Genomic DNA, 130,419 nt, shown 5'->3' on the forward strand with positions numbered 1-130,419 from the left:
CCATCTTTGAAAGTTCAGAAAAACGTGAATGTCACGAATATTTTTGACATGATAAATGGGCGATTGACAAAAATGCAGCATCAAGGGTATACTGTTTGTCTGGGAAAGCACATATAACGACTGAATTCACAACAGCCCTCCTGTGAGTTTAATATAATGTAAACAATGGTTCCCTAGGGAAACAGTTAATTTCAATCGTAATCAATCCAACAACACAAATCAAAAACACATCAAAAAGCACAGCATTAATAAACCAATCAAATAATCAAATATTCAGTATTAAACAATGAATTACAATTTAGGAGACAACAATTTATTCTTGGTCTATTCAATTAGGTAACAACTCATTTGAATATATGCAAATAAACAAAAATCCTACACGAAGAATGAAAAGGCTGTATATACAGTATTTTAGAAAAACGACGCAGTGACAAAGTGAATAAAGTGACTCAGTGCAATAGTGAAAGTGTAAGTATTTACAATATAAGCACGTATTTCTTAAATAAAATCGAAATATACAAAAACTGTTGTAAAAAGTCATCAACTTCCTTATGGGTATATAATAAACCTTGTAAGGCACATGTCCTATCTTTTTTTATATAACAAGGAATTCCAATTGGTAAGGGACTGTGGAACCGTCAACGTTTCGACCCTACATCAACCATTCGTTGTAAACAGTCATATCGGGTCTTCTTCAGGACACTGGAGGTGTATAACAGCCTAAACAAAATAAATATGTATAAGTAATAGATCTCTATGCTGTGTTAAAGGTTTTTTGATGAGGAGAGCGAGGGTATCTCCATACACTCACCTAGATAGTAGGTGATGGAACAGATGTTCACACAAATTCCGCAGTTGCCACTCGTAATGAATCAAAGGAAACTGCCTGGTGACATATATAAAAAGTAATGAGAATATATCGAAGGCAAAGATAATTTTAACCATTTTAGCCCTTAGGAAAATTATTACCAGAATCGTAGAGAGTCTTGGTTGAAAAAAGATTCATCTGAGTCTAATTGAAAAATTCTTTCTTTATTTTCTGTCTTTTACGCTTCAATTGGCGGGACTTGTTGTGGATTACTACAAGTGTAAACCAAAATGAAAAATAATCAAAAAACCTGATCATACAATAAACATTTAACACCAATATAGGTTAATAATAACCCACGTGGTGGCTCACCTGGCTTCAAGCTTGAGACTTTGCGTGTATCACTACATAAGTAGACACCGCCATCAGGACACGAATTCAACTACAAATGCATAAGCAAACTAATTTTAGTTTCGCAGATTAATATACTCAAACGAGGTCCAGTCTACTAGAAATTCACTGGCCTCAACATTAGGTCTTTAAAATTCAAATTGTAAAGTCAGACTCGATTCACTACGTCAACGAACCATGTGTGGTTCCACGTGTTGTAAATCGCATAAAAAGATGTATGCGGTATCAAACATATTCAAGGGTAAATAGATCCTACCCAAATGATGTAAGCTGGTATTTCAAGGATTTAATTGCAACAAAACCATAATACACAATATGCAATGTATAATTAAAGTTCCACGGACACCCCATGTTTATCTAGTGCATACAAAATACTCATGGCAGTCTATTTGGCGGCATTTGGGCTAACGGCATACTCGAGAAATTAAAGCCCCTGAGCAAAATGCTTTCCGATTAAAGAGCAAACGGTGAATGCGCGTAGCGGCATTTGGGCTAACGGCATACTCGAGAAATTAAAGCCCCTGAGCAAGATGCTTTCCGATTAAAGAGCAAACGGTGAATGCGCCTAGCGGCATTTGGGCTAACGGCATACTCAAGAAATTAAAGCCCCCGAGCAAAATGCTTTCCTATTAAAGAGCAAAACGGTGAATGCGCCTCATACCTGATGTACTCCAATTATTTCTCTCACTTCAAAAGGAAGTCCGTTCGCTTGAGACAACAGGCCCTTATGTCTCTCAAGAATAATGAGCAGATAATTATTAAAGCTGCCGATAAAGGTGGCTCTATTGTAATACAAAATCGGATGGATTACATCAATGAGATCCAGAGACAACTCAATGATCATGGCAGTTACCAACCTATCACAAAGGATCCAACATCTGAGATAAAGATTTTGATAGACTCCCTGGTAACACACGGCCTTGAATTGGGATTCCTGAGTATCCCAGAGTCAAAATTCCTTTTGAAAACCAATCCGAGAATTCCCACAATCTACACCTTGCCCAAGGTCCATAAGAACTCTGAGAAGCCACCCGGACGTCCAATTGTATCGGGCTGTGGTTCTGTATTAGAGCCTCTTAATCAATTCATTGATTATTTTTTACAGCCATTTGTGAGTGAAACTAAATCTTTTGTTCGGGACTCTACACAGATGATTCAGTTTATAGAGGATTATCCTTTTGACAAAGAGAGACAACTGTTAGTAACCTTAGATGTGTCCTCTCTGTACACAAGCATTCCCCAGCATGAAGCACTTACTGTGGTGCAAGAGGTACTTAATACAAGACCGACTCCCCATAGAGTCCCCACGGAATTCTTTATAGCTATGTTGGACATTGCAATGACAAAAAACTATTTTGTTTTTCAAAATCAATATTTTTTCCAGTGCAAGGGCGTTGCTATGGGTGCGAGCTATGCGCCGTCCCTGGCAAATCTCTACATGGACAATTTTGAGTGGGAGTATCTGTATGATGAAAATAATCCGTATAAAGACAGCATCGATATGTGGAAAAGATATATCGATGACGTCTTTATGATTTGGACCGGTACAACTACGACTTTGACGTCATTCTTTGAATGGCTAAATGAAAGATCCAATGATATAAAATTCACAATGAGTGAGAACAATGAGGCCATAAGTTTTTTGGACCTTAATGTGAAAACTATGGATGGGGTACTGTATACTGGGCTCCATAGAAAACCCATTGAAAGAAATGCTCTACTCAGGTACAACTCTAATCACCCTCGCAGTCGCCGTGATAATTTGCCCTACGGGCAGTTTCTCAGACTGCGGCGTAATTGTACTCAGAGAATAGACTATTTTGCTGAAGCAACAGTTCTAACACAAAGACTAAGGAGTAGAGGCTATCCTAGTACTCTTTTGAAACGCGCCAAAAAGAGAGCGTGGTATTGTCCACGAGAGACTTTACTAGAGACGAAAACAAGTGATAAAGTGAATGACAGAATGGTGTGTGTCACCACCTTTAATCCAGACACCCAAGCAATCAAGAAAACGATAGTTAAATACTGGAACTTGGTAGCTACAGAAATTGGGACTGCAGATTTACCACTGTTTGCGTTTAAACGTGGCAAGAGTATTAAAGATGCTGTAGTCAATGCTTACCTTCAGAGTCCCCCAGCACCAGACTTACGTTCCCAATTATCACTACCACCGATCTTGGGTCATAAAAAATGTGGCAACTGTAAAGCCTGTGTGTCCACGATAGAAGGCCCCTTGTTTGTTTTTGGTACAAAGAGTTATACTCGACCTGCGTTCACTAACTGCAATAGTAACAACGTAATTTACGCAATATATTGCCCATGCGATAAAATCTATGTAGGGCAGACTACACAAAAAATAAAGTGCAGAATTTTACAGCACATGAGCAGGATCAAATGCAAAACACATGGGGCACCTTTGGTGGATCATTTTCTTACATCCAATCATTCACCAGATAGTTTGAGATGGACAGTAGTTGAGAAGGTGCGGCTGCATCCGAGAGGCGGCAACATACATTCCATTCTCAACTATAAGGAGTGTAGATGGATCCACTTTTTGGACTCTGTAAAGACAGAGCTATACGAAAATGAAGAAACCAACAAACAACTAGGCATATTATGCTTTGGATAAGCAAAGATATGTTTAAATTTTTTTTTGCCTAATATGTTTGTTTATCCTTTATACTCATCTATGTTCGCTTGTCCTGCTCACTAATAATTAACCATTGTTAAATGATGATCTATGTGTTGATGAACTGGTTTCTGTGAATTATCGGGGTGTTACACTGTGCCTTAATGATTATATAACTGTTAATATCTCCTGAGTTATGATCTTTGTAAGGTACTTTTCCTCCTTTTTTGTGACCATATAATTGTTGTTGGTTCCGCATGTCAAAAAAGTTGTGCTAAATGTGAAAAATACCGATTAGTGTTTTTAAACATTTAATTTGAAATGATTCATTTTAAAAGGGTTGCTATTTAATGTGAAAAAACATGCAGCTTTTGCGGAAATGTTATATATCTGGATGAATGACATAGTCTGCATTGAATTATAAAGCATCAACAATATGGCACTGTTTTGTCTTCGTATGCGTAAGAAGAACAGGCAGGCTCCGAAAGAGCCGTCTTCTAGTTCTGTGGACGCTGCAGCGAGTTAGTCCTGTTTCTATGTTCTCTGACAGCAGCAATATAGCTGCTGCACGCGCGTCTTTCTGGCTCGTTGTCTCAAGCGAACGGACTTCCTTTTGAAGTGAGAGAAATAATTGGAGTACATCAGGTATGAGGCGCATTCACCGTTTTGCTCTTTAATCGGAAAGCATTTTGCTCGGGGGCTTTAATTTCTTGAGTATGCCGTTAGCCCAAATGCCGCTAGGCGCATTCACCGTTTGCTCTTTAATCGGAAAGCATTTTGCTCAGGGGCTTTAATTTCTCGAGTATGCCGTTAGCCCAAATGCCGCCAAATAGACTGCCATGAGTATTTTGTATGCACTAGATAAACATGGGGTGTCCGTGGAACTTTAATTATACATTGCATATTGTGTATTATGATTTGGTTGCAATTAAATCCTTGCAATACCAGCTTACATCATTTGGGTAGGATCTATTTACCCTTGAATATGTTTGATACCGCATACATCTTTTTATGCGATTTACAACACGTGGAACCACACATGGTTCGTTGACGTAGTGAATCGAGTCTGACTTTACAATTTGAATTTTAAAGACCTAATGTTGAGGCCAGTGAATTTCTAGTAGACTGGACCTCGTTTGAGTATATTAATCTGCGAAACTAAAATTAGTTTGCTTATGCATTTGTAGTTGAATTCGTGTCCTGATGGCGGTGTCTACTTATGTAGTGATACACGCAAAGTCTCAAGATTGAAGCCAGGTGAGCCACCACGTGGGTTATTATTAACCTATATTGGTGTTAAATGTTTATTGTATGATCAGGTTTTTTGATTATTTTTCATTTTGGTTTACACTTGTAGTAATCCACAACAAGTCCCGCCAATTGAAGCGAAAAAGACAGAAAATAAAGAAAGAATTTTTCAATTAGACTCAGATGAATCTTTTTTCAACCAAGACTCTCTACGATTCTGGTAATAATTTTCCTAAGGGCTAAAATGGTTAAAATTATCTTTGCCTTCGATATATTCTCATTACTTTTTATATATGTCACCAGGCAGTTTCCTTTGATTCATTACGAGTGGCAACTGCGGAATTTGTGTGAACATCTGTTCCATCACCTACTATCTAGGTGAGTGTATGGAGATACCCTCGCTCTCCTCATCAAAAAACCTTTAACACAGCATAGAGATCTATTACTTATACATATTTATTTTGTTTAGGCTGTTATACACCTCCAGTGTCCTGAAGAAGACCCGATATGACTGTTTACAACGAATGGTTGATGTAGGGTCGAAACGTTGACGGTTCCACAGTCCCTTACCAATTGGAATTCCTTGTTATATAAAAAAAGATAGGACATGTGCCTTACAAGGTTTATTATATACCCATAAGGAAGTTGAGGACTTTTTACAACAGTTTTTGTATATTTCGATTTTATTTAAGAAATACGTGCTTATATTGTAAATACTTACACTTTCACTATTGCACTGAGTCACTTTATTCACTTTGTCACTGCGTCGTTTTTCTAAAATACTGTATATACAGCCTTTTCATTCTTCGTGTAGGATTTTTGTTTATTTGCATATATTCAAATGAGTTGTTACCTAATTGAATAGACCAAGAATAAATTGTTGTCTCCTAAATTGTAATTCATTGTTTAATACTGATTATTTGATTATTTGATTGGTTTATTAATGCTGTGCTTTTTGATGTGTTTTTGATTTGTGTTGTTGGATTGATTACGATTGAAATGAACTGTTTCCCTAGGGAACCATTGTTTACAATATATTGATGATGCCCAGGTTCCTTGGGTTATAGGGTTACCCCTGTTTGTTTAATCCTTCTCCTGTGAGTTTAGGCGAAGAGAAAGTGCAGTCCCTGGGAGAGAAAGCAAAGCCTAAGAAGTGAAGCTGTGTAATCGATCCAAAAAGTAAAAGATTTAACCACTCAGTAGTTTAATTTGCAGCCTAGCCTTCTAGGTTGGCGCCTTGAATAGTAAATCTGATGAAGGAGATGGTGTCTTCCAGTTCAGCTGTATCAAGGAATATGTGACATTGCAACGCATGCGTTTACATCGCGGTCATTACAACGACCCCGTTGTTACCACGTGTGCAATTACATCGCAATTCGTATCAACGACTTGCTGTAGGGGGGCGCGCTGGACTTAGGAATCGTATTAATTACTATTCCTACTCCAGTTTGTGCAACAGCAGGGAAGGTGTTGGATTTACAATCCAACACATTCCCTGTTGTTGCACGCTCCCTACAGCAAGTCGTTGATACGACTTGTGATGTAATGGCACACGTGGTAACAACGCGTCGTTGTAACTACCGCGTTATGAAGACAGTGTTGTAAAAGCTGTTTCCCGTATCAAGAGATATTGTGACATCAGTACTGGGGCTTTTAAGGCTGAGAATACCTCCAAGTTAGGGGTACCAAATCCGGTTTGTATACTGCGGAGGCACCTCCAGCCAAAGCGTGCGTGTGTCACTAAAAAAAGGCTGGACAACGCATGCATAGAAGGGTTGGGGACAACATTAGGACAGGCATCTCTTTCTTGAACCGTACAGGAGAAGACGTTTTCTACCATGTTTTGAACCCCAGCTAAGTGATAATTTTAGGCTTCTGCAACGAGTAGCTGATGAGCTTCTGGTAGCTCTCCAGCTACCTATAAGTAGAGCCACTGGAATTATGTGATTGTGCGGCCGCAGCCATTTTCTCATGATTATAAATTTGCCGCATTTCCCACAGAGTCTATCTCCTGCTTCATAATCTGCAGTTTTTAGCTAAAATATTTTTTAGCTCAAACGGTTCAAAAGTTACAAAAAATGCAGCAACACATGTTTTGGCGCAGTGGAAGGCCCTTTACAAAGCTGGATTGGTCACCTTTCTGTTGCTTATTGCTATTTTTGGGTCTTAAACTGGTACTAATGAGGTTAAACTAAAGCTCAGGCAGTGTCACCAAGTTTGAAAAAAATGAAGTAGTACTATTACAAAATGTGCTGCATTATGCCACATAATTCTCCTTTTTTGGCACATCATTTACTCAGCTTGGTCACTTTGCACGGATTTAGCTAGCCTGGCTGATGAGGGGTGTTACCCCAAAACCGGTCCCAGGATGCTTTTTTCTGGTCCAGTGAAGGCCTGGCTTGGCAGTTTGGGCTTGACTGTTCCCATAAGGAACAGGGTCAAGACAGATTTGCATATGGCTGGGTCTGAACTGGGGTGGCAAAGTGAGCTAAAGAACGACGATGGATTCAACCCAGATCTGCGACTGGGGGTGAGTGTCTGGAAAGTTTCAGCACTCCCTCCATCAACTCCTTGTGTTTGCATAATTTACTCAACCTTGCCGCATAATTTGGCACTTTCCTGCCGCATATTTCCAGTGGGCCTGCCTATAAGTAGCTCTCTTGTGTGCAGCCCAGTGTAATAAATTAGATGTTTTTGCTTGTTTGAATTATTATATGTATACCAAAATTGAAAAGCTAGTACCCATAAATTGTGCATATTTTCAAAACTCATCAGCTGATGTTTGGAGAAAAATGGTTTAATTTCCAAAACGTTTTCAATGCTGATATTTGAGTGATAAATCATGAGTTGTTGGGGAGACTTAATACCATGGTGCCAGGGGCATTGCAGCTGTGGTTGTTACGTGTTCGTTCTATAAGAAATGGATTATGGACACGATGTTTAACTGTTCAATGAGGATTTGAACCAAAATTTATTGATCAAATTTCTTCGTTTCAATAAATTTGTCGAACTGTGAGAAGAAACCGTAGTGTTTCATTGTTTAAAGAGCGCACTTGTTCCAGTGGGAAGGTGACACTCCCCACCACATTCTCTACAATTTCTTGCCACGGTCGGACTCCGTGGGTCACAAGGAGCGCCGAAATGAATGTTTAAAAACATTGTCTACATTGTGTGCACAGGGATATATTGTTTTTGCAGTTGTTACGTGTTTCTCATGTGGTGGCTTTCCACATCTACAAACCTTATTTTACAATATTGCTAGCAGCGATACATGATGAACCAAGGTGATAACTCCTGGAAACCTTGCATATGGTTGCTAGTTTTCTCTGAATGTGGCCAATATTACAATACTAATAATAATAGCTTTTCAATTACAATAAGTAGCTCTTATTTCAGAAAAGATTGGAGAACCCTGGTCTATATTCTATTCTAGGTTTGTACTTTATGTATGTGTATGTACTTCATGATGTTTTACTCTCATTGCACCATCAAGTGATTTTCCTTAATGACAGTTCACTTTTCACCGTCCGAAATGGTAATATGTTATTCTGCTATGCATTCCCTCAGTAAGTTTTACACACTTCTGCCGATGGGACAGGAAGTGGTGGATGAGGAGTCGCCGTCATCTGAGTCATCCTCCTATGCTTCCTCATGAGGACCTCTTCTATTGACTAACTTGTGGGAAATGGCATGGGTATATATTTTTTTGCAGCACCTTCTGGTTATTTACAGTGGTGCCTCTGCTGTTTTATATAGGTAGCAAAACATTGATTAGAGACATCTAAAAGTGTGCTCTATGAAAAACCTTGTCTGATGATGTGCATCATTATATCTACGTTTCCTAGACGTGGCGGGCTTCAAACAAGGCTTCAAAATCGTGGACAGAATGCATGGATACTGTCACCTAAATGTGAAAAGCAACATGTCGGGGATGTATTTGTGATGTTGATTATTTAGTTCCTTGTTGAGCATTCTTGCCTCGTAATCTTTCGACTCTGTGGTCACCTCTGGTACAATGGGCGTGAAAACCATTGTGGAAGAATATGAAGGAATTGGACATCCAAGCTCCCAGGATAAGGAGCTAGAATATCAATGAATATGTGGTTCAAGCTATACAGCCAATCACATTTTCTCCTATTTCAAAGAATAGCATTTACCTACTGCAGTCCTCTTGCTCCCAGTGACCCGTAGACACTGTCAGATTTATAACTGAAAAATTGGCATTTGTTTTAAATGGGAGGAATTTAAAGTGAAGTAAAATATTCTATGAAACATTAAGTCAATGTTTTTCTCCACTTTCAGTTGTCAATTTCGTCTTAATGTTTTATGAAGCATGTTTCTTCACTTTAAATTGCTCCCATTTAAACAAATGGCTATATTTTTCTGTTATAAATATGGCACCATGTTTACTGGCCACAGTGAGCAAGATGCTTGCTGTTTGTAAAGGTGACACTTTGAAATGGGAGAAGATTTAAATGATGAGTTTTATGGAAACCATGTAAACATAAAGTTAAGTTAAGTTACATTTTCTCCCATCGCCTTTAGACACAGCAGGCATCTTGCTCCCAGTAGCTGTTAGCCACAGTGCCATATTTACATCTGAAAAACGCAGCCTCTATTTTAAGTAGGAGAAATTTAGAGGGCAGAAAAATGTTTCATATTATGAACATTTTTGAGGATAATTTTTCTATACTTTAAATTTCTCCTATTTAAAATTTTTTTTAAATTTGTGTTAGACATATAAAAGTGCCACGTATGGCAAAAGTTATGTTCTGTGCCACAAGTACATATAGAACAGACCCCCTGTCACCCATACACATATATCCCATTCATACACACACGTTCTTACATACCCAAACACCATGCTCTCACTGACACACAATGCAGCCCTGTTGTAGTGCCCCCATTCAAAGTATTTAGTTCTAACCATCGTATCCGTCTTTAGACATTAGGCTTAAAGTCATTGAAGCTGGGCGTGGGTATGACTAGTAACAATGCACGAGTTTCTTGGGCTCCAGTAGCTCACAATGATTTTCACTGACCAGAAATAGCTTTAACTACAGAAACGTTCTGAAACGCTTGGTCTAGATAGTGTTATTTGGGAATTTCAATTAGTCAGAAGCGGTTTGGTAAGACTCTAAGGAGGGAAGAGTCTAGAAAGGGTTATTAGGATGATCATGGTAGTAAAATTAGGTTTGTGATGAGTCAGAGGAGGGATACAGGGGGGAAGATTCAAGGAAGTGTTATTTTGGAGATCATAGTTTGGAGTGAGTCAAGGCGGATCAGAGGAGGGAGGAGTCAAGAAAGGATCTTAGGGAGATCATAGTAGTTGAATGAGGTTCGGGATGAGTCAGAGAGTGGTGGTAGAGGATATATTGAAAGAGGACTAAGATGAACACAGTGTAGTGCATTGGAGAGAGTTGAAGGCTTTTTTTCGTTCAGTTAGAGGAAAGTGATAAATATATAGATACATAACTACATAGAGAGGGTATACATGCATAAGGATAATAAGAGATGTATAAAATTGTTTGCATAAAGTTCCATATGTGCCGTTATAGATAGTTAGAAAATCTGACTTTCAGATGCAGGTGTACGCAAAAGCTAATTTATTTGTGTATTTTCATGAAGTTATTTTTCAAATGTTTTTACTCAATGTTTTAATAGTAAAGCATTTATAGATACAATTGTTTTGATCATATTTACATATTGCAACAGATAAATAGAATAAACAGAGACCCATAAGAATTTAATCAAATAACTTATATGAAAACCATGTAGTGACCTACATACATTTTAAGCACAAAATGATGCGCATATTATATATATATATATAATAGATATATAAACCCATAAGTAATATATAACATTTTTAAGCTGACCTAAAGAATGTGTATCTTTCTAAATCCTAAGTAGTGTATATTTTTGCAAAGAAATGCACATATCTAAATAGTTACATATAATCCAATTATGCATATTTACATGCACAGGCATATGCTGTTTATTTGTGTTTGAGTGTGGTGATCATGTTGAAAAGAGCCAACTCTTTAGTAATCTTCTGAAGGAAAGATAGTTATCCGAAGCTCTTATGTTTGGGAGTAATGAGCTCCATAGTTTGGCTGCTTGAACAGAGAAAGATTTATCACCCATTGTTTTTTTATTGTATGCTGGAGGTTTTGAGTCGCGGTGTCAATCTTGTCAATCCTTGTTGGATGTATTTGGTGATTTTATTCCTGATAAAAAGTGGTCCTGTACTATGTATTGCTTTGTGGGTGATCCAAAGCAGCTTGAAGATGGATCTTCTGGCAACCGGTAACCAATGTAGGGCCTTTAAGGCAGGGGAGATGTTGGCTTGTGGTTTACATGTTGAAGTAGTCTGGTAGCAGAGTTTTGAATTTGTTGTAGTTTTTTCATAGTTGATAAAGATGATCCGTGGTATAGGCCATTGGCGTAGTAAAATTTAGACAGTACAAGAGAGATAGTAGCTTGGACCTTGTGTGCAAATCCTAGGTGGGGGAAGATTCTCTGCAGAATTTTCATATTAATGAAGCTTGCTCTTACTAACTTGTCTGCTTAGGTATTCATTGATAATTTGCAGTCCATGGTAATTCCAAGGTTTCTTACTTCCTTAGATACTTTTGGTGGTGTGTCATCTGCACATTTATAGCATGTGAGCTGAAATTCTTGATCATGGCCGTTAAGACTTCATGTAGATGATGAAAAGTATTATTGAGATGATAGAGCCTTGAGGGACCCCTGCTTTTGTGAAGTGCGTTCGGATGAGAAAGGGTGAGTATGGATGACATCTGTCCTGTTTTAAAGGTAGGGTGTGATCCAGTCAAGAGCAGTCCCCTTTCTGCCGGCTTCATAGAGTCTTTGGTTTAGAGTGTCGTGGTCTACTGTGTCGAAGGCAGCTGAAAGGTCCAAGAGAAGTAGTGCAGCAACCCCGTTCCGGTCTACTGTGTTTTTAAGGTCCTGCCTTTTGGCAATGAGGGCAGATTCGATGCCTCTTCCTGAACGGAATCCTGTTTGGAAGTCGGAAAGTATGGAGTTATCTTCAATGAATTTTTACATCTGGACCGATGCTGCTCTTTTTATCAGTTTGCGCAGGAAAGGTCCATTTGTAATCGGTCTGTAGTTGTGTCTCATGTGGGTTGTTTTCTTTAATATGGGCGCATGTTTGCCTTTTTTAAGTCTTCTGGAAAGATTTAATGATGATTCCTCTTACTGGTGTGTGAGCAGAGGTAGTTAAAAAAAAATCTTAAAAGATTTGTGGTGAACAAGGGTCAGAAGGGAAGCCGGCCGGCCTGCTTGCTTTGACCAGATCTATAAATTCACTTTGTAATAGTTGTTTGAAGGGCTGCAGAGGCAGGGGTAGCCTACCCTTAGAGGGGATTTTTGGAAATGGGTTAGTGCTAGTGGGTTTCCTTTGGTTTAAGTAGGAGTCCAACATGTCTGCTTTTGTTGTGTAATTATTTTTAGTAAGTTCTTGAGTCATGAAATGAGTTCCTTCTGTGCATTTAGGTTTACGAAATTCTGTGAGAATTTCATAAAATTCTTCATTTGCACAGTTAGCATTTTTAATTCTGTCTGAACAGTACCCTTTTTGATTGCTTACTTCTATATTCTGTTAAGTTTGTGTAGGTGACTTCTGTCTTGAGTACTATTTGTTTTGATACAGGTGCGTTTCACCTTTGCAATTTGTTCTTTTATCTTTTTGAGTTCTGCATTAGTCCAAGGTGATTGTTTTCTTTTGTCCTGTTATGTTGTTCTTAGTAGTAGTAGGATATCAAATGCTTCCTGGAGCCACTCAAATGTTTTGAACGGAATTTGTGTATAAATCTATGTTGGAACTTAGTTGTTTTTCTAAGTATTCAAAATCGAGTTTGTTCCATGGTCGATAGGTGGATGCATGTATTATGGTCTTAGGTTTGTTGATTTGCAGTGTTTTGAGTTGGAAAGCTATCAGATGGTGGTCTGACCATGTGATAAGAATAATTATTTGAAAGGTAACTAGTTCTGGATTTCCCAAAATGAGATCATGTTTGTGATGGATCTGATGTAGGCTGAATGTGTCCAGGCCAGTGATGAAAGTTCTTGGATAGGGCATATTGAGTTTGTCAAACCTTATATTTAGGTCACCAAAGATACATAGGTTGGAGTGTTGTGTCATAAGGTTTGAAACTGTGCCTAGAAACATTTCTGGGAATGTTGCATTGCTAGGTGGTGCTCTGTAAAGAAGGAGGAAGTTACAGGAGGTAGTTGGTGTAGGAATACATCTGGTCATGAGGGCTTCACAACCTTGTATGGAAATGTCATCAGCTTTGTTGAGTTTATTGTTTTCTTAAATATAACAACTATTCCACCTTTTCTTTTGCCTATGCAATTTTGCGTGATAGTTTGATAGCCTGGAGGAACGGCTTCATGCAACATTGAAGCCATGTCATCTCCTAACCAAGATTCAATTATGAAGAATTAGTCAGGTTGTGTGTCAGTGAATAGGGCGTAGATGTTGTGCATGTTTTTAGAGAGTGATAGAGCATTTATTCGTAGGCAGTCTAGAGATTGTGTTTTGGTTATGGTGTGACTTTGCTAGAGGAGTGAGTAAGACTCTTTGAACTTGTAGCAGGTGTATTTTTAGTGCTGGAATTAACTGTATAAAGATATCCATCATGTTGATTGTCTATATCGTAATCCTCGTCCAGGAGTTTTAGAAGGCATTTATTTGGGTCTGCGTGTGTAGGTGGTGGAGATGGTGGTTGAGAGTAAGTTAATGAGCGGTGTTGTTTTTGTAGAGTAGCTTTGTTGTGTAATAGATATGGAGATGCGAAGTTGTGAAGAATGGCATATTATTATTAGTAGTAGTAAAATACTTTATTCAGTTTTCAAGTACCATCAAAATAATACAATAAATAACATCAGAATACATTTTTGAAACATCACGTTGCTCAGGCTTATGGTGAAAAGCAGATGCTACTAGGAGTTCATTCCTACAATCATTACTGTATACAAAACAAAGTGCAAGAGTCAAGCAAGGGCTATGTGAAAAAAGAGCAGAGAGCAGCATAGAAAGCACAGAGAATGTTTTAAAAATAAAATATATATAATTGAGATTAGGTGGTAATTAAAAGATATCTTAATCCCTGGCAATCACAGTCTGTAATGTACCACGTTTAAACCAGACCGCCCTTAAAAATGTACTAATAGCAATAACAATTAGGGGAGTAGTATCACTCTTTAAGATTCTGAAAGCAGCTAAGTATCTAGTCTCCTCCAGGTCACGACATAGAAGAATGATCCTTTTCCGGCGAGGGCCTAGGTAACCAAGGTAAAACATAAAATATGTGTCTCATTTCATTTTCCAAGCCACACGACAGGCAAATACTGGAAGCTAAGTCCTTATTCCATTTGTTAGTGAAGGACCTTAGAGGTAAGGTGCCCAATCGAAAGCGGGTATAAAGACTTTGTGCTAAAGGAGAGGAAACAAAGTCTAAACATTCCTTGAAACGTGGAAATGATTTAATATCTAAAAATCTATTTGTCATTGGGCCAATTGACTGGTTATTGCTATAACCCTCTTGGATATAAATCCAATGGCATGTAATTATTTTCTTTGAGTCTGTTTATGGTGGAGAGTGTATGGGTCAGGGATGGTGGTGGATCATGTGGTTCATGTTTTAAGATTAAATTGTGCAATGGATGAGAGGCGGATGAATGAAAGTTGCTGTGTTGAGGTATTAGTGGTTGGTGTTGGTGAAGAGAGAAGATTTGGGAGTAAAGATGATTTAGGGTCTGTATTATTTGTGTAGTCATGAGGGTGAGATGGGTTGTATGTTATTTGTGACGGAATATAGTCTGAAGTTGTGTGTGTGTGTGAGATTTTGATATGCTGGTGTGTGTGTCATGTTTTGTTTTTGTGGAATAGTGAGATGAGATATTGATGTAGTGAATTACTGTGAATGGTTTGAATGTAAAGTACTGCTGGTGAATGGAAGTTGAGTTGTAAAGGGGGTGGTGATGTGCGCTGGAGGAGAGTGTATGTAGTGTGAGAAAGGGGATGGACAGGGGTTATGAGTGTGTTAGATCTGGCAGTAGGAAGAGGTAATATGTATGGTGGAGTGGAGTGTAAGGATTGTTTGGTGGTGTGTATTTGGTAGAAAGAGGTGTTGGTGGATGATATGAGGGAGGGTTAGTATAGAGTTAGTGGTGATGGAAAGCAGTCTGTTAAGAGTAAATAAAGGGTAGAGCTGGTGTTTTGTATGAACAGGAGGTGTGTGTTTGAAGGGATTAAGGTTATGTATAATGTGGGTTTGTGTTGTGTTGGTGAATTTGATAGTGGTATAGGATAGAGTGGTGTTCTGTGCGAGAGTGAAGATGCCATTGTGTGGCAGTTGGGTGTATAGATGTGGCTTGAAGGGTTTTTGTAGTGGTTGTTGAGACACTCAAGTGTGGATAGACTTTGTTTGTTGTCAGCGAGTAGTGTGCATTTGCTGAGAGTGTGTTAATATGTTTGTGGTTGTGGATGGCTTATGGGGGTTACTGATAAATGGAGAAAAGGACAGTTTCTCAGACCCTAGGTCCGACCTGACCCAAAGAGGCAACTACAGTTGTCCTCTCCGCCCTTAGCGTTGATACCCGGGCTGAGACACTCCAAAGTTTAATAGACCTAAGTGACCATTGGCCAATCAGAACCCTAGCCCTAAACCCTAGAGCCAATGGGAGACCTGGCCCTATCAACCAATCCTAGCCCTATTAGGCAATCAGAACCCAAACCCTAAGCCCCAAGTTGAATAGAAACCCTAGCCCTAGGAACCAATCAGAACCCTAGCTAATTGGTCAGTCAGAACCCAAACTCTAAGCCCTAAGTCAAACAGAAACCCTAGCCCAATGAACCAATCAGAACCCTAGCCCTATCAGCCAATCAGAACTTAAACCCTAAGCACTAGGTCCAGTAGAAAACCTAACCCTAGGTCAACATAATACAGATGCAACAACCAGTTAGAAACTTATACAAGGGGGTAAGTGACCTTAAGCACTTGCTGGTGTGCAGGGATGTGCTCCTGAGTCAGAATCTCCTTGGATACAGACAGGTTCAATACACACTTTGTAGTTCCTGTTCAATCCTGCAGCTAAAGTCCAATTCTAAAGCTACTAAAAATCCTGCTTTTCCACACTTATACAAACCACTCTTTCTAGCCAAATACATCCGAGTGCTACATACACTTTCGAAACACAATATAAACCACAAAGCAGATTAAACAGTCTCTTAAATACACTGGTTAGACTCTGGAGTGACTGTGCCTTTTTCATAGGTAGTGCCAGTCACAGGTAGAAAAAAAAAACTGTTTTAAAAGTACAAACTGCACAAAAACCAAGAGATAAATTTAAACAGCCACAGGTAGAGGAAAAGAGTAGTTTTAAAGTTTTAAAATACAATGCACAAAGTCTGTGTTCTTACTACCTTCTTTGTCTTTGCTCACTGGGCAGTTTAGGGCTCAGAGGGGCTGGAGCTACAAACATGGAGGTGTCTGTTTTGGGTTTCCCTCCACAAACTTAAAGGGCTGTGCAGGTGTAAGGGGAAGTTTGAGGGCTGCTGATTGGAAGCTTGAGGGATAATCAGTACAGCACAGACCGGTGTGGAGGGGGACAGGGAGGTGCCCCTGAAGTCAGAATCTTCTTTGATACAGATAGGCTCAGTCCACAGTTTGTAGTTCCTGTTCAGCCCTGCAGGTATGGCCCAATTCCAAAGCCACTAAAAATCCTGCTTTTTCCGCACTTAAACAAAACACTTTTTCTAGCCAAAAACGAGTGCTACATACACTTTCAACACACAAATTAGAGCAAATTAAGCAGTCTCTTAAACACACTGGTTAGTATATTAGTGTATTTGCCCCCTTTTAGCTTGAAAAAAAAGGCCATAGCACAGTATAGGGGAAAACCAGGAAAGAAATGTAAACAGTCACAGGTAGATAAAAACAGAAGTTTTAAAAGTACAAATTGCACAGAAACCAAGAGATAAATTTAAAGTCAGAGGTACAAAAAATGGGCAGTTTTAAAGTGCCAAAATACATAGCACAAAGTCTGTGTTCTTACCACCTCATTTGTCTTTGCTCACTGGGCAGCTTAGAGCTCAGAGAAGTAGGGGCTACATAATGAAGGTGTCTGTCTTGGGGATTCCCTCCACTGTAACTTTCCTGGGGTAGGGTGTGTGTGTGTGAAACAGCATCCAAAAATAGGAGAATTATCCAAATACGCACCTTGGAAACTGCACCTGCCAAAGCAAAAGTTGATTGGTAGTTTGGAGTGGTTAAAAGGTGTAATGATGACGACACCTGGACATAGGTTGTCAGGACCTAACAAAGCCATGCGTTTGGGCCTACCACTGGAAAAAAATTATCAATCTGCTAAACCAGAACCATCAATATACTTATTCCTCACACCATACGGCTAAGTCCCTTACCTTCTTACTGTTAATGCATGAGACCCCTGAGACACAATGGAGTGTTTATGCTGTCAGAAAGCGATTGAGTAGTCATCTGACAACTAGCAGTGCTTATACTTCCGATCTCCAAATTGTTTCTGATATTGGAAATACATATCCTTAGGCTTAGATACCCTACCATAGTGACTAAAGTGCTCAATATCCATCCGTGCGGATAGACAGCCTATTAATGGTGTTCATGACTCTCATGCTAGAACATTAAATTTTGTGGGGATGATTTAGAGTTTGGCGGACAGGATACTCCGTTGCAAAGGTGACAGAGTACTGGGTCCACCAAACCCAAGGTCCATCTGCCTTGTTTAAAGATGAGAAGACCTTACGTTTTCTGTTGATGAAGCCCCACCGGCTGTCTGAGAAAGAACATTACATCACCCATTCGATTTAGGGTGGATAATGTAATGTCTTTGTTTTCCTGTCGGTCACAAGGGACACAAGAACTAATGACTCCCACAGCAAAGGAGAAAGCTGTCAGGGTGATGGTTTCAGATCTGTTGGATCGTAACCACTAACCTGAGTAATCCGATCAGCGGGGCGATGGAGAGAAGACAGTCCAGCTACTCCCTTTGTGTTCTCCCCGAGGGACAAATGAGAACTGCCCACCCAAGTCGAACATACAGGGGAATAGAGAAGTGGAAAAATTAATAAAGAACAGCCTCAGAATACAGAGCAGCCTTTCTTGCTGCGACTTCACCTTATGTAGTAGTTTCTATTTTATATAAGAGGCCAACCCTAAATGGCAAGGGAGAGAGGAAGAAAGAGGCATTAATATTCACTCCTTCTACCCACTACCTCCTTTCAGTAACTCTACCACCTACAATACTAAATCAATCATGCACACATAGGCAGATAAGCTGTAGATGCAGAAACAGGATTAATGTACACTGAGTGAGTATCTTCATCAATGCTACTGGGTTTTATAGGGCGGATTAATCATTAGTATATGGAAATCTCAAAAGAAACGTACCCAAAATATCCAACAAACTAGGCAAGTACTCCAGAGATATCCTTTCTCTGATTCTAAAACAATATGGGCCCTCAATATGCCTCAATTGAAGCTGACATATGCACATGTACATAAGGAATCTTAACTATATAGCACAACTCTATCTGTGAACAAGCTGTCACTGGCAGGGAATTTGTAACAGTCAAAATAGCCACAGACCGCGGTAAATAATGTCAGAAAGCAGAATGGAAATGGGCACTTCCATTAGTGCATGGCATTTATTTGTGCGTCGTAAGAGTCCGTGATGGGACTCGGCCGACATCCATGAATTGCTGGCAGAGAAAGAGTACCAGGGGTCCCACCGGCAAGATAACAGACTTCAAATGCTGCTGGTAGCAAGGGGCAATTGAGTATATCCCTTTCCTTTCAACACCAGCCATGGTTTGGAGAAAGGACACGCTTCTTCCAGGACGTAATGCAGGCACATTACTGAATTGTTCGACAAGAGTGTAGATATGGGATGCGGAAAAGACTAGAAGCAGGACTGTCCTCCTAACTTGTTCTTCGAATGTTAAGCAGTGTGCATGCCGGGAGGAATGTTTTTTAAAACCCCGGTAACCATCAGAGAGTGCTTTCTCAGCTGTTTTTTTGGGATGCTGGAACATGGAGTCCTGAACCAGGTGAGTGTGTGAATACACATTCATTCCTTATTTGTTCCCCCATTAAGCGATTATACCACTGGGCTGTAGTGCTTAGCCATCGATTGTTTTTTACTATTGCGAAGACTTTAATAATGTACAGGGTCATGACAGAGGGGCCATTGTTTTTTTTGTTTTCTAGAAATAAACTCCCACTTTGGGGCTTTGTCCACCAGATATTTAGTACATTAAAGGGTACCGCCGGGTTGGTGGTTCCCTTCACGTACAGAGATAACCACTGGGCCAGCGGTCACCTCTAAATTTGACAAACAGTTTTCCACCAGGAAGGCAGAGAAAAGTATTCTGCCATTTTGACAGACGGCGTACCATCCGTCGAGCAATAAATCAGGTCCTTTGTCTTTAGTTCCCTAATATAAGGCCATCTAAATGAGGCGTCCATTTTTCCACAGATTTAGCAATCTTTACTGTGCCAATTCCTTGTTACAGATTCACAAAACATGGCTGTTCTTTGAATATGATTTACTAACACAAATCAGCTGTCTGAATCAGAAGTACCACAGCATGGAACATCAGCACCCTGAGGTTATTATTATGGCATGTGTGTGATAGACTGGAATCAGAAACAAAATCAAATTTGGGAAAATGCTAACCCTTGCAGTGCTGCAGTACATATTTTGCACCGGTCAAAGACATTTTTTACTTTACTCTGCAGGCCCCAGTGTATTTGGTTTTAAAGTGGTAGAGGCAGGTATGATTTCCCTTATGTTGATACTCTGCTAGTGCAATACATGATGTTTCTATAGCACTATATGAAAAGGCGTCAGTAGGTTCATATTTCTGAAGTGAAAATCACAATGTCTTTCATTTGATATTATTTTAGAGCAAAACTGCTCATGAAAAGTGAAGCAATTTCTAATGCAGTGCAATTTTCTGATGACTCAATATTTGTGTCTGTGTTAATGTGGAGTACTCTTTTGTGCAAATATTTAATGAGCAAAACTGGCAAAATCTGGGGTACATTACGTGACTCTTCATGCCTTTATGTAATAATGAGGAAAAAAGTGAATGATGGAATGTTTGAATTAATCGTAGTCTCCTGTTATTACTCAGGGTTGTATTCTAGTTCATAATTTTTGCACACTATGTGTTACTGAAGACAGAGACCAAACATTTATATCAGACTTGGTCCTTCTCTATTAAGAGCAGTCCAGTCAGAAATTATGTTGTGGAATGAGGTACAGAGTAATTACTAATTGCTGAGATTTATTCAAGCATTCCACCTACCACTATTTTGTTTTTCAAAGCGAAAAGCTATGATTATTATGGGTATTCTGAAAAATTGAGCCTGCGCTCACTGTGCCATTAGAATCAAGGTACACTTCACTAAAGAGACCCACCAAGGCCAATGCTAGAATATTTTCCTGTGCTCCCATCGAGACCAAACCTGGCTTGTCAGTTTGGGATGGACTATTCCTACTGGAATATGCCACAGTCTGTGTATATGGTTGTGTCACGTGGCTCAGTTAGGCCTGGTAAGAAACACTGCATTTTAAAATGCCCATGTTTCCTAAGGTGCCTTCTCTTTCACATGATCACTTTTGACATACATCTGCTCGTGCGACAGTGCAGGATTAGTTTCTCAGAAACCACTTTGCTTGCAAATCCTCTCCGCAAGAACACTACCAAGACACCTTGAACATTTCGTACAAGACCCCAAAACACATTGTGCAAATTTTATTAGGTATTTCGTTCATGAGGTGACGTTGCTATCATAGAGAAAAAACAATGTCAGCTAAGAGAAGCATCAACACAGAAGAATATAAGTCATTGTTATAAATTCACACGCACTTCCATGCTCAAATTAGAACACTCAGCAGTCACTCACGGGGTCATCGCTGTGTTGGCGTTTCAGCTTAGCTGGTTCTTGTTGAGTCATCTGCGAGGAGGGATGTCCAGCCTGTGACCAAGATGGGGACCTACTTACCTTGCCTCCAGGTAATGGGGAGATAGATCATCCTATTGGGGATTCTTGGCAGAGCACACACACCCTAGACAACTAGGTTAGGGAGTCCAAAGTAGGGGTACACTATTCTCAATACTTGTATGCCAGCATATATACACTGTTTTAGCACGATGGTGAAACTGTTTAGTCTCTTCATCGTCCTTATACTTCTAATCCCTTTTAGCAGCGTTCGTCTATTGATCATTGCAGGACATATATTTTATACAAAAATTACAATGGTTCAATAAATATTGAAAATGCCCCTTTTTGTATGTCTTGTATGTCTCTCCAAGAGTGCACAAGTGACTGAGTGAAAAGGTTCTAGATCTGTTACCACAATTCCTGAGAGGGATAAGAGTTGTCATGTTCTGAGGTTGTCCAAACCATTCATCACCTGTCTAGGTTAAAGGGACTTATGGTGGCACTGTGAGCTAGCTAGCCTATAGTACACCATATCCTGCGGGGATGCATAGAATTAGTCTGGCACCATCCCATCAACTATGTTGACCAACAACCATGCAGTTCCTACTTGAAAGTGGAAACTGTACAAAGTGGCATTGTAGACACCAAAAAAACGAGCTGGAATGCAGTTCTGAGTTATTACAACTGGCTCAGATTAATTTAAGCATTTCATGTATCACTTTTTTGGTAATACTGACAAATACATCTTGGGAGCTGGGGAAGAATACAGGACTCTATCCCTTTGAACCATACTATGTTGCATAATAAATTTGTAGTGCTATTACTGAGCTGTCTCTTTGTACTACTAGGCCAATACAAAAACTGTTATTTATTCTTATTTTGAAGAAACATAGATAGTGCTCCGAGCTACAGTGACTGCATGCATCAACAAATGGGCACTGATGATACTAATAAACAACAAACCTTTTTCGAGGGCCACATTGTTTTGCGTTTGGTGGCGGTATCGTCATATCACTGAATGCTAATCATTTCTATATTACTAACGTGGATTTTTAGATGGAAGATAAACCAGTTGCATGTGTCCTTTTATGCCTAATAAGATGACCACGTCGACGAAATCTACTGGGACATTCAGGACAATGATAAGGTCTCTCATCTGTGTGTATTCGCTGATGCTGAATTAAATTTGCGACATCGCTAAAGCACCTTCCACATTCACTACAAATGTACGGTTTCTCTCCAGTGTGAATTCTCTGATGTGTTGTGAGAGTCTGGGACTGTTTGAAGCTCTTCCCACATTCATTACAGCTATAAGGCCTTTCTCCCGTGTGTAATTTCCAGTGCATGATTCGAGACTTTGACTGTCTGAGGCCGTTCCTGTATTTTCGACCACCAACCAGTTTGTTCTGATTTTCCAAATCACTGGCATTCTTCTTGCAGTCACTGCATTTATTCAGCAGTTCTCGATTTTGTACTTGCTGAAGTGTTGTTTCATTTGCAGACTGGCTGTAATACTTTCCACACTGGATGCATGTAGACAGTTTAAACCCAGTGTGCATGTTCTGATGTGGGTTTATAGCTGGGGGTTCACTTAAGATCTTTCCAAATTCAGGCTGGGTATATGGTTTTAGCCTTGCGTTGGTTTCTTGATGTACAGGAACTTTTTGCCTCTGACTATAAGCGCTGCTATATGTATCGCAAGCAGATGCACTCTCTCTTGGATACACTCTGTAATGCCTAAAAGGATGTGATTCGTCGCTACCAACATTCTTTCTTTCAGTGGCGGTGTATTTTCTCTTCCTATGGTTTGCTTGATATTGCTCGATGGGGTTTACTGATGTATTGGCAGCTAAGATAAAGAGAGAAAGGGACAGAGATAAGTGAACATCCACCGTATACTTGAAACCTAGGATTAAGAAAACAAGCAAATATTAGATAGACCGGTCTTTGAAGAAAGTTATTTAGTGAATTATGTTTTGCGAGCCATGTTATCAATATTTTACTAAAATCCCTTGTAAGAACATTTATGGTTAGTGAGAAGGAAGTCGATTTCCCAACTTGGTCCTATTCTGGAGAAAGTTCAGCCATTCATTGTGAAGGACTGTATGCCTGAAGTATTGCACAAGGCACAAGGCCTGCCAACCTTATTCATAGAGCGTAGTCTATGAGCTGGTCTCTCATCCTCCTGTCTTAGATGAAATACCCTGAATAATCAGGCCTGATCCACAAACACTTTCTGGTACTACCTGTGCCTTACTCAGGCTTAAGTGTGATTTATCTTTGAGATTTTAGGAATACGCATGCTCACTCATGGAAAAAAGTTAGGACTGCAAATTCAGGTGTAAATCACATTTTAGATAGGAATAAGATTCAACTATTCACAGAAAAATCTTTGTGAACATCAATCTATTTTGCAATAATAGAAACTCCTCACTGAAGGGGTCATCTTAAGCGCTTTAAGAAACCGTTGAATATTCTTGGCATGCAATAGTAAGTATCAGAAAGCTGGATGTGACATTCAGTGGAAAACCAACTTGAAGAGATGTTATTTGAGACCGAATTGTGTAGCTCACATGCACTTTACAGCAGTGCCTTAAAATTATATATTGTTGGTCAGTAAAGGGCAGTCATTTATGATGTACTATGCTTGAAATTTTTTGATGCAAATTAAACATCCTGGAGCTGTGTGCTAGGTACAATATAGTTTCCAGATTTGGTGCCGGCTTGCCCTACAGGTTCTTAGCATATTCCAACCTTGATTTACCAAAATCGTGGACCACATTTTTAAATATCCTTCCCATCTACTTATATGTGAAACGGAATTTTGTCAGCATGCTTATGGTTCTTCACATCATGTGGTTTCGACTCCTCTGGACAAACACTTTTCTAATACAGACAGTCAAAAATATTTTGATAGTAGTCAAAGTCATTTGATTGGGCAAAAATGGTTGGGCTGGTCAAAGCCATTTATTTAAATGCTTAACAGGGCTGCTAAAGTTTAATGGATGTCTTGAAGAATTGTATTTTTATGGTGTCCGTTGGCACAATGTGAATGCCTTCAAAGTTTTCTTAACTTGGTCTGTGCAAGCTTTAGTTAATTATTGAATTTTGAAGGTGGTTTAAATCAAATCGCTGTACAAACATAATAAAGTGTTACAGGAGCTAATCACTTCAGGGAATAGAGTTCACAACCTGTGAACTAAAGTTTAAGCACTAAGTGAATTACCCTGATTCCTCGTAAATAAGGTCAGGAAGCAATTTCAGAACATCCTCGCACCATCTCATGGACTTTGGACTAGAAGCTGTTTCTAATTTGGAAATGTGAAAAATATATCAGTACATCTGAAAGCCAGACAGGAACTGTTCAAGAAATGGTTAGAGGTTTTGATTGTGAAGTCCGAGAAGCTCAGAGTAATTCAGGATCAATGATTTGACCCTTTACCAGTACTGTAAATAAAATCAGTGAAGTGAATTATTTTATCAGTTTAAAGGTCCCAAGGAATCCCACAGTGACTTTTATTTCAACAGACCTGACCCACTCCATAGCTGAAGTGTGATGATGATGCTAAACTGCTGAAGAGGAAGAAATGAGCCCTTCCTAACTCTGCTGCACAGACAATAACTAGATAGGTCGTGGCAGGTAGGGAAGTTCTCAAGCAAACAAAAAAGACATCAGATAAAAAAACTTTGATGCATCAGTTTTTGCCTTGTTCTCATTTTTTTCAAGGCGTGACAGGCTGATATAAGCGGTACACAGTCACTGGTTCCAACATACCTATTAAAAACACCATTTGCATGACTGAATGGTAAGACACATATTAAGGTCACGGTGGCCATGATGATAAATGTTTGAGTGATTATGTTCCTAGCTTATGCAAGTTATGCACTCGTCTCCAAAGCTGACAGGTTAGAACTTAGGCTATCTGTGGATAACAGAGGATTCAGCTCTGTCATTGAAGCAGGTGTCTACTGCTTTGAGCCAACGAGCTTCTATACAAGCTGCACACTTCTACGTATTTTCAGTTGACAGGGAGGTGGTTATGGAAGGTTGGCATTTTTACAACCAAAGGGTCACTTCCAATGTATAGAACTGCCCTTTGTTTCTCAAGGTTTGTAAGGGGCTTCCATTTTTTGAATCTCTGTAGGCCAGTCTGAAGGTTTCCATAGAGAAGGAGCCTGAGACTGTAATTAGTAAAGGGTACATTTAAAAATGATCCTAATTCTGCTCGAAGAGAGTACGATTTGAGCTCTATGCATAGGTTCCATGGTATATGTTCAGACAAAACATTGCCTGGTATTACAATTGTATATTCAAGAATGTGCAGCTTTGTTGAAGTAATGCAATATTTACAATTTAATGAGACGGTGGGAAAAAAAATCAATTGGAAAAGCTGATGCCAGCTGTCATACCGACAGGCGCATGAGGCCACTGTCATAAGCAATCCCAGGTTAATGCAACTGTTTGCCAAGGTCACCTCCAGATAGAAAAAAAATCCCTAAACTAGGTTTTTGGGCGACTTGTGTCTGTTTTTTAATCTTCTACGAGCAAGCATGGTCGATGAAACAGTACTTGGGCACAGAGCATGGTCAGGACTTTGGACAACAAACTATTAATGAATCTAGCTAAGACAGTGTACAGTCCTTAGAAACAAGAGGTTCTGGACAGACATATTTTCTGGAAATGTAGATTTCCAGAAGCACTCTGCTCTTTACCAGGACACGTTTTTTCACTATAGTCCAAACAAAAATAATAATATTACAAAAAGTAGGTGCTATACTTTTCCTCATAAACGTTTTTTGTAAATATAATAGGGAAAAGGGAAGTATGTTTCCATTGATATTAATACAGTCAGTCTTTGAAATCCAGCTTCCTTCGGCAAAGTAACTCACACCCATAACAGATTATGAGGGCTGCAACACTGAAACATAAGACCGCAGGCAGATGCATTTAAGAAAGAAAAAAAAGATCAATGGCCAATCTAGCTGTAATCCAATGGTCACTGACATAGGTGCATAGGTAAAAATGTCCAGGTTAATTCTTAGCACTAGCTATGTAGAAAAGAGCCAAAACTTCAAAAGGCAGCATCTAATACCATTCTTTTAACTTTCCTCGATATAAGGCCTACGGAACACAACAATCCATATGACATGATACAGGTGTAGCCAGGGGTAACGACTGCTAATCCTCGTTTGCCACTTGGTGCCCTTGACACGTCCCTTGTTAAATGCATCAGGGTTGGATAAGAGATCTACTTCTTAATGTCACTGAGAATCAAAATACATGTCATGTTACCTAAACTACCTCTGCCACTTTGGTGTATCAGGGGTCTTGTCTGCAATACTTCTAGGTAAAATTCAAAGAAAATATTTACTATAAAAATGACAACCTAAGTCCAAAATCTCTCGTAGACATTGGTTTAGAAAAACATCAATAACCTTCAGCAATAAGGAACAAGCGTAAATAAATACTAATACAAGTATTAGAAATGTCTCTTGCATCTGAGATATCCAGAGGTGAGGGGAATGTTCGCCTTACAGAGGAGGTAACTCAATATCTAAAACACATGCATCAGTTACCCAACAGCCCACAGTGCTTTTTTTTTTTTTACAAAGGATTTTGCATTTATATTAAATTCAGCTTTTTAAGACATCCACAAATGTGCTCATGTATTTGATTCTGTAGACAGTGGCCCTTCTTCATACTTACCAGGTGATGTTCCCTTAGGAGTCTGCTCATCCATAAACTGTGTTTTTTCCTTCTGTACATGAATTGGTGATAGAACAGGCTTGATGATAACTGGTTCACCTGATAAAGAGAAAGCAGAAATAAATGGTCCTGTGAAAAACTAATTCAATATATTGACACTAAGAACTGCTGCTAATACTGTTATTATGCATAATACCCGCTATTTCTCTTCCCCATTACACTACTTGTGAGTTCTAGCAAGAACTGAGACGGGTATTTGTCTCTGTTTAATACTCTCTGTAATCGGCCCCTCCTTTCACTGAATCTATAGGGATAAGAAACACATCTCATTTCCGGTTTCTAAAACACCTCATTACCGGTTTCTAATCTGTCAGTGACTGATGTTGTTCCTATCAAAGAGAATTCTCCTGTTTTTAAGTAGAGGCCTCCACGGGCCGGGTGACGTAGGAGATGTAGGATAACTTACATATATTCTAGGGAAGGCTGTAGAACAACGTTTGGATTATTTTGTATTAGTTAAATTTATGGTTTATGTAATGTTGTACTTGAACCTTTGTTAGGATTATAGTCTTGACTCAAGATAGAAACACTGAGTGTGCCTATAGAACAGCCTGTAAATCAGGTTTGTTGATCTGAAGAGGTACAGAGGAGGCAGACTTTCTTCAGTTATGTATGTCCAGGCACCTCAGCATTTGGTACAGGATACCTTCTGGGCATATCCGCTATGATGCAAGGATGTGTGGCCTGGGCCAACGGAAGGTACTTTACCTTTGACAGATCATTCGGTAAACCTTGATACAACGAAAATATACAATAACTATGAGCTATTAGAGCAAAAGTTTCTTTTGATGGGGGATATGTGTGCCTTCAAAAGCCGTGTTTACTTACAGGCTGAATTAATGTTGATGTCTTTGCTTCCAGAGTTCTGATGGTCAATGAAGCAGCCCTCTTCCTCGTCCTCGTCTTTAATGATGAAGGAAACAATAGGTGGGATAACATTTTTCTCTGCTGAACGAAAACATGCCAATTGTTGAATCATTTTATCTCACTTGTAATTTATTTTGGTGATTAGCGTTTCTCAAGGAAAATGCAATTAATTAACATGAATAAACACATGCTTAAGTGGTTTGCAGATATGCAACTGATCATCTATTGGGCAGTATAACCCTTAATTTTAGAACAACAAACCGCCATTTAAAACCTGAGCTGGTTCACTGAAAAAAAAAATGGAATTCTCCTCAGTTTAACTGTTTCAATGGGCCCAAAAACTGCAACCCTCTGCCAGCTGTAGAATATGCTGCAACAACAAATGAGGGACAGAATGCTGAATGAATCAAACATTCAACACCATTCCAGAGATCTGGGTTAAATCCCTTGTTCTTTTGCTCACTGCGCCACCCCAGTTTGGACCTAGCCATATGAAAATCAGTCTTGACCCTGTTCCTCATGGGAACAGTCCAGCCCGAACTGCTAAGCAGGGTCCTCCCTGGATCGGAAACAAGCATCCTGGGACTGTTTTCGGGGTAACACCCCTCATCAGTCAGGCTAGCTTGAATCCATTGGCACAGCGAGCAAGGGACCCATGTCAGGGCATGCCCATCCCACTTAGGGCGAAAGGTGCTGCGGCAACAAATGATGGATGGAATGCCGAATGAATCAAACATTCACCCCCAGTCTAGAGATCTGGGTTAAATCCATTATTCTTTTGCTTACTTTGCATAGCTGTAGAATATAGGCATACACTGAGGCGCTTTATAGTAAATGAAATTTGTCATGCAGTATTCAGATCCAAACCGTAGATTGTGGTATGAAATACTCATGTGTAGGTACAGTAGACACACAGTGCCTACAATTTTAATCTTCCTAACCTATAAATGAAAATAAACAACTGCCATATTTTACTAGCCTGGTGAAATCCCTGGACCTCATACTTGTAACCAACACGCTATGCTACTCTACGCCTACTATCGGCCCATTCCCATCTGATAATGACAACATACACAATAGTTAACATTCTTTCACAAATCAATTCCCCTACTTCCATGAGGAAACATTCATTGACTTCTTGCTTTTTCAAACTAAGTATGTGATGATCTCACTCCATTCCTACCCGTTACGTCAATCCCTTCAACAATAGTCTGAAAAACCTTTTAGTTCATCATATCCACGTATACCCTCTTCACTCACTGCCTTGAACAATAAACCAGGACGTCGCCTACTATTCGAAATTTCAAAAGCAAAGTGAGAGCACTTCTGTGCAAAAGGGGCTAAATTAAGACCACAACTTAAAGGAAATACCAACAAGCAGTGGGAACGTTAACTTGTGCAAAATCCTAATACTTTAAAAAATTCAGCACCCCACTTTAGACTTCGTATTCAGACGCACAGAACACTACCAGCAACCTACTCTCTCTACTCACTCAATGACTCCTCTCTAGTAGCTAAGAACTTTGCTACCTACTTTTCCAGTCACCATAACAGTTCTGCTTGCTACATTTATTACTGCTCCACCAACCCCTCCCCCCCAGCCCATGATACAACCCCATGACACTTGAATCCCGCTTATCTACACTCTCCCATTTTGTAACAACTTTTCTCATTAAACTCATTAAATTTATAAAAGCTGGTACTCGCTCTCATGCACAAGCGGACCTTTCATTTGAATTAAATTTTTATTGTGTATTCAACAGAAAATACAGTACAAGTTCCCAAAGTTAAAAATGTATTTAAAAATTAAAGACTCGATAACAAATATTAACAGAGCCAGATGTGTAAAACAGTGAACAGCTTCAGTCTATGTGGCATTATGATACGATATAAAATTGATGATAAATAATACTGTCTAGCAGACGCCAACCCAGAACAGGAAACAACACATGCATTGCATCCTGTATTGAGCAGAAGCAAAACTGACAATCTCTAGCTGCACATTTAGACTAATATGACCATAAATTTTAAACCACTTGAATGCTTGTTTTCAAAACCGATAAAATGAAACCAGGATGGAAATTACAAAATAACCCCAAACGTTATTTTTTTAATTTAGTGATTATAATGCAATCCTTACTTTTTAATTGGGCCAATTTTTAATCCACCTCAAAATTTACTTTGAGTTCCTTACGTCTAGTATAATGGGGTGACTCAGTGCCCCTCAGAACCTGGGTATAAGGTTTAGAGATAAAGTTGGTTCTGTCGGGAACAGAATTACTTTCTAGCTTTACTGATTAAAACAACCATATATCTGTGTATGGCCCGGCTTATTCATACAACTGTATCTTTCTTAAATCACGCAAAGAGAAAACAAAACAACAACAAAAACAAGGGAACACACAAATCATGAGTGAATCAATCAATATATTGAAGGAACTACTTTTTTCTTTTTTACATTATAAAGTGTGTGAATGACACTAATAGGCTGTCACACAAAAAGTTCCTTAGCAGCATTATTAACAACTACCTGAAACCAGCGATTGGTAATTACTCGGGGCGCACCCCCGTCCATCGTTATTTTGCACACCATGCCACCTCAGTTTGGACCCAGCTATATGCAAATCAGTCTGAAGCATGGATGGGGAGATGTTAGCTGACCAAAACGGCTTCTGCAGACTTGACCAGAAATGTCCCCTCCACCAGTGCAAGCAGCATACACAGAAGCAGTGAAATAGCATGCACTGGTGCAGTGGCAAAGGTGGCCCAATGGTCTGAAGGGCCCTTTAAACCCCGATTTGTGCTGTATTTTAAAAATCGAACAGCAGCCAGGGATCCTATTTCCTCCTACCGTGCACTAGACCCATGGTAGACTGGCTACACAACTGCACAGAAGCAAACTCTAGCTCAGGGATCATTGGAGATGCATGCTGTAGAGCGAAAACAATAATTGATGGACAGAATGCAGAACAATGTCAAACAGAGATCTGGGCCTAAATCCATCATTTTATTGCTCCCCATGCCATTCCAGTTTGAACCCAGCCATATGCAAATCAGTCTTGACCCTGCGCTCAGTAGGAGCAGTCCAGCTGGAACTGCCAGGCCAGGTATTCCCTGGACTGGAAACAAGCATCCTAGGAACGCTTCTGGGGTTTCACCCCTCATCAGCCAGGATAGCTTGACTACAGTGGCACGGAGAGCATGGGACCCACATCTGGGCATACCCGTCCCACTTGGGTTGACAAATGCAAAAAGAAAAATTGATGGACAGAATGCAGAACACTGTTATACATTCCCCCAGTACAGAGATCTGGGCTTAAATCCATTGTTCTTTTGCTCCCCATGCCATTGCAGTTTGAACCCAGCCATATGCAAATCAGTCTTGATCCAGCGCCCAGGGGGAGAAGTCCAGCCGGAACTGCCAGGTCAGGTCCTCCCTGGACTGGAAACAAGCATCCTAGGACAGGTTTCGAGGTTTCACCCCGAAACATCCAGGATAGCTTGACTCCAGCGGCATGGAGAGCACGGGACCCATGTTTGGGCATACCCGTCCCACTCGGGGTGACAAATGCAAAAAGAACAATTGACGGACAGAATGCAGATTAATGTCATACATTCACCCCAGTACAGAGATCTGGGCCTAAATCCATCGTTGTTTTGCTACCCATGCCATTCCAGTTTGAACCCAGCCATATGCAAATCAGTCTTGACCCTGCGCCCAGTGGGAGCAGTCCAGCCCAAACTGCCAGGCCAGGTCCCTCCTGAACTGGAAACAAGCATCCTAGGACCGGTCTCGGGTTTTCACACCTCATCAGCCAGGATTGCTTGACTCCAGTGGCATGGAGAGCATGGAAACCCAGGCTGTTTAGTTATGCAGCTGAGTGACTTAGCGAAGATGTTGCTTTTCATGTGTGCGCTTGTGCACTGCATACAAGGCTACACAGTAGCAGGACCCAGCAGGTGAAGCGAAACCCTTACAGCAATTGTAGTGAAACAGTTTAATGCCCCCCCACCCACTTCAAGTAAAAAAACAATTATTAGGCCCACAGAATGACAAACACATTTTGTCAGAATTATCATTTAGTACTAGCAGCTCTGGACATATTTAACAACTCAAACATTTCAACTATGTTTTAAAAATGCAATCCGGTACATGATTGCTAACATTCTAATGGCAGTCAGGTCTCCTTAAAAGTGTAAATGTAGCTACAGCCTGATTGTTTATCAGAAATCGGGGAAGGGGCTTTGAGGGTTATTTGGAACCCTCCATATCCTCCACGTCTTTGACACCTACTTCCAGGCAGGACAAGGATCAAAAAGACTTTACTGATAATTTGTCACATAGTGGCTTACTGTTACTCTTGTTTTCTTACACTGAAATCACAGCGCACAACACAGTTCTAAACATGATGCTTTCCTCTGTTCCCCATGGACATAATAAATGCTCCCCTAGACTAGAGCCTCACGCCCCCCCCCCACCCTTAGATTAAGTCAGGCACTGCCAGAGGTGTCCACTCCCTAGTTCGAAAACCTTTTCCATCAAAATTATACCACTGATTTTGTCTTCTCTCTCCTTTTTATCAGATGATGAAATAAAGCAATGGTAAACAATCCCTTTAGTCTTGCACTGGAAATTAGTAAATATTACAAAGGTCAGAAAGGCCAGTATACGAAGCTCAGGGATACCCCAGAAAATACGTTAAAATGTCGGAGCAATGGGTTGATTACAATGCGCAGCCCGAGGCTAGTAGATCCGCAGTCGATACAGAAGTTCAAACTTTTGGTGGTCCCAACCACTGACATGGCCTCTGGCATTATTTTGGGACCTACCTCCTTGTACGCTCTGGAGACCTCCGGGCTGCCTGTGGGTGGGGATTGTGCGGAAAGCATTGCACATTGTTGTTATATGTTTACCACGTCGTATGGTGTTGAAATGTGTTCTAAAAAAATATATTATAAAGGTCGCCCTTAGGGCAACTGTACTAAGAAAATCTTCTGGCTGCATCTACAATATTCAGTGTGCTGAAACCTGGGACGATGAGGAAGGAAACACTGCCTGTCCCCTACACTGGACCACACTTCTATGTACATTCATAGGGCTTGCTCTTCACAGTACATCCTATGCAACTGCACGGCCGTCAATCTCTACATAAGTCTCCTCTGTGTACGCAGAAAAAGCTATTTCTTGACACTAATAGTTCGTTGTTTATGGCATTTGGCACCACATTAAAGTGTAAAAAAAGAAAGAAAAAAAACATCACAGTCCATTTCCATTTGTGTACCCAGGATCTGGAACAACATCTCAGTATCCATCAGGGCTGCCCCAATTCAGGAAAGAGTTGAGGACACACCTCTTCAAAGAACACTATATCATGATGCAGAAACGGTTCACACACAAGTTACCTCTCAGATCACTTGTTGACCGTATCCTTGCCTGTAACACACTGTGGTGTGTGTGTGTGTGCACGTGTGAGTGCGTGTGTGTTTTTATTTGCTCCAGGGCAATCAAGTGTGTCTTAAGGTAAATAAGACTGAAATTGTGTTACCTAAGCTCTTATTTCCATTAATATGTTGACTGTTGGAGAATTTAGCACTCAAGAGCAGCCAAGACCTTCTACAGTGTACCTCCTGCGTGGGAAGAGACACACGTGATTGCCCTGGAGGAAATAAACCCAGAACACAATATCTTTTGTCATCAAAGCCTCCTCTTAGATAGATTAACCGAGGCCTCAAATGCCCTGATTGGGAGTTTTCAACTGAAAACTGGTTTTAGCAATGTACTGAACTCATTTATGAGTCGGAAACTTTTACCGACTCCTAAAATAGGTTAAGCGTTGTAGGCGTTACTTCCAAATAGAAATTCCTATCCACCTGTATCAATAATTTAAGGCAAAAGTGGCGATCACCGTTGAAAAGTTACTGATCTTCAAGCTGGCTTTTTAACCCATTCGTAAAAAGGGAAGAGGTCACTTAGGGACCCCTTCCCTTTTGTGAATGCTAAAAAAAAAAAAGTTAGTTCGGCCCACAGAACCACAAGAAACTCTCAAAAACTCGATTTCTTTTATTTTTTATTGAAATACGATCACATACATGGTGGTCTGCTGACCACTGCAGGCCACAATCCCTGTGCTGGGATTCAGTAGTACTGAGACACAATCTGCTACATACCTCATTAATATTCATGAGGTAGGTTGGATGCGACCCACTACGAATCAGATTTTTAAGAACCGACCCTAGTTGCAAAAATACTTGATGCGGACTGTGACCAGTATTTTGTGACTAGTAAAGAGCACACCTGGCCTCTAGATCCCTACCTGTGATTGACGTTTTTAGTACAAAGAAAGAGTGAAGTGCATAATCTGGCTGCAGTGCACTACCACAGTTAAAAAAATATGTTAAACAGTGTGTTGGTGGGGATCTTTTGGAGTTTACATGTGCCAAGTTTATTTGATGCACAGCAGCAAACTACTATTTACTCACCAGCAGAAAGGTTAAACTTTTTCTCACTTTCATGCTGTACCAGGGGATAGTCCTCAACCTCTTTTTTGATAGTGAATGAAATAACTGTCTCTTCAGTGTCATGCTCTGCAATGACAGAAACAAGTATAATTAGAGGCTGACCATTAGCAGTCTCGACCACTGGACATGGGCACATCTAGGAAGTGGTTCATATTTATTCACACTGATGAACAAACACACTGTTGCATCAGATGAGCTCTACTTCTGGAAAGAGCTATGGACAAACGTGATAAGATTACACTGGGATACCCCAGTGATAACAGGTGAGCTTCAAACTCCTCACTGACACCATGCAGACAGAAGCAACTTACCAAGGACAAACAAAAATATTACAAATTCAGTACAAATTCAGTACAACATCTTGCTCATATTAACCAATGGAAGATAAATAGCAAAAGAGAGAAATATATATATATATATATATATATATTCACTGAAAAAAACATAGGTTTCAGGCCTGATATAGTAAGGAATTAGCATTTACAAAACCTTAGAAATTCACTGAAGGTTTTAGGGGTGTTATAGTTAGCTGGACATTTCACTCGTACAAAACCATTGAAATTCCTCCGATATAGTTAGTTGTACTAACTACATCTCGCGCGCCCGCAATCCACTGCTGATGATGTCACATATTACATCATTCATGATATGGTCAGTGACATCACTGATGACATCTCAAACATGACATCCCACATTTTGATGAAGCCCCGGTGGGTGGCGGTCCCCGGGGCTGGTGGGGCCTGAGAGACCCTCCACCCAATATTAATAAACCCCGGGGGTGGCGGTCCCTGGGGCAGTGTGGGGGAGATTTGGACCCCCCACACTATTTTTTAAAAATGCCCCCGGGATTTGCCCCCCCCCGAGGGCCAATTACCAAAGAAGCGCGGGAGCCCGCGCTTCATTTTTTTATTTATTTTAGGCCGAAATTTGCGCTGGGTGCGCGAATCTCGCCGATTTTTTTTTTTTTTTTTTTAAATGCTTTTTTTGGCCCTGGGGGTCCTTGTGGGACCCCCTGAGCAGGCCTAGGGGGTCAGGGTGTTTCTACCCTGCCCCTTTTTGCGTTTTTCACGTTTCTTTTGCTGATTTCTTGTGCCTCGGTTCTACCGAGGCACAAGATGGCTGCCAACACTTCCTGATTTGGAGTGTTGACAGCCAAGTAGAGTACAGCTCGTGCACGGCAGGGTGCGCTTAGGGTACGCGGATCCTCCGAGGCCATAGATATATATGTACTTTTAAATATCATTTTCTCAGGAACTACTAAACGGATTTACACCATTTAAGCAAAAGGCACGAGTCTGAACTAAGGACTACCTCTTTGCCAAATTTGGTGTAATTCCGTTCAGCAGTTCGGGCTGTAGCTGCGGCTAAAGGTCCTATGGGAAAATGCATGGGGAAAACGCGTTTTGGGACCCCCCTTTTTTCTCGGACCGCGCTTGACGAATCACCGTGAAACTTTCAGGATAGGAGCGGACCGGAGCTGGCCAAAAGTTTAGAAAATTTTGTGAAGATTCGTCAATCGGCGCCAAAGTTATTCCAAATAGAATGTTGCGGATTTCCTATGGAAAATAGGTCCTAACTATATCTACCTACTGGCGACCGCCAGTAGGTAATATATATATATATATATATATATATATATATATATATATATATATATATATATATATATATATATTCTTGATTCTACCTCACTAGTCACAGCACTTTCTGAAACATGATCACTTTCTCCTTGCTCAGTACGTCAAGCTGATCGGCTTCAGAGCCAGCATGAGGCAGAAACAGCTGCAGCACTACAGATGCATGTGGGTTTGGAGAGCGGAATGAGGGACAAAGGAATGCTTTAGCATTGACAGAAAGATTTCCTAGTGCTGATTTGACCAACTTGGAGGGTTAAATCTTCTGAAAACAACAAGGATGCTTTCTGAAACGGAGATGCCTTTCTGTCCAAAGAATCATTCACATGTGCACAGGGAGGATTTCCCTGATGGCTCATTTGAGGATTTCTTGGGGGCATCCTTGTTACCTTAGGGCAGAGGTCTTCAAACTTTTTTGCTCTGAGTCCGCCCTACCCAAAATATTTTGAAGTCGGGCTCTTCTCCAAAATGTTATGGAAAGGCTTCAAGGAGCTGTGGGGTTGAGCTCAGGGGGTCGGGCTTATGAGATCATTTTAGAAGCACTTTTTCAGTAGCCCTCATTCCTCATTGAATGCGAGACATATTATAGAGCAAATAAAGAGCAAATACATTTAAAAAAAACTGAGCTAGACAAAAACCCTACTCTCTTTAATTGAGGTCTTGTGAGCCTCTCACACTCTTGGGTACCAATGCAACTGCGTCTTCCGCACTAATGATTGCTGGGTCTTGAATATCAGTCTGTCCCTCTGCCTCTTTCACCCCTTCCACGTCACATCTGGCAGTCGCTCCAATCTTGAAACAGACTGTCTGCCCCTTTCAAAAATAATGAGCTCCCAGGTGTTGCCCACCTCTTTTCAGCACGGGTGCCCTAATCCCTAATGCTCTCTCCATGTCTCTATTGTAAATTAAGACAGACATTATTGTGATGCAGATGAAGAATAAGGATGGAAAAGATTTAGGGCCTGATTTAGATCTTGGCGAATTGTGTCTCACCATTGCTTTTTCAACGGTCTTCCAGCCTGCTGACTTTGCGTTCCGCCCGCAGTATCTAGATGTTGTCAGATCTATGGCCAAAAGACAGACGAGACCCGTCGACTCCACCAGAATCGTCCTACCGCCTCGTCGGCATCAGAGGCAAAAGTTGCTTTGGGAGGGAGTCCCGCCAAGAAGAACGCCGAGCCCATTACGATGTGCCTTTCCATTGAGGCAACTGTGGCTGGAACACCTCCATACTCGAGTTGGTTGGTCACTCTACTAATACTGGAATGCAAGGTAGTTGTAACATAGACTGAGTCGGAATATACCGTGATTATGTCACCTTTTCAGGTTCACACTTCAGTTTGCATCTTGAACCCCATCATACAGGTCCTCACTGTGCTGCTACTACTTGACCACAACACTAAGTTACCCCGTTGTCGCCGGGCTCTGTGGGTGTACATTCAACAGTGTATGTATATGCTGTTGGTGTGCAATGTTATATGTTAAAAAAAGTGCATTACACATTACCTACATGCACATATTGACAGATCCATAACATGTATGAGCAGTGAGATCATGATAAGTAGTACAAACCTGTCTCCACACACCTATGGCCTACCTCCATTAGGTTTCCAGCGCCAGGACACCGCCAGCAAAACAGGAATATCTAAATTAGCTCAACACAATCCCGCCAGCCCGACAGAGTACTGTCAGCCAGCTGAGAAGACTACCGACACGGCGGACCACAGTTTGATGATGCCACATTTCAATACGGCAGGCGGGATTCCATCAGCTCGACAGAGTACTTGGAACCGCCGTTGAGACAGGACGATGGTAATCCCGACAAGGTCTAAATAATGCCTTTATAATTTCTGGGCGGCAATGCAAGGATGCTGATTTTTGGAAAGTGCCTTTTTAATGGACTTATAACAATGCCTACACTAGAACCAGTCTGGTTCACTATTACTAATATGTATTCTTTGAAAACACTTGTTTCATCATATACATGGCCACTGGAATTATGCGATTCTGCAGCAGCTGAATTTTTTGCATAATTATGGATTGGCCATTTAAACAACCATCTGCTGCATAATCAACAGATTTTAACAAAAAAAATATATTTCTAGCTCAAATTGATTAAATGTTACTAAAACATGGCGACGGGTGTGCGCACAGTGGAAAGCTCTTCGCAAAGGTTAACTGGTAAACTTTCCTGTAACTTATATCTGTATTGTTGAATTGCTACTAATGAGGTGAAATCTTTGCCCTGACAGGACTATCATGTAAAAAAATTACAAAAATAATTAATACAAGCGAAAAATGTGCCACATTATACTGCATAATTTGCCTTTCCTTGCTGAATAATTTATGTTTTGAAGCATACTTTGGTGCTCCCCTACAGCATAATTTCAGTGTCTCTGATCATATATACACAAAATGAAGGTGTGGCATCCTATCTTATACTGTGTGTAATACAATTTTAGAATAATGCCTTACATATTTACAGTGCTTTCTGTTACATGCTGGGACCTCATAGCACTATAAATACAAAAGTCACTAACCTGCACTGTACCAACCAGGATTTAATTCTGTGACTCTGTGGTCTCACATATAGACATCTTGAGTGATCACATTAACCAATTGACGTTTCATAATGTGAAAGAGTGCATTTCCCACCAATTAGTTTAATTTGCATATATTTTAAACTTACGGTTTGGCCATTATTTTAAATGCAATTGCTGTGAACCTGAAAATACAACAAAATACTTAGAAAATATCTTCTTGTTTTCCGCCATGTCTATGCCACCAATAGTTTAGGATCACAGTTAACTTACTTTTATATGCACTTCAACCTTCATGGAAATAAAGACAGTCTGGAAACGTGAAAAGAAAATACAGTTGCGCTTCCAGGCCATCTTCTTTAACACATACCTACAGAGGCATTTGCGCCCCCCTGGGAACGCTGCTGCGGACCCCCAGGGGTGCGCACCCCCTAGTTTGAAGGCCTTTGCCTTAGGGAGTGAATATGTGTAGGGTTGCAACTCTTTAATGTTATGCACCTCTGAGATGCTCATGGTCATTGTCTAGATAGCACCTTAAGATCACCCTCAGAAAATGGGTGATTTTAAAAGCTTACTTTTTATCAGAATTCTTTTTGACCCAGTGGAGAGTGTGTCATGAACAAAGAGGCGATAGACACTGAGAAAAAACAAACACAAGCCACTTTCTTTTTTACACCAAGCCTCCTTATCCCCTCCAAAAACCACAGAAGCCTATACAACCATTCCTCTTCTAGTAATAACTAATTCACCAAAGCCTGAGGCAGACATATTGGGCAACTCTTAACTTGTAAATCAACACTTCAAAGAAAGAATTGTTCCAGCTGCCCTCAACCAAGCCATCATCACACCACTGCTCAAGACACTTTCCCTTAGCCCCACTGTACTTGACAACTACAGTCCCATAAATGGCCTCTGCACTGTATCAAAAGTGATTAAGAAAACTACTATTAAAGTCCCTGGCCACCTTGATAATAACAACCATCTTCACTCACTGAAGTTCAGCTTCTTCACAGTGTTTCACAAAAACATCCCACAAAATCTTGGATGTTAATCACAATCCTACTGATGAAGGGAAGACAAACCTACTAGTCTTTGTGGCCTTCAGCACTGTTGATAACAAGATGCATGCCCTAAACTCTAAAGTCTCTCAACCGTCTTCGACCTCATCCTCTGTTCTTGTCCTTATTCTACAACCATTCCTAATGACGCAGACAGACTGGGTTCCTTCCTTTAATGCTCCTGGTCATTCCTGTTACTAGTTCTTTTCAACATCAAGGTTTTCTCCCCCTGATAAAAATAGCCATCTACCCCTTATTTACCACTGACATGCACATAAATATGAACTATAGCCATGCATCACCAAAACACAAAATAAATACCAGACTATAAAAGCAGGCCAGCTAGCACCTAGGTCAGTTCCTAGAAACGTCTGCAAATTTAGACCAATATTTTGCGACTAGTAAACAGTACATCTGTCCCCTACATCATTACCTGGGATTGTGGTTTTTAGTACAAAGAAAGAGTGAAAAGTGCATGATCAGGCTGCAGTGCACTAACAGTTTGATAAAAATATGTTCAGTGTGCCGGAGAGGATCTGCTGGAGTTTACTAGCGCCTAGTTTTTTATGTGCAGCAGCAAATTATTATTTACTCACCAGCAGAAACATTAACCTTTTGCTCACTTTTGGGCTGTTCCATGCGATAGTCCTCAACCTCTTCTTTGATGCTGAGTGGAATAACTGTCTCATCAGCGTCTTGCTCTACAATGAAAGATGCAAGTATAATTAGAGGCTGACAATATGCAGTTTTTGATCACTGGGCACGGGCTGATCTTGGACATGGTCAAGAAACGACTAATTTAGCCAAATGTCTTCGCTCATATTAACCAAAGGAATATAAATATCAGAACAGAGAAATAATTTACTTTATTTTCTAAAACACAAAGCCTACAGTCATAGACAATTCTTTAGTGTCCAAATCATATTGCACTTAGAGCCTGATGTACTATTTACTGGTCACAATTTGCGACCAGAAAAGACTTTTATAAACCGTCTATGTTTTAAAAAGTTCCAATTCAGAGTGGCTTGTAATCTGAACTACTGCAGGAATTTAAATGAGGTAGGTCGCAAATAGTGACTCACTCTGATTAGGGGACATCACAGGGAGGAGGCCTGCTAAGGTCAGCAGACCACCATATCTGTGATTTTCTTAAGGAAACAATGCTGCAATACTAAAACAAAGGAGAAAAAAAAGGGGTTTACTTTTTTCCGGTTTGGGAGTTGCCAGTGGTCTCCCCAACCTCTGAAACTACTCAGCAAACCTTTTTTAACATTCACAAAGGGGAGGGCGTTCTAAGGGTCTTCTTTCCCTTTTGCAAATAGATTACTACACCTACTTGGGAGTCTATAACTTTTCAATATTTGCGACCTGATTTAAACCCCAAAACAGATACATTGCACACTGATCAGTATTTGGAAGGGACGCTTACACGACCCTTTGAAAATACCAAATTGATATAAGGTTGTAATCCCATGTTAGAAGTCAGTAAAAGTTTACAGATTCCTAAAATGGGCTAGCACAAATTCAGAATCACAAACTCAGAATTGGAGAATTTGTACTGTAAAAATGATTTGCACATGTGGCCATTAGTTTCATATGCTATTTATATGACACAAGAAAGTGACAATGTCACTACCCAGTGTAACTTGGTTAAATCATTGCCAAACATCAATTAAAGGTGAAAGGTAAGAGTAACTTTCTCCTTGCCCAGCAAGTCAAGCTGATCTGCTTCAGAGCCAGCACAGGCAGAACCTGCTGCAGCACCACAGGTGAACAGGGGTTTGGAGGACTGTATGAGGGACAAAGAAATGCTGAAGCATAGACAGAATGATTTGACGACCTTCCAAAGTCTTCCTAAAGCATCAAGGACGTTTTCACCCACAGATATGCCCCTCTGTCCAAAGAATCAGTCATATGTGGACAGAGTAGAGGTAGATTTCTCCGATGGTTCATCTGAGGATTTCTTCAGGGCACCCTTGTTACCATAGGGAGGAAATATTTGTAGGTTTGCAACTCTTTTAAGTTCTGCACCTCTGACATTGTAATGGTCCTGGCCTACATGGCACCTCAAGATTGCCATCAGATGGTGGGTGATTTTGAATGCTCACATTTGAACAGAATTATTTTTGTCCTGGTAGACAGCATGTCATGAAAGTACAGGTCACAAACACTGAAGCAAAAAAAGCCACTTTCTTTTTCACGTCAATCCTCTTAATCACCTCCAAAAACATCAGACGTCCATTCAACCATTCGTCTTCTAGTAATAACTTATGCAACAAAGTCTTAAAGCAGACATCTTAAGCAACTCTTGTCATATAAATCAACGCTTCACAGAAGGAATTGCTACAGTTGACCTCAATCAAGCCGTCATCACCCAACAGATCAAGAAACCTTCCTTTAGCTACGCTGTACTTAACTAAAGTCCCACACATGGCCTCCACACTGTACCAAAAGTAGGTAAGAAAACAATAGTCATTAAACTCCCAGGCTACCTCAACAATCACTACCATATTCAGACACTGAAGTTCAGTTTCTCCATACAGTGTTTCACAAAACCATCCCACAAAATCTTGGATGATAAGCTCAATCCACTGATGGATGGAAGACCTGCCTGCTGGTACTTCTAGACCTCTGTCTCTTGCCACATTTTTGGTAACAAGATCCTTGCCCTAACCTCTAAATTATCTCCAACGTCTTTTCCCTTATCCTCTGCTTGTTCTTGCCCTTATTCTACATCCATTCTTAATGACACAGAGAAACTGAATTGTTTCCTTTCAAGTTTCTGGTCATTCCTGTTACTTGTCGTTTTCAACACCAAGGCCCCATCCCCCTGAAAACAGTAGCCATTTACAACTTATTTTACCACTCACAAGCAGATAAGGCTAAACTATATGCCTGCCTCATCAACACAAAAAAGAATCCCAGGCCCTAGAAGCCTGCCAGTGGGGAAAAAAATCATTGATGACAAGGAGATTGGACCACAACTCAACCACTGTTCCTTTGCCAGATTCACCTCCAAACTTTCTTTCATTATAGCCCCACCTCTGGTTTTGCATTAGTCAATCACGAAGATGCGAAGCCTATGAGACATATTTGACTTAACAATAACTCTCAAGATCCACATAAGATCCATACTCAGCATATCAAACCACCAACTCTAATACACTGTCCTCTTCACAATCCCTCAAAGATGCCCAAAAATGGAGAACAAATGATATACTATTAACTCAACTATGCCAGCTCACTCTACTGTGACAGTCCAAATGAATTCCTGGTCTTCAAGTGGTATGGAACACTACAGCAAGAATAACAGCTGGAAAAACATTTGATTCCACCTCAACAGTCTTAAAATCTCTAGGCTGGCTAAGGTTCAAATCCCAGATCAGTTTCAAGACCCTAAATCTTACCGAAATATGCATAGAGGAGGGGGCCATAAAATACGCCAGCAACAAAAAACAACTCAACATCCCTGTTAAACCCTGCCGTCAATCAAGACCTTCGCCAAACCCAAAACACAAGGAAATTCAGAAAGGAACATTATTTGCTATCCAGGTACTCTGGCTAGCCTAAACTCCCCTGATGGCAATCCATGCCTAAGCAAACCAACTCACCTTTAGAAAAAGAAATGAAAGTAATCTTTTCCCAATCCTGTGCATACTCATTCCTCCTGCTAAGAAGCATTTTGGGGCGATTCAGTTTGCACAACTTTTCTAAACACAAGGAACTCACTTTGGTGCAAGACCCGAAAATATTCCCTGTAGTTCCCCAATTTGTGTTCTGGTACCCTAGGTGCTTTTTATCAATTCATGTGGTCTAACAGAGGAGAGGATGTGGGCTAATGGCTAGAGCAGTCGACTTCGAAGCTGGGGAACCGGGTTCGAGTCTCGGGAGGAATGCTCAACACCCTGTGATCCTGGGCAAATCACTTAATCTACCCGTGCCTAACAAAAAATGAATGTGTCAGTCTGTAACACAACTGGAGCTCATATAGAGCACTCTGATACCTTCGGGTCTAGTTGCACTATATAAAACGCCCAATAAAAAAAAAGTCCAAAAGTTTTCCCTCCAACAGTGATTGAGACAGATTGGATGCGTCTTAAGTGGGGATACTGACAAAAAGGAAGAGCTTCTAATAGGATGTAGAAAGAAAAGGTATAATGGGTTGCCTCCTACCTGCCTGACCCGGTGGCAGTGTTCTTTGCAGTGATGATCCTCTCAGACATACATGCAATACCGCCAATTATAAATGGAGATTAGACGGCAATATGCCTTTTTGTCATTTTTCTTCAGGTACTGTGCGTTTATCATTTCACCTCAGATCTCACTGTATTGTAATTGTTAATTTATTGTATTGTACCGTATTCCATTATATTGTAGCACTTCTATAGTGCTTTTCTATGCCCTGGTGGTGGCCCAAAGTATTTGTTGGTCGAGTATTTGCTACTTCGTTTGCTGTATCTGTTAGAATAATGTGTTGGTTGAGATCTTGATTGGATACGTATCTGCAGGGATGCCAATCTGGTTATCTGGTTCACAGTTACTTGATCACCATATTCCAAACTGTTGCTCAAATCTCTGAAGATAATCAAACGGTATCCACAAACCTTGAGACTGGGTGTATAAATGTAAACACTTGCAAAGCATAAACAATCCTGATATGAATTACTTTGGATTAGAGTGGAGCCATCTCGAGGCACTGTATCCATTTGTAAAATATAAACATTGGTTTTCCAATCATATTGTGAAGAGAAACCTGTGGGCAAGCCAGGACACAGAGGACATTTTGTCTCATGCGACAGATACAAACGAAGAGGAGAGGTAAGGGGAGAGGTAAGGGTATGCGTAAACAGCAGAAAAGAATGGCCTGGGGGAGCAGGGGAGGTAATGACCTGGAAGATAGACAGACAACAGGTTGGAAGCAGGAGGAAAAGAGGTGCCAAGTGGAAAACACACAGACAGTGGGATATTCAGGTGAATGGGTTCAGATGTAAACAAACCCAGTGAAGAAGAGAGACAAAGGATGGAGAAGGGCTGAGACACAAGGTGCAGATAAGAACCAGGCAGAGTGAAACAAACAGTTGCACAGGTAGGATGGAGAGGGAAATGTGGAGGGAAGTAATATGTGGCCATGGCGTCTATATCTCATACAAAGGCATCTGAATTTCCAAAGTAACTGATAGAAATGATAAAGGGGTGTGGCGGAATCAAGACGAGACAACAGTCTTGCTGCTTCACACCTACAAATGTTGATCTGCAAGTAGGAAGGGGGGGGTGTTAGAATGCACAAAAACTCATATAAATAACCTGCCTTGAAAAACATGGATGAGCGCCTGAACTATTACATTGAACATAGAAGAAAAATAACTCTGGTCTTGGCTTTCAAAATTACTACTCACTGATAGAATTAGTGTTCTTCAGCACTCCGCACTCACTTGTTGGTTGATTATTCTGTTGTCTCTCCTGCGAATCCTGAAGGTTTGCAGGGTAAAGATCTTGACTTTCTTTAGCTCTTAATGAAAAGACAGAACTTGCAACCAGGGGACCTGTGTTAAGAGTAAAAGGACCAAGATTAGTTACATGCAAAATAACAGAAATAAAATTACATCTAGATGATTTCACCATAAAAGGAACCATAAGTAATATTGTGCAAAAAAAATATGGAACTCAATCTTGGTACTGAGAAGTGAATTGACTATAACCCAAGGGCCCACATTATCATATGGGTTAAAGAGCAAATACTACACCAATGCCCACCACTAATGTGCGACTGAACATACAAACTCGGCAATGAGTAAAACCAAATGCACGTGAGCAGTTCGCAGGCACAAGTTCAGAAAATGCTTGTTCACATTGCAGAAACTTTCAGACCACAGGACAGCCCCGTTTGAGGATGCCCACCGTTGCACCAGATATTTTTCCCGTAAATTGCTCCTGCATGTAGTGCAAGAGGAGCTTTGAGAGCCAAAAATATGGTGACGCGTCTGCACTTGTAGTACCGTCATCACATAAGTGAGTTCTGAAAATGAACTGTAAGAATGAGGGTTCATTTCCAAGACTCACATAACACATTTCCCTAATGCACTGGAAATGTTCTGAGTCCATTATAGTTTGGGGAAACGTGTGTATGTATAGTAGCATTAATATGACATTAATTAACATGTTTGTGAACTTGATTGCATTTATTTTAACAATGGATAATGTAGGCCTCGATTTCACAATGGGCAGTGCGGCTTGCAGCCATCTTTTCAGTATGTGGTCCTCTGTTTTGTTTCACTCTGCACACAGACTATTCGTATATAAATAACACTGTACATGCTGCTTTAAGGAGTAATGTCACTTTCCCAGATAAAGGATGATGTTTCTTTCTTTAGAGTTCGTTTCAAAGGTATTCCACTGAGAGTGAACTGTTTCAAGGGCTCTCCTATTGTGACCACAATGGTTTCTCAAGAGAACCTGTGCTTGTATCACAAATAGCAACATTTGTACAAACGGTTTCTGTGTCTGAAAGGCATCGGGGATGGGAACTGCATTACATGAATTTGTAGGATAATGCTTAATAATGTGATTTCAGAAACTGTATTGCTCTTTCTTTAACCTCAATAGTCCAAATCGTGAGACCCTACCTGAAACAACTGTATTCTGTACACTCTTCATTGTATTCTGCATATTACAAGAAGTCCATTCCTGAGGACTGTGGGCTCGCTCTCCTCTGATCTTTAGGAGGCTACACTATGTCAGTCTGACCTATGATTTATAACTTTGATTTATTCTTTAGAGCTGAACTATACTTGCTTCTGTGTGTCCGTTTCCTGCATTTTATTCTGAGCATCATTCTATTACATGATAATTGATTACCTGACTGACTTTTGACTGTTTCATTTTGCTTTCTATAATGATCTGAATCCTTTAATAAACCTCCATGGTTCTATTTTAATATGTGTTTCGTCCTGTAATTGCATTTGTATAGCGCTTACTACCCCTGACGAGGCGTCAAAGTGCTTTTTCGGCGAGTAGCACGCTACTCCGGGATCCATAGAGCCATCACCTTTCTCATAGTATTAGGAAATCAATTTTTAAAATAAGTATACTTTAGCACTATTGTTTAAAACACTAACCTATTTGAAAATGACATATTAATGTATTTTAGTTTTATTTAAGTTTAGGGTTAGTATTACCACTATTAATTGGAATTATTTTAATTAAAATTAGTTACAGTTAGTGTTAAAATAACATTACTTATAACTTTCATTATATTAGATGGACTATAAACCAATACCATTTATAATCAATATTAAAATAGTTGCAATATAATTCAATTAAAATGGATATATTCCAATGAAGGCTGAGGCTTTAGCAGGGCCACATGGGTTGGTCAGGGGTGGGATGGATCTTGTTTTGTTCCTAGGCTTACTTCTACTAACTTGCAATGTGCTTTGTGGGATCTATTAATCACTTTTCTGTTGTTACATGCGATCCTCTATTGTATGTCTGGTGTTTCAACTGTGCAAAACTCAAAAAGATTTTGTCATATAAAAATAGATACGTTAATAACAAGTTAGGGATTGCAATATGCATATAATATGGTTTATTAAGAAATAATTGGAAGTTAAGCTAAGAATGTCTTTAATACAACACATGTTAATTTCATTAGTTAAATTTAACAAATTATAAGGTTAGCATCAAGATTAGATTAAGTATATTATTTTTAATGTATTAAAGAACCTGGTTTAAATTAGTATTAAGGGTCCGAGATTTATGTTAACTTATTGCTCTAATTATTAGAAAACAATGTAATTAAATGTATGATAAGTGTAACAATACGTACTAATGGTTTTGTTTTTGATAAAGTGTTTTTATTGACATTTTGCTAATACGCAGACAACAACAAACATCAAGAAAAAGCCCAATAAGTATTAATGAAATTTGAGATGATTAAATACAATTTCAAAGAAGTTTAGGAAAATAATTGATACTATGGTGAAGTTTGGGGAAAGGCAGCAAAGAAAATAGAGAAAGAATTAAAGTAGACAAACAAATGGTCATTTCATTGATAAGGATAGGCAGGCAAAGTAAAGCTAAGACGAAGTAAATAAAATGTATGGGAAGTGGAGATGGGCTAACAAAAACATATAACAGTCATAAACTCAAGCCCACTGTGCTTTTTCACCTGTACAAATAATGCTCCTCCAGACTAATGATGTTGGGCCTTGAGCCTTTATTTAGGCAGCCATTTTTGAGTGACTCATATAAATTCAAACAATTCCCAGCAAATCATGCCAGTCATTGAGTCTTACTGAGAGGTAGCAGATTGGCTAGCTGCCTTGCGTTTTTCCATTGTAAGGAGGCCTATGCTAAAGACCTATCAATAATACTCACCACATTGTGGAGAGACTTACTTCTTCCATTTAGTTTAGACCTCTGTGCAAAAAGAATCAAAAGCTGACAAAGTGCAAGTCTGCAATCATGTAATACTTAGACAGCTATGGTGTGCAAGAACACGCAGGTCCATTTTACGTGTATTGTAAGCAGGTTACACTATATTCAGCAGTGTTAATGCAGAAGAAATACTATGAAATGCATGGGTTATATGGACAGCCCATCTTAGCAATGGCAAACCAGGAAACACATGAGAGGCAATAGTCAAATGGGGCTGACCGAAAACCCACCCTCTGTCTCTCTCAAATTCATATTCTACTTTTTGGTAACTGATGACATGAGGTCGCCAAAAACCTAAAGCAGTCTACAGCTAGACCTAAAATAAAATGCTTTGCTCAGGTACGTTCTTGTACCAGAAATAATCTTTCAGGAAAAATGTTGACTGCATACTTGACCATTATTCCCAAACATACAAACTGCCTATGTGAATGCAAAATAGAAATCATTTGCAAAAATGCTCTGTAAGGTTATGCCAATGCCCTGGCATGGTATCTGAGTTCTGTGCCTTTCTTCCAGCATGGCACTGTGATGTATTGTGAGGAGAAATGTATTGGTCTTTTGGGATCCACTGAAAACGTTCTAATCTCTCTGAGTCTTGCTGTACTTTTGCATGTGTCTTGTTTTGATGCCCTCTGCACTTATTTCCCTTAAGATGGTCACCTTGTGTATGTATTTATTTTCATGCATGTATTAGTGAAGCAGAACACATGAAATTCTCTAGGACTGTTATTACGCACATGCAGATTAAGTAGGAATGTCCATATGTGGGGCGGCCGCCACAGAGCTGCAGTTCGTATCGTCCCATCTCCCTCATAAATATGGAGACTAAGATTTTGGCCAGAATTTTGGCCAATAGACTAACTCGGGTCATTACTGGTCTTGTTCATAGGGACCAGTCAGGCTTTATGCCTAAGAGATCGACGAGGCTGAATCTCAGACGAGTCTCTAATTGGTTGGAGATGGTGCAATACAGGACTGACCCACATCTGGTACTGTCCATTGATGCCGAGAAGGCATTTGATACGGTCCACTGGCCGTTTCTTATGGCCGTTTTGGATAAGCTGGGATTTGGCCCAGAGTTTCGGAGGTGGATAGCACTTTTGAATGAAGGACCGTTAGTGAGGGTCAGAGTCAACGGGGCCACATCTAGGAAATTCCCAATAGGAAGGGGCACTAGGCAGGGTTGCCCCCTTTCCCCGCTGCTTTTCGCAGTGGTTCTGGAGCCCCTTGCATGTGTTATTCGAGCGCATCCACACATCTCCGGCTTTCGAGTGAACAACGATGATGACCGTGATGAACGCATTTCTCTGTATGCTGATGACATACTGCTATATGTCACACATTCAGAAATTACGCTCCCCAATATTATGTTGAGCTGTGAGGATTATGGCAAGTATGCAGGGTATAGAATTAATTGGGAGAAATCATGTGTTTATCCGGCAGGGCAGGGTGTTGGAAATGCTATTTATCCTAGCAACCTACAGGTCGCACCCAATGGGATCAAATACCTAGGTATCTACATTACGCTGGATAAGCTGCTGGCACTGGAGCGGAACCTCTATAAAGTGCTAGGGGAATTCCGTGTAGATGCGGATCGATGGCCCTCACTACCTTTGACGTTGCTTGGAAGAGCCACACTCTTCAAAATTATAATCCTACCGAAATTTGTATATGTCTTACAAAATACTTATCATTCTATCCCAGAAGAGGTGTTCACCAAAATTAATGACATCCTGAGAAAGTTCCTATGGGGAGGGAGACCCCCTAGGGTGGCCCTGGGGAAGCTACAATGCAACCAATACAGCGGCGGCATTTCCCTGCCGGATCTCCGGGCATACTACTGGGCATCCCATTTGATAGTGGTCAACGAATGGGCATTCAGAGATAGGGACCACCCCGCATATGCGCTCGAGCACACGCAGTTCCTCAAAAGGACGTATTCCCATTATATTTATGGAGGCTCTGGACTCGCAAAACTGCTGCCAGCCACTCAAAATTGTGATACTGGCGTGGAAGAAGGCAGAGAGGCGAATGAAATGGGATGGCATGGTGTCCAAAGAAACCACGCTCTAGTTGGGAACACGACTCAAGGAATTTGCCAAACTGAAAGGCTTTCAGAAATGGGATTTGGTTGGCATATCTCAGCTCAAAGATATAATATATCGTAAGGAGCTAGTGACGTTTTCTCGCCTCCAGAGTGAGTACGAAATGAACAAGACACAATATTTCAAATATCTGCAATTGAGGCATGCTTGGCAGGCACAACGTATCGACATGAAGGGCCTCCCAGAATATGACCCGCTAGAAGGAAGGCTCCTGATGGATGAAATTGGGGAGAAGGCTGTGTCCTGGACTTACAGGACGATCATGGATAACACACCAGACCCCTTGCGAAAACTGAGATCGCACTGGGAGGCGGACCTGGGGGATATAGACGACCTGGATTGGAAGATGGCTTTGATGCATCCTAGGGAAGTAGTTATTAGATCTAGATTGCGCTTGATTCAACTCAAGTATTTACACAGGATGTACTATGACAGAGCTCGATTGCATAAGATAGGCAGATCGGAGTCACCCACCTGTCTGAAGTGTAAGACCGTGGAAGGGACCTTCTTTCACACTGTCTGGGGGTGCACACAGGTACAGTTGTATTGGGGCGCGCTGTTGAAGGAGCTGGAACTTATATTGCAAGACTCCATATCCCCAGATCCTAAGTTGGGTCTGGTAGTAGCTAAAATAGACCTGGCAAGGGCATGGGGTGCTGCGATTAACCCAACGATAGAAGAATGGCGGAAAGGTATGGACATGTACATGCTGGGGGAGAAAATGACCTATAAAGCGAGGGGGTGCCCTAAAAAAGTTTGGAAAATATGGAAGCCGTGGCTAACCTATTATGGCCTTGCACTCACGGACTCGCAGTAGGATGAGGGGGGGGGGGGGACACAGGGGAGGGAGGAGGTGTGGGAAGGAAGATCTCGTTGACAGTAACTACTTGATGTCATTGATACCTTATGTGCTACTATTGCCGGACTCTGCTATGCTTGAACTGAAAACAGAAATGAGATGTTTTGAATATCTGATGTGATTTTGTAATGTACCTAAGAAAATGCAAATAAATACATTGCAAAAAAAAAAAAAAAGAATGTCCATTAACAAATCTAAAATATAAATTTACTTGTGATAGAACACATGGTAATGTACATTGTACAAATATGAGCTCAGGGTTCGAAAAAAGTAAATATTGAAACGTAAAAAGTGTGGCCAATACGGTTAGCTGCTGCTATGAGAAGGGGGTATATAATCAATGCATAACTGTTCCAGTGACTCAGTTCCTTAAGAAGTAACATTTACATTAAGGGCATTATTACAAGTTTGGCAGTCTTTTGCTGAGACCACCACCACCGCGGTCCCAGGAAGACCGCCAAGCCCGCGGTGCACCCGCCCGCTGGATTCTGAGTTTTATCCTGAGCGGGCAGGCAGTGCTGCGGCAGTGGTATGTTAGACTCATAGGAGAGCCTGGCAAGCATACCGCCGCCGAGAGAGCCTGCAGCACGTTTCTGCATGGTGTGGCATGCAGCATGTCATGCACGCCACACCGTGCAGGAATGAAGGTGCAATGCCAGGGTGGCACAACATGTGCCCCTTACCCCACACACAACCCCATGGCCAGATTCCACAGGGGGGTCTGTTTGAACCCCTTACTTGCATTTCTTTGGGGTCCCCACCATGAAATGGGCGCTGAAAATGCAGGCCGTAATATGCTCTGTGGTGCGGGCACCACCAGCATATTTAGGCCCTTTGAAGACTTCTGACGCAGTGGGATCCTTGGTCCCGGCGGAGACGGCAGTCCTGACTGCCGTACTTGTAATAAGGCCCTAAATGGATACACATGGGGATTGTTCAATATTTGTCATCTGTTGTATTTTTTGGACTGATATGTTCACTAACAAGGTGCCTCTTGGCACTAAGACAGACAACAAAATATAGCTGAAATCCTACAATGAGGTGGAACAGATGAATTTAAAATAAGCATTGGCAAAGCCAATAGGTAAGGGTTTAATGTGCTGTGGCAAAGCAAGCATATTAGAGCTGCAAGACAAATGAGAGGTAGCCAGCAAGAGCCTATAGAGGACTACAGTCGTAAAGTAGTTCCTCATGCAGTTCAATGCAAGCCCTCGAGTGACCCCCAAACAGTCAACAGCATTAGGTGAGAAATCAATACTCCACGGGGCTTAACCAAGACGTGATTGACAGAGTCTGAAGTCAATAGTTGAAAGAGGCTGGAGGAAGAAAGTCAATGTTTGAAAGGAGCAGACCCAAAGCCTACTTTGTGTATAATGTTAGCCATCGGTCAGTTTTACAGTTACTCTGTCAAAACCCGGACTTAATTAAAAGGGTTGTGAGAGTGTGAGAGCCCTCCTATTATAGTGATTGGTTTATCAGTCTGTTTTTAGCAATAAAGCGTAACATTCCTTTGTGGTACACAGAGGCAGGGACATCCTCCGGCTGAGGATGCTCGTATGAAACACAACGATTTGGCAAAACTAGGCAAGCATAGGGCTTTTAGTCGGGTTGACTAGTCAAAAAAGTTCTTATGTAATTAGCGTCTGTGATTGTCTATCACCAAATATACAATTAACGGGTTTAAAAATATAAATGATGCTAGCAAAGCTAGAGTGGCCTTGATCCCTTTTGTTCTATTTTTCCTAACTATTTCTCATTGAGCTTAATGTCATTTGCTGCTGGTATCTTTCTTTGGTCGTTGCTGTCTTAAACCTTTCCTCTGTTTCTTTATCTCACATTCTCCCTCACTTTCATCCACTTTTCTTTCTTATCTGCAGCTTTTTCTCCTTCCTTTCTGGTCTTATTCTCTGGTTTCTCATGGTCCCATCTCTATTGACTGTCCATCACTCCTTTCCTCTACCCTCTACCTTTATCGCTCTATCATTTGAATTTACCATATCCCTGTTCTCTCGCTTGTCCCTCTCGCCAGTCTCTGACATTATCCTTCTAACTCCCTTTCCTTGTGTTCTACTCACCCTATCTTGTCCGTCACTCCTGCTCCTCTCCTTCTCTTTTTACCACATTATGCCTGCTCTCTCTCATTCATCTCTTTGCCCTATTTTTCAATCCCACTCCCTTCATTTATCTTCTCCTTGCTCTTCTACCCCACACTCCACCAAACTAATCCCCATTCATCTTCAATCTCTCGTGTTTTGCTTCTCTTAATTTTCATCTCTTCCCGTTTGCTGCTCCCCATCTCCTCTCTTCATCCTCTTTTCTGCTCCTGGTAGCTGCTTTCCGACATGAACCCTCCTTTACTGAGCTCCCACCCATACTCCCAGTAGAGCTGCCTGCTCCATTGTTTCCCAGGCAGAGTACTGGCCAGAGCTAGGAATGAGGTAGCATCAACAGTCTCTGGGAGAGTCAGTGCCACCCACACCTCTTGTCAGTGGCGGCTCCTCGAGGGAGTGCTGCAGGGCGGTGCGACGGGGCGGGGGAGGGGCAGGGCGGGGGTAGTAACCTCCGGAATGCGCGAAACGGAGCTGTGTATATAAATAAATAAATAAAACGAATTACAATGCGCGTGCCGCAACGCCAAATCGACGTTGCATCGCGCATAGTAGTAAAATGAGTTTTGGGAAAAGTCAAAGGAGGAATTAATATGTGAGGGAGGAATTTAGTTGGGTTGTTAGTATTGAAATAAGGTTTGGAGTGATCCAAAGAGGGTCGGAGGGGGGAAGAGTCTAGAAAGTTGTACAGCGACTGGGTGAGCAACACAATGTACACTTACCCAGTGAAATCAAGGCCTGGTGAATTTCATTCATCACATTCCTATAAAGTTCCTTCTGCCACTCGTGTAACAGCCTCCACTCCTCCACGGAGAAACAGGCAGCAACGTCGTGAAATGTAAGCAGGGTCTGAAAGAGGTCATCCAGGCATTAGGCACTCTCATCAGTTAGATACACTACACAAAAACAAATTGTCAGGTTAAACTGGTCATTAACAACACTTGGGGGAAAAGCAAATCCCACCCAAAATACAACAGCTATGATACTAGATCAGACGTTTTATATCTGCATGCCCAACCTTTAATTGTTCTATATAAAACATCAAGGTGATTTCTGCAGCTACTAAGATATAATCGGAATATGTGTAATTAGGGGTCAGATGCACAAACAACAGCATTTGTAAAGCGTGTAAACAACTTCGTGAATGCAGACTGAATGTGCATTGTACATCCTAATGGCATTATTTTTTATTTATTGTTTTTTATTTACATAAGTGCATGCTAACAAAATGCGAGCGTCTCCACTGGTCGTGTTGTTGGTAGACATCAGGAGATTCCGAGAGTTTCCCAGAGACCACAGCATGCACTCCTCGACCTCTGATTCACAATATGCCACGGTTTGTGGCATTGTGAATGAAAATTGTCAGATGCAGGTCATTTGTCCCATGCAGGTCTCCAACCCAGCACTTATTGGTTTCCTCAAGGATTCCTGCCTCATAAATATTCATGAGGGGCAAATTACATCTATTTTTTAAAAAAATACGCTTTGTGGTGCGAGTGTACTGAAGGATACCCTGTAACGCAAAGAGTCTTTCGCTGTGCAATGCAACAATTGTGTTGTGATCTGCTTCTTCTGTGCCTCAGATCTCAGATGCCAAATACCTAGTAACTACATAGGGAGAGTCAGGCTACACAACTATCCAAAATCTGCATAGTGTAACATGTAGATGAGTGAACAAAAAACTAGTATTAACCAGCCAACAATTAACAATTGATTACAGATTTACTCCGGTCAATGCCAAGGCGGGATTACAGAGTGAATACTCCCAGACATGGTGCAGGTATAAGTCAATGGGTTTCTCTGAAAGGAACACTCTTTTCCATGTGGAAAAGTTAAATACAAAAGTAAGTGCAAAAATACTTTTTGGGAGACATTCAAGCATTTGAAAATACATGGATTTCACATGCAGAATTTTTTATGCATGAGAATATATGCAAATGTTGCAGCTTCTCATTAATACTCATGGAGGGGCATATCAGCAAGCAGGCGATAAAAAATTATCGCCGCTTTTGCGTCCGTTTTCAGACGAAAAGCGCCGATAATTTTATCGCCTTATCAGCAAGATCACGCTATCGCATGAACCCTTGCATTATTGCCCTTTCCCCCAACGCCCATCTTTGCATCTCTAATGAGATGCAAAGTGGGCGTTCCTCCCCAGGATAACGGGAGAAATGTTGCTAAGCGACATTTCTCCTATTATCAAGCCTCACGCAAAGCAGCATAGCGACAAGAAAAGTAGCAATAACCTCTGTTATCTCTACTTTACTTACGCCTGCTTTGAAACTGACTTAGACATGATATCCTATGGAAGGTGGATATCATGGCTAAGTATGTGAGGCCCTATCAGCAAGCTATCGCCAAACTTCTTGGGATTATCGCTGGGTTTCCAGCGATAATCTCACGTTTGGCAGTTAGCGCTAGGATTTTTATCGCTTTTGAGATAAGCGTTGCTAATAGCACGCTATCTCAGCGATAAAAATCCACGCTAGCCGGCGATAATTATCCTAGCACTAAGTGCGCTTAGCGATAATTATCGCCGGTTGTTGCTGATATGCCCCGGAATTCTTTGAGACTTAGCTGAGGACTTTGAAAGTGTATTCAAATCATCGGTCTAAGACTAGATGTAAATATCGGATTTCCAAGAAGGAGTCTTGAAAATAGAGCCCTGTATTTTTTCTATTACATGCTTTTGTAAAAGCCATTATACATTACAGTGGGGTGGTAAGGATAAATAAAAGAACAAGCAGTGGCAAAGCCTATTGCTCGGAACTTGGCAAGCCTGCAATGTTTTATTTAATTTATTTTTTTTGTTGCAAACGTACGCAGTAGCCATTAAAGGTATAATAGCAATAACATATAAAAATGCTGCCATCAAAAAGTGGCCTGAATGTTTTTTTTTTTAAATAACTCAAAAAAAGACCCATCAGTAAAAAAACACATGAAATGAAAACAAAGTGGCAGGTGTGCAGACGTGCACCAGCAAAATGCCAACAGCTACAGTGAAGAGAGCCAATGGCTGAAGTGGGCTGTCCCACTGCCCCATGCTGAATGCTGTTGTGGGCGGAAGCAAAATGTGAATGGCACTTGTACAGACCAATGGATGTTATGTAAAAACGTATATATTTTTGCTAAGAATTTGTTTGGAAAAATGAGGAAAATTAAATAGATAGATCTTTACAAAATATACTTTTTATTAAAACATGAAGGAGCTAGGAACTGTGTTAAGCTGTCTGATGTTTGGGTAGTGTGAGCCCACCCATACAAAAATAGAGATTCCCACCTATATAATTACATGGTTGATGCATCTCCGAGTTGAAGTAAGCATACAAAGCCTTGTTTGAATACTTTGGTTTTCAGAAGAACGGGTGGTCTGAAAATGAGTTAGAAGCTTTGAGAAGACTGAGGTTCTGTTCTCAGAGAAACCCGCCTATGTGTTTTCAGCACTTGAATTTCAATTCACAAGGCTTCGACTGATATAAGGTTAGTAGTCCATGGGAAGTGAGAGACAGGCTTCATCTTGTAGTAGTGGAAAAGGAAGTAATGGTTTGGAATGAGTGAGTAATTGCTTTCATTCCCAGAAATTATTGTCATCAACAACCTTGCATTTACACTAACATGCCTGAGAATTATGAAATGTCTGTTTCAGTTGTGTATATGTTTGTGTCTTCAACGCGGCTTGCCATGCTAATTTATACAAATACTCTTCCATCCAACTCCTCTTATATAGCCCTTCCTTCCCCTCTTCATCCCCTGAAACGTGGTAAGGAACAGAGTTGCGGTTCTGTCCAACACATTGCTTTCATTATTGCCATCTGGTGAGGTTCGGGTTGACAGCTCCCCTTGTTAAAACAGCTAGGTCATAGAAAATGTGGCTCAGTAACTTATCTGACATTAGGAGAAAGAGGTGTCAAAATATTTGATATCATGGGAACTGGGGCACCCATACCATCCACAACCACTACCGCACAGTTCCCTCTTTCACTTCCAGTTTTAATGGGTGGAGAGTAGCACAATGAGTGTGACTTTGTTGGGGTTCCTCATTTTCTAGAAGCCTCTCAGCAGGGGTGCGTATCCTGTCAGCACAGGTATGAGTGGGTAGTTGTCCTTCAGTACAGGGTTTTCACTTCTTAAAAACTCCAGTCCCTCACAGTCCGTCTTGAGGCTACTGCGTCAAGGTTCCAAAGTCATAGTGCCTTTAAAGTTTCCAAACCAGACATTTATTCTGTTTACTATTTAGCTTGTTGGTACAATGGATGGTCTATTCAGCTTGGTCACATATCCGGCCACCACTATTTCAAAAAATGTCAAAAGATGGTTAAATAACTTACAATGAAATCATTCCTATAGATCCTTGTTGTTAACAAGTACACACACTGATAAAACAGTGTTATAAAGACGCCCTATTGTTCACCGATAACCATGAGACCTGGCAAGATACATTCAAATCCTAGTATTTCCAAGGATCTGGAAAGCCAAGGAGCATGCATATATTTCAGGAATACTTACAATCAATACCTACACCAAGGGATTATTTTCATTCAACCCACAGAAATCTGAAATCCTTTGAGGACAAATTTCTGAAGCTAGTTAGAGCTAACAACTTCACCCAGACCATACAAAATGACCCACGAAAGCATTTAAATGCACCAGATGCTAGCTGGACCAAATGGAAGCAAAATTCTTAGCTATAAACTCAGTGTTACAGCTTGCGACTAGAACAGTGCAATTAAGCTTTGTTAGCCAGAACAATTTCAATGGATCACAAGGAAAGGGTTCAAGCTTGTTGAGGATTCTCATGTGCACTTTCAGACAAGACAGCTGCAGCAGATTTTGCCTCACCTGGCATATGACCAAGGTGTTTGTTGATAAGGAGGTACACTGTAGCACTGTTAAAGCAGTTGACGAGATTAAACACTAGGGCTTAATGAGGGAAGCAAACATGTCTTAATGACGCACAGGGAATAGTTACTGCCCCAGTGTTCCAAAGGAAGCCAGAGTCCAAACAAAACGATTTTACTAATTTGACTTGTTGGGTTAGACTCCAGCTCAGATCTCCTAACTAGAGAAAAAGGTGCATGCAGTACTATTTTTCTTTTTTTACCTTGCTTAAGCTCTGCTTACCTTGCTGTTAGCTACAATATGGAAGTAAAGAAATTATTTTGATAGTTATCTGGATATGTACTGCCTAAACGCCATGAGAGAGAGAGCTAGAGGTTGAATCATTGATACCAGGCATAAACACCAAAGATTATGTTCTTTTATTATGTATTTTCAGGTTTGACTTGCTGTTGCAAAAAGTGGGAACGGCTGACTGGTCTCCACCAATAAATTTTTCCAGGGTTCTCCAAGAGAGTCATGGGCTGTGAGGGCATGATTGGGGAGATGGAAGGCACAAAAAATGCAAAAAATGCTTGTTTCACTGTGTGGGAATTGGTTGGAATTAGTTCCCATCCAAGGTTCTTGACTAGGAAAAGAAATGGCTTGAGGTACAAACAAAAATGAGAGAACGTCTTTTTTTAATTTTTTTATTGCCCTTTATTTACTTTCACATTTCGACCTCATAGTTCTGCATTTCTGACAAGAGAGAAAGCCACATCCTACGCCCAAGTGCCATAGTGTGGTTGACCCTTACACACCCCCCTCCCCGCCCCATCACACAACGGCATCAACAAACAGCTCACCCGCTACCTTGAAGACAACGACATCCTGGACCCATCCCAGTCCGGCTTCCGCAGCAACCACAGCACTGAGACGGCCCTCATCGCCGCCACCAACGGCATCCGAATCCTCATGGACAAAGGAGAAACAGCCGCCCTCATCCTCTTGGACCTGTCAGCAGCCTTCGACGCGGTCTGCCACCGCACCCTAACAGCACACCTCCATGACGCTGGCATCCGAGAGAAGGCCCTGGCATGGATCACATCTTTCCTCTCCGGCAGAACCCAGAGCGTCCGCCTCCCACCCTTCCACTCCAAGACCAGCGAGATCATCTGCGGCGTCCCTCAGGGATCTTCCCTCAGCCCGACGCTGTTCAATATCTAAATGGCACCACTCGCCCGCATCGCACGACAACACTGCCTCAACATCATCTCCTACGCCGACGATACCCAGCTGATCATATCCCTCACCGAAGACCCCCACACCGCCAAAGCTAACCTACACAAAGGAATGAAGGCCGTCGCAGAATGGATGAAGCACAGCAGACTGAAGCTGAACTCTGACAAGACGGAAGTCCTCATCCTCAGCCGCACCCCCTCAGCCTGGGACGACTCCTGGTGGCCAACATCGCTGGGAACAGCCCCAGAACCCAGCGACCACGCACGCAATCTGGGGGTCATCCTCGACTCCTACCTCTCCATGGCCAAGCAAGTCAACGCGGTCTCCGCATCCTGCTTCAACACCCTCCGAATGCTCCGCAGGATCTACAAATGGATCCCCTCGGACACGAGAAGAACTGTCACCCAGGCCCTCGTCACCAGCACACTGGACTACGGGAACGCCCTCTACGCAGGAACAACAACCAAGCTCGTGAGACGGCTGCAACGCATCCAGAACGCCTCAGCACGACTGATCCTCGACATCCCCCGACGCAGCCACATCACACCCTACCTGAGAGACCTGCACTGGCTCCCCGTCAATAAGAGGATCACCTTCAAACTCCTCATCCATGCGCACAAAGCCCTACACAACGCCGGACCAGAATACCTCAACGACCGACTCAACTTCTACACTCCCACCCGCAGCCTCCGCTCTGCCAATCTCGCCCTCACCACAGTCCCGCGCATACGGAAATCCACCGCCGGCGGCAGATCCTTCTCCCACCTCGCCGCCAAGACCTGGAACACTCTCCCCACCGACCTACGACAGACGCAGGACCCGATTGCCTTCAGAAGACTTCTCAAGACCTGGCTCTTCGAACAGTAGCAGCCCCACCCTTCCCCCAGCGCCTTGAGACCCTCACTGGTATGTAGCGCGCTTTACAAATGTCATGATTGATTGATTGATTGAACGAACGTTGAGGGGGCCCCCCTGCCATGTACAAGGAGGGGCCCCCACTCCTGGTTTAATCCGGAGTTCTTGGGCCTGAGTATTGTGCTGAGGGGGCCTCCTGCAGTTCGGAGGCCCCCCGCAGCGCGGGGGCTTTGGGGGCCTGTGTTACGCCCCTGCCATCACACAGCATGGGATGGAGGTTCACAGCACAGGAGCGTCGGGCAAGAGAAGCTTCTCCAATATATTTTTCAGAAAGGAAGAGATGTGATTGGCTTACAGGCAACCCAATTCACAAAGACTGAGGCACATAAATAAATTGTTACCGCCCAGACGGGTAAATATAGCTTTTTCCCATGCTAGAGCTCTTCAAGTGGAGTTAGTGCCATTTTAGTTTGAATAGATCAGAGTTTCAGACTGCTTAACAAACAAGCCGACCCACAGGGAAATTGGCTGATCGTGCTTTCCTCCTTCTTTGAAAACTCATGATAATAATATTGGTTTATGGAGTGAACCTACACGATCCAAGCTATTGTAGGAAACTTATTAATAATGCCACAGTGTGCTGCTGCTTATTTACCAGCTGGAGATTCCAATGTGGTGTTACATATATCAAACCACAGACCTTATAATAAAATGATAAAATCCACACCTGTTTTAAAGAAATTAATTTGAGACTCGGATTTTAGGGTCATTTGCAGTGAAAGAGGGGCAAAAAAGAGGATCTACTTTCTTCGGGCAGATATGAACATTTCAATAGAATACATTATTTTCATATTCACAATAGTGTGGCTTCGGTGATGAATAGGCTAAAACATTACCCGATCCACCTTTCAGATCACGCTAGGGTTGAGTTGAGGCTAGATCTAATAAAGAATGGCAGTATGATTAAACAATGGACTTTCGATAGAACCCTTTTATTAGAAACAAATGTCATAGAAAGTATGGTAAGAGAGTACAAACAAATTTACAGAGATTAACTTGTGAATATCAATGATGAGAATAGTGTGGGATACAGATAAAGTTATTCCTAGTGGGTGTGTAACCTCTATTCTTATTCAACATAATAGTATTAAAAAAAAAAAAATCAGATAAAGAAGTGCAGATAAACATCTAGCTAGGAAACTGAAAAACTTAGTTCAGAATAGCTCAGAATTAAAGGTTACATGAAAATTATTAAATAATAAAAAGAAAATCAATTATAGCCTATGTTTGACGAGGTCATACTTATAAATGGGAGGCCAGCAAAAGATGTTTTTAAATGAATATGGAGAATGGGAATGAGCAATACTAGGCTGTAAAAACTACAGTTGAGGATCTAAGCTTAGTGGGACCTGAACTAACTTATTTAAAAATATTTGGCAACACTGTATGATTTCTATTTTTGTGTCTGAATCTACAACTTTCCAGTTTTGAAATCTGGTTAAAAAAAACAACAGGGGGAGATCTAGTATCACTCTTCTAAACACTGATCACAAGTTGTTAACTAGTATTTTAGTTCAAAGATTACAGAAAGTCAATCTGACAGTCACTCAGACAGTGACACATCAAGATTAAAAAGGATTTAACAGCAGTTTCCATAGTTAACTAACACGAGCTACGTTTCTCACACTACACATAGCCACAACAAAACACTTCTCTAGCTATTCACATGATTAATGCATAAAAAAACATTCAAATGCGTTAACTGGCTGTACTTGAGGAGGGTGATAGAAAGACTATGGTTTAGCCAAAATGTTATCAGAGCAGTAAAATAAAGTAAGTGTCTTGCTGAGTTGCAGCTTACTTGAGAAATCTGTATAGAAAGAGGGACAAGGCAAGGATGTCCTATATATTTCTATATATATATTACCCAGAGGCAGTTGCTGCTGGGTAGTTATAGATAGGACAGTGTTTCCATAGGAAACAGATTTTTGGGTTTGCTTATAACTTTAGCTCCGTCTGACAAATCTTCACAAAACTTTTTCCCAAAACAAAAAGTTTCATCCACCTCAGCTCCTTCTTTGGAAGTTTCAAGGTTATCCGTCATGCAGGGGGGTCTAAGAAAAAGCAATGGTCCTATCATGAGTTTTCCCCATGCAATTTCCCACAGGAAAAAGTAGAGCCAGGTACAACCATAACGTCAGAAAGGAATTACACCAAATTTGGCAGAAAGGTTGATCTTTTATTCAGAAGTGTGCTTTTTTGTTATTTGGTGTCAATCCGTTCAGTAGTTTTTGAGAAATTGAGGTTTAAAAATGTATGTATGAATGTATATAAAGGCACAGATGATCCTCGGATCCAACAAATCTAAAGATAAGATATGATTGGCTGCCAGCACGTCAACAAAGATTTTGTGGGGGCCATTTTAGGACTCAGGGCTTGGTCTCCTGTCCTCCAAAAAGAATTAAAGGAAATATAAGGGTGCAAGGTAGGAATAGCCTTCCCTCTAAGTATGGTATTGGGCCAAAAACTATTGTTTTTAATTGGAACCCCAGATTCAAGAAAAATCCTCTTACAAATTTAAAAAAGGCAGCCTCCAGCCCTTTTTCTTTTTAAGTCCACAGTGGTGGACAAGGTCCAAGGGAGTTGCTGGTACATTTATTTAATACATTTTTGGGGAGGGGCCACGAGTGGAGCCCCTCCCTCCCTCAGCAGCTATTTGCCCTGATAAGCCCATCCCCCGCATTTAGGATTTGAGCCCTTCAGGGTGGGTCATTGGTTTGTTTTTTCTTAATATATTTATGGGGTGGGGGCGTGCATGGAGTTCCCTCCCCAACCTTTATGAAGGCCCCGTGGATGAAGGGGGGTGATTGCACTTTTAAATAGGGAGTGGGCATGTAGACCCCGTCCCAGAGCCATAGTACAACCCTGATGACCCATCGCCTGGGGATGGATGTCCCAGCATCCCAGCAAAATGAGCATTTCCCGCCGGGCAGAAGCAGACATTTCCTTTTCTTCCTGTACCGTGAACCAGGAAGAAAGAGAAGAATGTTTGCTCCTGCAAAGGGATAGGTCTTTCTCACCACGAATTGTGGAACCTGTCAATGCACATGAATTCAGTTGGAAAGTCACCAAACATTCTGCCTCTCTATCCAACTTGAAAGAAATTGCTAAAAATCCAAAAATCATCAACATTTGCTTCGGACTGAGGAGAGCAAGGGAGGTGAGCCATTTGCTGGGGGGTATTCTATACATAATTTGGGCCCTGCAGAAAGTTTCAGGACCCTCTTTGAGCTGCTCATAAAGACAATGTTTTAGCAGTTGTCTATGCATATCATCATTATTACTGCAATTTGCCTCTGGGAATACACATTTTCCCTGTGAATTTCTGCCATGGTGGCAGGGTTAGGCCCCAAGATCACATAACATATCAGGACATCTTGTCACCCCCAAAGGATTTCCATTTGCTCCAGCCACCTGTCAGCTCAAACCCTGCCTTATCATTGCAGTGGGGGGTGGGCTCCTTCCTCAGTTCCTTTGTCCTTTAACCACTGCAGACTTTCCAATGTGAGCAGACGTTGACTGGCCAGCCTTGTCTCCATCTGGTGACATCCATTCTACTGTATGGTCACTCATGGTACAGAAACAACCATCATTACTTCACTCTTCAGGCAAACATCATTAACATCCATTTAGCTTCATCAGGTTTACGAGTGCTGACCTAAACGCAGGCACATATATGCAGAACCTTGCTAGTAGGTAGAGTAAGACATTTTTGTGTTTTCCTATTCTAATACTAGGATAATTCATTTTCAGAAGTTGGGGTTACTGAAATGATTTACATAATTGCTTGTGTTATGTATTGTACAGGGTACGTGGCTTAGCTGTTTTCCATGTTGCACATTTCCAGGCAACAGGTCTGCCTGCCTGTTCTGCTCACCTAGCCCCCTTCTCAGTGTTGTCTATGGCCAGTGGGTGAGCCACACCTGCCCACGTGGAACAGTATAATGTGGCGCTCCCTATCCCCTAATTTCCCAGAGACACCTTATTTCTGCACCCCAGGTCCCAAATTCTAAGCCACCAAAGCGTTTTTCTCTCTGAGACTGTCACCTATAGTGTGGATGATGTAGTGTCATGAGATTGTGCGCTAGGACCCTTGTTGTTCTGGCCGGATTCAACAGAGGAATTACGTAACTTACTAGAGGTTGTTATGATGTGGTTATTAACTGTTATGATGTAATTAGAGTGCAATGTGTGATTGTATGCTGAGGAATAAAGACGTCAGTTACAGAGCTCAATGTGTGGTATATTCATTTGCATGCTCCCGGGCTGGGGAGGACGCTACATCTGGCGACGTGTACGGGATACATGCTCCAAAGAAACAAGACTGCTCTCCCTGAGAGTTTGCAATGGTACAGCAAACCGCTTGTGTGTGCCACGTGTATCCAAAGTTAATGCAAAGCAGTATGAAGTTGGCGTATGTGAAGCTGAAGGTCCGCTCCAGCCCAGACACGGACGTTGAAGAAGTTGAAGGCCCTACAGAGGAGCAAATTCAAAAAGCCCACCAGAATCGGCTGTTAAAGCTGAAAAAAGAGACATTGAACTGCGCCATAACAATGCAATACAAAGCAAAACGCTAAAGACAGCCACAACCAGGTACAATGCAAAAAGCTAAAGGCAGCGACGACCAAGTGTAAGAGAGAAAAACAGTCACTTACAGTCAAGAAAGAAGATGGCGTCTTACGACCTCCAAGCAAGCATGACGGCCCAAGCACAAGGTCGGTGCTTGCAAAAGGTGCAGATACAGGTGCACAGCAAAAGCTGTCGGAAGAGCACATGCTTTCAATGGCAGCAGAAGGGATCACAAAATACACTGCAGCAAACCACCACCACCATTCAACACCACCATTAGCACAATATCGGTTTCACATGGACTGTATGGATCGAGGCGGTTGATGAATTCATAGACGAGCTGGAAGAAGCAGGCGATCAGTAAATCATAAGTACTTAAAAACATTGCTGGTGATGGAGTTAAAGATGTGGTAAAGAAAATATCACAAGGTGATGCAGTATTATACCGTCAAATCAAGGAAACCAAGTTGAATCAGATGGCGAATGTTGACTATGAAAGGTACATTTTTAATCAAGCACGACAACAAACTGGTGAAACAATGAATACGTTTGTTGAGAGACTTGACGTGCTTATCAAACACTGCAAATTCAGTGAATTCAATGATGAAGAAGCCATGTGCCTTAGGGTCATAGATGGTTGTCTTTCAAGAAGATTCTGCTTATGCACAGAACTATGCGCAGGAGACCAGGACCTCAGAGAATTGTGGTGTACCAGAAAACTCCGCTCAGAACCCAGAACCCCTTATCCGACTAACTTAGTATCCCATTCGTTAGCCTAGATCTAGCTAGGCGGTCCCAATGTATAGACAAACCAGAACAAGCGACTTAGATATTTCTCAGGAGTGGTGGGAATCCGAAATACCTGTTCGTATATATTTGTTAATCCACAACATAATAATACAGACATGGTAAAGTTTAAAGAGTTTATTTTATAAACCTCGCGTCCTAAGATGCAGTACTTTGGCTAACACGAGCAGACTAACAGTACAGATCAGAACCATAAGCATTATTACAATACCATACAGAATGAAAGGAGCAATCATACTAATAATGACAGTGGTATACAGCCACACTCCTTTCTCTAGAATCTAATACATTATTATTATTAGACTATTAGAAGGTCTCTTAGGTTAACAGGGGGGACCCCATACCGTATAGATCAGCTTAGTAGAATCACATCAAAGGATCAGCTAGCTCTCTCATGCATCAGCTCTTCTGTTCGAATGAATGTAAAACCAAACTGTTCTGCAATATTAAAGACGCTTGTCCTTCAGATATTGGCAGCTGTATGTATGATATGTCTAAAAAGTGGTACGATCAATCTAATCACAACACTCTGTACCTCCTAGTGATCCAGACTCGTTCTTTGCATGATGTACAGACCAAGGACACATTTCACTGTTAAGAATGTGAAACAACAGTTTGTTATCCTGTAAGGCAAAGTCGAGTCAGCATTTCTAAAATGAATAACACATACCAACAGTGTCGTGTGCAGCGCAGCAGAAACGACAAGCTGGCTTGCTAACAATTATCTCGGTTATGCTAACTTAGTGTTGTAAATAGGGCGTGGCTTAATCCATCTTACACCCCCCCATGATCGGAGCACTAACCAATAGGGATACCCTTATCAAGAACGCAGAGTCCAAGTGATATAGAACGGAACCAAGGGCATGAACTTTAAGTCCATATAAGGTATGTGTAAAGTCCGAGAACGAGAAAAAAGTAAAAAATCGTCAAAGAAAACAACAAAATAAAACAAAAACGATGTCTTTAAAAAAATTTAGTAAAAATTTCGATGAAAAATTAACAGCCCTGGATGCATCCTGAAGTGACAATGTCAATCAGTCAATCCATAAAGGTATAAGCACCGTAAGTTGCAACAGCTTCCAAGAGGAAATCATTGGAGCATTCCGCAAAAGTATCTGCCATCCAATTTAACAACGGAAAGGAACACACGTGTGCATCAATTATCGGAGCATCCAGAACCATGATAGGACAACTGTCAGCTTCCTCGATATAACTCCTTTCAAGGAATTCAATAGCCACCTCTCCGATATCCCAGTTACCAAGGACTCCGTGTGCAGCACCCAAAGCCATAAACCCGACACCAGAACAATCAAATTCATGAGCCACTAAGGGACACATTAGTTCATCAAAATCCGGGTCAGGTGACGCCAAGTTTGACAGGCACAAGTCCAGAGCCCATTGGAAGGGACAATCTAGGCAATGAAAGACAGGTTGCACACAAGTAAAAAAGGGAAAACGGAAAGACAATCCATATTTGACGCTTAAGACCGCCAGAGGTAAGGTGCCATAGTAATCAAGCATCTGGCTACGAAGATGGAGCAGGCGGAGCATGCTGTCTTGCAACTCCTGGTGTGCAGCCATATCGAAGTGCGCAAATCAACAAGAGGATCCCAGCCACCAAAGCGAGGAGCAAGGGGAACCCTCCGAAAACACTTGAAAAAATAGAATGTAAAAATGCGGGGATCACACCAAAAACAGTCTGGAAAGATGTCACGAGGCCCGAGCCCACAATTTAAAAAAAATGACTAAGGCCAGTCGTAGACGAAGCATTAAAGATAGTTTGAATCAAGGTTCCAAAATGGAGGGGGAGGTCAGTATTTAAAAGAGCTTGTACCTCAGTTCGTGTGTTCGCCACATTAAGAAGAAATGTTTCACGGGACGAAGTCAACGCAACCTCTTTTTTAGACAAAAGAGCCCTTATTCTGCTCATCCTATTGAACTCTGCGTTCAAGGTTGGAATCGCTGGCCAGATGGATATATCGAGTCGGCCTTGCGGGGGTGGGAAAAGGACGTTATTACAGCAAACTACTTTTTGCGAAACAGTGACTATGTAAGGAATACCCACTAGCATCCCACAGCAAGCTTCACTATTTAAAAGCAAATAACTACCGTTGGCAAGCAGCTTAAAAGAAGACGTTATAACTGGCATTGGAATCCCCTTTAGGACACAAGCCAAATTAGGAGCGTGTATATTGCAAGCGCCAGGTAATTGTATATATCTACAAACCACAGAATGATCAGGAGCGGAAGTGCATTCTTCACCTTTTAAGTAAACCTCCTTGCCATCCCTTACGCATCTGTAAGTGAACGGAAGTGACCAAACTTCGTGCAGGAACGCATCACCAAGTTGTTCATATCTGCCAATGGCATAATGCTTCATGCACGAACTAAATTTGAACAGACTAAAAGGTAAAGTGACTAGTCCGTGTATAAGCCACACGGCTGAATTCAACTCAGCAACAGAAAAAGGTAAAGGTTCTAATTTTTCTATGTGCAACAATGCGTAAGTTGCGTCTTTCATGGACATGAACTGCTGTTTTGCTGTCAAATTAAAAGGAAGGAACAACGATGAAATATTCATGTAATCCCAAGGGACTTTCCCTGCCTTTAACGTTTGTAATGTCCATGCAAACTGCATAATTGAACGCAACTGATTTTGGCCATGATACAACACAGATACATCATCCTGCACAATATCTACGACAGAAGAAACAATATTATCTAATGTATAAATTCTAGAAGACAAAGTATTAATACTATTATCTATCACAGCCAATACTTTTTCCATATTGGCCTGGTCAATAGCACGTAATCTAGAAGCAGCTTCAATTTGCGACAATTTCCAAATTTCATTGTAAATAGCATAAGCCCATCTTTTGGACCTGCCATTTGCAGGACCTTTAATAAAATCATTCAAATCTATTTTGTCATTTAATCGTGATAAATGAAGCTTAACTGAAGTTAACGTGGAATGTTGCAGCCACGACTGACATAACTTACCTACAGAGTAGGTAGTCACTGTGTGTGAAGATGTAAAACGAGGGTCAACCCTAAGTTGTGTATACCCCGGAGCCAAATCCAAAAACCGACGTTGACAGGAGTCTGAGCTTGTTTGCCAAACCAACCAACCCTCAGGATTCAATGTTGAAATATTGAAGGTGCCATTGGAAACAAGGGACAGCAACATAGTAAGGGACAGATCTGAGTGATTCTCCCAACCAGGATAAGCACCCAGATCCGGGATCGAGGGGGAAATTAATTTTTTAGATATAGCCAATCCAAAACAGGTGGTCTGAAAAATAGACAAATTCAAAAATAATATATGGTTTGGGATAAGACAGGCACGATGCAAGGCCTCCGTTCCCTGTACTTGCCACGGTTTAGTTCCCCAAACCGATTTAAGATCGATAGTAGCTTTCCATACTTCATAACCTCCAATAGCCAATTCATCCATAAAGGATTTGGAATATAATCATTTTGTGTGTGTCAATCTAACCTTAGAAGTGGGTTCTACCGCCACCTTAAAATAAAAAGAGGCAGGGTCTGACACACTAAAATTCGAAAAGTATGTGAATTTTTTCAATAAAGTGGCAGAGCTGCCAGTCACAGGGACAGGACAATGTTCCCACTGATTGAAATTAACAAAATTTCGAAAAGTATTTGCTCTGTGTAGGAAATGTGTGCCATAATGTTGAAAACAAAATTGCTCATCATAGTTTGCAGTATTTAAATACAGATCTTCAGCATCAAATGCAGCATAATATTTCAAATCAGAAAATAGTGCTTCTATTGCTTGTACATCCCAATCATCTGATCGGATGTTTTGTTTAACTACATCACCCATAGAAACACGAAAAACAGTTGGCACATTAATAACTTCGGTGGGACCATGAATTTGAAAGTTCACTGCATCCCACGCAATCCCATCACGTACAGGCCAGGCGGTGATGTTCACAAACGTCTGGTCTCTTTTCATGATGTGTGATGAGGAATGGGGGGCCAAAGTTCCATCAATTAATTGAATTGTAGAACGTTCATTCAGGTAGTGTCCATTGATAAGTCTAAAAAACACTACCACAAAGCCGATTGTCATGAATAAAAAAATACAAATCAGCACCAGCCAGATGTAAGTCCAAGGTGCAACCAAAAAATGTCTCTTGAACTAGGCAAAAAATTTAGAAATTTTGGAAGGGGCAGTGGAAGTCAATGATTCAGTTTCAAAGGAAGAATGGGACTGGGTAAGTGCTGCGGTATGTAATAGTGGTAAAGGGACTTCTGCTGGATAAGCATACTCAGGATCGTCAGGCAAACCACCAGCAGTAGGTGGCACAGGTGGATCAGCAACTGTGAGCATCTCAATGGAAACCTCAGGCACGATGATAGAGGGTGGCACCACAACAGAGTTTCTCAGCATCGAAGGGCAGGAAACCGAAGGTGTCATACTATGGAGAATCGGCCACCCTGTGTAGCTTGACATTCTCAATTGAAATGTACCTGTTATCCTTGCAACCAGGAAGTGGAGGCAAAACAACTGTAAGTGTACCCAGTACTCCAAGCACCGGGACTGGTGCACGATAAGAGGGGCCAAACTCCTTCTTGTTCTCCACCTTCTCACGGACCAGGTCACCAACTCGAAGTAGCCAGCCGATTACCGGAATCAGGAGCGCTTCTTCGGATGTAGAGGGCACGTGATCCTTTGCTAGAGTGTCTCTGGCTTCTTGTAGATTCTGCAATACAGCACAGTGGTCATCTAGGTCAAAAGGCGCGGCAGCCGCCGCCATGTCTAGACCATCAAGGTCTGGAACAAACATTCTCACTCCAAAGAGCATCATGTACGGGGTCCTCCCACCCAGAGACCTTCTAGGGAGGTTATTAAGTGCACGTTGGACGTCATACAAGTGGGCAAGCCAGTTCCGGCCTGTACCTAATACCTTGGCTGTCAACGATTGCTTTAGGTCACGGTTCATTCGTTCCACAACACTATTGCCCTCAGGCCGGTATGGAGACGAAAATTTGACTTGGACCCCCAAACTTCTCATAGCTTCTTTGTACGCCTTAGAGGCGAATGCCGGGCCCTGATCAGAGTGAAGGGTACCACATGCAAAACTCCCTATAAAGACACGCAATACTTTGATGACAGTCCTGGCATCAGCACTCCTTTGTGGCCACACCCACAGAAAACGTGTGCACGAATCCACTGCAACCAAGATGTACTTGTACGCAGTATCAGAGGTAAAAGGACCGCAGTGATCTAAATAAACACACGCAAGTGGTTGATTAGATATATGCAGCTGCGTTGGAGGTGGACGCGCAACAGAAGAAGGTTTAATCTGCTGGCAAATGTCACAATGAAGCACATAAGCCCGCGCTTGTTTATACAAACCGTACCACCAGTAACGCTGCTGCAAAAGAGACACAGTTGCTGACACTCCAGCATGCGCAGACGCAACACCTTCGTGGGCAGCCGTTATCAAAGCTGGTCTGCTGTCCGCGTTGGGAATCAATCTATCACCAACGTCGTTAATCCTCACTAACTGGACTTTATCAGGACTTAAGTGATAATGGTATCGAGAAGGGAAACCTCTAGGGAAGTTTGTCCCAGTCTCAGAAGCAGCAATAGCTGCCAAGATGTCAGCATCAATCTTAGATTTTGAACTTGTTACTGCTGCTACTAAATATGTCGCCACTGTGGTTTTTGCTGACTCGTCAGCCAAACTGTTACCGACAGCATGGACACCAACTCGTTGGTGACCAAGAGTGTGAATTACATTCACAAGTGGCAGACCTCCTTCAAGTACTGCCACTCGAGCCCAAAGCGTTTTATGCTTCACTGTGCCACCTTTGGAATCACGAAAACCATTCATAATCCAAAAAAGCAAATTGTCGTTGTAAGATTGAACACAATAGTAAGAATCACTAACTATAAGAGTAGTGACCCTGTGATCAGCAAACTCAAGTGCAAGCACTAGAGCATGAAGCTCCACCAACTGCGCGGTACAATCACCCAATGACTGCGTATGCACTGTATCAGATTGGAACTCTCCATTTACGAAAGTACCGACTACAATTGCGCAAGCCGCTGAATAGGCGTGCTTCGATCCAGTTGCGGGTTGCGCCGACCCGTCAGTGTATATGACACAATGGTATTCCTCGATGGGGCGTAATGACAGAGGAGCAGGATGAACAAATTCATACTCCAAACTCTCCTGAGTCTGCAACGCCGCGTCAAAGATGTATTCGACGTCAGGCGAAGCTAAGGAGGTTGCCCATTGTATCCACCTTGGATGCAAAGCCTTAGAATTCGGTACACTAGCTTTAGTGACTGCTTCCAGTGCAGGAAACGGTGTTACCACTAGCATGCGTTTTCCTTGTGATAGCGCTCGTTCTTTCAGGATCGCCATCTGAACTGCCGTTAAGACTTTCTCAACAGTGGAAAAACGCAGCTCAGCCGAAGTGTACAGATGAGATTTGTATGCAATGGGGACTGTGTCGCCCTCATTGAACGTTAAGTACGTGAAACCCTCCGCGCCTGGAACAATTCTAATGACCAGGTTGGTGTGGTTGTCACGAGTTTTTAAATATTTAGCAGTAAGAAGATCAGTCTGCAAAGAATACAATGCTAATGAATGCTCTGGCAGCCAGCAAGATCTGGTAAAAGTTGGTTGTATCAAGGCATAAAGCGTCTTGATACGCTGGGCATAATCAGGAATGTAGGATCGACCGAAATTCAGAAAGCCCAGCAGGGATTGTAGTCTTTTTAGTGTCGTAGGGATACGAAGGCGTGCGCATTTCTCAAGGAATTGCGGTGCCAAGCCTCGACCCTCATTATTGAGTTCGTATCCCAAGAATAACACTGTAAACTCAGCAATGTGGGACTTCTTAAAGTTAAACTTGTAACCGAAGTCTGCAAACATAGTCACTATGTTATCCACACGAGCAAGGTGTGGAAGCAACTCGTCGTCAGTCAGATAGATGTCATCAACATACGAGTATGCCTCAGGGTCTACCATCTCTAAGAGAGAGACCACGCGAGCGGCAAAAACTCCAGGGCTGTTTTTATAGCCCATTGGGAGCCGTTTGAACAATTTTTGTTTTCCACCCGAGGTAAATGCCGTCCACTCATAACTATGAGGGGCCAGGTTATGGCAATAAAAGCCATTGGATAAGTCGAGCGTGGTTTTGAAACGTTTTCGCACAAGACTATCGACGAGAGCCGAACTATGAGTATTTTGTACCGCACACGTCCGGCAATGCGAGTTTAAATGCCGGTAATCCAAAACTAGGCGGTACAACCCGTCAGGCTTCGTCACAGTGAATAAAGGATTATTCATGGGTGACACACATGTCTCAATCACTCCTTGATATTCCAATTGTTCAAGGATGGACGCGACGTGAGGTCTTGCCTCGCGACGCATGGGGTATTGGGGTTGAGGCTGGGGATTGGACCGCAATGGAATCTCATGATTGGGAGAACATTTATCCAAGCCAACCTGATTACGATATAACGCAGGTGCAAGCACCTGTGCCCACTCCCCGGCTAACCTATTAGACTCATCCGTGGGCACTGCGTGCCCAAAGGAAGGAAGAATTACTTCCTCTCCCCTTGGAGCTTCCAAAATGAAAGCCGGAGGCCAATCTTTCTCCGCCAAAAGAATATCATAGGTGGTCGTAAGATTATCCCAAAAAAACACTTTAATTTTACGTTGTATGTCACCCTCGAAATTAAGGACTATTTCAAATAATCTTTCTGGGGGAGCTACGAGAGTATCAGCAGTTTCAACTGTCACATAAATGTCAGTTGCTGTCGCCTCCAGAAATGGACGCAATGCTTCCCGCACTACTGTAACTTCCGCCGCGCTGTCTAGCAGCGTTAGTGCCCATGTCAGGTTCCGAAGCTGTGTCCTGACCATCTGAGGCATATCTCGCTGAGATAGCAGCAACTTTCTTTTTCTGAAACGGTGGACGTTGTCTGGCAGTGTCTTCCTGCTTGCCTTTACCCTCAGTCTGGCGGGGCTGGTCTCGACCTTGAGTTCCCCGTCCTCTCCCACGCTCTCCACCACCAGTATGCGAAGTCGATGTTTCCTGTGAAGAACGAGGAGAGCGTTGTTCAGAAACCTGAAATCTATCAGGTGACTTAATACGAGTACGATCGCGCAAATCATAAGTGCGTTCACTATACGACTGTACGGGTGAGGCAGGACGAGAAACCTGTTTCTGTTGCTGCTTCTCTTGTTTTTTGGCTCGCCAACTTTGTTTAGGAAAGTTGGGCTTTTCGTCTTTTGTAGACGAACTCACCTTAGTTTGCTGCACTACATCAGGAATTTTGATGGTGGGTTTCACGCCTAAGGCACTACGGCCAACCATCCTATAGGCTTTCGCAATAATTTTTGCGAACTCCCTGGGTTTATCGGCATCAGCCACAAGTTCCAGCATATTACCAACTTGGAGCTGCATGGCATCTCCTTTGAGGTTGCCCATTACCATGGAACAAACCACATCGAAACTGTCGACAAGCCTTAATCCTAACTCAATAGCTGCCTCCGCACCATGACTTTCTTGGACTTTCTTGATGACGGAGGGTAGTACAGACATAGACGGAGTGCCGTAGCACTTTGAATAGGTCGCAGCAAAGACCTTGCCCCAATTGTCACAATCAACATGTTCAGGGACCAAGTCCTTCGGCAAAGTAATGGTGAGTATCCTGTGTTTATCCACAGGTGTAGTGTTTGGAAACACGGCTTCTAATTGATCAAATTTTTCCGCAAGCCAGTAAGGAAATTCATCCTTACTGAGGGGGCGCTTGCCGACAACCGCATTAACCATAACAGGGCCAATCACCACCGCGTGATGGTGATCCGTCCCGTGCCCAGCAACCGCAGGTGCTCCCACCTGAACTGTGCGTGACACATACTGCACTAAAGCCCTATGGACCGTAATCAGGGCTGTGTGTAGTGTTCGTAAATCACCCACTCCCACCGTTAGGTAGCGTGGGTGTGGAGTATATCCGGCCAGTACCGGCCAAGTGGCCCCTGCAATGGACAACGGGCCCATTCTCGCCGGTACGACCTCATGGGGGAGGGCGCCATCAAACCAAATTGTATGCTGCCATGCAGAAATAGGTATTTCTAGCGTCCTATATGGGGCATAAACCGCAGGCACAGGCGTGACTGTATATTCGTGGAACAAATTATCGTCCGTATCCACCTCCTCAAAGGTCACCCAAGAGTAAAACAACTCATAAGGGTAGGTGGCATCAGCACTGACCACAAAGACCACGGACATCCCGTCATCAGGGACCCCATAAGCCCTCAAATGAGTACATAGAGGCACCCTACTATGAGCGGGAATATTAACCGCCATAAGGACACACTAAAGAGTAACAACGATATTTACAGTAGCACTTGGGCTCAAAAGTTGTAACCTTTTTAATTTTCAAGCTTGATAGAACCTTTAGTCAAAACCTAGGTAGGTTAAACCGTCACTCTTGTTTTCCGGAAACGAGAGTGAGGGTAGTTGTGGACTAAACTCAAGTACTACTAAAGCGTCTCAGATCATAAGACCAAACGTTAGGTGCGCCATGTTGCAGGGATTCTGCTTATGCACAGAACTATACGCAGGAGACCAGGACCTCAGAGAATTGTGGTGTACCAGAAAACTCCCCTCAGAACCCAGAACCCCTTATCCGACTAGCTTAGTATCCCATTCGTTAGCCTAGATCTAGCTAGGCGGTCCCAATGTATAGACAAACCAGAACAAGCGACTTAGATATTTCTCAGGAGTGGTGGGAATCCGAAATACCTGTACGAATCTATTTGTTAGTCCACAACATAATAATACAGACACGGTAAAGTTTATAGAGTTTATTTTATAAACCTCGCGTCCTAAGATGCAGTACTTTGGCTAACACTAGCAGACTAACAGTACAGATCAGAACCATAAGCATTATTACAATACCATACAGAATGAAAGGAGCAATCATACTAATAATGACAGTGGTATACAGCCACACTCCTTTCTCTAGAATCTAATACATTATTATTATTATTAGACTATTAGAAGGTCTCTTAGGTTAACAGGGGGGACCCCATACCGTATAGATCAGCTTAGTAGAATCACATCAAAGGATCAGCTAGCTCTCTCATGCATCAGCTCTTCTGTTCGAATGAATGTAAAACCAAACTATTCTGCAATATTAAAGACGCTTGTCCTTCAGATATTGGCAGCTGTATGTATGATATGTCTAAAAAGTGGTTCCATCAATCTAATCACAACACTCTGTACCTTCTAGTGACCCAGACTCGTTCTTTGCATGATGTACAGACCAAGGACACATTTCACTGTTAAGAATGTGAAACAACAGTTTGTTATCCTGTAAGGCAAAGTCGAGTCAGCATTTCTAAAATGAATAACACATACCAACAGTGTCGTGTGCAGCGCAGCAGAAACGACAAGCTGGCTTGCTAACAATTATCTCGGTTATGCTAACTTAGTGTTGTAAATAGGGCGTGGCTTAATCCATCTTACACCCCCCCATGATCGGAGCACTAACCAATAGGGATACCCTTATCAAGAACGCAGAGTCCAAGTGATATAGAACGGAACCAAGGGCATGAACTTTAAGTCCATATAAGGTATGTGTAAAGTCCGAGAACGAGAAAAAAGTAAAAAATCGTCAAAAAAACAACAAAATAAAACAAAAACGATGTCTTTAAAAAAATTTAGTAAAAATTTCGATGAAAAATTAACAGCCCTGGATGCATCCTGAAGTGACAATGTCAGCGACGACCAAGTGTAAGAGAGAAAAACAGTCACTTACAGTCAAGAAAGAAGATGGCGTCTTACGACCTCCAAGCAAGCATGACGGCCCAAGCACAAGGTCGGTGCTTGCAAAAGGTGCAGATACAGGTGCACAGCAAAAGCTGTCGGAAGAGCACATGCTTTCAATGGCAGCAGAAGGGATCACAAAATACACTGCAGCAAACCACCACCACCATTCAAAACCACCATTAGCACAATATCGGTTTCACATGGACTGTATGGATCGAGGCGGTTGATGAATTCATAGACGAGCTGGAAGAAGCAGGCGATCAGTAAATCATAAGTACTTAAAAACATTGCTGGTGATGGAGTTAAAGATGTGGTAAAGAAAATATCACAAGGTGATGCAGTATTATACCGTCAAATCAAGGAAACCAAGTTGAATCAGATGCCGAATCTTGACTATGAAAGGTACATTTTTAATCAAGCACGACAACAAACTGGTGAAACAATGAATACGTTTGTTGCGAGACTTGACGTGCTTATCAAACACTGCAAGTTCAGTGAATTCAATGATGAAGAAGCCATGTGCCTTAGGGTCATAGATGGTTGTCTTTCAGAAGACGCATGCTGAGAGACACACTCAATTTAGAGAAAGTGCTAATAGTCGCGAGGGCAGAAGACCATGCAGATCGACAGGCTGCTGATATGGAAGCTAGAATAGCACAAGGTAAATCAGCGTTGATCTTGAAGAGCAGGCACAATCACAAGGTTAATGCAAGCAAGTCGACATCTACAGAGAAAAAAAAGTTGTGTTTCTGATGTGGGTTTTCATTTCCCATAAAGGTAAGTGTCCAGCCTTGGGACAGACATGCAAAGGCTGTGGGAAAGAAAACCACTTTGTAACGCGAAAGAGAAACCAAATGCGTCACAGCGAGAAGAGTAAATGAGCGCCAGGTTCCAGAAGCATTGTCGCCACGCCCACAAGGCCAAACAGCAACATTAGTTACGACAAGTAGAAACCAGTCAAAGTGAAGCGTTGTCAAGTTCATCCTACAAAGGCTCTTCAACGTCATCAGCAAGCGCCAGTGAAGAAGATGGATATGCAATGATGGTATCAACCGAGGAACGACAGGCACATACATGTAGGTTTGGCTGCTTGCAGGGAAGAGCAAAAGACAAAGGCAAACAACCAAACAGAACAACTGAATTCATTTGGACACTGCCTCAACGATTGCACCATAACCTTTATCATAGATAGTGGAGTGTCGATTAACATCATGCCAGTCAAGAAGTTTAATAGCCTGTCTCCATTGCCACGCCTCAACCTGTCAAACATGAAGTATACATATGGGCTGCTTCAAAAGCGTTAAAGAGTAAAAGGTCATTTACAGAGACAATGTGACATAAAACAGTATCAGTGAAAGAGCTAATCCACGTTCTTCAAGGAACCTTATCCAGGACATGCCTACTCAGCTTTGCTATGGCTGCTGACATGGGACTGATATCTCTGAATTACAACCTCCACACTCAATCTGAAATTGTGAGTCAGTTCCTGTTGTTTCATGGCCTAGGAAGGGTTAAGACAATAAAATGGCGACTTCATATTAATGAGGGCATTACCCCTGTTGCCCAGCACCACTGCAGAGTCGCTATTCACTTGTAAGAAGCAATTGAGAAGAACTAGAAACACTGTTGAAGCATGACCTCATTGAGCACTCCACCGGTCCTACGCCATGGGTCTCGCCTATAGTGATGGCGCCAAAAAAGGACAGTGGAGGTGCAGTGCGCATCTGTGTTGATATGCATCAAGCCACCAAAGCAATCGAGGAAAAAGACATCCTGGTCCACACATAGAGGATATGATCATGCAACTGAATGGTGCCAAAGTCTTCTCCCGTCTTGACCTAAACAAGGGATACCATCAACTTGAGTTGGAAGAGAACTGTAGGTACATGACTACCTTTTCGACCCATGTTGGTTTGTCCAGATATAAAAGATTGAGTTTTGGAGTGTCGTTAGCTGCAGAAATATTTCAGGATGGTATACATCAAATAATTCAACCTGTCAAGCATGCTTTTAATTACAGTAATGACATACAGGCATTTGGGGCAACGCAAAAGGAGCATGGCAGGGCTCTTACACAAGTGTGGCAGTTACTTGCTGATGCAGGTCTCACTCTGAATACAGCAAAGTGAGTTTCACAAGACTAAACTTAAATTCTTTAGGCACATGTTCTCTAATGAGAAAATGACTCCTGATCTAGATAAATTGCAAGCACTGTCAGCTACTTGAGCCTCACCAGATGTCACCATGCTGTGATCCTTCTTAGGCATGGGCAGTTATTTTTCAAGGTACATACGCGACTGTGCTACTGTGAGTGGCCCATTAAGAGACTTGACAAACAGAAGTATAACTTTCCAGTGGTCTGCTAAATATGATCAAAGCTTCAAAAGAATAAAACATGTGATTGAGAATGCAACCGAGATGGCCAATTTTGCCCCTATGTTAAATACTGAGATCACAGTAGATAAGAGCCTAGTGGGACTAGAGGCAATCTTTGTTCAACATAATGATCATTTGAATGCTCAGAGACCGATTGTGTCATATGCTAGTTGAACCCAGTCTGACACAGAACGTGTCTATTCTCAGCCGGAGAAGGTGAGTCTGGCTGTATTGTGGGCCTGGAAACATTTTCATGTGTTTCTATATGCAAAGCATTTCACTGTCATTACAGACTACCAAGCGCTGTTCACTGTTATTGGAAACCCGAAAGCCAAGATGTCCCCTCGCATTGAGAGGTGGGGGTTGTGACTGCAAGAGTACAACTATTCAATTGTACACAAGTCGGGTAAAGATAGGGCCCTGCTGATTACTTTTCACGAGTACCGCTACATCATCACAGTTTAACATCCAAAATGGCTGAGAAGTACATTAAATTCATTATGAGGTCCAGCATGCCAGCTGCCCTATCCATTGAACAGATTATTGCTGCTGTTAATGCAGATAAGAACCTGCTTATCCCCAAATACATCATTTCAACTCAAGCATGGAAGAAGAATGCTCAACCTTTTGCTGATAATGTTGAATTTCAAAAATTCTAAACTGTACAGGATGAACTGTCCGTTACCAAGGAAGGTGTTGTATTGAGAGGCTCCAGAATCATAATAACTGAGAGCCTAAATCAGCAAGTCATTGAACTAGACCATGAAGAGCATGGTGGCATTATAGCCACCAAAAGAGCCATAAGAGAACAAGTGTGGTTCTTGCGCCTAGATGAGTGGGTGGAGAGGGAACTAAAAGAGTGCCAACTTTACAACTGCATTCCCCCAAAAAGATGCAGCATCCATTGACAATGTCTGACCTTCCTGCACATGTTTGGGAAAGAGTTGCAGTTGATTTCTTTGAAACCTTAAGAAAAGGACATCATCTCATGATAGTAATTGATGGGTATTCACACTTGTCTTTTGTAGAGGAGTTATCATCAACAATCCATAACAAGGTGATCGAGCGGCCGGATGACATCTTAGCAGCATGGAGTATCTGCGCCATTCTCAAAGCTGACAATGGTCCACCGTTCAATAGGAAAGAATTCAAGGAGTTTCTAGTCAGACTAAATTTCAAGCATCAAAAAAGTACACCTCTGTGGCCCCAAGCCAATGCTGCTGTGGAATGATTCATTGATACCCTCAGAAGGGTAATTCAAAGAGCACTGATGGAGGGGATTGAGTTAAACCAGGTCCTGTGTCAGACCCTCTGTGCTTATAATTCAACTCCTCCCTCCACAACTGATGAGTGTTCTGCCACATTGCTATTTGGGAGATCCATCGGAACCAAACTGCCACAGAGGACAGTAGACTGATCCTTGAGTGCTGTGAAGGTTTGTGTCACAGACACTTCTCAAAAGTACAAGATGAAATATATGCCAATCAGTGTTGACGAGCTCCGGAAACAGTCTTCTATGAAGGTGACTGGGTCCTGGTCAAGCAGAAATGAAAGCGGAAAACAAACACTCCATTTGCAGTTGATCCTCTGAGGGTTATGACATGCAAGGACACATGGTAACGGTGCATCATTCCGGAAAGATCATCACACTGTACTTGTCACACTTTGGGCACCTACCTCGACGTTCATTAGCTCCTGGAATCATTAATGAGTCGATGCCGCCTAATAGTCCAGATCAAGAAAAAGAACCTGAGCCATTGGTGCACAATGAGAGCAATCTTTGTGTAATTTAAAAAAACTTGAATCCTGTTTTTTGCACTGATAAAAGGATGTTTCTATTTTATATTTTTTTAACTGACCAATGTGTTGTTTTTTTTAAAGTCTGAATCTATGTTTCTATGTTGATGAAATGAATGCTCTTTTTTTAACATGTTGACTTTTATGGCTTTCAGTTCCTAATAAAGTAACTTTTGACTCTGACTTTGATTGAGAGCAATCTTAACCATCTCGTACCACTTGATTTGGCCGACTAGGGCGAGCACCTCAACGACTTATTGAGGAAATGTAATGTGACTGTTGTTTGTACTCTTTATTTAACAAAGGAGGGAAGTAGTGTTGTGCGCTAGGACTCTTGCGGTTCAAGGCAGACTCAACAGAGGAATTAAGTAACTTGCTGGGAGATGTGGTTATGAATGGTTATGACGTACTGAGAGTGCAGTGTGTGATCGAAAGCTGAGGAATAAAGATGTCTGTTAGAGAGCTAGCTGTGTGGCATATTCATTTGCATGCTCCTAGGCTGGGGAGGATGCTACAAATGGCACTTCAGGGGATTCTTCAAAGGTCACAAACCCTCCTACAGTAACATCTGAGGCAGACACACACATGTAGAATGACACACCCACATGTACTCACACACACAAACACCCTAAGAACATAAACAATCAAGGAAAACACAACAACCTGCCAAAGATCTGTTCATGGACCATTAATTAGCAAAATCATTAACCTCTGATATTTCAAACTGCACACACCTGGAAACTCTACTCCAGTGAAAAGCCACACCAAATCCCTGCAATTCATCACACTTAGCACCCTAAACGTGTCCAATCCCGTCAACTAGGCTGTACACGAGTTAAATTATCCTATTTCAAGAGTTATGGACATTATCACTCCCAGTATCCAATATGACTGCACATATCATGGCTAGAGTTTCAGCCTGGTAACAATATGCCCTAAATCAACAATAAGCATCTTTAAAGGTTCAGGCACACCTCTGAAATACTCATTGCCAGAGCCCACTAAGAAATCCACATTACCTTATCTTAAAATAACTATACTGGCTCCCTATTTGTGCCAATATGCACATATTCACTTCAGACTTCCACGCATCATCCATAATGAAGGAGTCACACCCAGTGACACCAGCTACCATACGTATAAATTTACAGTAAGACATTCCAGAATTATAGCCACAGGATGCTACTCACTATCCCATCCCATGAAGAAAAGATGAAGTGGCCTCCATGTATGCAATGCAGAAAAAAAACTCAGCCTCACATTAGCTATGCTTCTCCAACTATTTGTCTTTAGTCCTATTCCAGGGAAAATGCGATTATGCAGCTGCTGCGTTTTCCACTTAATTTAAGATTTACAACATTTGCTTCATAATCCATCATTTATTGAATATGCTGCAGATTTCAACAACACAAATTGTTGTATCAGCTTAAATGGATTAAAAGCCACTAAAAAAGTGGCAACATGTTTTGCAGCGCAGTTAAAGACCCTTTGCAAAGGTTGACTTGTCACCTTTCAGTTGCATATTGTTATATCTGGATGTTAAAAAGGTACTAATGAGGTGATACCTACCTTTACTTGGACAGTGTTAACATGTGCAATAATTAAGTAATACAGTCCCAAAATATGCCATATTATGCATTACAATTTGCTTTTTCTTGCCGCATAATAAAATGAATCCTGCTGCATAATATGATCTGGCCCATCCCTGCCGGTTTAATCCAGTGGTCCTGCTTAATAGCAATGCGTTCTGGTACCAGCTAGGAATGCACTGTGCAGTCACATGAAATTTTGGAAAAAAGTAAACTAAATATTGCTGAAGACATTCATAAGTGCCCCGGAAATATGTATTAATTAGTAAGTGGCGTATGCCAAACTGCTCTCTGATTATATCCTGTGCAACGACAGGTATCATTTACCCAGCATAACCAACCTTATTTGGATCCCGCTGTGACATTGTTTTCTTAATTTTCTGCTTTTCGTTGTATTTGTTCCAGATAGCGTTCGGTGTTTGAGCTCAGTTTGACAGATAACGAAAGAACAATCCTGTAACACGCAGCTTCCTCCAGGTGAATAAAAATAAACAATCGTGCACAACCTGTACAGACAGCTCGCAGACTCAAAGCAAAGGAGGTCAGACTCAAGCACGGCTTCCGCCCCAGTAATACTTCTCAATGCAACTCCAGTCGTATAGGCCACAGAATCTCTCTAGTGATGAGATCTTCAAGATTTATTCGGCCATGAGTGAGCATGCCCTTGGGAAGGGACACTTACTGGTGCATGCTCAGTAGAAGACCCCGAATGCAATTGTTTGCGCATGCTCAGTAAAGAGGAATTTATATAGAATGTTTTCTTCAGTTTTTTATAGCGTGAACTCTGTCCAAGGATAATAAGGGGCTCAACATTTGCATCAGTCACGTTTCACAAGGTCTTATTATTTCTTTTTAGGAGTGAGATTACGTGATTCGTCCGGATGTTGATCTAAACCCGGGCTCAAATGTTGTTCTCCAGTTCCTAAGTGGGATGTGTTGGTTGCAAAGGTACATCCTCTCCGTTGCACCGCTCTTTTGTATAAGCAGCTGCAGAGGGTAGATTTTCACCAAAAGATATGAACGCGCTGCTCAGAAATAAATCGAGTGAGTAGGAATAAATAGAATTAACTGATGTATTCATCGGTTTGTCCAGCGTTCGACATGTACCAGAGCTACCGAAACCAATCAATGGGTTGGTTGGTTCAGGCGCGCAACCCCCCTCCCCCTTCCGTCGTGTGTCTCAGCCCGGGCTGCTGGGGGCTCGGCAGGGCAGTGTCTGGAGTCTTGTCTCAGGCCGTCGTTCCCAGCTCCGCGTCTGTATGCGCTCCCCCTATTCAAACAAAACAAGCATTTGCAATGCAATAGGTCTCGCATTTACGCGAGTTTGAGATATTGACATTGCAAATGACAATGCCTTTTATTTTTGTTTTTAAAACCTAAATAAAAGGCATTGTCATTTACAATGCCAATAGCTTAAACTCGTGTAAATACGAGACCTATTGCATTGCAAATGCTTGTTTGTTGCTGGAACCGTAATCCTGCCTTCCTGTCCCTGCTTAGAGGGCAGCTAAGGAATGAGCTTCCCAGAGATAAGCACCTGATTTATGAGGTCTTTGAGCTCCGCATGAAGGCCCATTGATGTTTACAATCTCTTGTGTTCGCACTGAAAGCGGGGTGGTTTATGGCCTTCACAGTCGCCTGCTAGAAGCTTCTTAGATGTTAGCTGTATCTGGGCCCGTGTTGTAATCGATTGCCAATCCTACTATATAGGTCGAGCCTAGAACAGCGCATGCGCTGTTGCTCGAATTTTTGTAAGGGGATTTTCAAAGTGCTGCAGCCGCTGGCCTAAAGCCTGCGTGCATGTGCGCGTGAACGCGCGCAGCCTCCATATGTCTTCGTCACGGGTACTTCATGAAGGTGGGCGCAAGCTCCTCATAAACAAGCCCCTAGCTCAATGCACCTTTTAGTGCAAGTAGCAGTGCTGCAATTTTTGGAGTTTCAAAAGCTGGCGTTTGCCGAGTGCCAAACTATTTTGTGCAATATAAGACCGTCCATGCTAATTCAAGCAAGCCGTATTTCCGGGGGACTTCCCTGGGTATGGCACAAAGCCAGATACATTATATAATAGCCTCACTTGGCTTTGCTTCGAAACCTCATGCCAAGTGAAATCGGGCTTAAGTCAAACGCCTTTGATACTGTTATATGTGTGCTTTAGAGAAAAGCACATGTCGAACTTGGCTTCGCTTCTTTCTGCCTCTGTTTTCACACAAGAAATTGTACTGGACGGGACGTGTGCTTTGGGTACAAATCCCTTGTGCAAAACACCAGCACACCTTTGCGCTATGGCACATTGCCGTACGTCACGCTAAACAGCCTTTACTGTGCTAGCGCTGCTAATTACATCATCAGCAGGGGCTGGTGACCTCATCAGCAGGGGAACTTTCTCTAACTCTAGCATTTTCCAGCAGTCGGACAATGTAGCGCTGCTGTTTTTCCGGCCGCGCTCTTTTAAGTGAAGTTTAGTAAATGTGGGTCCTGGCACGGGGCTGGTGCAGTCATACAGAGCTTTCTGCATAAATTGTTCATTAACAAAAGGTTCCTCCTCTAAAGATCCAATCTATCTTTTCATTTTTTTTTTTTTTAAATAGCATGAGGCATTTTGAATGTTTATGCAGTGTGCTCGTTCCACTTTCACTATTTAGAAAGGTGAATTTCCCAATTTATTACAAAACACAATCTCACTTTCTCCCGCCAAATCTACTTCTTGGGTATTCTAAACGGGTGGCATGCAAAACGTACTTTGACTGGTGAGAATATCGCAGTTTGAACATGGCGCACCATGAAATAGCAACCCGAGGCCTTGCTGCCTTTGTTGAGAAGAGTGCGTCTTTATCTTTGAATTGCTTCAGCTCTAATGGAAGTGACAAGTTCTTGACTCTGTCCACACTCTTGGCGCCATGTTGCTTTGGTCTGAAGAGATTGATGACGTGGCTTTGATGGGCTCCAGCCTGCTTCTTCACACTTGGCAGTGTGATTGGCGTTAGCTCTGTATGTTGTGAATAGCACTGCGAGCGAGACAGCAGCTTCCACTTCAAAGGAAGGTGACACAAAATCCACCTCCCTTTAAAAGGGGTATTTGAGGGGGAGTTAGAAGACACAGGGGACTCGCCTCTTTGAGACACCAGGCTTAGACTGACCCCCACTGTGCCGTCTGCTTGCATCAAACAAACAGAAAAAACATGCTCCCAAAACTACACATTGACTTCAGGCTGGTTAGAATTTTCTTTTAGGACCGAATGCATACGTATTTTGTTTTCTCAAACTAAAGAATAATAAGCTATATAATATTTCTAAATGCACCTAGTAGCTGCAGAATTACCCAAAATTATATAATGTTTCTCAGACAGAAATGTCAGGTCACCCAGTAAAATTCCGAACCCTTTTTCTCATCTGAGCATCAGCAGTCGTTTAGGTCGAGCCTAGAACAGCGCTGCTCGAATTTTTGTAAGGGGATTTTCAGGGTGCTGCAGCCGCTGGCCTAAAGCCTGCGTGCATGTGCGCGTGAACGCGCGCAGCCGCCATATGTCTCCGTCACGGGTACTTCATGAAGGCGCTTTTGCTATAATCGGGCACCGGCGCTTTACTTTTAATATTAAAAATAAAGCGCCGGTGCCGCGATTATAGCAAAAGTAAAGAAATAGAAACAAGCATCTATTTCTTTACAAAGAACAAGCATTGGCATAGCCAATAGGTCTCGCTTTTGGGACCTTATAAGTATTTATTTATGCAGCACAATTTCTTTGGTGCAACAACAACTGTTGCATGGCTAAACACTTACAAGGTCCCAAAGGCGAGACCTATTGGCTATGCCAATGCTTGTTTTAAAGAGTCACCAGATATGGCTTCTCCCTGGAGATCTTTCACTGCAAGCTTGTTACAGGCCTTTTGGACATCTGGAGGAGTTGCCTTTGAGGCTGGATGGCCTATCGTGATATAGCTATTGAAAAACAATTGCCAATGTACTTGCACATGTGTTTTGTATTAATAATTATCGGGATCATTTTTTGTTTTAGTAAAATGAGTATTTGGGATGCCCCATTCTGAATTCAGAATAAACGCAATGCAAATGCAAGGTGTAACTGGTTTAAACATTTTTCTCAGGGATGGTTATGGTTCGCAGACCGGTCTGGTCGGCACTGCATCTTTGACTCCGAGGATAAAACCCCACATATTTCAAACTAACACAACAAACCTCCTCTCCTACGAATGAACACAATAAAAACGTTCGGTGGTAAATCTTCTACCTTCTTTACGGCAGAGAGTCATCAAACACCTCGTACTTTTATTTTACATAGCGCACAGGCCTTCACTTAGGCGTCAAGCTCTGAAAAACGTGAGACTATGTTGCGTACATTGCAATTATAAACAAGCGCCCGCTATTACTCAACCAGCGTCGTAAAAGACAAACATGGCGGCACGGGTGTCTCTTGTTGGAGGTTTGGTAGGAAATGGTAAAACGCACATCATGAAGCTGACAATTTTTGTGCAATGTGATCTGCGGCTTCCAGTGATGGACAGCGCAAGAGAAGCTGCGTGACTCTCCTTTCAGAAATACATTAACACGCTGCATGGAAGGCCTCTTGTGAGCTGGGGCCGCTGGAGGCTAGGTGAAGGGGGAGGCGGCAGTTATGTTCATGTTATATGATGAGCTCCACAGCAAACATGCAATGACTGACGGAGTGGGCGGTCAAGCAGCAACGTTTTTACCTGTCTCTAAGTTGGCCGCTGTTCGTGACTCAGTCACCATGCATGCATGTTCACTCTGGCTATCCAGTTTGAGGTCCTGTGCGTGAGAGTGCCGGTGTTTAACACCTGTTGATGACGTTGACGTACTGAGGTAAAGGAAACAAGCTTACCTGACAAACACGCATGCTTTACCTATGCCTTTGTTTTAACCCACTACATTGTCTCTTCACTAATAAATGTTGTGCATAACATTCGGCTATAGGTTAAACCAGCAAATGTGCAGATTACCACGAGACTGACCGTCTTCTACGTAGAAGAAGGGGAAGGCCGGTGTGTGACGGCATTTGTGAGAGAGCACATAGTGCCGGCTGTGTTTTGTAGCGCTGACGTGGCAGCGCTCAGAGGCACTTGTATTCAGGGAGCTGCGCTGTAATCTGTCTGCTGTAATCTGTCTGCCAGTCTGCTGAAAGGGCGAGTCACTTCTGTGACACAAGCGTCTCCGGAGGAGAAATGAAAAGTTACGCTGAAGTGTGACTCGGAGCCAGGCGGTCATGCATTAAAAGTGACGGCTGTTACGAGCTCCATTGGGGTGAGGGATAATTCTTAAATATGTTGACATTGATTCATTACATCCACTTTTCTGCTTGTTAAGCATATCTGCCTCCTAGGAAGTGATGCTGCTAATAAATATTGAACAGCAGCTCCAATTCAGTTTCAGCTTACCCTTAGTGCTGCTGGTGCAGAGCAAGTCGGTCTCTGGCAGAGCTATGTGCACGAGGCGCCACTTGAGTCCTCTAGTGGTAGGCGCACTAAAAAAAAAAAACAAGCATTGGCCGACCGCGCGCCTCGCGCTTAAAGTTAAAAAAAAAAAAAAAAGACAAGCCCGGCGGAGCGTGGCGCGCGCGCGCTTGGGGGCGGGGGAGCGAACCCTTTGAAGTGCTCCCAAAAGGCGGATTGCATGGCGGCACGATGTGCGTGATTGTGCGCGTGCTAGCCATGCAATCCGCTTTTTGGGAGCACTTTTCAAACCCGCTCTCTATAGTCTCGCTTCGCGATCGCTTACGCGATAGCAAGGTCGAGACCTAAAAAGCTTCTTCTGTCCAAATTAAATACTTAAAACCCAAAGAATCAGTGAAAACAAACATTTTCCTTTCATATCTGCATATTGTATGTTGCAAAAATAGATTAAAACATAGTTTAAAAGTATTTGTGTGCCTCTTCACGTATGCCATGACAGTTTTCGGTAAGGCACAGACAGAAACATATGCGGTGCTTTAGGGGAGGCATAGACAGACGGAGAGGCACCGACATACAGGTTGCAGCTGTATTTATAAGCATCTCTTTGACAAGGGGAGGCACAAACCATGGGGGAGCATACCTTTGATAACCGCTTACTGAGGCTTAGTGTTTTTTTCTGGTTCCAGTACCCCCTGGGCCCCCACTCTACCTATTCCTTTGCTGTAGTGTGAGGATGCATTTCATAACAAGCATTGGCATAGCCAATAGGTCTCGATTTTGGGACCCTCTAAGTATTTAGTTATGCAGCACTATATCCTTGGTGCAACAACATCAAGGCGCCGATCACGATCCTGTAAAAACCGGGTACGAACCGTCGGACAGAGCATATTCTCCGTCCGACGCGTACCCGGTCGGCAAAATATACAAACATGGAATTACGATTCGCACGGGAACACCATTTCCGTACGAATCGTAAAAAACCCCGACCGAACAAAATAAACCTACAAATGCGATCCGGGAAAGCGCCGACCTGACGTCGGGACGCTCGCAGCCTGCCATTCACGAACCAGGAATTACGATTCGCACCGACGACATCCCGCACGGTGAATATTTTCCGGCTGCCAAAAACTGCCGGGAAATCAGGACGACGCGAACAAGGACTACCAGTACGCGACGGACAGACAGGACGACGCGAACAAGGAGTACCCGTACGCGACGGACAGACATGGACCCGAACCTACGTGTCATCCCGGCCCTCATAGCAGTCGACCTCCTCTACAGGTTCGGACGCAGACGCCGCAGAAGGTCAGAACAACTAAGGGAGGGGGGAAAGTGGGGGGGGGGGTGGCAGGACCAGGGCAGGCCACAAACCCCCCACCAAAGTCACACAGCACACATGCCCTGGACATACCTGACTCCCAGGCCCTGGTCACTACGAGGGGGTGGGGGCGTGTCCAGCTAAGCCAGCGACCGCCACAACGGAAGTCCTTCACGACGCGAACCGGCAACACAACCAGACAGGTACGTCCCGTACCCACGCCTGAAGAGCGTGGGTACGAGTCGTACCATGCCCACACCCACGTCACCCCAACAATGGCGGGACGGCTCGTACCCACGTGGCAAAAGCCTGGGTACGGGCCGCACAAGCATCACATATCGTGGGGACGGATATGTACGGACCGTACCCCCACCCCGTATGCATGGAGCGTACCCCCACCCCAACAGTGTAAGTACGACTCGTACCCTCACCTCGAATGCATGGAGCGTACCCCCACCCCAACAGTGTAAGTACGACCCGTACCCCCACCCGCGTACGTATGGAGCGTACCCCCACCCCAACAGTGTAAGTACGACCCATACCCCCACCCGCGTACGTATGGAGCGTACCCCCACCCCAACAGTGTAAGCACGACACGTACCCCCACCCGCGTACGTATGGAGCGTACCCCCACCCCAACAGTGTAAGTACGACCCGTACCCCCACCCGCGTACGTATGGAGCGTACCCCCACCCCAACAGTGTAAGTACGACACATACCCCCACCCGCGTACGTATGGAGCGTACCCCCACCCCAACAGTGTAAGTACGACCCGTACCCCCACCCGCGTACGTATGGAGCGTACCCCCACCCCAACAGTGTAAGTACGACCCGTACCCCCACCCGCGTACGTATGGAGCGTACCCCACCCCAACAGTGTAAGTACGACACGTACCCCCACCCGCGTACGTATGGAGCGTACCCCCACCCCAACAGTGTAAGTAAGACACGTACCCCCACCTCGAATGCATGGAGCGTACCCACATCCGTGTATGTCATGAGCGTACATATTGTGAAATAGGAGGGGTGTGTGCAGAGTCCTCCCAGCAGTGCCCAGAGACAGGAGGGGTGGGGGCCTATCACTCCCAGCAGTGCCCAGACACAGGAGGGGTGGGTGCCTATCACTCCCAGCAGTGCCCAGAGACAGGAGGGGTGGGGGCCTATCACTCCCAGCAGTGCCCTGAGACAGGAGGGGTGGGTGCAGAGTCCTCCCAGCAGTGCCCTGAGACAGGAGGGGTGGGGGCGTATCACTCCCAGCAGTGCCCTGAGACAGGAGGGGTGGGTGCAGAGTCCTCCCAGCAGTGCCCAGACACAGGAGGGGTGGGTGCCTATCACTCCCAGCAGTGCCCAGAGACAGGAGGGGTGGGGGCCTATCACTCCCAGCAGTGCCCTGAGACAGGAGGGGTGGGTGCAGAGTCCTCCCAGCAGTGCCCAGAGACAGGAGGGGGGGGGGGGCTATCACTCCCAGCAGTGCCCTGAGACAGGAGGGGTGTGTGCAGAGTCCTCCCAGCAGTGCCCAGACACAGGAGGGGTGGGTGCCTATCACTCCCAGCAGTGCCCAGAGACAGGAGGGGTGGGGGCCTATCACTCCCAGCAGTGCCCTGAGACAGGAGGGGTGTGTGCAGAGTCCTCCCAGCAGTGCCCAGACACAGGAGGGGTGGGTGCCTATCACTCCCAGCAGTGCCCTGAGACAGGAGGGGTGTGTGCAGAGTCCTCCCAGCAGTGCCCAGAGACAGGAGGGGTGGGGGCCTATCACTCCCAGCAGTGCCCTGAGACAGGAGGGGTGTGTGCAGAGTCCGCCCAGCAGTGCCCAGACACAGGAGGGGTGGGTGCCTATCACTCCCAGCAGTGCCCAGAGATAGGAGGGGTGGGGGCCTATCACTCCCAGCAGTGCCCTGAGACAGGAGGGGTGTGTGCAGAGTCCTCCCAGCAGTGCCCAGACACAGGAGGGGTGGGTGCCTATCACTCCCAGCAGTGCCCTGAGACAGGAGGGGTGTGTGCAGAGTCCTCCCAGCAGTGCCCAGAGACAGGAGGGGTGGGGGCCTATCACTCCCAGCAGTGCCCAGAGACAGGAGGGGTGGGGGCCTATCACTCCCAGCAGTGCCCTGAGACAGGAGGGGTGGGTGCAGAGTCCCCCCAGCAGTGCCCAGAGACAGGAGGGGTGGGGGCCTATCACTCCCAGCAGTGCCCTGAGACAGGAGGGGTGGGTGCAGAGTCCTCCCAGCAGTGCCCAGACACAGGAGGGGTGGGTGCCTATCACTCCCAGCAGTGCCCAGAGACAGGAGGGGTGGGGGCCTATCACTCCCAGCAGTGCCCTGAGACAGGAGGGGTGGGTGCAGAGTCCTCCCAGCAGTGCCCAGAGACAGGAGGGGTGGGGGCCTATCACTCCCAGCAGTGCCCTGAGACAGGAGGGGTGTGTGCAGAGTCCTCCCAGCAGTGCCCAGACACAGGAGGGGTGGGTGCCTATCACTCCCAGCAGTGCCCAGAGACAGGAGGGGTGGGGGCCTATCACTCCCAGCAGTGCCCTGAGACAGGAGGGGTGTGTGCAGAGTCCTCCCAGCAGTGCCCAGAGACAGGAGGGGTGGGTGCCCATCACTCCCAGCAGTGCCCATGGAACGCAAAGGGTGGAGTAGCCACAGATACCATGCCCACAAATGTCAGTCAGGTGCACAAAGACCCTGCAGTACATGTACCACATGTGTGCGAGGCTGGGAGTATACGCATGCATAGGGCCAAAAAGAAAACATGTCCACATGAAGTCATGTCAATAGGCCACATACACACGTACAATGACTACCAAGGATGCCACGAATGATGCAGGTGGAAAATGGCTCAGCATGCATGTGCAAAGGTGAAGGACTACGTCACACACCCAGCTAATGAACACACAGCTCTGCGCTAAAGTCAGGGGACACCCTGCAGGGAAGAAGTCAGGGTACACAGAGGAAGGAATACACCTTGGGACAATTGCAACATGCAGCAACTGCTTACATGAATGGAGAAAGGTAGCTAACACCGTGTGATGGCACACAGATCCCAGGGTCCCCCCTATGAGCAGCACACTACTACATTTCCCACACACCCAACACATGACCAACACCCACAACCATGTAGCAGCCCCACCAACAGCAATGCCAGCAAAGCAGGAGTGTTCCAAGGGCAAAAAATAAATAGCTTTATTCAGCATGAGCAAAAAACTAGTATGAAGTAAGTCCAATATTAACAAAGCCCATAGGGCAGTCCAGGAGTCCCAGCTGGATGGGGGACACAGTGGGATGCGTGTCCCCTAGCTTGCCTGCACAGTTACAAGCCGTTGTCTTCCACAGGGGTCAGGGCATCATGTTGGGGGGAAGGAACAGGCACCGCAGGGACAGGAGGGCGAAGGGTAGGCGACGTGGGTGCAGGGATGGAGGACTCCACCACAGGGGGTGGGGCAGGGCCAAAGGTGGATTCTAGGAGCGCGCTGCACACCTCGGCAAGGTCCTCCAGGGACTCCCCTGCACCCGAAGGAACTACAGGCCCCAAGGAGGGGGGGGGGTCAGAGGGATGGGTCGCAGCGCCACTGGGGGAGGGTGTGGACAGGGGGGGGGACTCAAGCACCCTGACTGTGGACCTCCTTGACCGCATGCGGGGTGGTGTCACTGTGGGGCTCAGGGACAGAGCGGCCATGAAGGAGTCTTTGGGGGAGATGTGGCCAGGAGAGCTGAGGGGAGGGGATTTGGAGGGAGTGGATTGGGTGGAATGCGGACTCCCACTCTGGCTGCGTGTCACACGTTTGCCCCCCGACCCAGTGGGTGTGCCTACTTCACCCTGTGTGTGCGTGTCAGGAGGTGTGCGGCGGACCTTCCCTGCTGGTGTGGTGCCTGTGTCTGTTGTGGTGGGTGCATGCTTACGTCTGGGTGTATGTGGGACAGGCATGGGAGTGGGAAGTGTGGAAGGAGCAGGGGTAGGGGGTGGGACGTAGCGCTGCAGGAGACCCACTGCTGCAGTCAGTGTGGAGTCTATGGACCTCAGCAAGTTGCGTTGGTCAGCCTGCGATGAATGAATGCCCTCCAAGTATGCCTCCATGTTGTTGAGGACCTGGCTGTGGGCATGGAGGACATTAAGGATCGCAGTCTGACCAATCTGCAACTGCCGCTGGATGTCCACAGACTCAGCATTGGCGGCAGCAGTGGAGACAGGGGCAGGGGGTGCGGTGCCTGGCAGGAAGGAGACATGTGGTGACCGGGCACGTTGGGAAGGGACACGAGCACGTGGGAGGCGGCTGATGCCAATGGAGGGGGCGGTGCCAGATGTAGGGCTGCTGTCAGATGGTGGTGCAGCCACCGCCCACTCGGAGAGATCATCCTCGGACCCGTCAGCTTCATACTCTGTTGTGCCAGTCGACAGGTCCCCGGGTTCACTCTCCTCCGCCTCAGTCCCACTCGAAGTGCCAGCCCCGATGTCACCGCTGGCACTGGTGCTCGGTCCCTCCACGCCGTCTGTGTCCATGTCTCCCTCCGTGTTCCCCGACAATGCTGTGGGCAGGGTGAAGAGACAGAAATTAATCATACACCTGTATACATATGTCACATGAGTCAAATCTACTTAGGTTACAGTGCATAGCCTGAAACAAAGGATGAGTTACAACTACAAAACAAGGTACATATGTAGGCCCTGCAAGACACAGTTGTGTGACCCACCATGCCATGGAAAAACTATGGAGAGCATGACACAATAGCAAATGAGATGACATAGAATTTTGACTGAGGAGCAAGGCCCTGGGGACAATACAGCACTGCATCTTCACCACACAGCGTGGCAGGAAATTGGGATGAGCAGGGACCACATCCAGGAACTAGAGGCACATGCAGCATAGGTAATACTGATAACATGCCCACCCTGACTGGCACGCTGCACCTTGAGTGTATGTCCAGACAAACATCACACACTGGCCAGTCCGAGCAAGGAGAGTACAGGTCTTGACATGTAGGCCATGGCCGCACCACCCACCCCCTACATGAGACAAATCTGTGGAGACACAGGAAGCACTTACATCTCTTAGTCTGGGTGAAATACACATGGGATGCAATAATTCAAGATTGCACACCAAATACCCAAGGTGCGCCTGTCCAAATAATCATGTACAAATGGGCATCATCAGATGATTGCTACAAGACACACAGGCAATGGCCACCGTGAGTATGTACTTGGAAAATCAGGTCAGGCTGGACAGTGGACACTTGTAATACATCTCACGTCAATAAACATGGTGCCAGGGGACAATGGCACAGAGCACAACCTATGCTGTAGACACAGAGATTGTCGACATTCTCGGATTACACACATGATACCTAGGAAAAGATGCCCCTGGGGACAGTAGTGGCCACACAACTCCATGCTCCAGAATGGAAATGACTGCAACACACGCTAACATCCCTGCACTATGCGTAACGCACACTCATGCACATCATGTCACAGGCCACCACATGGGACATGCCTGCTGGAAGGCCTCGCACTCAAGAGATTAACTCCCATGTCTGCAATCAGCATTAGTGCCAACTTACATGGAACCCACAAGTCCAGAACTGGACAGGGCACAGGCAAGGTCACTAAACCTGTTACACACCACCCCCACACATGATGCTGCAGGCATTGTACACTTGGAGAATGTGTCAGGCTACATAACTTTGTGATGGAGTGACTACACAGAGACCAGTGAACACATTGCAAGGTGGGGAAGGGAGGCAGGAGAGGCCTGCAACACTGTGGGTAACAGGATCTGCACAGCACCATAAACCCTGGAAGTGTATCCATGGAACAGTGCAGTTACAAATGCTGGTGAAACACAACAAACACACACATGTACCTACCCCCTTCCGGCTGCTGCATCTCCTGTAGGCGCCTGTCCAATTCAGGAAAGACCACCGCCAGCACACGTTTCTGGATGTGGGAGAGACGGCGGCGCCCGCGGTTCTTATGGCTCTCAGGTGAGTCCCCCAGCAGGACCCGTGCGATCCTCCGCGTCCAGCACCGGATATCCTGCCAGCGTTTCCTCACCTGGGGCAGGCGCCGCTTCCGACCATCCGCACTCCTCACGGCGCTGACGGCGTCCAGCCATATCTTCTCCTTGGCAGAGGCGTCTACCTGTGAGGATGGACAAGTGACACTACCTCAATACACCTGGCACATGTCACAGGGACACAGATTATAACACATTTGCTGTTTACAACAAGGCATAGTATGCATCCAACGCATTGCACCTTTGTCATAGGGACATGATCCTCTGGGGGAAGGCCAAAAGCAGTACGTGCCATTTAAAGGACACAAGTGGAATGAGGGCAACTACACAAGCAATGATCCAGGCTCACACTGTGCATCACACCCACCCCTCCTGTCTCTGGGCACTGCTGGGAGGACTCTGCACCCACCCCTCCTGTCTCTGGGCACTGCTGGGAGTGATAGGCACCCACCCCTCCTGTCTCAGGGCACTGCTGGGAGGACTCTGCACCCACCCCTCCTGTCTCTGGGCACTGCTGGGAGTGATAGGCACCCACCCCTCCTGTCTCAGGGCACTGCTGGGAGGACTCTGCACCCACCCCTCCTGTCTCAGGGCACTGCTGGGAGGACTCTGCACCCACCCCTCCTGTCTCTGGGCACTGCTGGGAGTGATAGGCACCCACCCCTCCTGTCTCAGGGCACTGCTGGGAGGACTCTGCACACACCCCTCCTGTCTCAGGGCACTGCTGGGAGTGATAGGCCCCCACCCCTCCTGTCTCTGGGCACTGCTGGGAGTGATAGGCACCCACCCCTCCTGTCTCTGGGCACTGCTGGGAGACATCAGGCATTCCCCCCCCCCTGGGACCCACCCTACAGTACATAGCATGTGTGTCACACCTGGACACAATGGCAGAAGTCACAGTCACAAAAAAGGGACACAGTCTGTGCCAGTGGACACTGAACTCACCTGATAACCTGGTCGCCCATACAGCATGGGGTACCGTGGGAGGATCACATCCACCAAAGCCATGTTCTCCTCCAGGGTGAATGGCTGTGACCTCTCCACAGCCCTTGACATGGTTCCAGGGAATCAGTAGCAGCAGCTGGGTCGTGGAATACAGAGATGTGCAGGCAAGTGCTCCCTCATGGGACCTGGCTGCCTTATATCTGCCTTGCTGGCCCATCTCATGCACAGGAGTACAGAGTGATTGGTCACTCACATATGCATCCTATGTTTCCTCCAATCCCTTCAAACCTAGCAGTCTGTGGGTTCTCAATCTGTTTTTTTCTCCTGCATGATGTCAGCCCCACAAACACATTGCAACAAAGTAGATTCATTCCAACTGACTTCTGCTGTGCACCTTCCTGAACAAAATCAAAATTTGAACTTGGTCTCCATGACAACCAGCATGCATGTAGGCCTTAATACTTGTCCCTCATGTGTCCCCTATGTAATCTGGAGCTTCACACATAGGTACGGTGCGTTCCGGGGCCCTAGGGCACCCCAAATGCATAGCAACGGCCCGTACACGCGTGCCTACGTTCACTATCACTATGGGTGTCCTCGCGTATGCGTACACGTAGTTGTACGGGCCGTACACACGCCTGTACTCTCCCTATCACTATGGGTGTCCTCGCGTATGCGTACTCGTAGTGGTACGGGCCGTACACACGCCTGTACGCTCACTATCACTACGTGTACGCATACGCGAGGACACCCATAGTGATAGGGAGAGTACAGGCATGTGTACGGCCCGTACAACTACGTGTACGCATACGCGAGGACACCCATAGTGATAGGGAGAGTACAGGCGTGTGTACGGCCCGTACAACTACGTGTACGCATACGCGAGGACACCCATAGTGATAGGGAGAGTACAGGCGTGTGTACGGCCCGTACAACTACGTGTACGCATACGCGAGGACACCCATAGTAATAGGGAGAGTACAGGCGTGTGTACGGCCCGTACCACTATGGGTGTTCTTGCGTATGTGTACTCGTAGTGGTACGGACCGTACACATGCCTGTACGCTCGCCATCACGATGGGTACACATACGGCAGCACTCCCATAGTGATATGGGAACGTACACTGGCCCTCTTAGCAGCAGTACGGCGGTTTTCACACATCACAGTGGTGACAGGCAGCACACAGGAAGGAATAGGGCGGACATACTTGTCCATGGATGGACATACTTGTCCATGAATGGACATCAAGGCATTGTCTGTGCATTACTACATGTGTGGGGCACAGGTGTGACAGGCTGTGATGTGGCACATTACTCCTGAGTCGAGAAGGCACCAGATGTATGATGAGATGTGTACAGATGTAATGTGTGACGGTGCAATGTGTGCCAGGCATGCCCTTGACTCCTTGGACATGTGTGCATGTCGTACTGCACACTTGGGATGACCGACACTGGCATGGCACGGACACCACCACACGGGAGTGTCCCCTGATGCCCGTTACAGGGGTTACCACACCTGACTTGTCACTACCCACGGTGCACGATGTGTCTATGTCATGTATGTGTGGGGGCTTCCCATTTGGTTGATGTTGGAGCACCCTCAAAAGCTGCAGCTGTTGCAGCAACCAACATGTGTCTGTGTGTAGATTGACATTGCACACTGTTCCGCACACCATGCCACATGTGGTTTCGGATGTGAGGTGCGCATGTATGCATGGGACACGGAGTAGCGTGACAAGGACATGTCTGCATCCTCTCAATGAATGTGTGGTGAGTCATGACATGTGCACCTTCATGGCAAGGTGTGTGGGCTGTCCTAGTGTAATGTCATGTGACCTGTGGCTCTAGTGTTCCGCTACCAGTCTCTGCAATCGGCCTCCTACTTCTGCTGATGTGTGGGTGTATGTCACTCCTGTCTTGCGTCTGGCTGTTCACTTGCACTGGGACACAGCTAATCCCATGGCATGGCATGGGGAGGTTCTCAATCTCCGTGTGTAGCTGGGTCTTGGTAGGAGTGTCACCTGGCAGGCATACGTGTCCAGGGCATGTGGCACATACCTCACTCTGTATGTAGCATATGTGTATAGACAGAATAACATGTGCTCAGTACAAATGATTTGTTGTTGTGGTGCACTCACTCTTCCTTGTCACTTCCAAATTACTGCAGAGCGCCGCCTCTTCCCCGAGCAATGCCGGACTTGGCTGCCATGCGGGAGAATGACAGTATCCGGTGCTACCGCTTCCCCCAACGGTTGATTCTGGAGTTGACGGCGAGACTGGCACCACACCTGCAACCGCTGCACAGGTATCCTACGGCACTGACACCCAAGCTGAAGGTAATGGCAGCCCTACATTTTCTAGCCACGGGTACCTTTCAAAATACCATAGCTCATGTTGGTCGCATGTCCCAGAGCATGTTCTGCCGTGTGCTGCATGATTTCTTAGAGGCCATGTTGATTCACCTGGATGACTTCATCAAGTTCCCAACCCCTGAACAGATGACTGGGGTCAAGCGTGGATTCTATGCCCTGGGAGGGATGCCCCATGTCATTGGGTCCATAGATGGGACACATGTAGCTTTGGTACCACCACACGCACGGGAGGTAGCGTACCGCAATCGGAAGCACTACCACTCCATCAATGCCCTTGTGGTGTGTCTGTCCAACATGGTGATTTCACATGTCTGTGCTCATTTTCCAGGATCAGCACACGATGCCTACATCATGAGGCGTAGCAGGATGCCTGAAATGATGATGCAGCTGCGCAACGAACGAGCATGTGTTGTTGGTGGGTACAGTCTGTCTGTCCTGTATTTTGCATAGCCTACCAGCACGACCGCTTCACCACTTCGAACGATGTCCATGTGCTTCCCATGTAGGGGACGCTGGCTATCCCAACATGCCATGGCTGCTCACACCTCTCCGCAACCCCATCACGCCGGCCCAGCTCCGCTACAACACCGCCCATGGCCGGACAAGGCGAGTGATAGAGAGGACGTTTGGCCTGCTGAAGAGCCGATTTCGGTGCCTCCACAAGACCGGCGGCGCGCTCCCATATGCCCCTGCGAAGGTCTGCAAAATCTTCATGGTCTGCTGCATGCTGCACAACATGGCAGTTGAGAAAGCTGTGCCACTCATCCTGGATCAACATGACGAGGACCATCCACCCGTGGAGGACGAAGGGCTTGGCAATGGGGCTAGTGATGTGGAGGATGTGGAGCCGCAAGAGGACATCCGGACTCGGCTCATACGCGACTTCTTTGCTTAGTGGTGAGTACCAGTGTCTGAGTGTGCACGCATTGGTCCCCGTGTGGCATGTGTTGTGATGTGTGTCTCCACCTGCATGTATGGCACGTGAGTCAGAGGTGTGTGTGGTTGTGTCACTGGAGTGATGGTGCCAGTGATGGTTGTATTTCCCCACTCATAATTGTGACCTAGCATGTTGTCATCCATACATGTGTCAAGTAAATGCACATGCAAGTGGCTGTGCTTCTTGTGGCTGACTTCTTGTGTGTCTCTCTTCCCCAGGTACTTGCGCATGCCGTCTGCTGCTTGCATTGTTGTGGCACTGCTATTCCTCATGGACACGTCATCGTGTGCTGACTCAGCGTTACAGGCACGGACACGTTTGGAAGTCTCCATTAAGTAAGGGATGCATCAGGGGTGTATTGGGTGTGGCAGTTGTTCACGATGTATGCACACTGCCCCTGTCGATGTTTGGTTCCTCTGCAGACATGTCGCATCACCATGGTACACATAACATGCAGCTGGGTACACCTGAATAGATGGTCAGACTTGTTGACAGTCATCAGTGATGGGATAGTGGATTGTGATGATGGCATCAATGTGTGTAACACTGCCCTCGGTCACATACGGTTTGCATTGGCTTGACATGGTGTGGGACTTCTACATCAGCGGATCTATGGTGTATGGCAGGATCTCCGTGAGCAGCTGTGGGTGTTTAGCTGTTGGCCGACAATTGTGTGCCAGTTCCATGGCTATCACGCATTTGTGCTGCAGAAGGGGGGTGCCAGTGTTGGACCCACATGTTACTCCACATGAAGTGTTCATGTGTACTTCAAGTTGCCTCTGCAATCCCGAAAACATGACTAATAAAGGTGTCCCTATGCCTCCAAGGTGCCTCTTCTCAGTCAATGCTGGTGTGTTGCCACGGTGCATCCAGCATGTTTGGCATGGTTTCCCCTGATAGAGGCTATGTGTCTATGTGTTGAGTAGCAAGATGCAAGCTGTGTGTGTGGCCTGAGACTGTGTATTATGCATGATGTCCATGACTGTGTGGGTATTGTGACATGTGCCATCCCCATGCATCCAACGTTGGCCAGGCCCCCATTCTCTGCATCCACCGGACTCAAGCTTGCAGGACATGGTTCTGCCACCTGTCTACACATACCTGGGTGCCCCCCAGGACACTGGACTGGATCCCTGACCTCTGCGCATGACTGTTGCTGTACTCAATGTGTCTGTCAGCACGGTTGTTCGGCCACCCCCTCAGCTGGTTGGGCCCATCACGGGTGTGTGTGGTGCTCCATGTCTGTCTTGCCTAATACACTGTGGCCCGTGTGTCCTGTGCCAGACTCAGGCCCCAGGGTGTGGATGGTTGAAGTCAAAAGAGAACTCTGGCATGTTTAGACTTTACAAGACACATGTAAGGTAATAATGCAACCAGCAGGCATCTTCTCTTCATGGTGTGAATTTTTATTTTGGGGGGGGGGTATGACGTGAGGGGCTTTCCGGGAGTTTGGAATCCAAAGTTCAGTAGGGGAGTTGGTGTCCTTGCCATTGGAAGTCCTCAGAGTCCATGCCACAGTCTTTGTCTACATTGGTCAGACAGTGACCAGCAAGGCCATGTGGCAGAGAATGTCTCTTGATGCTGTGATGCTGTTGCTCCAGTGGGCCAGGTGCCAGGCCAGGTGTCCTGGGAGATGGTGATGTTGCGCCGACCCTCACGGTCTTTTCCGTGGACGACCCGCCCTCCTGCGGGGACCCTCAGAAGCAGGCCGTGACGACGTCTGGGATGCTCCATCGGATGTTTCCTCCTCCTCCTCCTGATCCCTCCCTGTGGGTGGTGATGTTCTCCGCCTTCTGGCACAGGGAGGGTCGGCCATGTTGTCGGCCATCCGACGGAGTGTATCGTGAATTCCCGTGTACGCCGTCACGAGCTCAGCCTGTCCGTCCTCCATCCTCCGTTGGTGTTGCAGTAGACAGGCATGTAGCTCCGCATGTTGCTGGGCCTGCTGGGTCTTGATCCCCTCGAGGACGGACACAACCTGGGCCAGGCCCGTGGTGTCCTGCCGGTATGTGTCCAGGATGTTTCGGACATGGGAATACACCGGTTCCGCAGCCAACTGGTCAGGCTGGCGCCTCCGCCGTCCTCCACTCCCGCCACCCTTGCCCACTTGCACCTGGCCTGCCCTTGTGGGGACATCGGGTCTCCGGGACCCCTGAGGGGTGGCATTTGCGTTGTCGCCTGCCTCCTCCTGGGTGCCCGGGACACCGTGTCCCTCCTGGCCAGCCTGGCTGCTTTGTGGTGGTGGGGCAGGGATCCTGGGTGTCTCCTGGGATGTGGCAGGAGTGGGGGTGGTGGTTGGCCCCGTTGTACCTGACGCAGGTGCTGCAGGTGGTTGGACACCAGAGGGGCCAGGTTGGTCGGGGTCGTCCACAGAGTGGTGAGAGTCGTCGCTGCCGGTGGGATCGGCCTCCCGCAGATCCGGGTCCTGTGAGTCTTCTCCCCCAGTGTTGGGGGGTGAACCACAACGTTGACCTGTGTGTGAGAGAGACAATGTTAATTTCGGTCCATGCAACATCCATGTTTCATCAGTTTCAACGTTGGCACATTTCCTCTTGGAATTAGGATCTGTCTTGCATTCCACTCACAGTGCACTTGTGCATGGGTGTGTCACTTGTGCTCCACTTTGGCCCCTTTAACTATGTGTGGCACAGTCTTACTTGCTGTGTCAAGTGTGACTGCAGTCAGCAGTGGAGTGGGCAGGTGTGGCGAGCCATGCATTGGCGCCTTCCGTGTAGCACTGTACATGTGCACATGGAGTGGATCCACACACTTATATAATGCAGGTAGCTGTCGTTGTGCTCGTGAACAGGTTGTGAGATGGCCCTGTGTTTGGCCATGGAGAAGAGGGGGGGTTCTGGCACTGGCCACCCTTGGCTACATGCACGCAGTCTACCTGCTGACGAGCAGACATTCTCACACACCACACGGCTGATTTGCTCTCCCTGTGTCTCCCTCCCTCTCTGTCCCCCTCTCCCTCCCTCCGTGTGTCAGCCTCCTCCCTCTGTCCGTCTCCCTGTGTCTCCCTCCCTCTCTGTCCCCCTCTCCCTCCCTCCGTGTGTAAGCCTCCTCCCTCTGTCCGTGTCCCTGTGTCTCCCTCCCTCTCTGTCCCCCTCTCCCTCCCTCTCTATCCCCCTCTCCCTCCCTCTGTGTGTCACCCTCTGTCACCTCAGCCCAGCTTCCTGGGCACACACTGTTAGGAGATCTTTGAATGGCCCTTGGCTTGTTGATGTGAGTTTGTTTCTGATCTCCAGGCACCCATTGGGTGTAGTGTGTGTCTCTGCGCTGCTGCTGTGGTGGTGTGTGCTGCCACTCTTTCACAATGTTGGCTGTTCATTAGCTGCTGTCATGTGCAAAACAGTGCCTTCACCCCCATGTGTTGATGCAAGGCGTCCGCCATTTGCTGGAGAGTCTTTCCTGTGTGGGGACACAGTGTGTGTATGGCTGTGACCTAGGCCATTTGGGCAGAGGGCATTGTTGTCTGCTTCTGAGTTGCACTATGTGAATTTTGGGGCCCACCCTCCCGCCATCCGGGTTACCGTGTCATGTGTTGGTGTCTTCTGTGGCCTGTGACTTGACATTGTCCAGCTGGGTGCATGGGGCATGGTGGCGGCAGTGGCATGTGCGTGTTCATGGAGTGTGGTTGAGTCATGCGATAGCTTGGGGTGGTTGCGTGCCTGTTAGTGATTTTGGTTGTGGATGACGTTCCCCCCATGTGAGGTGCGTTGTTTGTGTACTCACCCGGGTCTCGGAGTCCTCCTAATCCTTCGACTGCCTCCACCGGCTGTATGGCCATCACCCTCTCCTCCCAGGGCTGGTAGTGTACGGGTCTGCGGGAGGGCCCTCCTCCAGTGGCGTTGGCCTGGTTGTGTTCCTCCAGCATCTTGGCTCGGACCCTCCTCCGCAGATCGTACCACCTGGCTTGGCATTCATGCCTGGTCCTTCTGGTGTCCGCAACAGCATTCACAGCATCGACGATGGTCTGCCACATGGCTGTTTTTGCTGCAATGCTGGTCTGTCTGACCAATGTTCCAAAGAGCTGTGGCTCGACTCTGAGGATTTCATCAACAAGGACCTCCAACTCTCGGTTACTGAACTTTGGATTCTTGTTAGTGGGCATGGTGAGGGGTGTGGGTGTGGATGGTGGGGGGGTGTGTGGATGGTTGTGGGTGTGTGGGTGTGGTTGTGCAGGTGTGTGTGTGTGAATGTGATGAGGGGGTGTTTGTGAAGGTGGTTGTGTGAAGGTGTGCAAGTGTAAGGTGTGGTGAAGCTTGTAGGATGGTTCTGTGGTGTCTGGCAGCAGTGAGTCTGTTGCAAAGGCTCATGGTTTGTGTGTGTGGGCCCTTTTTATTGGTCCATTGGTGGGTGTGGCTGTGTTTGAAGTTTGGGTGGGTGTGTTATAAGGAGTGGTGGTGTTTTGGGCCTCTGTTTGTTTTTGGCAGTTGCAGGTCAGTGAATGTGTTTTTTTAGTGTTTGTTGGCCATGTTTAGTGGCTTTGTGCCATTCGAATAGTGTATTCTTGTGTTGTTTTGTTTTGTCCTGGTTGTGTACGTGCGTTTTGAGCGTGTGTACGGTGTGTACATGGGCCATTTGGTTGTACGGTGCTGTCCTTGTGTGTGGCTTGGTACGACTCGTACATGCGGTTGTGATGTTGGGGCCTGGGGTGCGCTCCGTACTTAGGAGGTTGTGGTGGGGGTGCGATTCTGACGTACACGGGTGTACATACAGGGGGGTAGGACACGTACAGGGGTGGGGGTACGACGCGAACGTACTGGGGTGTACATACACGGTGGTATGACACGTACAGGGGTGGGGGTACGACTCGGACGTACAGGGGTGTACATGCACGGGGGTAGGACACGTACAGGGGTGGGGGTACGACGCGAACGTACTGGGGTGTACATACACGGTGGTACGACACGTACAGGGGTGGGGGTCCGACGCGAACGTACTGGGGTGTACATACACGGGGGTAGGACACGTACAGGGGTGGGGGTACGACGCGAACGTACTGGGGTGTACATACACGGTGGTACGGCACGTACAGTGGTGGGGGTACGACTCGGACGTACAGGGGTGTACATGCACGGGGGTAGGACACGTACAGGGGTGGGGGTACGACGCGAACGTACTGGGGTGTACATACACGGTGGTACGACACGTACAGGGGTGGGGGTACGACGCGAACGTACTGGGGTGTACATACACGGGGGTAGGACACGTACAGGGGTGGGGGTACGACGCAAACGTACTGGGGTGTACATACACGGTGGTATGACACGTACAGGGGTGGGGGTACGACTCGGACGTACAGGGGTGTACATGCACGGGGGTAGGACACGTACAGGGGTGGGGGTACGACGCAAACGTACTGGGGTGTACATACACGGTGGTACGACACGTACAGGGGTGGGGGTACGACGCGAACGTACTGGGGTGTACATACACGGGGGTAGGACACGTACAGGGGTGGGGGTACGACGCAAACGTACTGGGGTGTACATACACGGTGGTACGACACGTACAGGGGTGGGGGTACGACGCGAACGTACTGGGGTGTACATACACGGGGGTAGGACACGTACAGGGGTGGGGGTACGACGCGAACGTACTGGGGTGTACATACACGGTGGTACGACACGTACAGGGGTGGGGGTACGACGCGAACGTACTGGGGTGTACATACACGGGGGTACGACACGTACAGGGGTGGGGGTATGAGTTGAACGTACTGGGGTGTATATATACGGTGGTACGACACGTACAGGGGTGGGGGTACGACTCGAACATACTGGGGTGTACATACACGGTGGTACGACACGTACAGGGGTGGGGGTACGACTCGGACGTACAGGGGTGTACATACACGGGGGTAGGACACGTACAGGGGTGGGGGTACGACGCGAACGTACAGGGGTGTACATGTACAGGGGTAGGACACGTACAGGGGTGGGGGTACGACTCGGACGTACAGGGGTGTACATACACGGGTGGGGGTTCGACACGTACACGGGTGTACATACAGGGGGGTGTGTGTACATTAACGGGGAGTGCGACTCGAACGTATGGGTGCTGGGGGGAGTGTTGGGTGCGTATGCGGGGACATGTCTCCATGGTTGCAATGGGAGTTCGGTGCGGACGGTGTTTTTACCATACGGTTGTGAGATCGGACGCACGGGTTGGATCGTGATTCCTCGGTCGGACTTGACTTTTCACATTTGTAAGGTAAATCGTCCGAGGACGTGTCGGACACATTTTCCGACCCGAGGACGTGTGGGGAAATATTCCGACTGCGGTTCGTATGGACTTTTTACCATGCGAATCGTGATTGCCAGTTTGTACGGCACTTGTACGATTCATACGGTAAAAAGACCGGATACGAGTCGGACGGGGAATTTTTTTGCCGGATCGTAATTGCCACCCAAGTGTTGCATGGCTGAACACTTATAAGGTCCCAAAGGCGAGACCTATTGGCTATGCCAATGCCAGTTGCTGTGGCTTCTGAGAGGGGAAAAACAGGGCAGTGCACCGGGTAGAGACGACCCCTGCTAAAGAAGCTGTTATGGAACAAGTATTCACAATACTCGGTGACAGACAGGAAATTATAAGAGATGTGAAGGACACATAGGTGCACAGAGGGACAGAATGGCACATAGAAAGAGAATGAAGAATAGAGGACTTTATTTAATTTTATTTATTTTAAAAGTTTTATATAGCGCTAGCTTGACCCGTAGGTATCAGAGCGCTTTACACACATACTGTAAAGAAAAACAGACGGAATTTGCATTACATAGTACGCAGTAAGGAAGCAAAACCAGGGATAAAAATAAATACAGCATGGAAGAAAAGGTGGTTAACACAGTCCGGTAGCCAACTATCCTTGAATGTCAAGAGAGAGGAGTAAACTCGGATATTAAAGTCTAGGTTAGTTGACGTTGGTCAGGAAAGTATTTGTTAAGGAGATGGATTTTCAGGTCTCTTTTGAAACAGGAGAAGGAGGGTTTGCATCTGAGGACTCTAGGGAGAGCATTCCACATCCTGGGAGCGTTGCCAGAGAACGATCGGTATTGTGTGGTTTTCTTATTCAGTTTCGGATGAATAAGAAGGAGTGAGTTGGAGCTTCTCAGCGATCTGGATTGACCTGCTCTTACCAGTTTGTTGTTCAGGTAGTTAGGGGCCGGAGCGTGGAGGGTTTTGTGTGTGATGCAGGCCAGTTTGTAAATACACCTCCCTTCCATGGGAAGCCAGTTGAGGGAGTTGAGAGCTGGAGTGATGTGATCAAATCTTTTTACTCCAGGACGAGTCGAGCGGCCATGTTCAACACTGCCTTTAGAGGGGCTAGGTGAGCTTTTGGAGTCCCTGTTAGGATGGCGTTCCCGTAGTCGATTTTAGAGAGAACTAGGGATTGGACTACTGTCTTGAGGTCATCATGGGGAAGAAAAGGTTTCAATTTCTTGAGGTGTTTTAGAGAGAAAAGAGCACTTTTTGCAGAGTTTTTGATGTGATCCTCCAAATATAAGTTCTTGTCAAGGGTGATGCCTAGAGACTTAACTGAGTCGGATAGGACGATGGGGCAGTTTAGGGCGACCAGATTCTTGAGCCACTCTTGGATTGGACGATGGTTGCTTTTTGGAGAGAATAGGATTAGTTCTGTTTTATCTGGTTTGAGTTTTAAGTGGTTAGTGTTGAACCAAGTTTGGATCTCCGTTAGAGTGGCATTGAGGTGTTGGATGTCGCTGGGAGACTTGACTTTGAAATAGATTTGGGTGTCATCAGCGTAAATGTGGTAATTCACTCCAGCTTTTTTCAAGATGATTGTGAGGGGCTCCATGAAAAGATTGAAGAGGGCCGGGGAGAGGATCGAGCCTTGCGGAAACCCAAGTGTGACTTTTGTTGGCTTCGAGAGACAGGAGTTGATTTTAATTTGTTGCGAGCGGTGTTGAAGGAAGGAGGTGAACTATTTTAGTACTGTGCCATTGATGCCGGAGCGCTTCGACATGGTCTCCAGAAGCGCTGGATGATTTACTGTGTCGAAAGCCGCAGATAGGTCAATAAGGATGAGTAGGCAGGCATCACCTTCATCTAAAGCCTTGTGAATATCGTCAGAGACGTTGAGCATAGCTGTTTCCGTGCTACAGCCTTTCCTGAATCCTGATTGAAAGGTGTCAAGGAGGTTGAACTCATCAATGTGTTTGTTGAGTTGGTGAAGAACGCATTTCTCCAATGTTTTTGCAAGGAATGGGAGGTTGGAGATAGGTCTGAGGTTGTTGAGATCATTAGGGTCGGCCCTTGGTTTTTTGAGAATGGGTGTGATTTGTCCAAGTTGAAGGGAGTCAGGGACACAGCCTGTGGTGAGAGAGGCGTTGATGATTTTAGTCCAGAAAGGGGAAATGGTGTGATTAAGTTCTTTTATGATTGTGGATGGGATGGGGTCCATACTGTGGGAGGAAGGTTTTAGGTTAGAAATTATATTGAAAACCTCATTATCCGAAAATAGCTCAAAGTCGGACCAATGCGCATTTAATTTAGGCAGCCTACACAGTGAGAAATAGGTGAACCTCCCCCCCCCCCATTCCCATCAGCCCACGAGTGAACTGCAGCAAGGAAATCAAATGCTCAGATTTTGCCTCATACCTTCAGAGTCCATAGCTGTCATGATTTCAGATTGCTTTTGTATTACATGTTAAACAAGCATTGGCCGCACGCGAAAGTGAAAGCAGCGCGACACGGCGGGGAGGGGAGAGGCGGAGGAGCGTTCAGAGGAAAGACAGATGGCGCCTGATCGGCGAGCAGTGATGTCAGTTAGTCACAAGGCATCTAATTACGAAGGCAGGTCCGGCATCGGACATGCCGAATGTATGGCCGTCGTGCCGGCCTCCGATGACCACACAGAGGCGGGCCTGTCGCGTGCAAGGGTGAAGCGACAGGCGCGCCCCGCCAATGGTTGGTCTCTAGATTGTTGGGGCGTGCCCCGGAAGTGATTGTAATCACTTCCGGGGCACGCGTCGCATCAATGCTAGGCCGGTTAGAACCGGCCTGGCCTGACTAGGTTTGAATAAAAGACTGGGGAGCGGCGGAGTCTACCTCTTTACTCGCTGCTCCCACAGCCTGCCCTTTAAGGACAACAGCCTCGCTATGAGGCTGTATTTGTCGTCTGTTCTAGACCCGACCGGCTCAGGCGCCAACTTTACATAAAGCTCCAATCGGTTCTACTAGCAACAACTTCCCCTCTTCTAGAACACAAGCAGGCTGCAGTCTTCTGGCGCCTTTACTTATGCTGCCTATCTTGTGTCATACTGCCTGCCCAGATTGCGATATACTTCCTGGATGAACTCAGTCTACGAAACAAGCTTTCCACAGAAGGATCGTAGATCACTATTAAAAGAAATGTGCGTGGGAGGGCAAAAAAAGGAGGCGACGTGGCCAAAAACTTTGCATCTGTCGTGCCCCTGTTGAAATAATAACAAATAAAATAAATAGGTTGTGGACCGGGGTGCATCAGAGCAGTGAATGGGGTGGGGAGTAAACAGAGCATGTGCACGCGCAAAACATGTATTGAAAACAATAGATAAGCAACAGACAGCTGACGGTATCAATAGCCAAGACCTAAAAAAGCAATTGAGTCTCCCCTTCTCTGTCTACCTTGAAAATAAGGCCTCCAGTTGCGCATCTGCCTTCTCTGGTGCAGACCACGGCATCTCAAGTGCAAAGGAGATTCAGCGTGCCAGCAAGTCCTGCGCCCATCGAGCTGGAATCGCCCAAAGGTTTGGCTGATTTCTGGTTTGGAAAACTCGCCGTAACTTTTTCGAGATTTGATGTCATGCCTATAACTGCACAGCTGTGACACTCTTTCATTTTCTTTGCTGGCTTGGGAAGCCTGGTTTTCAGCACGTGCTATCAGGGCTGGTAGCCAGCGAATAAAACATGCTGCATAGACGTAAAAGCCGTGCTCATTTCAGAACGTTTTTGTGGCCATTTTTAATGAATTGAGAATTTGTTTTGAGCCTCGGCTTTGCAAGGCATAACTTTCCTGAAAGGCAAAACACAGCTACATACACAGCTACATATCTGAATAATGCTAGTTTCTACTTACTTATAGAAAGGGGGCACAGCATGTATTTATTTTAGATTGGTTTCTGTTCAATAAATGTTTCAAATGTACGAGCTGACCACGGAATTCGTAAAATGATTTCCGGTGCATTATCTACTGTAGAGTCTGCAGTTTGCTACCTTGCCACATGCGAGCAGTGAATTTCGCATAAACCCGTTTAATTTCTTTGCATTTTGGAAAATATAGGCCTGCCTGTATGGTAAGTTAAGATGAGAAGAAATCCACATGTACCTAACTGCAAATAACGAATCTATGGCTGAAAACCTTAACATACATGTGTAACAGCAAACATTTTTCTTGATGGCTGTTCCACTACTACTTCTAATGCCGCCGGTAATATTAACAAGCACTGGCCGCGCGCGCGAGAACAAGCATCGCGGCACTGGCGCTTTACTTTGAACATTAAAAGTGAAGCGCGGGTGCCGCGATTATAGCAAAAGTAAAGAAATAGATGTTTTTTTCTATTTCTTTACTTTTGCGAAAGTGAAAGTCATCACGGTTCTAATGACCCGTGAAAGACTGCTGGCGGCCGGCTGCGCGCGTGCACGCTCGCGTGAACGCAAGCGCTAGGCCCGCCAGCAGCACTTTGAAAACTCATCTACTAAATGTCTCCGAGCAGCGCATGCGCGCTGACTCAGCGAGACCTAAAAAAGGAATATAAAGTTGCCAAAAGAAAAATGCAAGCCATGTGTTGTTTAAAGAGCCTGCAAAGATCTTGTCTTGATAAAAAAGAGTTTTAAATAAAAAAGTTTGCATTCATTTGTAATGTGACTTTTCTGTCTGTGTTCCCTTTAATTATCAGCCATGGATCATTCAGGCAGCCCTAGATCCGAACACAATTAAAAGTGCTTATTATTTATATTTGCTGTTCTAAGTATGCTCAGATAAGTGTTGAAAATATGGCTTTAGTGACTGTTTTTTTTTGTACTGGCTGGCAATCCTAATCATAAGACTGGAGGTTTGTTGCAGGATCAGCACATTATTTATTTCCTCCACCCTAGATCCCTTATTAATGCCATAATAGCAATAGTTGAACTTTTATCTTAAACCCTACGCCGCCATCAATAACATGCTGAATTACTTCAAGCGTTGTCTGAATGCAGGGTACATTCCCAGACACACTCCTCATTCTTGCCCTTCAATTAAAACCAACATGTTAGGGAGGGACTGAGCGTTGGCCGGACACCCATGGATATATCGACTGACTAATTGCAGTGACAGATACGGGAGCTGTTAATGAATTTCAGTTCACATATCGAGGTTGAACGTATGCCGAAGAGGGGCAACCAACCGATAGAATAAACGGAGATAAGAGGTGCAGTGAGGACGCTGACCCTAACCCTGACGAAATTGCCATAAAATCTGTAAGGCAATGAAACATGTTGGTTTTAATTGAGCAGACACACAGCAAGGAATAAATTAATAGAGCTAGTGTGTCTATCTCGTTTTTAAATCAAGGTATATCGGTTTTCTATGCTAGATCCCGGTCTTCCTTAAAGGGTCACCTGTAGTATCCATATCACAATTTTAGATTTTTTCCTTGTTACCTTATCTGTTTTTCAAGTTGGCAGATGCTAATGACGAGAACCTGAGGATACAGGCGAGTACCAGCCTGCAACCTCCCTTGGTGTTACTCCCGTGAGGCACTGCCATCTTATCCTCACCTTTTTCACTTTTTTCCTCTTCTAGTCTCTGCTTTCTGTTCACCCGCACGTTGGTAGGGGATCACGTATAAGTAGACAGCGTACACCACAGCTAAAAATAGTGATTTTGGTCACTGTATGGCAGAAGCAAGATTTGGATTCTCTGCTGAGACACACAAAGTTATGTGTCTTCCCTAAAAGTATATGGTGAACATTGATATATGCTCACACAAAATGATGGAACAGGTCTATTGTTGAGGTGAAGTGTAATAATTATCACACAACTAACTATAACACAACTCATAATTCCAATCGCAGTGCAGACGGGATCGGAATTTAGCCCTGAACTCGTAATAAGGGTCTCAGGATTGCTTTTGCCCAAATCCAGAAATGGGCAGCACGTTTTTATGATCAGCAGAGTTTTGCTGAAAAACATTTTAAGCTGACAGCCATGCTTCTTACACTTTGAGTCACCAAAAAGGGCCAACCAGAGTGTTTTTGGATGTCAATTACATTGAAATCCATGGAGACTGTAGTGTTGTCATAGCTTTCCATAGTCACTTCGAAGGGCACATTTGTTCGTGCACCAGAAGAGGTGTGTTGGAGAATGGGGGCACTATGAGTCATGTAGTGCATTTTGGAGGTTTTGTTCTAAACCCCCTGATCTAAATCAGGCCATCTTCAAAGATATAACTTGGCCAGAGATTGAGTTTATGGAGTGTAATTAGTATTCATATAGTATTTGCATTCTAATCCCTTTACCTCTGTGGTGCCAGGCCTAGAGTGCTAGAATAACAGGCATGCTAAACTCCCTATGAAGTTAATGGTACTGACCTGCATGGCAAGCACCAGTCATATTCATTAACAATATAGCATTACAAGTTATAAACCAATTCACCCCCCAAACAGCAGAGTCCACTAACCAACATAGCCCAGGGGTGCGAATGCGCAACACTGCAACCACCTCCGGCAGTAACCCTTGAGTGCTCGCTACTGCAACTTGTGAGAGAAAAGTTTAGAAAACACTGGTATCCAATTGGAATGGAATAGTCTTAATCTTTGAAACGCTAATGGTAAAATATCAATATCTACCACTTACCTTGTCCAGTAACTACCGACTGTCAAAGAAAGGATAGTGCTATGGAAAAAACCTTGACAGTACTCCCTATCAAGGTGGGCAAGTCACTGAGGTGAGCAGATAAGGGAAACAGATGGTAGCCTGTGGGTAGGTATCTTCTAGTTATGGAACTTAGAGACTTGACATCTAATCCCATTTGTATCTAAATATACTTAAAAGAAGTACTGTATTAAAAATCTAAATACACATTGACATTTTCCAGGAAAGGGTGCGCCCTCCCCATTGCCATCAGAATCACTGCCAACCCTGTAGTGGGTTTGACTAGTCAGAAAGTGAGGAACCTGGAGACATGGTTTTTATTGCCGGTCTCCCATTTGGAGAAAAGTGTGCTTTTGGGCAATCACTTTTTGGCTTATTCCTCAGCTCCATTCTGAAAGATTACTGCCATTTACAATCAGTGTAGAAGCTGCTAGTGAGCATGTGATTGTAACACTGGCCTAGATATTACATGGGGAAGAGGGGTGAAGTGCCTCGCCTCATAATATATTAACCACAATGCAATATGTTGATAGATGTATATTTTGCTGCAAGTAGCAGTGGGCTGCAGTCTTGGGTCTACTATTTTAACAAACTTTTTTATGCTGGACAAATCGTACTCTCCCCGTGCTTCTGGCCACTGAGGAGACATTATGTGTGTACTGAGTACCAGACTTAATGGAAGAAACAAACACCAAGGACAGGGCACCAGCATGGTTTTCAATGACACATTCAGGGCAGATTATCCATAGGCAGCGCTATGTGCATGTCTATAGTTTAATAGGCTCCTGAAGCCACATTGTGCAGGATCATTTCTGGACTGCTACTGCTCCCTCCAGTCACCAACAGACACCTATTTACAGCTCAAGGGTGAAAGATGCTTTATCTATGAGAGGGTTAAAAGTGGCTAGGTACCAATCGGCAGCACAATTGGCATCCCATAGTGTCTCTATGCTTATTTTCCCCTTTGTCATATATTGAAGCAGAGGCAATTTTAGGTGAGAGACAGCTAAAATACAGCCATTTTGGCATAAAAAAGCAGGACTTTCCCATTTGAATAGGGTTTGTTGGCATGTATGGGATTGGGATGTGTTGTGGCAAATACCTGACACACATAACCCCCACATGCTCGCCAGAGGGCCTTATGCCGTGCAGAGCAGGTGCAGCGTCAACCAAAAAAGGACTCTGTGTGTTGGTCTGGAAACTCAGCTCATGCACTTCAGGCCCTCTTTTTTGTGGCTCCTGTAAGCCGCACCCCACGCATGAAAAACACGAATGAGCGAGTGGGTCTGATGACATTACAGCTTATATGTTACACATATTTGCAATGTGTCAGGAAAATATGTGGGCAGACCCAAAGCCTTAGGGGTAGGACCAAGGGATTCTCATGTAGTTAGCAGTGGGGGCAGATGTGCTCGGAAGAGCTGCCGTCCCAACTAGAGGTGGGTGAGCCGCTGAAAGCTTGAGCCACGCTCATGCCAGAGGTTTGGCTGTGGCTCGGCTCAAGGTACTCTCGACTTCTCAAGCCTAAAACAAGCTGAACTTTCGAGTGTCTGCTGCTTGCTACTGAGGCTGTCATCTCATGCACCAAGAAATAAAGATAAATCTTTAAGAGCATATTTTTTTGTTATAGTACAAGAGAGAAACCCATCTAGCGGCTAATTACATAGTGTAAAATAAGAAATTCGGACTTCCCCACTTGATGTAATTGTTTGATCCTAGGCAAAATATTTTATTTCACCAATAAAGCTTTTTCATCATCTCATTTGAGAGAGACGTCAAATACATGTTTTCAGGATGCGTGCTTTCTAAAAACCCTCCTGGGGTTTATTTACAAGAAACTGACGCATCTTTATAGATGCATCAGTTTCCCTGCGTCTGCGTGCAAAACCCTTGCACCACCATGGATGCACCGTATCTACAATATGGCACAGAATGGCGCAAGGATTGACAGATGCGTCAGAAATTCTGACACGTCTGTCAGCTCAAAAGTCACGCATTGCTTGAGTCGTGTCGCAAGCATGACGCAACTCCAGCAATGCATGGGGACGCCTATTCCTAATACACTGTGTCACCCCTTATGCCTGCTCCAAGCAGGCATAGGCTTTTGAGGCAGTGGCATCAAGGAAGTGGCGCAGTGAAATCTTTTACATTTCAGTGCATCACTTCTGCGAGACTTTCCAGCGAGGGACCGACCGACCTGCATACATCTCCCTAGATGCAAAAACAACAGTTGATGGACAGAATGCAGAACAATGTCATACATTCACCCCAGTACAGAGATCTGGGCCTAAATCCATCCGTTTTTTTGCGCACCATGCCGTTCCAGTTTGAACCCAGCCATATGCAAATCAGTCTTGACCCTGTGCCTCATGGGTACAGTCCATCCCGAACTGCCAAGCCAGGTCCTCCCTGGTCTGGAAACAAGCATCCTAGGACCGGTTTCGGGGTTTCACCCCTCTTCAGCCAGGATAGCTTGATTCCAGTGGCATGGAGAGCATGGGACCCACGTCTGGGCATACCCTTCCTACTCGGGGTGACAAATGCAAAAACAACAGTTGATGGACAAAATGCAGAACAATGTCATACATTCACCCCAGTACAGAGATCTGGGCCTAAATCCATCAGTTTTTTTGGCTCACCATGCCGTTCCAGTTTGAACCTAGCCATATGCAAATCAGTCTTCACCCTGTGCCTCATGGGTATAGTCCAGCCCGAACTGCCAAGCCAGGTCCTCCCTGGACTGGAAACAAGCATCATAGGACCGGCTTTGGTGTCTCACCCCTCTTCAGCCAGGATAGTTTGATTCCAGTGTCATGGAGAGCACGGGACCCACGTCTGGGCATACCCTTCCCATTCGGGGTGACAAATGCAAAAACAACAGTTGATGGACAGAATGCAGAACAATGTCATACATTCACCCCAGTAGAGAGATCTGGGCCTAAATCCATCCGTTTTTTTGGCTCACCATGCCGTTCCAGTTTGAACCTAGCCATATGCAAATCAGTCTTGACCCTGTGCCTCATGGGTAGAGTCCATCCCGAACTGCCAAGCCAGGTCCTCCCTGGACTGGAAACAAGCATCCTAGCCGCGGTTTCGGGGTTTCACCCCTCTTCAGCCAGGATAGCTTGATTCCAGTAGCATGGAGAGCACGGGACCCACGTCTGAGCATACCCTTCCACTCGGGGTGACAAATGCAAAAACAACAGTTGATGGACAGAATGCAGAACAATGTCATACATTCACCCCAGTACAGATATCTGGGCCTAAATCCATCAGTTTTTTTAGCTCACCATGCCGTTCCAGTTTGAACCTAGCCATATGCAAATCAGTCTTGACCCTATGCCTCATGGGTATAGTCCAGCCCGAAATGCCAAGCCAGGTCCTCCCTGGACTGGAAACAAGCATCATAGGACCGGTTTCGGGGTTTCACCCCTCTTCAGCCAGGATAGTTTGATTCCAGTGGCATGGAGAGCACGGGACCCACGTCTGGGCATACCCTTCCCACTCGGGGTGACAAATGCAAAAACAACAGTTGATGGACAGAATGCAGAACAATGTCATACATTCACCCCAGTAGAGAGATCTGGGCCTAAATCCATCCGCTTTTTTGGCTCACCATGCCGTTCCAGTTTGAACCCAGCCATATGCAAATCAGTCTTGACCCTGTGCCTCATGGGTACAGTCCATCCCGAACTGCCAAGCCAGGTCCTCCCTGGACTGGAAACAAGCATCCTAGCCGCGGTTTCGGGGTTTCACCCCTCTTCAGCCAGGATAGCTTGATTCCAGTAGCATGGAGAGCACGGGACCCACGTCTGAGCATACCCTTCCACTCGGGGTGACAAATGCAAAAACAACAGTTGATGGACAGAATGCAGAACAATGTCATACATTCACCCCAGTACAGATATCTGGGCCTAAATCCATCAGTTTTTTTAGCTCACCATGCCGTTCCAGTTTGAACCTAGCCATATGCAAATCAGTCTTGACCCTATGCCTCATGGGTATAGTCCAGCCCGAAATGCCAAGCCAGGTCCTCCCTGGACTGGAAACAAGCATCATAGGACCGGTTTCGGGGTTTCACCCCTCTTCAGCCAGGATAGTTTGATTCCAGTGGCATGGAGAGCACGGGACCCACGTCTGGGCATACCCTTCCCACTCGGGGTGACAAATGCAAAAACAACAGTTGATGGACAGAATGCAGAACAATGTCATACATTCACCCCAGTAGAGAGATCTGGGCCTAAATCCATCCGCTTTTTTGGCTCACCATGCCGTTCCAGTTTGAACCCAGCCATATGCAAATCAGTCTTGACCCTGTGCCTCATGGGTACAGTCCATCCCGAACTGCCAAGCCAGGTCCTCCCTGGACTGGAAACAAGCATCCTAGGACCGGTTTCGGGGTTTCACCCCTCTTCAGCCAGGATAGCTTGATTCCAGTGGCATGGAGAGCATGCGACCCATGTCTGGGCATACCCTTCCCACTCGGGGTGACAAATGCAAAAACAACAGTTGATGGACAGAATGCAGAACAATGTCATACATTCACCCCAGTACAGAGATCTGGGCCTAAATCCATCAGTTTTTTTGGCTCACCATGCCGTTCCAGTTTGAACCTAGCCATATGCAAATCAGTCTTGACCCTGTGCCTCATGGGTATAGTCCAGCCCGAACTGCCAAGCCAGGTCCTCCCTGGACTGGAAACAAGCATCATAGGACCGGTTTTGGTGTCTCAACCCTCTTCAGCCAGGATAGTTTGATTCCAGTGTCATGGAGAGCACGGGACCCACGTCTGGGCATACCCTTCCCACTCGGGGTGACAAATGCAAAAACAACAGTTGATGGACAGAATGCAGAACAATGTCATACATTCACCCCAGTAGAGAGATCTGGGCCTAAATCCATCCCTTTTTTTGCTCACCATGCTGTTCCAGTTTGAACCTAACCATATTCAAATCAGTCTTGACCCTGTGCCTCATGGGTACAGTCCAGCCCAAACTGCCAAGCCAGGTCCTCCCTGGACTGCAAACAAGCATCCTAGGACCGGTTTCGGGGTTTCACCCCTCTTCAGCCAGGATAGCTTGATTCCAGTGGCATGGAGAGCACGGGACCCACGTCTGGGCATACCCTTCCCACTCGGGTTGACAAATGCAAAAACAACAGTTGATGGACAGAATGCAGAACAATGTCATACATTCACCCCAGTAGAGAGATCTGGCCCTAAATCCATCCATTTTTTTGGCTCACCATGCCGTTCCAGTTTGAACCTAGCCATATGCAAATTAGTCTTGACCCTGTGCCTCATGGGTAGAGTCCATCCCGAACTGCCAAGCCATGTCCTCCCTGGACTGGAAACAAGCATCCTAGGACCGGTTTCGGGGTTTCACCCCTCTTCAGCCAGGATAGCTTGATTCCAGTGGCATGGAGAGCACGGGACCTACGTCTGGGCATACCCTTCCTCTTGGGGTGACAAATGCAAAAACAACAGTTGATGGACAGAATGCAGAACAATGTCATACATTCACCCCAGTACAGAGATCTGGGCCTAAATCCATCCTTTTTTTTGCTCACCATGCCGTTCCAGTTTGAACCCAGCTATATTCAAATCAGTCTTGACCCTGTGCCTCATGGGTACAGTCCAGCCCGAACTGCCAAGCCAGGTCCTCCCTGGATTGGAAACAAGCATTCTAGGACCGGTTTCGGGGTTTCACCTCTCTTCAGCCAGGATAGCTTGATTCCAGTGGCATGGAGAGCACGGGACCCACGTCTGGGCATACCCTTCCCACTCGGGGTGACAAATGCAAAAACAACAGTTGATGGACAGAATGCAGAACACTGTCATACATTCACCCCAGTACAGAGATCTGGGCCTAAATCCATCCGTTTTTTTGGCTCACTAGGCCATTCAAGTTTGAACCTAGCCATATGCAAATCAGTCTTGAACCTGTGCCTCATGGGTAGAGTCCAGCCCGAACTGCCAAGCCAGGTCCTCCCTGGACTGGAAACAAGCATCCTAGGACCGGTTTTGGGGTTTCACCCCTCTTCAGCCAGGATAGCTTGATTCCAGTGGCATGGAGAGCACGGGACCCACGTCTGGGCATACCCTTCCCACTCGGGTGACAAATGCCAAAACAACAGTTGATGGACAGAATGCAGAACAATGTCATACATTCACCCCAGTAGGGAGATCTGGGCCTAAATCCATACGTTTTTTTGCTCACCATGCCGTTCCAGTTTGAACCCAGCCATATGAAAATCATTCTTGACCCTATGCCTCATGGGTACAGTCCAGCCCGAACTGCCAAGCCAGGTCCTCCCTGGACTGGAAACAAGCATCCTAGGACTGGTTTCGGGGTTTCACCCCTCTTCAGCCAGGATAGCTTGATTCCAGTGGCATGGAGAGCACGGGACCCACGTCTGGGCATACCCTTCCCACTCGGGGTGACAATTTAAAAAACAACAGTTGATGGACAGAATGCAGAACAATGTCATACATTCATCCCAGTAGAGAGATCTGGGCCTAAATCCATCCGTTTTTTTTGTTCACCATGCCATTCCAGTTTGAACCCAGCCATATGCAAATCAGTCTTGACCCTGTGCCTCATGGGTACAATCCAGCCTGAACGGCCAAGCCAGGTCCTCCCTGGACTGGAAGCAAGCATCCTAGGACCGGTTTCGGGGTTTCACCCCTCTTCAGCCAAGATAGCTTGATTCCAGTGGCATGGCATTGAAACCGGTCCTAGGATGCTTGATTCCGGTCCAGGGAAGACATGGCTTGGCAGTTCGGGCTGGACTTTTCCCATGAGGCACAGGGTCAAGACTGATTTGCATATGGCCATGTCTGAACTGGGGTAGCGTGGTGAGCAAAATAACGATGGATTAAACCCAGATCTGTGACTAGGGTGAATGTTTTGCTAATGTGCAACATTCCGTCCATCATCTTGTGTGTTTTGCTCTCCCTAGATGCGTCACATTGTAAACGGGCCACAGCGTGGTGCATTGTTTCGCCGCGGCTGTGTCACAAAAAGTGATGCAACGGCGGCGCAAAAGTGTCACAAGGGGCTTGTAAATCTGTCTGCTTGTATTTTGCAATAGATTATAATGTTGCTCCGCCTACAATAAAAATCAACACCACTTATATAAGGTATGCACGACAGCTGACTTGCCTCTTAGTTCACTAATGGCAAGTTCATGTTTAAAAACATTTAATAAATACTACTCAATGCAGTTATATAATCTGAAGCACTGAAACAAATCTGCATGTTAAAGAATACATTTTTATTTTTAAATTGAAGCAGCTTCATCATATTTTAACATGATTTTTGTTGCATGACTTACATGCCAAATATTTTCAGGCCTCAGCTCAGGCACAGGCTCTTAGAGCCAAGATGGAACCTTGGATCAGCTCTGACTCAGGTTTCTCTGTAAATTTGTTGGCTCACTCACCTCCAGTCACAACATAGACCAGCTGGCAATGCTGATCTTGCTACACAGATGTTCCTGTTAGCTCATAGTTAAACAAGTGTAATGAATGTGAGAACTTTATAGACAACGAGGCAGTTCATAAAACAGCTTATAGTTAATTACATTCCCCCCGTGCATGCTAGCCAACAGCTAGCTACTTTATTGAATCATCTTGTTGTGTCATCTCCCAATGTGTCGCTGAGTGGTAACCACAGAACAAAATTAAGCTGCTGAATGGTGATACTGTGAGTGACATTACACCATCTTATGCCCTGGCACTTGTTCTGCTGCTACACTTTGATGCTGGTGAGTCCACGGATTTGGACCTTTGTGTGCCACATGGATTTGGTACTTCAAGATTTTCATAGCTGCCAAGGGGTTCAAGGAAGTGAGTACAAGAAGGGCCTTCTGCTATACCATTTGGGGCAAACACTCAGGATGTTGGTTCTGAACAGCCTGGCACGTATTCCAATCTGAAATACAGGCTGACAAAGTATTTCTTGCCTCAGAAAAACCTACACTAAGTGATATGTCTCCCATTCAATGCGTCAGAACCATTTGACTACTATTGACTCTTGAGTTACATGTTTGAAAGCGCAAATGAAGACTGCAAATTTGACTGCAGCGTGGCACTGAAATCTCAGACCAATAGGCTGTGTGATATGTCTGTTTTACAGCAGGAATTGCTATAGAAAACAAGAAAGTTTAAACAAATTTAGGACACTGCTGTCCTCCGTGTGGAGGGGATGGATCGGTCTACAGGCTCTGATGTAGTGCAATGTGCTCTGTATCGCAATAAAAGACTGTCCGTAAAATGTAGATGTTGATACCTGTGGGTACTATCCTCCTCACATGAACGAGCGTCCAGTCCTAAAGCAGATGTGCCATGGATGCAGATGAATGTCACTTTTGGAAAATGTGAAGGCCCAAGTCAATCTTTTTTAAGGAGGTGCCCAAACTTTTGTCCTCAGGCATATTGAGACTTGACACAAATGATCAGAAACAGCACGTGAAGCCGAAGAAGCAGGTGAGGAAAGTTATGATTGGGGTGACTTAGCAAATAACTCATCATCAGCGGAAGCTGAATTCTATACATACAAAATGTACTCCATCAGAAGCAGCGTCTTCATGGTGACATTAAGCAATCAGCCCTGGACATTCAAGTTGAAGATGTGTAGATTCCATTTCTGTTCAGCATGGAGGCAACCATCAATTCATTAACTGATTTTGACTTTATCAAGCAATCTTTGAAAGAAAAATAGTTAAAATCTTTAAGAGATCTGAATCTTCTGTGTGGTCACTCCACATTTTTTACCTTTTGCTGGGTTTAGAACCCAGTGCATTTTACTCCTGCTAAAGAGGAGTAAAGTGAATATGTTTCCCTTTAAACATGGTTGAATTTGCTTATTCATAATTGGTATATTTAATTTACCTCTAAGTCCATTATATATGGTACAAGATGTACCCAGGGCCTGGAAGTTAAATGCAACCAGTGGACTTCAGCACCTGTTGTACCATCAACTATTGTGACAGTGCAAACATGTCTTCAGGCCTGCCACTGTAGCCTTACTGTAATAGTGCAAAACATGCACTGTAACCGGTCAAAATAAACCCTTTTCAACAGGTAAAAACTGTTCTTTTAAATATTAATTAGTCACCCTATGCAGGCCTAGTAGCCCACAAGTCAGGGGCCATGGGGTTTAAAAGTAAGACGTGTAGAAATGTAATATTTACATATCCCTACAGTGACTAGCACTAAAAAGCTACTTTTACAGTGGCATTTTTAATAGTTATTAAATATCCATTTCAATGGTGAAGCCATATTTGTTTTATAAATATTAAGGGACATTAACATTTAAAACGTTACCTTTTCTATGCCTGAAGTTCCTGGAGGCTAATTTGCATAGGCTCTCTAGCTTCTCCTGGCCAGTAATTAGCTTTGAATATGTGTGAAATATCTCCCAGGAGCATAAATAGGCTGACATGAATGGGTAGAGATGCATCCTTAAGAACGCCACTGAAGGGTGGGGGCTAAGGGCATCCTTTTTGACGCTACAGCCCCACATCCTGGTTAAGTGTCAAAAGCTCTGGCAAGTGTTCTGAGTTCGTCAATAACATTTGGGACATACTTGAAAGAGAAGAGAACAGGATGCCAAGGCAATTCTTGTGAATCTAGTTAGTTGTTGAAGGGTTCTGCTTTTGTCCTACTGACTCATGTCTCTGGGTTTACATATAGTCCTTGGGGCACGCTTAAAATGGGAGATATTGACACGGTGGAGTGGGCATACTTATGGGCCGTGCTGGCCAAGTTTGGTTTCGGTCGCGGTTTTGTGAGTTGGGTTCGGTTGCTGTACGAGGGGCCACTAGCGAATGTTGTGGTGAATGGTCGGGCATCTACTCCGTTTCAGCTTGGTAGGGGTACTCGGCAGGGTTGTCCCCTGTCGCCTCTGTTGTTCGCCCTCGCCCTTGAACCGTTGGCGGCGTGGATACGTTGGCACCCCGATATACGGGGCCTTCGGTGGTCGCCTGATCACGAGGACCGTATTTCGCTTTATGCCGATGATATCCTGCTGTATCTTGCCTCACCTAAGAAGTCACTTATAGTGGTCTGTGACGTACTCGCATCGTTCGGTAGGAACTCGGGGCTTGTGATTAATTGGGGCAAATCGTACTTGTACGTTCTTAGTGGCGAGGTCCCACCGATCCCTAGAACATGTTCGATACAGGTTGCCCAGCAGGGTTTCGTGTATTTGGGGATTTTTATATCCATGGATCCTGCTGTGCGCTATGAGAGGAATCTGCTCCCCCCTTTGGCGCGCTTGAGGCGAGATGTTGAAGGTTGGCGAAGGCTGCCGCTCTCCCTTGTTGGGCGTGCGGCCCTGTTCAAAATGATGTCTCTTCCCCGCTTCCTTTACGCCCTCCAGAACACCTTGGACTGGGTACCGGCCAAATACTTTCGGGAGGTCGAAGGCCTCCAACGGACGTTGCTGTGGGATGGGCGGCCGCGAATAGCTATTTCAAAGTTGACGCTACCATGGTACGATGGGGGCATCGCGCTCCCAGACATCCGACGGTACTACTGGGCCACGCAGCTGAGCGCGATCAACCATGGGCTTTATGGCCCTACCCTCAGTCCTGGGTATGCCATGGATAGGTGGCTGCTGCGTGGCGGCAACTACTACAGGGCGTTGTATTCGCGGTCCTTAGACTCGTCCCTTACGGGGCCCACAGGTGTGGCGGTGCGTGTATGGAAGATGGCGACTGATTCGTTGGGCTGGAAGGGTAGGCTCACCCTCGCTACCCCACTGTTTGAATCGGAAAGATTGGGAAGACTCTGGCATACGAAGGGCTTTGATAAGTGGGTCCTGATAGGTATATCCAAGGTGGGAGATGTGCTGCATAAGGGGAGGGTGAGGTCCTTCGAGGAGTTGCAGACTGAGTATGAGCTAGGGCCCTCAGAGTATTTCAGGTATATCCAGCTGCGTCACGCCCTCCGATCAGTCCTCGTGGAGGGTGAGAAGGTGCCGGAGTCCTCTCCCCTTGAGGACCGAGTCCTTGATGGTCATATGCCCGAGAGCACGATCTCGCTTATATATAAGAAGTTGATTAACGTCCGGGCAGACATGCTTTTGGGGCTGAGAGAACAGTGGACTAGGGATGGCCTTGAGTTGGATAATGGGGACTGGCAGTCAGCGGTTTCTTCTCCTAAGGAGGTTGCGATCCCGTCGCGTCTGAGGCTGGTGCAGCTTAAAATACTGCACCGGGTGTACGTGACGGGGCCAAGGCTGGTCCACATGGGATTCTCGGAGGACGGCCTGTGCAGAAGGGGATGTGGTATGGTGGGTACTTTCCTGCACATCATTTGGGAATGTAGTGCCATTGTGGAGTTCTGGAGGAGAGTCCATGCAGTTATGGGGGAGGTGACGGGCACTGCGGTACAGCCGGAGGCGCGGTGTTGCCTCCTGAACGTCTGGGGGCCCACTGACCTCGATGAGGCGCAGACCCAATGGGTGACTCTGGGTAACATGGTAGCTAAAAGGGATATCGCGCGATTGTGGGGCTCCTCGGGACCCCCTACACTGACCGCGTGGAAGGAGAACATGGACTGGAGCATGTTTAGGGAGAAGACGGTCTACTGCTCTAGAGGTCGCCCCCGGAAGTGGCATGCTATCTGGGGGCGGTGGAACCAATACAGGGGGGGAATATGTCTTGCCCCGGATCTGGAACCTCCCGAGGAACAGCTTTCCCCCTGACTTACTTTCCAGCACAGTTGGGTTCTAGGAACCGTTTTGGGCCTCTGCTGTCCCCCTTCTTCCTCCGTACACAGTTTTGTAACTAGTAGACGAGTGGGGTCCTGCCTCCCCTGGGGGCTTTCGCCATGGGCTTTCAATGTCCTTGCCTTGCTGGGGTTTGTTGTGAGTTTTTTCTGTATTTACTTAAAATTGGACCTTTGCATTAGTATTGGGGACACATCACTTTATCCAACTCTCAATGCTGCCGAACCTCCGGGCTGTCGGCTGAATAGCTGTGTCCTGAATTTTGAAATAAAGGTTTTCAAAAAAAAAAAAAAAAAAAAAAAAAAATGGGAGATAATTCTTATGAATCCCTGCGTTTGTTTTACCAGACTACTGTCTCTGGGTTTGTGGTAGATACAGTACCGGCTACAAACTGGAACTTAGTGTTAGATGTGGGAGGACACTAGGATTACTATAGTATACTGCCCACACATTCCCCCAGCCCTCAAAGCCCAATATGAGTGTGTGGCTGAAGGCTTTTGACAGATTGAAAATGTCCAAATGGGTAGGTTTGGTCTTGAGAACTCTTACCCCTTTGGTTTAGGGCGTGCCCAGGAATTATTCTCACCCACTAGCTAATGCCAGCGCACCTCCAGGCACCCACGTCAGAACTCTTCCTGGACTTGCGGAATATCAGAAGAGGACTGGGCCTACTGTCTGTGACTAGAGAGGAGCCCTGAAGGACCGACCCTTGTCCTTCTTCTACCCAGGATAAAGATGTGGACTCTAAGGGTCACAAGGCTGACCTGTTCAAGCTACAGGGACACAACAACCAGCAAAATGCCTTTTTCTGGAGGTGCCCAGTTGGCCAGTGGCAACTAGAGTTGTACTGGCCCCTGCTTTTGGCCTCTGCCTGATACCATGTGAGCCTCTACGTGCCTCTCCTGACGTCCTCGTGGCTTTAGAAGTGAACTCCTGTAGTGGATTGGGACTTAAAAGACTAAGTCTTTGACCAGGACCAACCTGGCTGGTGTATCTGACCCGTGCCCCATTGCAGTCAGCCTCAAATTGCGCCTAGGCCCCGGTCTGCTGTGACCATAGACTATGATTGGAACTTTGTGCATTTTGGCACTATTTTCTCTAAAATCTTTAAAAAATCATACTTGCGGGTAATTTATTTGTATTTATGTCATTTTGGTGTAATTTTATTGATTAAATAGTGTTGGGAGTGTTGTCCCAAAGAACAGCATCACCTTCATTGTCTAGTGCAGCTTCCAGTGTGTCCTCTTGCATCTTATTCTCATCAAAGCTTGAGGGGAAAGGGCCACGAAGTTGCAACTGGCTACCCTTGTCCCTGAGGAGAGAAAGTTGACTGCTGAGGGGGGGGAAAGGCAGCTCTTGCTGCTGAAGAGAAGTAGGCAGCAGCAACCCTTACACTGGAGGAGTAAAAGATGACCTTGGCCTTAGAAGAGGAGAAAGTCCTGATGGCCCTTAAGAGAGAGCCAGTGCAAGATGGACTTAAGGCTTCGAAGGGCATCTGAGTATGGTGATGCGCGTAACAGAGTCCACGCCCCAAAGACCTTGTAGCTAGTTATTTGGTGGGGGATGACATATATGAGTGGTTTGCAGCATATGATGTGGCCCTAAGTATGTCCCAGAGATAGACTGGGGGCCAGTCTGTGGAAGCACATGCTCATTGCTGTGAGGGATACCCTATTCACCCTAGTGGTAGCTGACCAGATAAAATATGCCCCTATGAAGGAAGCCTTTATCAGTAAGGTTGATGTGATCCCTGATAAGTATCGCCTAAAGTTCAAGGATAGCCAGAAGCAGTCACACCAGCCATGGGTCAATTTTGTGGATTTTCCTAGCAAGGCACTGGATGGTTGGGTAAAAGACAGAAAAGTAATATATTATGATGGGCTGTACAATTTGGTTATGAGAGACCACATTTTAAGTAATTGTTTTACTGAGTTGTGCCAGCACCTGAGAGACACTAAGCTCAATGTGCCCAGAGAGCTTGGGAAGGAAACTGATATTGGGATCAGCACCAGAGTATCAAAAAAGATAGCCTGGGGTGAAAACAGGAAGGGTGGTTCATGTTCCTCTCCACAGAGAGAAGAGGAGGGCCAATACAGAGAAGTTCCAAAAAGGGCCACAAAAGAGTTTTGAGGAGGTGAATTCCAAAGCGGTGGCTCCTCCGCTATGGCGGAGGAGCGTCGCCTCACCTGCCAGCAGCCAATAAAATGACAAATAAATCGATAATAAACCCTTCTTTATTATCGTCTTATTTTTTGTCTCAGAGCAGAGGCTTGGGGGTAGGGCCGGGGTGATGACAGGCTGGTGGAGGAGTGTTTTGCACTGCTATTCAGTGCACATGACGGGCCGGCCAGCCGTCTCAGGCCGGCCAAACCATCATGCGCACTGAAGCACTATCCAACCCAAGCTACGTTGCTGGGTTGGAGAGAGCAGGCACAGGCTCCCAGTACAACTGGGAGCACAAATCATCTACGCTTAGGACAATCCTGACACTACTTTCAGCAGCATGAAAGAAGCGTCAGGATTAGCCGCAGTGCACTCTGGGAGCCTGTGCTTGCAGAAGAGAAGGACGTGATGCTGCAAGGCAGGTAAGTGTTTTAAAAAAATTAATTTTATGTCCGTATGTCCGTCTGTCCCCCCTGAACCTCCTCCCGCCCCTTTACTCAATACCCACACCGGGCACTTCTGGATTCCAGGACATCCAGAGCACAGGAGGGGAGGTTTTGATATGGATTCCTAAACCAGACTCCATTTTCAAATATACTTAGTGTTAGCCTGACTTTTGTTAGTCCCCATTGTCAGCTCTAAATGAGATATTCACAAAGTTTCATGATACAAAGGCATATTTAACTTGAACAACAATGGTTTGTTGTTAGTTTATCAATAGAAGACATGAGTCTGGCCAAGATGCCTATATATCTGCATCTCAGGGTTATCGAGTACACATATGACATATAACGATAATATGTGCATTAAGGAATTAGGAAACCTTAGTGCTTTAAACCATGATAGAAATGTTTGTAGTATTCACTCTCAAGGTAAATCTTCTAATCTCAATCTGTTTCATATGTCTTGTGGTCACAGTGCTTGTACTAGGTAACAGAATACTACAATAAATGTTTTTAAACATACTTTGTGTCATTATTAGCACAGATGCTTGAGTGAGCAAAATACCTCTGTGTCCCTGAGAGAGGGACTGTTTTGTTTACTAGAAAGCATGTATTCCCCTGTGAAACGAGACAGAATGCAGCTCTTCAGTAAACCAGACCCATCTACCTCACACATAGCGCATTGAACTCAGCCCTTCTCCTAGAGGGTCTGACCCTGTAGACTTAGTGTATATCCCTAAGATACACAACAGTTTTGATGGGCTGAAGCCCAGGCCCCCCCAGTGTTATGACTGTTTCCAGTCAGGGCACAAGAAGGGGGACTATGTCCCAGGAAGCCCCCACAGGTGGACACTTCACATGGGTGGCTAATATAGCCATAAAGGGAGGTTATTCCTAGGAGGTGAGTGTAGAGTGCTCCAGCGCGGAGTGCAAAATCCCTCCCTACCGTCACGGACCAAAGATCTCACATACACACACTATCCATAAATTCGCTGGTGGGGCCCATAACACCAACATTCACTCACCATCAGTCTGTGTGGGAGGCGATTATCCTTCTGAGCGCTGGAAAATGAGAGGAAAATACCACTACTACCCTAATGAGCAACAAATATACACAACCTTCTGATACTCATTAGGCCCTAAACTTCACCTTTAGTATTCCTCTCATAAAACGGGACGGATCAGTTAGTTGCAGGTTTAAGTGACTCTCTAATTCTCTAATTAACCTTCTCTTTAATACATTTCAATGAATAAACAACCCAACTCCTTTCTGTAGATATTCAATTCAAATTGTATATTAATATTGCAAATTAAATCATTTATTTGATCAAGTTGCCATCCATATTGACCTATTCTGGCTAAATGTCGTCCTCTATGTCAAATCTGGCAGTCTCGCAAATCTATGCCCATCAATTTAGTAGGTTCAGTTCATCAAGAGTTTGGGCATTAATTCAGTTCATCAAAGATTCAGGCAATCAGCTGTCCTGCAGTGTCACCGTCCTCTCCGTCAGCATAACGTCAGGAAATAGAGAAAGACCAGAAACGAACCCCCCAACCTCTCTATTCTACCATATTTTATAGTAAAAATCATTGACAATTTGTATCGAAAACGGGTCTTCAAATGTTCTGATTGGTCCATTGAAATAGTCTGACAGGATTCTCATCAAAATAAAGTCTCTGATGTCATTGTACTTGAATTATCCGGTTTTTAGTAGCACATTATTGTTCATTCAGGAAAGCTGGCTTGTGTCCCAGAGCGACCTTGAAGGGTACATGTTCATCAGGGGTCAGGACGATGCCACTGTGTATCTGTTGTCAGCGCAGGCGCACTTCACCCAAGCCTTGTTCGGCGTCGGCAGTCGGGTTAGGCACCAAAGGCAGCCATCGTTCGATAGGCCAAAATGGTCAACTCAAGCAAAGAAACACAAAATCGTAATTAATACATGGAAATGACTAATTAAATGTTATTCCCTCGCTAATACCCATATGTGTGTGTATTTATCTAGCAAAAGCAACACTCAGTGCGGTTTATACTTACTAAATAAAGCACGAATCACAATTACATCACAAAAGCGACAAATATCATGCAATATTCTAATTGTCTATCATTAATATGCGTACAGGGTTTAGTTTACGTAATTAATTAAGCCATGCAGATGCAAATCCCACGTGTAATTCATACATTAGTAAGGTTGATAAATATTTTCCACATCACTCCAATCCATTAATTCAATTATAATTAATTAATTACTCTTATTAATAAAACAACATGCAAAATGGCGTGGGTATACAAAATTTTAAGCATTACCCGCTCCAGCAAGAGCATGCCTTGGTATCCCTTAGTTGGGAGGTGGATCCCGAAGCTGGTGATCCCTGAGGGGGGGAGGCAAACTAACCTGCCTTGCTTGAGCCGCAACCTTGCCGCCACCGCCGGGAGTCACGCGGAGCCATTGTCCAGCAGGCCAGCGCCAGAGGCTGGTACACTCGTCCGCGTCGCCGCCCCAGGACTCGAACTCCCGGCTGTCCCAGCGGCGGCGCGTAGAGCTGACGCAGCGTAAGCGCCAGGAGGCGCCCATAAACATCCCTGAAGCCGGCGGAGCGGGGGGAGCAGCCAAACTAACCTGCCTTGCTTGAGCCGCGACCTTGCCGCCACCGCCGGGAGTCACGCGGAGCCATTGTCCAGCACGCCAGCGCCAGAGGCGGGTACACTCGTCCGCGTCGCCGCCCCGGGACTCGAACTCCCGGCTGTCCGAGCGGCGGCGCGTAGAGCTGACGCAGCGTAAGCGCCAGGAGGCGCCCATAAACATCCCTGAGGCCCGCTTCGCGGGACGCGCCGGGAGAAGCCAGGGACAAGGGCGGGACCGTCTGTGGCTGTCAGGGGCCGGAGGAGGCCGGGCCAGGCCACCTCACTAACATTAACTTTGCATTGTAAGTACCCATAGTATACTTTCCATCAATTAGCATTTATTACTAATGGCTGGAAGAAGGGCCGCAAAAGCTACACCTGTTGGGATGGTTGCAGGGACACTGGATCAATTTATATCGAGGGCATCCTCTGTCTTGGAGCATGAAATTGAAATAACACAACGTCTTTTGTCCCAAGACCCGGTTTTCTTAAGAAGATCTTCTTTGGGCCCTGCTGCCCATGCACGTTCACCTGCACCAACACAACCACATTTAGCAAGCGTGGACCCATTATTAAACTCCCTTAATACCGGGTCCAGAACTGATGCTCAAGTTGAAGCCCCTCTGCAACTACATTGTGGTCAGTCTATTAACCTAACTACGGCCTCAATTGAACCGAGTTTAAATAATGACAAGGACTTAAGACCCAAGGAAGGTGCTATTCCAAAGAAGAGGAAGGCTGATACCTCGTCACGTGGTAACAAACTGAAGCAACCTAAATTGACTTCTAAATTGCCACCCCGGACTGCGGAACGTTTGGGGTCTTGCTCCCCTGAGACCCCTATAGGCAGTCCTGTTGAGAATGGTAGACTATCCGCAAATTTATGCTCCCTTGATCTAGATTTATTAGTGGGAAAACTGAGTCTGGTATTATCCTCTCTCATTCAGCCAGTGGAGGACAAGCTGCAACTTTTAGATGCTAGACTTGGGAAAATGGAGGCCTGTTTTGTGGAAAATCTGGGCCTTAGGAAAGACTTTCTTGCCATTCAATCCCAAGTTAATGCTCTAGTTCCACCAATTAACGTTTTTCCCCCACATTATAAACCTACTCACATTGATGCAAAGGCTCAACCCCCCACGACTAACACACATGGATCGATCTTGGGCTCTTCCACTATCGACCCTATTAAAAGCCCTAATCCTGTGGATAAGGTACATCCCTCCCACCCCTTACTATCGGTACCTTCTGCACATCCTGTCATTCCAAGGAAGGAGTATGTTGCAGGCATTACCAACCCTCAAGCCTTACCATGCATCAACCTACCTCCGGAGTGCGCTCCATATACTGTTATTCTAACGGAGGTTCCAGAGTTGCCGAGTAACAAAACAGAATCATACGAGGAACTCAGGAATAAGACTATGCATTGGCTGAATACACATAGACCCCTGCCTAGAACTATTTATAGTAAAATTCTATTTGTTAGAAGAGTGAGGTGGGTGGGCTCTAGATCTAAAAACGTGGGAGGGGATTGTGTGATTATTAACTTTCAGGATTTTAGGACAGTTGATCATATATGTAGCTTCCTACAGTCAAGTTTTAACACTATGATTAAACCATGGAGGTTAGACTATTT

At 44.7% G+C, this 130,419-nt stretch overlaps 1 protein-coding gene across 10 annotated transcripts; it reads right to left on the reverse strand.

Moving 5' to 3' along the window:
• Positions 1-21,970: 21,970 nt before the first annotated feature.
• LOC146821355 (uncharacterized) lies at positions 21,971-82,625 on the reverse strand. Of its 10 annotated transcripts, none has more exons than XM_085612291.1 (8): positions 82,293-82,625; positions 53,737-53,863; positions 44,939-45,049; positions 40,103-40,207; positions 34,236-34,340; positions 27,717-27,833; positions 26,829-26,927; positions 21,971-22,970 (listed from the first exon to the last, which is right to left on the reverse strand). In XM_085612291.1, the coding sequence occupies exons 1-8, from the start codon at positions 82,314-82,316 to the stop codon at positions 22,174-22,176; spliced, it is 1,485 nt and encodes a 494-aa protein (XP_085468417.1). In that variant the 5' UTR covers positions 82,317-82,625; the 3' UTR covers positions 21,971-22,173. The 10 variants fall into 10 exon arrangements, with proteins under 10 accessions (XP_085468417.1, XP_085468416.1, XP_085468415.1 ...); XM_085612290.1 differs by having other exon boundaries at positions 27,717-27,836; XM_085612289.1 differs by having other exon boundaries at positions 44,903-45,049; positions 82,293-82,505.
• Between the last annotated feature and the right edge of the window lie 47,794 nt (positions 82,626-130,419).

Source organism: Triturus cristatus, chromosome 6, assembly GCF_964204655.1.
Source record: "Triturus cristatus chromosome 6, aTriCri1.1, whole genome shotgun sequence".
Taxonomy (NCBI): Eukaryota; Metazoa; Chordata; class Amphibia; order Caudata; family Salamandridae; genus Triturus; species Triturus cristatus.

What these genes read in the sequence shown, in the direction of transcription:
- LOC146821355 (XM_085612288.1), bottom strand. Translation starts at nt 82,316, where the DNA reads ATGTCACAGCGGGATCCAAATAAG. An exon ending in CCAGGCCTTGATTTCACTGG is followed by an intron (nt 45,050 to 53,736) that starts GTAAGTGTACAT and finishes CTCTTAACACAG; the next exon opens with GTCCCCTGGTTGCAAGTTCT. An exon ending in AAAGTTTAACCTTTCTGCTG is followed by an intron (nt 27,837 to 34,235) that starts GTGAGTAAATAG and finishes GTTTTCGTTCAG; the next exon opens with CAGAGAAAAATGTTATCCCA.